This window comes from Macaca nemestrina, chromosome 20 (genome assembly GCF_043159975.1).
Source record: "Macaca nemestrina isolate mMacNem1 chromosome 20, mMacNem.hap1, whole genome shotgun sequence".
Lineage (NCBI taxonomy): Eukaryota > Metazoa > Chordata > Mammalia > Primates > Cercopithecidae > Macaca > Macaca nemestrina.
In genome coordinates this window covers 17,327,638-17,455,199 of record NC_092144.1, presented here as the reverse complement: position 1 = coordinate 17,455,199, position 127,562 = coordinate 17,327,638, and the positions used below count along the sequence as shown (strand labels likewise).

Sequence of the window (127,562 nt, the reverse complement as noted above, 5' to 3'; positions counted from 1 at the left end):
GCTGAGGCAGGTGGACTGCTTGAGTCCAGGAGGTCATGGCTGCGGTAAGCTGTGATTGTGCCACTGAACTGCAGCCTGGGCAACAGAGCCAGATCCCGTCGAGTAGGAAAGGAAGAGCTGGGTGCAGTGGCTCACGCCTGTAATCCCAGCACTTTTGGAGGCCAAGGTGGGCAGATCGCTTGACCCCAGGACTTTGAGACCAGTTTGAGCAACATGGCGAAACCCCGTCTCCACTACCAATACAAAAATTAGTCAGGTGTGGCTGGGTGCGGTGGCTCACGCCTGTAATCCCAGCATTTTAGGAGGCCGAGGCGGGTGGATCATGAGGTCAGGAGATCAAGAGCATCCTGGATAACACGGTGAAACTCCATCTCTACTAAAAATACAAAAAATTAGCCGGATGTGGTAGCACCCGCCTGTAGTCCCAGCTACTCTGGTTGAGCCCAGAAGGGAGACGCTTCAGTGAGCTGAGATCGCACCACTGCTTTCCAGCACGGGTGACAGAGCAAGACTCTGTCTCCAGAAAGAAAAAAAAAAAAAAAAGGAAGGAAGGAAAGTGAGGGTGGGGAGACAGAGAAAGAAAGAAGAAATGCTCATTAAATGCCTGATGGCTCGCACCATTTAGAGATCTGACTTAGATAGGTTCCCAACTCCCTCCTAAGCCACCCCCTTCTAAAATGAGACACAAGGGCGGGCACACTGGCTCATGCTTGTAATCCCAGCACTTTGGGAGGCCAAGGTAGACAGATCACTTGAGGTTGGGAGTTCGAGACCAGCCTGGCCAACATGGCGAAACCCCGTCTCTACTAAAAATACAAAATTAGCCGGGCATGGTGGCGCATGCCTGTAATCCCAGCTACTCAGTTGGCTGAGGCAAGAGAATTGCTTGAACTCCGGAGATGGAGGTTGTGGTGAGCCGAGACCACAGTCGCACCATTGCACTCCAGCCTGGGCAAGAATAGCAAAATTCTGTCTCAAAAAAATAAATAAAATAAAATAAGACACAAGTGTGTAACCAAGCTAACCTATTCTCAGGACAAAGATACTGATTCGACAATATTTGGCATAGTGTGCTTACATTTATTCCTTTCTATTTGTTCTAATCTGTCTTTTTCTACCCCTTCTATGGATATCTTACTTCAGAACTTCTACCCTGAATTTCTGTCCACTACCCACCAATTCAGCCAGGGAATGAAGAAGTTCAGGATATGCCACCTCAAAACATGCCACCTTTGCTACTTGATGATTTTTATTTATTTGTTTATTTATTTTGAGATGGGGGTCTCACTCTGTTGCCCAGGCTGGAGAGCAGTGGCATGATCTCGGCTCACTGCAACCCCTGCCACCTGGGTTCAAGCCATTCTCCCATCTCAGCCTCTGGAGTAGCTGGCATTACAGGTGTGCACCACCACGCCTGACTAACTTTTGTATTTTTTAGTACAGATGGGGTTTCGCCATATTCGCCAGGCTGGTCTCGAACTTCTGACCTCAGGTGATCTGCCTGCCTGGGCCTCCCAAAGTGCTGGGATTACAGGTGAGCCATCGCGTCCAGCCTAATTTTTGTATTTTTAGTGGCTAATTTTTGTATTTTTTAGTAGTGACGGGGTTTCACCATGTTGGCCAGGCTGGTCTTGAACTCCTGACTTCAAGTGATCTACCCACTTCAGCCTCCCAAAGTGCTGGGATTACAGGTGTGAGCCACCATATTCTTTTTCACTTTCCCTGTTCTACTCTTTGGAATCTAGTTACTAAATCCAGTTCACTATCAAGGTGGTTGTAGGGCCGGGCGCACTGGCTCACGTCTATAATCGCAGCACTTCGGGATCCTCAAGAAGGATCCTTGAGCCGAGGAGTTTGCGACCAGCCTGGGCAACACAGCTAGACCCCATCTCAAATTAAAGAGAAACAAAGGTATTTGTAGGGAGTGGAATTAAGCCTCACCTCTTTGAAGGAAGAATATATACATCTATGATTTGACCAGTCCATCAGCAGGAAATAATATAACACTGAACATGCTCTTTCCTTTCTTTTTCTTTTAAGAGGTAGAGTCTTGGCCCGGTGCGGTGGCTCACGCCTGTAATCCCAGCACTTTGGGAGGCCGAGACGGATGGATCATGAGGTCAGGAGTTCGAGACTAACCTGACCAGCATGGAGAAACCCCGTCTTTACTAAAAAGACAAAATTAGCTGGGCGTGGTGGCATGTGTCTGTAATCCCAGCTACTCAGGAGGTTGAGGCAGCAGAATCGCTTGAACCGGAGAGGCAGAGGTTGTGGGGAGCTGAATCACACATTTCCCTTCAGCCTGGGCAACAAGAGCGAAACTCCATCTCAGAAAAAAAAAAAAAAAAAAAAAGAGGCAGAGTCTTGCTCTCTGGCCCAGGCTGCAGTGCAGTGGCGTAATTATGGCTCACTGCAGCCTTGACCTCCTGTGCTCAAGTGATCCTCCTGCCTCAGCCTCCCGAGTATCACAGTTGCTCACTGCCATGCCCCGCTAATTCCTTCTATTTTCATGTTTTGTAAAGACAGGGTCTTGCTCTGATGCCAACCAAAGCTGGTCTCAAACTCCTGTCCTCAAGCAATCCTCCTACCTCGACCTCCCAAAGCACTGCAATTATAGACATGAGCCACCTCGCCTGGCTACAACCAGTCACTTTTTTTTTTTTTGAGACGGAGTTTTGCTCTTGTCGCCCAGGCTGGCGTGCAGTGGTGCAATCTCGGCTCACTGCAACCTCTGCCTGCTAGGTTCAAGCAATTCTCCTGCCTCAGCCTCCCGAGTAGCTGGGATTACAGGCATCCGCCACCATGCCCAGCTAGTTTTTCTATTTTCAGTAGAGAGGGGGTTTCGCCAGGCCTGGGGAAGGGGGAATGGCTGACTTATCAAATTAATTACACCATCCAGAAGGGTTTATTAAACTAGTTTTACTTTAGCACCGTTCTTAGTGGAGCAAGATTCGTGATTATGGGGTGGAATTTTGTGTATCTGGTCTTCATGGGATGCATAGAAATTTTCCAGTTGGTGAGAAGCAGGTGCCGAGGGTCCGGATCAGAAAAAAAGGCAGGAAGCCGGGTTCCCGCTTGCCTTGCATCAGCTCTCCACAGCGCACCGGCCATCACTTGAAGCAGACACCCCTGAGGGAGCGGGTTGAGGGAGGGCAGATATCCGGCTTCTCGCCCTGGAGGGGAAGGCCACAAGTTGGAGTCCTGGAAGCAGACCCTACCCCCACCACTTGAATCCCACTGCTCCCCTCCCAGCTTACCTGGTACAACTGGCAGACGAGGGTCAGGAGCTGGCTCTGATCTTCCAAGGGTTTCTGCACAAAGCAAGACAGAGGTCACACACTCCCAGCAGCTACCCCAACCCATGCACCCTGGTTCCAGCCCAGAAAGGGCTGCACGTGTTCCCAAGTCTGGCCCCTGCCTCCTGCCTCGCGAATCAGTGGCACACCTGTCCCAGCGGGGGTGGCTATCAATGTTTACCACTTCGAATTAATACATACATTTTTTTGCCTGATGGACTCCTACTCACTTTTCAAAACTCCAGCCCCAATGCCCCTTTTCCATATGCAAAGCCATCAAGTTTTGCTCTTGTCGCCCAGGCTGGAGTGCAGTGGCGCGATCTCGGCTCACTGCAACCTCTGTCTGGGCTCCTGTATCCCTGGTCCCTCTGTCTGGTCCATCCCTGACTCCATGGGACTATGAGTGTCAAGCTGAGGGCTAAAAAGATTCTTACCCCATTGACGGTGACCCAGGGCACATATTCGTGCGGTGGCTGAAGAGCATCTGTCCGCTGGGCATTGGCGTGCATGAGCTGCATGCCGCGGTCCCCCGTTGCACACTCCATGATAGTGTCTGGCGACAGCCCTGGGGCGTAGAGCTGCAGGCACTGGGTGGGTGGGGAGCAGGGGGTTGCCTCAGCTTCCTCCCCGTTATCTCAACGGTCCCCCCACCAGCCCTGAGTCAAGCCTGTTTCGTCACTGAGAAGAGGGTTGGCTTCACAGCGATGCGACAATGCCCACAAACAGCAGACGCTCAATACATGCTTGAGTGGAGGCCCCTGAGTCAGGGCTGAGGCTGCTCCTGCCTCCTAGCTCCCTTGTTTTCATCCCTAAGACCAGACCCCACTGTCTCTGACCCCCATGGTATCTCACTTTACTCAGGGCCTCCACACAGGCTGATCCCTCTGCCAGGAACACCCTTCCTCCTCCGTCCACTGTGTCTCCTCAGTGCCCTCTCCTCCTTGCCACTCTCTCAGCCCTGATCTAACCCTGCAGGACTAGGGTATCGCTAGGTGAGGCCTCTTGGGTGACCCGGATTTTTTTTTTTTTTTTTGAGACGGAGTCTCGCTCTGTCGCCCAGGCTGGAGTGCAGTGGTGCGATCTCGGCTCACTGCAAGCTCTCCGCCTCCCGGGTTGATGGCATTCTTCTGCCTCAGCCTCCCGAGTAGCTGGGACCACAGGCGTCTGCCACCACACTCGGCTAATTTTTTGTATTTTTGGTAGAGACGGGATTTCACTGTGTTAGCCAGGATGGTCTCGATCTCCTGACCTTGTGATCCGCCCGCCTCGGCCTCCCAAAGTGTTGGGGTTACAGACGTGAGCCACCATGTCTGGCCGGGTGACCCAGATGTTTGATGAATGAATAAATGATTGGAGCCGATGAGTCACTTCTCTGGAAGTCATTCTTCACAATCCCCTGAGGAAGTAGGTGGGGTCTGTCCTATCATCTCCACATCCTATCATCTGTGTCTCTGCACATTCCTGCTCATCCTTCCATGACCAGCTCAGAAATGCCTCCTCCAGTAAGTCCTCCGTGATCACTCATGCCCCTAAGAGACCTGCATTCATTCCCCTGATTCAGAGATGGAAGTTTCAAGAGGGGAGGCTGGGGCCAGGCGTGGTGGCTCACACCTGTAATCCTTTGGGAGGCTGGGACAGGAGGATCACTTGAGGTCAGGAGTTTGAGACCAGCCTGGCCAACATGGTGAACGCTGTCTCTACTAAAAATACAAAAATCAGCCGGGCATGGTGGTGCGCGCCTGTAGTCCCAGCTACTGGGGAAGCTGAGGTGGGAGGATCACTTAAACCGAGGAGACAGTGGTTGCAGTCAGCCAAGATCGCACCACTGCACTCCAGCCTGGGTGACAAAGCAAGACCCTGTTTCAAAAAAAAAAAACAAAAAACGGCCGGGCACAGAGCCAGTAGCTCATGCCTGTAATCCCAGCACTTTGGGAGGCCTAGGCGGGCGGATCACGAGGTCAAGAGTTCAAGACAAGCCTAACCAACATGGTAAAACCCTGTCTCTACTAAAAATACAAAAATGAGCCTGGTATGGTGGCACAGAACTGTAATCCCAGCTACTCAGGAGGCTGAGGCAGGAGAATCACTTGAACCCGGGAGGTGGAGGTTGCAGTGAACCGGGATTGTGCCACTGCACTGCAGCCTGGGTGACAGAGCGAGACTCCGTCTCAAGAAAAAAAAAAATAAATAAATAAAATAAAGAAGGGTAGTTGTTTTCTTGGGCTGCACAGACAGCAGTGGTCAAGGCTAAGACTTGAATTTGAGTCTGCCTGGGTGTAGGGAAGGTTACCACCCTTGTCCCCCTCCTCGTGCAGAGTGAGGGGCGTCACTCACTAGTGGCAGACTTTTCTCCATGTCGTCAAACTCTTCCATGCAGACAATGGTCAGGAAGGCTAGATCCATGTCAAGCATATCCAACAGGCAGGCCTGGGGTTTGGAGAGGGGGCAGGAGAGGGCATGAAGAGGGCCCAGGGTACCCTGACACCCTCTCGTAATAATCACCAGTACCCACCCAGGAGATAGGGAATAAAGATGTGATTAAATGGGAGCACACGAGGCAGAAGACAGAGCTGGCATCCTCATATTTACCTCCTGTACATCGGACGGTTTTCCCCCACCCCGGTGTGGGGCCCTGGGGATGCTCACCTCCACCTTGTTGAGTTTGCACTCCTCTTCTCCATGCTGGCACTTGAACTCCCATCTGCCGCTGACATTTTGTTCCTACAAGGCAGCAGGGTGAGAGCTGGCTGGCAGGCTGGGTCCCCTGCTCCCCTGCCCACGTGCCTCAGTTTCCCCAGCGCCCATGCACCTGTGCATTTCCGTAGGGCACCAGCGTGACATTGAGGATCTCCATGACCATTAGCCACGTTGGGAAAAGCTCTCGGACCAGGAAGACGCGGCAGCCACCGCACAGTGCTTCATAGTAGAGGGTCACGTTGACAAGCGGTGCGTTGGACTTCTTGACAGGCCCCCGCAGGTATAGATTGCCCATCTGTGGATTAGGAAGGGGTGTGAGGCAGGTGTAGCCCTGGGCAGTTCCCCACTTCTCTGAACCCCACTTGGTATTCTTGTAGAAAGGGGGCTGTCATAGGCAATTCATCTTGCACACCTTCCAGAACTTGCCAGGTGGAATCTTGACTTTGAGACTTTTTTTTTTTTTTTTTTTTTTTTTGAGACAGCGTCTCTCTCTGTCGCCCAGGCTGGAGTGCACTGGCACCATCTTGGCTCACTGCAAGCTCCGCCTCCCGGGTTCACGCCATTGTCCTGCCTCAGCCTCCCAAGTAGCTGGGACTACAGTCCCGAGTAGCTGGGACTACAGGCGCCGGCCACTACACCCGGTTAATTTTTTTGTATTTTTAGTAGAGACGGGGTTTCACCGTATTAGCCTAGCCAGGATGGTCTCGATCCCCTGACCTCGTGATCCGCCCGCCTCGGCCTCCCAAAGTGCTGGGATTACAGGTGTGAGCCACCGCCTCCGGCCTTGGCCCATGCCCATTTCTTGCCATTCCACCAGGAGACTTTGACTCTGAGCTGAGCAAGGAACCCACGTGAACCCTTTCCAAGTCCAACCAAACAGAGGCGGCACCTAATAGGTGCTGACTTCCGGCTTCAGCTGAGGGGTGGCGGGCGGCCCGTGTCGCTGGATCCCTGAGCAAGTCGCTCAGCTTCTAGGGCATTTGCCTAATAGGTCCCAGAGACACGCAAGCCCTGCCCTGGCTGGAATGAATGCACCAGGGGTAGCAGCAAGAACGCGTGCCGGTGGCCCTCGGCCAGCTGCTGAACTTGTGCCCTGGACCATAAAAGGAGACCCCAGCTCCTGCCCCAAAAGTACACAATAGGCGCTCAATGAACCCTTGGGCGGGAGGAGGCGGTGGAAGCAACTGCGCGTCTCAGATGCGGGATGCGAAAGCGAAACGGCACGGAGGGACTCTGGCCGCAGTGCCGGGAAATGAACGGGGTTTTTCCAGTCGGGGCCCTGGTCTTCCCCTGTGAAGTCTGGGGAGAAAGAAGGAGCCGCCTGCCCCGACAGGGCGCCTGTCCCCTCCAGTCTGCCCGCCCTGTCGCCGTCCCTACCTTGTAGTTAACTGGCGGCCCATTCCCAAAGATGTCTAACGCTTGCAGAGGGGACGCCTGCACCGCTGCCGTGGGGTCGTCCAGCAGCAGCAGCAGCGGTGGCAGGAACAGCAGAAGTGGCGACAGGGACATCGCTGCGGGGCAAAAGTGTGGCGGCTGGGGCGGCTGCCTGGGAAATGAGCGCCTTTAACCAGGGGGTGGTCCCGCCCCTAACCCGGGCCTGCCTCCCGGTGCCCACGCCCCTGGGCCCCGAGCCAGCGTCCCTCCCTCCTCCACTCCTCCCTCTGGGTGTCCCACCCCCACCCCTGCCAGGTGCTGGGTCCCCAGTCACGAGGTCACTGGGCCCCTTGGCAATCAGCCCTGCCTAGGCATGTGAGCCCTGGCGCAAGAGTACCTTTAGGGGAGGTGAGGTGGGGCCTTTGAGATAGACACAAAGAGGCTGAGAGGAATGGTGGTGTGTCCATGCACTCCTAGACTTTCTGGGGGCGGCTAGGGGACTTGAGGCCTGGGACCCACTCTCAGAGTGGGCCTGTGATCTAACGGGGTGACGTCGGATGGAGGCTGGGGATGGGATGGAGGCTGGGGTGTTGGGGGAGTAACAAATGTTCAGCCCCCTGAGAGTGGGCAAGCCCTGTGTGGCCAGGTTCCCTCCCTCCAGCCTGGCCCGTGACCTCCCTCACGCCCAACCCCCACGTCCTGCCCCTTGATCCTTCCCCCTCAAGCTCCTGACCCCGATGCTCCAGACCCGGCTCCGTGGTCCCGTGGGACTGACTCAGGCTTGACCACAGCCATGCCAGAAAGCAGAAGCTGGCACAGGGAGCGGCATGTCATTTCTCTAGGGTACCCCCCCTCCAGCCCCACTTCCGACTTGGGGTGAAGAGAACTGGCCTTCCTTCTTTTCACCATCTAAGGCTTGTGGAGGGTGGGGGGCAACCTGGCCTTCAAGGGGCACCCATGGGGGAAAGCGGGGGCCTGTGCTGTCTGGGATAGGGGTGGGACGGCTTGGAGTCCGTCTGGCTTTGGATTTGAGTGACGGAGCCTTAGCTTTCCCTTCTGTGTAATGGGGAGAAGGATAAGGTTTGGGGAACAAGAGTCACCATGGAGGGCTCAGAGGCAGGTGGGGGAGAGTTGTCCCAGGTTGGGGCTTCCGGGTGGCATGGTCAGGCCTTGGTGCCTACACAGGACAGTGGCCCTAGCAGTGAAGGCAGAGAGAATAGCCTGGAAAAAAGGCCCAGATGGAGGTTGGAGTGTTGGGGGAATAATTGAGACATTCAGACCCTGCAGGGCCTCACATTCAGGGCAAGACACACCGGATCCTAAGGAAGAAAATGTCCCAAAGACGGCTGGAAGATATAGCTGAGTCCCCAGCTGTGCCCCCTTCTAGCTGTGTGGAAGAACCCGACCACGCACACAGCAGCTGGTTTGGGAGCCGGAGTTTCCCTGAAGTCCCGGGGGCTGGATGGTCCCCAAGCCCATCCCTCAGACAACCAAACCGTTGGCAAAGCCCTTTTCCTTCTCAAAGCCTCCCCAGGACTCACCGCCTCAAGTCTGGTGCTTACCCTATGCCGGGTGGGATTGAAGAAATAACCATAAATATAATCGCTACAATTTTTCCAGTAGTTACCAGCCCAGCCCTATTGGAAGAAATGGTAAATGTAACCCCACAATGTATTGCTGTCTGGCTTGCTGCCAGGCATAGAGTGGGCCCGCAACCCATTTTATCATTGAACCCTCAGAAGCATCCAGTTGGGGCTGCGGGTAGGGGCTGCTGACTCCAGTTGGTAACAAATAAATGGCTGATCAGAGAGGGAAGGCTATCTTGCCAAGGCCACACAGCTAGTGGTTGAGTGTTTTTAGAAGCCACACAGGCAATTCTCTTCCACCCCGCCATGAAGATGGCAACCTTTCTCCTGTGAGAACCTAAGTAGTGAGAGGCACTATCTGGGCTGGAGTTATTTACGGGGTGTCTCCAGACAGGACACATAGCAGGGACAGTACCTGGCAAGGTTGGGGGGCTCTGAGACTAAGGGAGGCAGCTCCTGTCCCAAGGTCCCAGCAGTAGACTGGGTCAGAGGGGAGGTTTGTTTACGCACTTGCCCCAGGTTCAGCCTTGTTGGGCCTTGAGAGGTGGCTGTACAGAACTGACAAGAACAGCAAGGCCCCAGGATTGGGGAGGGCTGAAGGGACAAGGACATGGCAGTGGTGGTGTGGATTCTGGGTGTGATGGGAGGCTGGTAAACAGGAGTCCAGGTCAAAGATGCCATGAGGCCACACGTGGTGGCCCATGTGACTTGGGGAGGCTGAGGCAGGAGGATTGCTGGAGGCCAGGAGTTTGAAACTCACCTGGAAAAGGGTAAGATCTTTTTTTTTTTTTTTTTTTGAGACAGAGTCTCACTCTGTCACCCAGGCTGGAGTACAGTGGCACAACCTCGGTGCAGGGCTTGGTGCAGCGTCGACCTCCCAGGTTCAACCGATTCTCCTGTCTCAGCCTCCCAAGTAGCTGAGATTACAGGCACGTGCCACCAAGCCTGGCTAATTTTTTTAATTTTTTAAATTTTTAGTAGAGACCAGGTTTTGCCATGTTGGCCAGGTTGGTCTCAAACTCCTGACCTCAAGTGATCTGCCTACCTCGGCTTTCCCAAGTGCTGGAATTACAGGTGTGAGCTACTGTACTCGGCAAGATCTTGTTTTTTAAAAAATTTAAACACAATTAGCTGGACATGGTGACATGCACCCGTAATCCAGTGACTCAGAAGGCTGAGATGGGAGGACTGCTTGAGGCTGGAAACCAGGAGTTTGAGGCCGTGAGCCATGAGCGAGCCGTGTTCACACAACTGCGCTCCAGCCTGGGTGACAGAGCGAGACCTTGACTCTTTAAAAAGAAACACAAAAAACCCCACAGGGCTTCTGCTCAGCGTCTCCTGGGACCTGGCGGTCTGTGCACGGGAGGGGGTGAGGAGAGATCAGAGAAGAGCCTCCAGTGCTGGATGGAGGTGCCGACGCCTTGAGAACATCAAAGACACGGGAGACCCCTCCCTGTGGCATGGGAGGGTTGTGTCTTTTGACACCACCTGGCAATGAATGAGGAAGCTGTGGATCAGGGAGGGGATATGACTTTTCCAAGAACACAGCTGATGGCTGCGACAGGATTCAAGTTTGGGGGTGGTGGAGAGGAGCAGCCTGGAAGCACTTGAGTGGCTGGATGGGGTCTGGGGTCCCCTGAGCAGTCGGGAGCTCAGGATTTGAATCTCTCTCCTGTATGACCTTGGGCACTGCCTCAACTGCTCTGGGCTTGAGCAGCTAAACTGGGGGAGGGAGGGGTTGTCGGGTCTCAGAGGTGGCTTGGAGTTAAACCCATGGGCCCGACCTGCTGTGACCCCGTAAACACCACGGTCCCCGACACGCAGAGATGGTACTGAAGCCCAGTCACTGACAACAGAATCACCCACGACGTTTGATGTTTTATATCATATCAATAACAACGTACCGTACAAAACCTGCCTCCCAGCTCGCCGGGCAGGCAGTGTGGTGGCCAAGGGCAGCGTAGAAAACCAGGGCTCTTGTCCCAAAAGAGGAGAGGAAAGAGGGTTTTGCAGTCAAGGAAAAAGAGTCAAAACCCAACATGATCGAAGAGAAGCCCTGAATCTGCATCAGGCGGAAGGGCCGTGGGCAGTGTCGCAACTTGGCCACTGCGGCGGCACCAGTACGGGGAGCTGTGATTCCTAGCGGGGGGGTTGGGACCAGCTCACGAGTTTTATTTATTTATTTTTTTGAGACGGAGGAGTCTCCCTCTGTTGCCCAGGCTGGAGTGCAGTGGCACGATCTCTGCTCACTGCAACCTCCATCTCCCGGGTTCAAGAGATTCTCGCGCCTCAGCCTTCCAAGTAGCTGGGATTACAGGCGCCCGCCACCAAACCCAGCTAATTTTCGTTATTTTAGTAGAGACGGGGTTTCGCCATTTTGGCCAGGCTGGTCTCCAACTCCTGACTTCAAAAGATCCGCCCGCCTTGGCCTCCCAAAGTGCTGGGATTACAGGCGTGAGCCAAAGCGCCCGGCCTGCGAGTTTAATTATTTTTTTAGGGGTGGGGGAACTTCTCGCAGTGGCCCCATTTGTGGGGATAACTCGGTGGCGGGTTTCACTTCGGGGTTTGGAGGGGAAGTTGGAGTCTGTGGGGCGGGTCCCGCCCGGCCCCGAACGTCACGGCCGAGGTTCTCGGAAGCAGCGGAGTGAAGTTCCTTCCTGCCCTGACCCCAGGTCTATGGCTTAAAAATCAGGGTGCCCAGGCTGGGGCCGCGCAGCCCAGGGGCCCTCTGTAAACATGGCAGGTGCAGCCAGAAGGGGCTTCCGGGGCCCCAGGGGACCTGCGGTGGGCAGGGCAGAGAGTCAGGGTGACCAGAGCCATGGAGAGGGCAATGCCCGGGGAACAGGGAGATATGGGGTCGGGGAGGCAGGACCCCCAACATGGAGAAAGACAAGGGCCGAGAGAGAGAGAGAGAGAGAGAGAGAGAGTAAAGGAGACAGGAGATCTGGAGAATGGGGGAGGGAAGGAGAGAGGGAGGGAAGGAGAGAAGGAAAGAAGGTGAGAGAACCCCAAACAAAAGCCAGAGCCATAGAAATGAAGACCCCTGGATGTGGCTGGTCTGGTCCGTGGCTCCTGCTGCCGCAGCGTCCGGTGCAGACGGGCCCAGGGGCGGCTCCGCTTGGGGGGGGGGTCCTCGGCGCTCAGCGGGCGGCAGGCGGCGGGCCGGGGCCCGGGGCGCGTACTGGGTGCGCCAGGGTGACGGTGAGCGCGTCGTTGTGCTGCACGAGCGAGGCGTGCTGGTAGTGCAGCACCAGCTCCTTCAGCGACCCGTACAGGTTGTAGGGCTCCGCGAAGCCGAAGCCGGTGGCCGTGCGGTAGATGACGCAGTGCTTGGTGTCTCCGTCCACCCTGTGGGGGCAAAGGAGAGGGCGGGTCGGGAGGCTGGCCTCCCTGCCAAGCTTTCCCCGCCCCAGGGCCGCGTGCTCCCCTGTGCCCGATGACCCCACCAGGGACTCCTCAAGGCCTGGCACGCGTCAGGCATTAAATGAGAGCTCTGGGAGGGACGCGGGGATCCCCAGCGCTACGGTCCACTCACACCACGGAGCAGGCGTAGCAGCCCCGCTGGCTGCTCTCGCGGATGAGGAAGGTGCCATCCCGCTTGCCACTCAGCATCTCCTCTGCCTGCGTGCGGTTGATCTTGCCCACGTACCAAGTGCGTTCCTCGTGGTGCGGGAGATCGTCCTCGTCCTCCATCAGGGCGTACTGGCTGGGGTCGGGGCGTGGCGGGGGATGGTGGGGAGGGCCCTGGTCACTCATCTGCCAACTTCCGAGGCTCCCCAGCTGCCTGGACAACTCTTCCTCCCTGGTGAACTCCTACTCATTCTTCAAAACCCACCCCAATGGCCCCCTCCTCTGGGAAACCCTCCCTGCCTCCTTCCAGGTGGTCACTCACTCCTCAGTCTCATTTTTGATCCCCAGCCACTCGTTGATTTTCTTCTGCCGGGCGCCTTTCTGGGTGAGCCACCTGAGAAGCAACAGGAGAAAGGTGGGCTTGTGCAGTTGTGTGGGTGCTGAGCCCACAGTGGGCCTGTCCTGTGGGAGGCAGGGTCTGGCTGAGAAGAGAGGGTTCTGGGTACAATATCTCCGGTTGCCACAAGAGGGCAGCGCTGACCTGGCTCAGGGCAGCCTGAACCCAGGGTGGCTCCCCCAGCTCTGCTGGGGAACCCTGACCCACACCCCTCATTTTTCTGTTTTCTGTTAATGCTTGTGGAGCCCCCCAAGAAGATGCCAGCCCAGGCACCTCATCGTCACCAGAGGCTCACTCCAGCACTGCTGGCCTTTGCACAGGGCAGCTGTAGGTTCTGCAGCTCAGTCTCCCCAGCTGTAAAAGGCAACCTTTACAAAGGGCTTGGAAAGGACCAAATGAACTCATAACAAGCACGGTGCTTAGCATGGCACCTGGCATGCGACAGTGCCTCCCCTGAGGCTCAGGAGGGAGGTGGACACTCTGGCTGAGGTCTTCAGGAGGTTGGTGGGTGGAGGCAGGATTTGAACTGATTTGAACCCAGGACAGGGCTGCCGCAGCCACCCAGCGTGGTAGGATACACAGCAGGCGATTTTTTTTTTTTTTTTTTTTTTTGAGGCAGAGTGTTGCTTTGTTGCCCAGGCTGAACTGCATTGGCGTAATCTCCGCTCACTGCAAACTCTGCCTCCCAGTTCAAGCGATTCTCCTGCCTCAGCCTCTTGAGTAACTGGGATTACAGGCGCACCCCGCCATGCCTGGCTGGTTTTTGTATTTTTTATTTTAGTAGAGATGGGGTTCCACCATGTTAGCCAGGCTGGCCTCAAACTCCTGGCCTCAAGTGATCCATCCGCCCGCCTTGGCCACCCAAAGTGCTGGGATTATAGGTGTGAGCCATCGTGCCCAGCCCAGCAGGAATTTTTGTAGAAAGCTCCCAGCTTTCCACAAAATGGAATGGGATAGGAGTGACGCTCCCATTGCACACATGTCTAAGCTGAGGCTGACCTATGGGAAAACTTTCAAGAGGCCCAGGAGGAACTGAGTTTTGGACCTGGTGGAGAGGAAGAGGGCTTGTGGAGAGATAAGGTGTCTTGGGGCCCAGGAAGGGCCACTTGGTGGAGAGGGAGAGACTGAGACGCCTGGAGAGATCTCCAGGTGCCGCAGCAGTCATGGGGGAGCCGCCACTTACACGAGGTACTGGTCTCGGATCTTACGCAGCTGCATGAGGTCTGGCTTGAGGCTGTTCATGCGCTTGTCGATCTCCCGGTTGTCCGAGGCCTGGGCCCGCAGCTGCTGCTCCAGCTTCGTGCGGCTCTCGTGGATCTCGGCAATGCGGGACTTGAGCCGCTCAGAGTTAAGCAGGATCCTGTGGGAGGGGTGGGGTGGCGCAGAGGCCTCAGGGTTTTATCTCAGCTCACTGCACCCTCAAACTCCTGGGCTCAGGTGACCCTCCCACCTCAGCCTCCCGAGTAGCTGGGACCACAGGTGTGCACCACCATGTGGTCCCAGCTAATAGTTTAATATTTTTTGTAGAGATAGGTTTTGCCGTGTTGCCCAGGCTGGTCTCAAACTCCTAGGCTCAGGCAATCCTCCCACCTTGGCCTCCCAAAGTGCCTGGAGTTGCAGGAATGAGCCACTGCACCTGCTCCAGGATTTTCTCAAGGACCTACTTTGCACCAGACTATGTGCTTCCAGTCTCTGAGCCTAAGCATATGCTCTTTCCTCTGATTCTCTTTCTTACAAAGTCCTATTCATCCTTCAAAACCCATTTCCTTTTTTTTTTTTTTTAGAGACAGAGTCTCGCTCTGTCGCCCAGGCTGCAGTGCAGTGGCATGATCTCGCTCACTGCAAGCTCCGCCTCCCGGGTTCACGCCATTCTTCTGCCTCAGCCTCCTGAGTAGCTGGGACTACAGGCGCCCACCACCACGCCCAGCTAATTTTTTTTTTTTTGTATTTTAGTAGAGACGGGGTTTTACCGTGTTAGCCAGAATGGTCTCGATCTCCTGACCTCATGATCCGCCTGCCTCGGCCTCCCAAAGTGCTGGGATTACAGGCGTGAGCCACCGCGCCCAGCCTAATTTTTGTATTTTTAATAGAGATAGGATTTCACCATGTTGGCCAGGCTGGTCTCAAACTCCTGACTTCAGGAGATCCACCCACCTCAGCCTCCTAAAGTGCTGGGATTACAGGCCTGAGCCATCGCACCAGGCCCAAAGCCCATTTCAACAGACTATTCTTCGCCTCCAGGTGGCTGGTCTCCTTCTACTTCCTTCCCTTCCCCGCTTGTACCACACCAGATCCAGGGTGGGGTGGGGCAGGGCAGAGGCGCCAGACTTACCTCTGCATCTCTTTCTCGTTGCCCTCACGCCGGAAGCGCTCCAGGTATTCCTTGCTGCACTTCTCTTGAGTCTGGCCCTGCTCTTCAAAGATCTTGATAGTCTCATTGAAGGCCTCAATCGCGGTACGCTTCATCTGCAGCTCCTGGAGGAGGGGGCGCAGCTCAGCACCTCCTGGGACTCCCCAAAAGGCCCTCGTGAGGGGTAAAGGCACATCTCAACTCTGATATGGAGACTGCTCAAGTTGGTCCCTCTATTGTAGTGTCATTCTTCTAACTCCTGCTGTACCAAATGAACTCCTATTCAGCCTTCAAAACCCCACCCCCCAAACCCTCTTCTTCTTTACATCCTCCTATAGGTATCCACAAACACCTGGACCTGTTAACACTGCTGGGAATGAATGAGAGATCTAGTTGCTACAGCTCACAGTGCTTCTTGGGGGAGACGCTGCACTAGGACTTTCCTTACATTGTCACATGGACCCTTCCAACAACTCCCAACAAAGTAACAACTATTAACAGGGAAACTGAGGCTCAGGGCCAAAGCCAATTCTGAAGTTACAGTGCTCCTAACTGATCCTGGACAGCTGTCTTGTCCATTTAGAGCCTCAGCTAACACATCAGTAAAAAGGGGACAGAGGCCAGGGCTGGTGGCGATTGCCTGTAATCCTAGCTACTTGGGAAGCTAAAGTGGGAGGATCTCTTGAACCCTGACGAGTCTGAGGCCAGCCTGGGCAACATGGTGAGACCGCACCTCAAAATTCTTTTTTGTTTGAGATGGAGTCTCGTTCTTGTCACCCAGGCTGGAGCAGTGGTGTGATCTTGGCTTACTGCAACCTCTGCCTCTTGGGTTCAAGTGATTCTCCTGCCTCAGCCTTCCAAGTAGCTGGTATTACAGGTGTGCGCCACCATGCCTGGCTAATTTTTTTTTTTTTTTTTTGAGATGGAGTCTCGCTCTGTCCCAGGTTGGAGTGAAATGGTGTGATCTCGGCTCACTGCAACCTTCACCTCCTGGGTTCAAGCTATTCTCCTGCCTCAGCCTCTCAAGTAGCTGGGATTACAGGTGCATGCCACGATGCCTGACTAATTTTTTGTATTTTTAGTAGAGATGGGGATTCACCATGTTGGCCAGACTGGTCTTGAACTCCTTACCTCATGATCCACCTGCCTCAGCCTCCCAAAGTGCTGGGATTACAGGTGGGAGCCACTGTACCTGGCCCAGCTAATTTTTTTGTATTTTTGGCAGAGATGGGGTTTCACCATGTTGCCCAGGCTGGTCTCAAACGCCTGACCTCAGATGATCTCCCTGCCTCAGCCTCCCAAAGTGCTGGGATTACAGGCATGAGCCACTGTGCCCGGCCCATCTTTTAATTTTATTAATTTTTTTTTTTTTTTTTAACTTTAGGAGGCGGAGGCAGCCAGATCACTTGAGGCCACCAGTTCAAGACCAGCCTGGCCAACACGGTGAAACCCCGTCTCTACTAAAAATACAAAAATTAGCCAGGCATGGTGGCATGTGCCTGTAGTCCCAGATACTCGGGAGGCTGAGGCAGGAGAATCGCTTGAACTAGGGAGGCTGAGGTTGCAGTGAGCCAAGATCATGCCACGGCACTCTAGCCTGGATGATAGAGCAAGACCCTGTTTCAAAAAAATAAATAAAAAAGAGGACAGAAAGAAAACCCTTAGGGTGCTAGGGAGGACTGAGGAATTCCCAGCTGTTCCATCTGAATCTATTCCCTCTTAACTTGCAAAAGAAGCTTATTAGCACAGTCCTGGAGTGACAAAACCTCTCGCTTAATTTTTATTTTATTTTAATTTTTTTAAGAGACAAAGTCTTGCTATGTTACCCAGGCTGGTCTTGAACTTCTAGGCTCAAGCTCAAGCGATCCTCCTGCCTCAGCCTCCCGAGTAGCTGGGATTAGAGGTGCACGCCCTGCACCTGGCATGATTTCATCTTGAATAACATCTTGGTTGAAGGGGACGGAAGTAATCAAGATCCATGGTTCCATTCTGCAGATGGGAAAACTGAGGCCCAGCCAGAGAGAGGCTCATCCTGGACACTCCCCAGGTCCTGGCTCAGCAACTCTTGTGAGGCTGGTTGGGCCCTTCTCATCTGTCCTTTTTTGGTTTTGTAAAAGCTCGTACACTTATTTATTTTTTATTTTAATTATTATTATTATTATTATTTTTTTTTTTGAGATGGAGTCCGGCTCTGTGGCCCAGGCTGGAGTGCAGTGGCACGATCTCGGCTCACTGCAAACTCCACCTCCCGGGTTCACAGCCTTCTCCTGCCTTAGCCTCCTGAGTAGCCGGGACTACAGGCGCCCGCCACCGCACCCGGCTAATTTTTTGTATTTTTTAGTAGAGACGGGGTTTCACCGTGTTAGCCAGGATGGTCTTGATCTCCTGACCTTGTGATCCGCCTGTCTCGGCCTCCCAAAGTGCTGGGATTAGAGGCGTAAGCCACCGCGCCCGGTCTATTATTTTATTTTTATTTATTTATTTTTTTTGAGACAGAGTCTCACTTAGTCGCCCAGGCTGGAGTGCAATGGCGCGATCTCGGCTCACTGCAAGCTCCGCCTCCCGGGTTCACGCCATTCTCCTGCCTCAGTCTCCCGAGTAGCTGGGACTACAGGCGCCCGCTGCCTCGCCCGGCTAATTTTTTGCATTTTTAGTAGAGACGGGGTTTCACCGTGTTAGCCAGGATGGTCTCGATCTCCTGACCTCGTGATCCGCCCGCCTCGGCCTCCCAAAGTGCTGGGATTACAGGCGTGAGCCACCGCGCCCGGCCTATTATTTTTTTTTAGACGGAGTTTTGCTCTTGTCACCCAGGCTGGAGTATAGTGGCATGATCTTGGCTCACTGCAATCTCTGCCTCCCAGGCTCAAGCAATTTTTCCTGCCTCAGCCTCCTGAGTAGCTGGGATTACAGGTGTTCGCCACTATGCCCAGCTAATTTTTGTATTTTTAGTAGAAACAGAGTTTCAACATGTTGGCCAAGTTGGTCTTGAACTCCTGACCTCAGGTATCCATCTCGGCCTCCCAGAGTGCTGGGATTACAGGTGTGAGCCACCCTGCCCAGCCTTGTACACTTAATTCTGTTTTTATTTGTTTTTAGAGACAAGGTCTTCCCCTGTCACCCAGGGTGGACTGCAGTTGTGTGATCACAGCTCACTGCAGCCTCAAACTCCCAGGCTCAAGGGATCCTACCACCTCAGCCTCCTGAGTAGCTGGGAGTAGAAGCATGCATCACCACACCCAGTTAATTTTTAAATTTTTTTGTAGAGGGGTCTCCCTATGTTGCCTAGAATGATCTTGAACTCCTGGGCTCAAGTGATCCTCCTGTCTCAGCCTCCCAAGTGCACAGATGTGAGCCACTGTGCCTGGCCTTATTTCTATGTTTTTAGAACAGCCCTTGGTGCTAAGTGCCTGCTCTGTGACCTGCAACCGGATGTTCATCCTCAAGGCCTCTGGGGTTGGTCGTCCTGCTCTCGGCCTTGCCACTGCCCCTCTATGCCTTGGTTTCCCTCATGTGCGGGGCCTGGAGTACCTGGGAGGTCCGTGTGTACTCTTCATAGAGCTGGTCATACTCGCGGCTCTTGTCCTGGTACTGCTGGTGATAGACCTTGAGCTGGGCGCCCACCGCCTCCACGCTGTCCTCCTTGACGATCTGGTCCTGGAGATACATGGGGGAATCAGGGGAGATGCATGGCCTGGTTGGGTCTTTCTAGGAAACTGAGGCCTGGGGCCGGCCAAGTGCTACCCTCCCTGGCTCCCAGGTCAGCACGGACCTGCTGGTATTTGGACACAGGGTAGAGGAGCCGTGTGTCCAGCTTGGCGTTGTACTGGGCCAGCGACTCGTGGCGGTAGTGATTGATGAGGTCCACGACGGAGCAGAAGGTGAGTGGCTCTGAGAAGCCGTAGTGCCCATCTCGGTGGAAGACCTTGATCAGTTTATTGTTCCCGCCTTTCCTGGTGTAGGAGAGGGGGTGTTGGCACCCAGTGGGACCCAGCACCTGACCCTCAATCCCCATCCCCCCCCTTTTTTTTTTGAGACGGAGTCTTGCTCTGTTGTCCAAGCCACAGTGCAGTGGTGCAATCTCGGCTCACTGCAACCTCCGCCTCCCGGGTTCAAGCGATTCTCCTGCCTCAGCCTCCCAAGTAGCTGGGATTACAAGCGTCCACCACCATGCCCGGCTAATTTTTTTATTTTTTAGTAGAGACAGGGTTTCACCATGTTGGCCAGGCTGGTCTTAAACTCCTGACCTCAGGTGATCTGCCAGCCTCAGCCTCCCAAAGTGCTGGGATTACAGGTGTGAGCCACCGCATCCAGCTCCCCATCCTTGAAACCGCACATGTCCCATCATCCCTCTGAACTCCCAGTCTCCATGACCTGTGACCCCTGGCTATCCTTGCAGGGACAGGCCCCCACCTGAGGGTCAGCGTGTACTCGCCCTGGATCTTGCTGGAAGCATCTCGGACTAGGAAGGTGCCATCGGGAGTGTCCCGGAGTTTCTCGTTCACCTCCTCCCTGTGGGGACATCCAACATTGGGATTGCTGAGCTACCTGGAGACCCTGATTGACCTGTGACACTTCCTTGGTCCCTGACCCCCTGCCAGCAACCTACCTTGAAATGTCCCCCCAGTACCACTCGGCATCCTGCAGGGAGGGTGGACTCCCTCCATTCGCCAGGCCTGCAGGGGCCAGCTTTGCCTTGGGGGGTTTAGGCGGCAGCGCTGAGGGACAGGAAAACAAATGCATCCTGAGCACTGACTGGATACTGTGGCTGCCTCCCACTGCGACCGGCCTGCTGACACCGGCGGCATCCAGGAATCAGCAATCACGGCCCTCAACGGGAAGAAATGACAGCAATATAGGGGACTCACCTGGGGGCGCAACCTCCTGCTCTTCCAAGTGTTCCTGAAGCAGCTTCTCCACCAGCAGTGCCGGGAAGTCAGGACTGGGCTCACTCCTTAGGGGGAAGGGGAGTGCGGTGAGGGCTGGGTGGGGCCTGTCTGCCCACACATGTGCACAGGCGTTTGCACGCCTGGGGATATATACGAGACGGTATGTGCAGGGGGGAGGAGGAGATGATACAGGCACAAGTGCGAGGCCAGCTCCCTCATAGCTGTATGCAGTAAGTGCTCCATAAATCCTCACACAAAGGCGAGCAAGAGAGTAGTACTGGAGCTACAATGAGCAGAAGGGAAGGTGCAGGCTCCACCCACATGCTTCGGGACTAGGCCCCTTCACCTTCTGTCTCATGACTCAGGAGCCCAGGTGCCCTCTCCGTCATCACAAGAACGCAGCTTCTCACTCACTCTGGACCCCCTCCCCTCCCTTCTTAGGGTCCAGACGCTGCTCACTCTGGCCATGCCCCGCCCACCCCATCCCAAACTCCACCCTTGCTCGCTCCGGCTGCGCCCCGCCCCTCACCCGTCGGGAGCGCCCCCTGGCGGCGGCGAGGACGGCGGCGGCGCGCGCAGCAGCAGCGGCCCAAAGGTGGCGCCCAGGGCCCGGACCGCGGGACCCAGGGCCGGGGCGCGGCGGGCCACGCGGCCCAGGTGCTGGAGCAGGAAGCGCAGCGTGAGCGCGCGGTGCAGCGGCAGCGTCGGTGGCTCCAGCGCCGGCCCCACAGGCCCCGCGGCCTCTGCGGACAGATGGCCAGGGCAGGGTGAGCCGGGCCTGGGCCCTCCCGCCCGCTACAGGTCCCTCCTTCCCCTGGGCTCATCGCCAGGCTCACCCCGCAGGGCCCTGCGCGCCTCAGCCGAGGCCTCGGGGGTCACAAGCGGTGCGGGCAGTGCCAGAAGGAAGCTCTTAATGCCGTCAGCCAAGGCGGTCACGTCCCACTGGTCCACGTCGCTCAGGGTCCAGTCTGCGGGTACAGTGGTGGGGGACATGTCCAACTCACGTATACTGCGGCCCCCAGGCTCCCCCCCCACCCCATTGAGGCTCCCCTTCACCTGTACGCGGTGTGGGCAGCTCCGGCCGGTAGTGAGATTCGCTGTCCAGCCCTGGGGGTGAGGGGAACAGGCGAGTCAGCTCTCAAATGCTGCCCCAACCCCCTTGAAGCCTGGGCTGGCCGCTCAAATCCCCTGCAGTCTCGCTTTGCCGCCCAGAGATAAGGGCATGGGAGGGGTGGGGAGGGAGAGCTGTGAGAGGGCACAGCACATGCAGTGGCCTGGTCGTGTTCACCTTCCCATCTTCCCTTAGGAGTCACTCTGTGCCCTAGTCAACACAGAGGCCCAGGGCATCCATGCTCAGCCTGTTTCCATGCAGCATGAGCTTGGAGGCCCTGTGAGGGAATGAGTCGCCTGTCACTAGAGGTAAGCAAGCAGAATCCAGGGGCTGCAGCCAGACTGGAACTCACCTGTCCTTTCAATGGCCTCCACAAGCTTCACCAGAAGAGGGGGCGCCACATCGGGTGGGGAGAACTGCTCAGGCAAGTCGGGGAGTGTGAGGCCTGGTGGGGGAAGAAGGGAGGGTGGCCTGTTGGTGGGGTTCCTGGAAGGAGCCCAGCCCCTCTCTTGGCCGGCTGGACCTCAGCCAGGGCAGTTTGAGGCAGGGCCCAGCTCAGGCAAGTGCCTGGCACCTTGACTGCCATCTGCAGGAGGCTGTAAGACCTTGGGTAGAGGGGCTAGGAGAGGGCAGAGTTGATGGGACACAATTTTCTGGGTTAAAATACCAGGAGTTCACACAACTTCACAGAACAGGTGGACTGCGCTGAATAATGTCCCCAAAAAGGTATGTCCGAGTCCTCATCCCTGGTACCTGTGACCTTATTTGGAAATAGGTCTTTGCAGGTGTAAGGAAAGCAAGGATCTGTACATGAGACCAGCCTGGCATTAGGGTGGGCACTAAACCCACTGGCTGATGTCCTTGTAATAACAGAAAGCCGGCCAGGATGGGGCTCATGCCTGCAATCCCAGCACTTTGGGAGGCCGAGGTGGGTGGATCACCTGAGGCCAGGAGTTCGAACCAGCCTGACCAACATGGCGAACCCCTGTCTCTACTAAAATCAGAAAAATTAGCTGGGCGTGGTGGTGGGTGCCTGTAATCCCAGCTACTCAGGAGGTTGAGGCAGGAGAATCGCTTGAACCCGGGAGGTGGAGGTTACAGTGAGCCAAGACTGCACCACTGCACTCCAGCCTGGGCGACAGAGCAAAACTCTGTTTCAAAAATAAATCAAGGCCGGGCGTGGTGGCTCAAGCCTGTAATCCCAGCACTTTGGGAGGCCGAGATGGGTGGATCACGAGGTCAGGAGATCGAGACCAGCCTGGTTAACATGGTGAAACCCCGTCTCTACTAAAAAAAGTACAAAAAACTAGCCGGGCGTGGTGGCGGGCGCCTGTAGTCCCAGCTACTCGGGAGGCTGAGGCAGGAGAATGGTGTGAACCCGGCAGGCGGAGCTTGCAGTGAGCTGAGATCCGGCCACTGCACTCCAGCCTGGGCTACAGAGCAAGACTCCGTCTCAAAAATCAATCAATCAATCAATCAATAGGCCGGGCGCGGTGGCTCACGCCTGTAATCCTGGTACTTTGGGAGGCTGAGACCAGCAGGTCACTCGCTTGAGGTTAAGAGTTCAAGACCAGTCTGGCCAACATGGTGAAACCCCATCTCTACTAAAAATACAAAAAAAAAAAAAAGAGCCAGGTGTGGTGGTGCACGCCTGTAATCCCAGCCACTCAGGAGGCTGAAGCAGGTGAATTGCTTGAACCCAGGAGGCGGAGGTTGCAGTGAGCCAAGATCACATCACAGCACTCCAGTCTGGGTGACAGAGTGAGATTCTGTCTCAAAAAAAAAAAAGAAAAAGAAAAAGAGAAAGCCAAGGCAGAGATTGGAATAATCAACCCATGCATGAGACGAATGAATGCCTGGAGGCACCAGTAGCTGGAAGGAAGGAAACTTCAGAGGGGGCACGACCCTGATTTTGGACTTCCAGCCTCCAGAAACCTGACAGAATAAGTTTCTGTTGTGGCGGGGTGCAGTGGCTCATGTCTGTAATCTCAACACTTTGGGAGGCCAAGGTGGGAGGATCGTTTGAGTCCAGGAGTTCAAGACCAGCCTGGGCAACAGAGTGAGACCCTATCTCTTAAATAAAAAAAAAGAGGCCAGGAGCGGTGGCTCACTCCTGTAATCCCAGCACTCTGGGAGGCCGAGGTGAGCATATCACTTGTGGTCAGGAGTTTGAGACCAGTCTGACCAACATGGTGAAACCCTGTCTCTACTAGAAATACAAAAATTAGCCAGGCGTGGTGGCGCGTGCCTGTAATCCCAGCTACTTGGGAGATTGAGGCAGGATAATCAGCATCCGGGAGGCGGAGGTTGCAGTGAGCGGAGATTGTGCCATTGCACTCCAGCCTGGGCGACGAGCGAAACTCCATCTTAAAAACAACAACAACAACCAAAAAAACGAGGAGGTTGAGGCAAGAGGATAGCTTGGGGCCAGGAGTTCAAGGCTGCAGTGAGCTAGGATTGTGCCACTGCACTCCAACCTGGGTGGCAGAGCAAGAACCAGTCTCAAAAAAAATGAGAGGCAATGTCATTGGCCCACTTTTCTTTTTTTTTTTTTTGAGATGGAGTCTCGCTCTGTCACCCAGGCTGGAGTGCAGTGGCCGGATCTCAGCTTTCTGCAAGCTCCGCCTCCCGGGTTTACGCCATTCTCCTGCCTCAGCCTCCCTAGTAGCTGGAACTACAGGCGCCCGCCACCTCGCCCGGCTAGTTTTTTGTGTTTTTTAGTAGAGACGGGGTTTCACTGTGTTAGCCAGGATGGTCTCGATCTCCTGACCTCATGATCCGCCCGTCTCGGCCTCCCAAAGTGCTGGGATTACAGGCTTGAGCCACCGCGCCCGGCCCCACGTTTCATTTGAAGGAACTGAGGCCCAGAGAGGGCAGGTCCTGTGGCCAAGATTGCACAGCAGGTTGTGGCAGAGCCCAAACCTGCTATATGACTTTCAGTGGCTGCCGCAAAAAAATTACCAAGTAGGTGGCTTCAAACAAGGGAAATGTATTTATTAATTAATTTTGTTTTGTTTTGTTTTGAGATGGAGTCTTGCTCTGTCGCCCAGGCTGGTGTGCAGTGGCATGATCTTGGATCACTGCAAGCTCCATCTCCCGGGTTCAAGCGATTCTTGTGCCTTACCCTCCCAAGTAGCTGGAATTATAGGTGGGTGCCACCATGCCTGGCTAATTTTCGTGTTATTTTAGTAGAGACGGGGTTTCACCATGACCAGGCTGGTCTGGAACTCCTGACCTCAAGTGATCCTCTCGCCTTGGCCTCCCAAAGTGTTGGGATTATGGGCGTGAGCCACTGTGCCCAGCCTGCTTCTCCCTTCTTGATGCAAACAAAAAAGTGGATGAAAGGAAAGAAAAGGAAAATATACCAGCCTGGGTCAGAACAGCTTCCTTCCAAGGACCATGACCCGTTTTCTTAATCATTTTGCTTCTAAAAAATTATTTTCTCCAGAAGTTAAAATTTAGAAAAGAAAGAAAATTACTGCTCCCCTTTTGGAAAACCGAAACCCCTCCCAGCGGGTGCCGGCGGCATCCTGGGCCCAGCCCCCTCCCAGCCCTGGCTTCCCAGCCCTACAGGGCCTTTTGTGTGCAGCATCCCCGCCTCAGCAGCACGCTGTCTGCCACCATTGGACGCTGCTCTGGCCCTCGGCGGGGACGCCCTGGCACACAGCAGGGGCAAGCTGGGGCCTGTGAGGCCTCCCTGAGTGATGGGCCAGGTGGCGCCTCAAGCTGGAGAAAGGCCCAGCTGCAGTGAAAACGCCAAAAAAAAAAAAAAAGAAAAGGGACAAGGGGAGAGGAGGTGGGTGACATTCTGGCCGGTGGGTTGGGAAACTCAACCCTGAGAGTGGCCTGGGATCAGTTTGCAGAATGGGGAGGGGGTTCCCATCAGAACTGCATCAGCCCGACTTCATAGGTGAGGAATTGTGGCTCAGAGGGGCTGCAACCTCCCCCGTGGGTGCACAGCCAGGTGGGGCTCAGGTGACTTCACATTTCCGAGGGGTTGGGTCCCAGCATCCCCAGGGACCAGCCCTCCTGTTTCCAGCTGAGGAAACTGAGGCCTCGAGGGGGCGGGTTCTGGCCGAGGTCACATAACCCTGGAAGATTCAGAGGGTGGGGCTGGGCAGCCGCCCCACGTGGGGCCGTGTATGGTGGCTGGACAGAGGCCAGGCAGAGGAGGGAGGTGGCTGTTACCAGGGGGAGAGGCAGATTCTGGCTGGGAGCCCGGACGGGGCCACCTCCTGCTCCTTCAGGCCGAGGCAGGACGCAGATCTGGACCCTAGAGATACCAGATGCCGGAGGCCGGGGCCAGTGTCACACCACCTCGGCACCCCCTATTCCGCCCTGCGCTGAGGGACTCTGATTTGCCTTTGGGCAATGTCACCCTGGGACAAAGCAGGCCTGGCACCTCCCGGGGCTTTGGCCTCCCTGGGTGACCAACTGGTTCCAAGTGCAGCATTTGATGGCCAGCCTTGCGCTCAGGCCTCCCGGTCTGCACATAGGGCCTTTTGCTGGGCTGCTGGGAGGGTCAGAGCAGACCCTGCTGGGCATGCAGTACCCCTCGGCCTCCTTCTTGCAACTGAGCCTCAGTTTCCCCGGCCAGAGCCCACACTCCCTGCCCATCAAACAGCAATCACTGAGTGGGCTTGGTGCCCTCGATTCTCCACATCTGGCACATCCCTGGCAAGTGGCAATGGCCAAGGGTCTTTGGGGAGGGATGTGGGGTCCTCATACTCCACTGTGTTATGTGGCCTCAGCTGAACAGCCCACATCCCACTCTCCTTGTGGCTTCATTTTGGAAATCAGGGTCTCCAAAGGGGTTCTTCAAGGGACCCTGTCTGCAAAAAATGCAGGATGAAGCTAGGCTGAGCCTCTGAATCCTACTGAACACTCTCCATTGTCCTCAAAATCAATCCCACCAACTCCTTGAGGCCGGCGCACATTGCCCTCCCCTTCCTCCCTTCGGTCCTTCTGCTGGCCATTCCGGCCATTAGAGTTCTACTCTACAGGCTCTGCCCTCGCTGCCCTCACTGCCTGGAGTCTCCACTCTCGCATCTTTCCATGCAAGCCCCCTTCCTCATGGTATGTGTCACCTCCTAAAACACTCTCATCCCTTCTTGAACCAGAAGCTCATGAGGGCAGGACCAGGCCTTGTGTCCACTGCTGAGCCTAGCACTTGACATTAGCGAAGACATCTGTCAAATGACCAAATGTCCCTTTTCCTCCTTCCTTGGAGATCCCATTGCCTCACTGGACAGAAGAGGAGACCGAGGGTCCAAGGGGACCACCCCCCTTCTCCAGTGCCCCTGATTGCTGCTCACCTGGCTCAGGGGCCCCATCACGGGGCCTGGCGGGCAGTGGGCGGGGGCCCCGTGGGCGAGGGCCAGGCCGGGCCAGGGCCACGGGCCCCAGGAACTCGACGTAGGTGCCAGGGAAGTCACCTCGCTGCCGTGTGCGCTCGTTGAGGCCGGGCATCCAGCCCACGTTCTGTGGGCAGCGCTCGCCACCCTCGGCCACACCCAGTGCCTGCAAGGCCGCCCGGCTCACTACCAGCACATCGCCAGGCAGCAGCTCCAGGTCCTCTGGCCGCTCCCGGCGGAACGGGTACAGAGCACGGTACTGGAAACCCTCAGGGCCCGCCATGGCCGCGTGGGTGGGGTGGGGTCTGGATGGTTAGGTGGCTGCTTGGAGTCCCACTGGCCCCATTGGCTGGAGCAGGGTTGGGAGGGTCCGCTGGGTTGGCTTGGGGTACTGGGACCTCTATCTCCAGCAGTCACAGGCGACCACGGGGGCCGCTCATGCCTCGCTTCAAATTATTCCATGACCCTTACAAGGGCCACTCGTCGCTGGGTCCACCATTCGTCAACTGGTGGGAGGGGGTCGGTGGCGTGGTGTCAGGTCACTGGGCCACTGAGTCCTCCATCAGCAGGTGAGGCTGGGGCAGGCCGCTCACGCCCTCACATGGAGGGCCATGGGCGCCCAAGGGTGGCGGCTCTGCTGGCTGCACCAGACGAGGGAGCCAAGGGTGCAGGCTGCCACCATGCTCGGCCCGCCGAGGACGCCGACCTAGGGAGACAGGGATAGGGCAGCGTTAGCCAGGCCAACTCCTCTCACCCCCAACACGGAAATGGGCCCAAATCCTGATTTGGAATTCCCTGAATCACTGAGTGACCCTGAGGTCAGTCCCTCTCAGGGCCTCAGCTTCTCCATGTGTAAAATGGGTCTACTGACAGCCTTCCCTTGGAGCTGCTGGGAGTAGAACTCCCAAGAAACTGCCCCAGGTATACTACATGCTCAGTAAATCAGTTTTTCTTTTTTTTTCTTTTTTGAGACAAAGTCTTGCCCTGTCACCCAGGCTGGAGTGCAGTGGCGTGATCTCAGCTCACTGCAACGTGTCTCCCAGGTTCAAGTGATTCTCTTGCCTCAGCCTCCCAAGTAGCATGCCACCACGCTCAGCTAATTTTTGTATTTTTAGTAGAGATGAGGTTTCACCATGTTGGCCAGGCTGGTCTTGAACTCCTGACCTCAAGTGATCCGCTCGCCTTGGCCTCCCAAAGTGCTGGGATTACAGGCATGAGCCACCTTGCCCAGCCTGTTTTTTTTCAACAGAGGTGGGGTCTTGCTATGTTGCCCAGGTTGGTCCCAAACTCCTGGGCTGAAGTAGTCCTCCCGCCTTTGCCTTCCAAAGTGTTGGGATTGCAGGCGTGAGCCACTGCACCCGGCCAGTAAACAAGCTTTTCATCGCCCCTGTTACAGAAGGGGAAACTGAGGCTCAGAGCAGGGAGGTGTCTAGGGCCGTGCGGTAGGACAGGAGGAAGCCAGGACTTACACCTAGATCTGCCGACTTCAAGGCCCAGTTGGACATGAGGGGGCAGCAGCCAGGTGGCCAGATACCCAGGTGGCCAGATACCCAGGTGGCCAGATACCCAGGGTAGGGAGGACACAATGGGGCCCACTCCGGTTGCTTTGGGAGCTCCATGGAGGGGTCAGGCCAGCTGAACTAAGAGGTAGGGAAGGAAGTCCAGGAAGAGGCCCCTGCACAAGCAAAGGCCTACAGGTGAGTCCAAGCAAATGGACCTCCAGTCTCTGCAGAGGAGGAGTGAGTGGGCTGGCAGGTAGCTCCAGCCTGGGGCCCAGAGGAGGCGCAAAATGCAGATGGGGAGGTGCTTAGAGGGAACCTTAGCCCCAGGGAGGGACAGGGAGCCAGGAGAAGGTGGGGGTACTGCAGCTGAGGAGGAGGGGAGGCTGCCGGCCGCAGGGCATTGATCATTTCCCCAGGAGCCCCAGTCTGGGGAGGCAGAGATGGGCACAAATTCCCAGCCTAGCCCTGCAGGTTCAGAGCTCCTGTGATGGACAGGGCTAGGGTGACGGATGGATGTGCTGTTCTGGAGAATGGATCATCACAGTGGATAGGAAGGTGCGCTAGGCATAGGGAACGGCACATGCAAAGGCTTGGCAGCGGGTAAGCTGCTTGTCAAGGATTCAAGGTGGCTATAAGGATAGGTGCTATCCACTAAGGGGCCCGAGTGTCAGGTGGAAGCTCTGAGCATCCTTCAGTCATGGGGAGCCCCAAGAGGTGTCCGCGCAGGGCGGAGGGGCGCCACATTCTCGGGTGCCCAACTTACCCACTCCCAGGTCTCTGTTACCCTCGTTCTACAGGTGGGGAAACTGAGGCCCCGAGAGGGGATGCCCAGGGAACCGCCTGGATCTGCCTGCCAGCCCGCCCCCACGCCCCGGTGTGCGCGCCCCGGGAGCAGCGCTCCCCGAATCCGGGAGGCGGGAGGGGCGGGGCAGGCAGGGCTGGGGGCTCCGCGGGTGAAGGCAGGGCCTGCGCGCTCACACAGACGCGCACTTGGGTCTGCATGGACCCGACTACCCGGCTAGGGGACCGGAAGTGGGATCGACCTTCCCCCCGGCCCTCCTGCACCCTATCCTGCCCCGCACAATGCCTGGGCGCCCCTCGGTACTATTCGAAGCCCCATTCCAGGCAGGGCCTCCCTTCATTTGGGGCCGCAGCTCCAGTCCGGTATCTTGGACGCGGGGAATACCCCTATTCTGCCCCGACCGTCCCAGGGAGGCTGCACCGCTGCGGAACCGAGCCCGAGGCCCCCCCCTTGCCTGCGGCCCCCCCAGTTCCCGCGGGGCCCGACGCAGCCTGGCGCTTGCGTTCTGGCTTCCACCGGGGCCCCGCACTGTCCCCAGGCGCCCCGCGTTTAAGCACACTCCCAGCCGCCCCCGCCACGAGGGCCAGTCAGGACTCACCTGGTCGCGGCCGCCACCGCCGCCGCAGTCGCCGTCACACCAAACCGAGCCCGCCCCGTGGCTCCACCGCGGCCACCGTCGCCGCAGCCGCGGGATCCCCGCCTCTGCCGCCGCCACGGTTCCGAGCGGCCTGGCCCGCCCCCGGCGGAAATGCCCGAGCGTATTCGGGCCGGGCTGGTGAACGGAGGCCGAGGCGGAGTCTGAGGGGAGGGGGCACCCGAGTGTTTCCGGAAGTAACCGAACGTAATCCCGCGGGACTGGTGGACTAGAGGGAGCCCCGAGACAGCCGAGCATTTCCGGAGGTAGCCGAGTGCAATCGGGTCGGCGAAGGCTCCGAGGCTAGGCTCGGCTGAGCTCGGCAGGGCTTAGAGACGCCCGAGCACTTCCGGAAATGGCCGAACATTCTCTCCCGCTGGACTGGCACAACGGAGGCCGATCCCCGAGACCGCCGAGCGTTTCTGGAAATAACCGAATGCGCTCAATGCCCAGTGGAGGCCTTGGGAGTTTAGACTCAGAGGGACCGCCAGCTTATGGAAATTGCTGAAGCATAGATGGTTCCGAGGGCAAATGAGGCGTTCTCAAGCTCAGCAAACAGAGGGCACTGGACTGGGGAAAGGGCCTGCGGCAAAAAGCAGAGGTCCGAGACAGCCAGGGTTGAAGGAGTTTCCATGGCAACCCAGAGCGTCCGGAAACAGCCAACGATCTCGACCCCTACGGGCACTAGAGCTTAGCGGACTTGAGCCCAGATGCCAGCTGTTTCCGGAAATAGCCGAACGCTCTCGGAGATGGGGGTGTAGCCAAGAAGATTTGCAAACCGGCTGAGCGCCCCGGAAGTAACGGATTGCTCTAGGGCTGGGCTGCGTTCGGCTACAGGAAGTTTTATGGCAGAGCGCAAGCTAAGACCAGGATAGAAAGGACGCGACGATTGCTTATTTTATTATCATTATTTTTTGAGACGGAGTTTCGCTCTCGTTGCACAGGCTGGAGTGTAATGGCGCTTTCTCGGCTCGCCGCAACCTCCACCTCCAGAGTTCTAACGATTCTCCTGCCTCAGCCTCCCGAGTAGCTGGGATTACAGGCATGCGCCACCACGCCCGGCTAATTTTGTATTTTTAGTAGAGACGGGGTTTCTCCATGTTGGTCAGGCTGGTTTGGAACTCCTGATGTCAGGTGATCGGCCCGCCTCGGCCTTCCAAAGTGCTGGGATTACAGGCGTGAGCCACTGCGCACCGCCGCTTATTTAATTAACATAGCTCAGGGCGTCCAGGAGGTCGAGGCTGCAGTGTGCCGTGATGGCGCCACTGTACTCCAACCTGGGTTACAGAGCGAGACCTTGTCTCAAAAACATAAAAATAAAAAACATAGGCCGGGAGTGGTGGCTCACGCCTGTAATCCCAGCACTTTGAGAGGCCGAGGCGGGCGGATCACGAGGTCAGGAGATCGAGACCATCCTGGCTAACACGGTGAAACCCCGTCTCTACCGAAAATATAAAAAATTAGTCGGGCGTGGTGGCGGGCGCCTGTAGTCCCAGCTACTCGGGAGGCTGAGGCAGGAAAATGGCGTGAACCCGGGAGGCGGAGCTTGCAGTGAGCAGAGATCATGCCACTGCACTCCAGCCTGGGCGGCAGAGCGAGACTATGTCTCAAAAAACAAAACAAAACAAAAAAAAACATAGCTCAGGGCCCAGATGTCTGGAGGAAGCTTTTAAGGGCAGAGCTATGATGGAGTACTCATAGGTAGCAGGAGGCCACTACCAGCGATGGCATCAGGAAGAATCTCAACAGCAAACTCCCAGGCAGCCCTCAAAACCCACTTGCAATGACTTTAAGCCATGGGTCTATTTCACTCCCCTCCCCTCCCCACTCTTCCCTTCCTCCTTTCTCAGCCTCACAAATCCAGACGTTGGAGCTCATCTTTGTAAATACGGGCTTTTATTCACTGCCAGCTCCAGGATGGAAGGAGGGGGTGAGTCATGCACAGCCTTGGTCTACCCTCCAACACTAGGCAGTGCTGGGCAGGGGACTCAGAAAGGGACGCAGAGTGGGCTGTTGATGTCTGGAAAGCTCCCTCACCAGAGTGCCCAGTGAGTCACACAGCATCATGGGGGATGAGCTGGGGCTGGAGTCGGCTGTATCTGACACCAGACCCTCCATTCAAGCTCCCTTGATGACAACGCCCACAACAGGGTCTGGCTGATGCTCCATTCTGCCACGACTCCTGCTGGGTGATCATTGGACAGGTTTCCGCCCCTCGCTGGGGTCTCAGCTGCTTTGTCTGTAAAACGGAGGTGATGATGCCACCTCCAGCCTTCTCAAGGCTGGCTGAGGGAGAAGCCACGTAAAAGCGCTTGGCACACAGTAGGTGCTTAATAAACAGTCAATGGGATTAGTCTTGTAAACACAAGGAAACTGAGGCACAGAGTGGGAAAGCCATTTTCCCAGAGCCACACAGTGAAGCTGAAATTCAAACTCGAGCCTCAACTGGGTTTTCTTGCTTGAACTTCATCCCAGAGAGGCTCTGACATATGGAGGGAACCCCTAACAGGTGTTTCAGATACATCACGGCCAAGGGCTCACTCTGCTGGGCCTCAAACACACGGCATCTTGTCCAGGGTAGACTAGACAAAGTGAGGCCAACGCAGAGCCTGAGGGGAGGGGACACCGACTGTTTCCGGAAGTAGCTGAACATAATCCCGCAGGACTGGCATACTGGAGTGTGCCCCGAGACAGCTGAGCATTTACGGAGGCTGCCTTGGCAGTGCCAGGTGAGGCCTATGCCTTCCTTTATCAGTGCCCACCTTTGGAGCAGATGACCCCTCTGCCCAGATCCGGTGAACACCTATTCATCCATCAAAGCCCCAGCTCCCACATCCCTTCTCCAGGCTGAAGCCAGGGGGATTGGAGGCAGACTCTATATATATAGAGTAGGCACTGCCTGGGGATGGCAGCTATGACGGTGGGAAGTGGCCTTCAGAATCCAGTCCATCGTTGGGATTACATTGTTTTGTGGGTGAGGGGAATCGTTTACGGACACTCCAGGTTGTATCCAAACTGGGCTAGTACAGGTGACTTCAACTCAATCCCCTCAAATGGGTGGGTGTGGGGAAGGGAATGAGACCAGGTAACATAAAACACTTAAAAAGTACAGAAAAACTAGAAAACACACACACAGATGACTTGTCCAAAGTGCTTCCTTCTCAGCCCAGAGGGCAGGGCCTGCAAACAGGGTCCCAGGTGCCTGGGGCAAGACCTGGCGGCCGCCTGCAGGGGGCGGCTCAGTCTGGCTATCGCTTATAAAAAGTAATAAATTAGGCTGGGCCCAGTGGTTCACGCCTGTAATCCCAGCACTTTGGGAGGCCGAGGTGGGCAAATCATGAGGTCAGGAGTTCAAGACCAGCCTGACCAACATGGTGAAACCCCCGTCTGTACTACAAATACAAAAATTTAGCTGGGCATAGTGGCGGGCGCCTGTAATCCCAGCTATTTGGGAGGCTGAGGCAGGAGAATCACTTGAACCTGGGAGGCAGAGGTTGCAGTGCGCCGAGATCACGCCACTGCACTCCAGCCCAGGCAACAGAGTGAGACTCTGTCTCAAAAAAAAAAAAAAAAAACGAAAAAAAAAGTAATAAATTAGTTGCAGGGATTTGCTGCTATTTACAAAGCTACCCTTATCCCCCATTCCTGCCCCATCCAGCCCCCTGATTGACACCAGAACACAAGGGAAGTGATATCTCCACCTCCCAGCAAGGACCAAGATGGCTTCTTGCTTTCTGGGTGTCAGGCTGGTGGCTCGGTCCCCATCCAGGCGTGACTTTACAGAAAAAACATTGCACAAGGAAACGTGTGACTTTGAGGCCAGGGAGAGACCTGGCAGGGGGATCAGTCTCTCCCGGTGGGCCCGAGAGCTACTGGCATGGCTTCCTCGCCCTCCACGGCAATCTGTGGCACTGAGGCGGGCAGCCCAGTGGCCTCCTCCTGCGGCTCATCGAAGCTAACCTCCTGCACGGCCTCCTGCTTCTTGAAGGAGTCTCGGCGCTCGGACAGGTGCAGCCGTCGCATGACCACGAGCTCGGCTTCTGGCCCACGACTGCGCCGCCCTGCCTCCCCATCCAGCCGCTCCCCTGTGCCCAGCTTGTCAGCTGACTGGCCTCGGCGCAGCCGCGGGGATCGGGCAGGTGCGGGTGGGTGCCCGGGCAGGGGTGAGGGCGAGCGGGGTGGGGGTGCAGAGATGGGCGGGCAGGCCAGCGGGGAGGGTGGGATGCTGCTGGTGGACTTGCGACGGCCCGTCTTGGGGCGGGGTGGCCCAAGCTTGGCAGCCAGGCCATGCAGGGAGCTGGGGCGGGTGTGGCCGGCAGCAGCTGGGGAGGCGGGGCTGCTGGAGCTCGGGGATGCGCTGGGTGGGGATGCAGTGGTATCTGTGGGTGATAAGTATAGGTCAGGGCTGCTGGCCTCAATGTCCCCAGTCCGGAAGTGGAGCTGTGGGACTGATGAAAACTGCTAAAGCCCACATCCTTCCATGTGGCCACCCATCACGCCTGGTTGTTTTTGTTTTTGAGACAGGGTCTTGCTCTGTTGCCCCGGCTGTAGTGCACTGGCTCAATCATAGCCTCAGCCTCCTGGGCTGAAGCGATCCTCACAACTCAGCCTCCTGAGTAGCTGGGACAACAGGTGTACACCACCATGGCTGGCTAATTTTTTTTTTTTTAATAGAGTCTCGCTCTGTCACCCAGGCTAGCGTGCAGTGGCGTGATCTTGGCTCACTGCAACCTTCACCTCCCAGGTTCAAGTGATTCTCATACCTCTGCCCCCTGAGTAACTGGGACTACAGGCATGTGCCACCATGCCTGGCTAATTTTTGTATTTTTAGTAGAGTTGGGGTTTCTCCATGTTGGCCAGGCTGGTCTCGAACTCCCGACCTCAAGTGATCCGCCTGCTTTGGCTTCCCAAAGTGCTGGGATTACAGGCGTGAGCCATCATGGCTGGTTCATACCAGACTTTTCTGCCTCCTGCTCAGGGTTGTTGCCTTGGCCTAGCCCTGGTGAACTACTTACCCATCAAAGCCCCAGCTCCTACTCCCCCTCCTCCAGAAAGCCTTCTCTATATCCCTTCTGGTTTTTTTTCCCTTTTGTTTGAGACGGGGTCTCAGTCTGTTGCCCAGGCTGGTGCAATCATGGCTCACTGCAGCCTTGACCTCCTGGGCTCAAGTGATCCTCCCATCTCAGCCTCCAGAGTAGCTGGGACCACAGGTGTGCACCACCACACCCACCTATTTTTTTTTTTTTTGAGACAGAGTCTCGCTCTGTCGCCCAGGCTGGAGTGCAGTGGCCGGATCTCAGCTCACTGCAAGCTCCGCCTCCTGGGTTTATGCCATTCTCCTGCCTCAGCCTCCTGAGTAGCTGGGACTACAGGCGCCCGCCACCTCGCCCGGCTAGTTTTTTGTATTTTTTTGGTAGAGACAGGGTTTCACCATGTTAGCCAGGATGGTCTCGATCTCCTGACCTCGTGATCTGCCTGTCTCGGCCTCCCAAAGTGCTGGGATTATAGGCTTGAGCCACCGCGCCTGGCCTTTTTTTTTTGAGATGGAGTTTCACTCTTGTTGCCCAGGCTGGAGTGTAATGGCGCGATCTCAGCTTGCTGCAACCTCTGCCTCCCGGGTTTAAGTGATTCTCCTGCCTCAGCCTCCCTAGTCGCTGGGATTACAGGCATGTGCCACCACACCCAGCTAATTTTGTATTTTTAGTAGAGACAGGGTTTCTCCATGTTGGCCAGGCTGGTCTCGAACTCCCGACCTCAGGTGATCCACCTGCCTCAGCCTCCCAAAGTGCTGGGATTACAGGTGTGAGCTACCGCACCTGGCCTCACACCCACCTAATTTGTTAATGTTTTGTACAGATGGGGTCTCCCTGTGTTGCCCAAGCTGGTCTCAAACTCCTGAGCTCAGTGATCCTCCTGCCTCGGGCTCCCAAAGTGTTGGGATTACAGGCGTGAGCCTCCGTGCCCAGCCTCTTCTCAGTTTTCCCACCCTCCTGTCTAGTCCCATTTGTCCATGATGTTTCCTCTGCTGGGCACATCCTTCCCTGGCACCTGCACTCATCTCTGAGTACTTCCAGGTTCCCTGCTAGACACCAGGATTCTGGAAGATGTTCCTTCTGGTCATATCTTTCCCTACATCGCATCATTCCATCCCCCATTCCATCCTCCAAACCCCTTCCTCCCTCCTGGGGCCCACCAGCCCTTGCCCCCAGGGTAGCCGGGGCGGCAGGGGGCGGGTGGGGGGGTGTACCCACCTGCTGGGACATCAGGGGCTGGGCTTCGGCAGGGAGTGGTGGGGCTGGGGGAGAGGCTGTGGGTGGGCGAGCCAGGGAGGCTCTCGCTGGATGACAGTGAGTGGTGGAGTCCGGAGGAGAAGCTGCGGCTGGTGTGAAGCACGGAGGTCTGCTTGGAGATCTTCTTGAAGAGCGACTTCCGCCTGGGGTAAGAAAATTGGAGGCTTCAGAACCCCTGCTCCTGACCAGGCACAGTGGCTCACACCTGTAAGCTACTTAGGGGACTGAGGCAGGAGAGTCGCTTGAACCCAAGAGGTGGAGGTTGCAGTGAGCCAAGATCATACCACTGTACTCCAGCCTGGGCGACAGAGCAAGACTCCATCTCAAAAAAAAAAAAAAAAAAGAAAAGAAAAAAAGAACCCCTGTCCCCAGGGCGTGCCCCGTGTACCGCTCCCTGGTGGCCACTGCCGCGCACCGGTCCTGGGTCTCCCGCCGACGGCTCCGCTTGCTCCTGCGCGCCATGCGGCCCTTGGCCACATTCTTCCGTGCGGGGCCCACCTTGATGGAGGTGTTCTCCAGGGCCGTGGTCCGCAAGGATATCTTGTTGCCGCTCTGTGGGAGGGATGGTGAGGGGTTGCCTCGGTGCCTCTCCCAGGGCCCAGCACTTGCCAGGCAGCTGCTATGTCCCCTTCACTCTGGGCACCAGCTAGGACCCACCACCCTAACATCCATTCATCTAGCCAGCCAGTGACCTACCCATTATATCTGGTCAAACAATGGCCCAGGGAGCACCACCCCTCCTGCCAAGATCCTTCCCTCTGTAGTCAACGCCCATCAAAGCCTGCCCTCTTCACTCTCCACCCTCCCGGGGTCTGTCACCCACCTAGCTGGTATCCACCCATTAACCACCCCAACATCTCTCCATCCCCCAATCACTCACCTAAGGGCCCATGAGTTATTAGGCCAAAGACACCTGCCCACTGTCCGTCTATCCAATGAACCACCCATGCAGCTGCCCACATGAGAGCCCTCTTTTTTTTTCAGAACCAGGGTCTCACTGTCTCCCAGACTGGAGTGCAGTGTGGCACGATCACGGCTCACTATGGCCTCGACTTCCTGGGCCCAAGCGATGCTCCCACCTCAGGCTCCCAAGTGCCTGGGACTATAGGCGTGTGCCACCATGCCCAGCTCATTTTATTTTTTAATATTTTGCAGAGATGGGGTCTCGCTCTGTTGCCCAGGCTGGTCTCAAAGTCCTGAGCTCAAGCGATCCTCCCACCTTGGCCTCCCAAAGTGCTGGGATTACAGGCGTGTGCCACCACGCCCGGCCCTTCCTCCTGTCTTGAGCCCATCTCCTACCTCCAGGCTTCAGGCCAGAGGGAGGAACAGATGTAAAGGTACCCAGGGAGAAAGGAGGGCTTCTTGGAGGAGGAGTTCTGAGGGGTGATGTTGGGGGCTGAAGAAGGACACGTGTTCTGGGGAGAAGGAAGTGGGTGTGCCAGGCCTGGAGTTGACATTGAATGTAGGGTTGTGTGTCTGGGTGGGGAGAACCACAGGGAACCAGCAGCTGTGGCCAAGGGGTGCCGGGGAGCCCTGAGGGTGGGCAGTGGGGGCGCCGCACCTTCAGCAGCAGCTCCACGACGTCCATGTGCACCAGCCCCAGCACCGACTCCCCGTTGATGTGGGTGATGAGGTCCCCGGCCCGCAGGCCAGCCTCCTGGGCGGGGCTTCCATCCTCCACACTCTGGGGGCAGACAGGGGAACAGTGGGGTTAATGGCCTGGGCCCCACATCTGGAGACCCCAGCCCAGGCTGGGTCTGCTGTGAGACCCCAGCAAGCTGCTGCCTCTTGTGTTGCCTCCGTTTCCCTGATCCTGGGGAATTCCTACTCACCCATCAAAGCCCCAGCTCCTATGCCCCCTCCTCCAGAAAGCCCTGTCTGTCTGTTCAGGGAGCAACCAATAAGGAGGGCATGCCCCGACGCCCCTGGGCTGGGGGAGGGAGGATAACACGCCCAGTGCGTCCCCATATGGAGCTGGGAGGTTAATGTCACTTGGGATCTGTGAGCCTCCATCCATCCATCCCTGTCTCTCTCATCCAACCTCCTCCCTACCAACTGACAGGGACCAAGATGAACTTGGTGGCACCAGCTCTGTCTCCCTAATCCTGCCAGGCTCCAAAATGCAGCTCTGAGAAGGGGCGCGACCGGGCAGAGTCAGACTAGAACCCGGGTCCCTGCCATTCCCACTCGGCACTCACCCAGACGACGTGGTGCACAGCGTAGACGTCGCTATCACCCATGTAGACGCGGATTGCCCGCAGGCTGAAGCCGTACTTCTTGCCGGAGCTGTGGATGACGATGGGGGGCCGCAGGTTGCCACACACGGGGGACGGGTCTCGGCTCGGCGAGGAGTCACGGGACGACGGGTTCGAGGACAGAGAGCGCGGGGACAGGGGGCTCATGAGGGGGCCGCCGCTGCCATCATCTGCAGGGGGTTAGGGAGGGGGTCACCCATTCCCTCGCAGGTCTCCCCTGGGGCCCCCTCTTTCCTACCCTGGCCGCTTTGCTATTGCTTCAATGTCCCAAGCATGGTCGCCCCAGCAGGCCTTTGCACGTGCAGTGCTCTCTACTGGGAACACCGTCCCCCCAGCTCTCCCTGTGTCCTGTTCCTCCTCCCCTCTCCTGGGGCTCATCCCCAGCCTCCCCTACTCAGGATAGGCTCCCACTCTGTAGGTTAAAATGGGTGCGGACAGACAAAGGTGAGAGCGGGCCTTGGGCATTACCTGCCGTGATGATGAGGGACAGGGCAGAGACAGAGGCCGACTTGGGCACACGGCCCCCACCGCTGCCACCACTGCCACCGCTGGAGGAGGCTCTGGACTTCTCAGGGGCTGGGTCTCTTGGGCCCCCAAGGCGGCGGCCCCGGCCGGCATCCAGAGGCCTCGGTGTGGAGTGTCGGGCGCCGATGCTGTTGCTCCGTAGGCGGGCGTGGCTGAGGGCAGCTGTGTCGGCTAGAGGGTCATCAGGGTCAGCCGGGAGCCCCTCAAACTCACCACGTGGTCCTAAAGAGACCTTAAGGCCCTTCCTCCCTGGTTGCTATTTACACAGGCCAGACTCCTGGCCTTTGCTCGTGCAGTTCCCTCGTCCCGCACACCATTCCCAAATTATTCTCTATGCAAAAGTCTTCAAGCCCCCTCTTCCAGGAAGCCTTCCTCCACACCCATTTAGACCCTTAGTTCCCCCATCTTGGGAGCTAGGGGTCCCATCCCGACTCTATGAAGCTGGGGGCATTACCCTAGACTGGGGTTCCTTGGAGGCTGGAGGTCTCTCTGGGACCCTGGCTTCTCCTCTCTTAAAGCCTTTGTTGGCTCTGGAGAACTCCTACTCATCCTTGAAAACCCATCTCAAATAGCCCCTCCTCTGGGAAACTTCCATGACATCATCCCTCTTACTCAGGGTCCCACTTACCGGAAAGGCTCGAGGGCTTGGGCATCACTGGGGTGGCTGCTGGGGGTGGGTCAGGCTCCCCTAGAATGAAGACAGGCCTCTTGGGGCCTGCAGGGGCCGGGCCTGCCGCCTCATCCTCTGATGAGAAGGCAAACTTGGGCATTGTGTCCAGGCTGATGGTATTCAGGAGAGATGGGCTGGGACCTCGCTCGGGCTGGGACGAAGATGACTGACAGGAGGATCCAGAGGATGTCCAGGACCTCAGCCTGCAGGGAGGAAGAGCCTGGGTCACCCCTGCCAGGCACCTGCACCCAGTATACTCAGCCACCTTTCATGGCCACATCTTAATTCTCAGTCTGCAGTCAGGGGCAGTTTGCATAGACAAGTTCCCTCTGTCTGCACTGTCCTCTCTGTCCACCTGGAGACTTCTCAGTCACCTTTTTTTTTTTTTAAAGACAGGGTCTTGCTCTGTCACCCAGGCTGAAGTGCAGTGGTGCAATGTCAGCTCACTACAACCACTGCCTCCAGGGCTCAAGAGATTCTCCTGCCTCAGCCTCCCAAGTAGCTGGGATTACAGGTGCCTGCCACCACACTGGGCTAATTTTTGTATTTTTAGTAGAGACGGGGTTACACTATATTGGCCAGACTGGTCTTGAATTCCTGAGCTCAAGTGACCCGCCTGCCTCAGGCTCCCAAAAGTGCTGGGATTACAGGTACGAGCCACTGTACCTGGCCTCGTATTCAACTTTTAAAACCCAGCTTCCAGGCTGGCTGCAGTGGCTGACACCTATAATTCCAGCACTTTGGGAGGCTGAGACAGGAGGATTGTTTGAGGCCAGGAGTTTCAGACAGGCCGGGCAACATAAGGAGATTTTATCTCTATAATTTTTTTTTTTTTTGAGACAGAGTCTCACTCTGTCGCCCAGGCTGGAGTCCAGTGGCATGATCTTGGCTCACTGTAACCTCCGTCTCCCAGGTTCAAGCAATTCTCGTGCCTCAGCCTCCCAAGTAGCTGGGATTACAGGCGTGCACCACTAAGCCCAGCTAATTTCTTTGTATTTTTAGTAGAGATGGGGTTTCACCATGTTGACCAGGTTGGTCTTGAACTCCTGACCTCAGGTGATCCACCCACCTCGGCCTCCCAAAGTGTTGGGATTACAGGCATGAGCCACTGCACCCGGCCTACAAAAAATTGTTTAAAAAATTAGCCGGGTGCCGTGGTGCATGCCTGTAGTCCCAGTTACTTGAGAGGATCTCTTGAGCCCAGGAGTTTGAGGCTGCAGTGAGCTATGATCATGGCACTGCACTCCAGTGTGGGAGACAGAGTGAGAACCAGTCTCTTAAAAAAAGAAAAAAAACAAGTCCAGCTTCCAACACCCATCCTCTGGCAGACATTGACTATTTCTGTTGGGTCTGAGCTTTGAAGGATGAACAGGAGTTACTAAGCAAAGGGCATTCTGGACAGAAGGAAAAGTGTGCCTATCAGCATGATGGTGCACAGCTGTTTTATGTTTGCATGGTGAGGAACACAGAGTCAAAGGGAGCAAGGTTGTCAGGGACCTGATAGGTTGGTCAAGATGTTTGACCCTTTTCTACTTGGCCACTAGGAAGCTCCCTTTGCATCAGATTTTGTGTCTCTAACTCCCAGCAGGCTTGGAAGCTGGATCTGCCTACACTTCCCCAGGCCACCTACCGGATGTCAGCACTCAGCCGGCGGCCATAGTCCACCTCGCTGCGCTCCCATCCCTCCTCCCGGTCTTCACTGAAGCTCCTTTCAGCGAAGGTAGGAGTGGGCTGGACGGCCAGGAACTCAGAGCTGCTGTAGACCTGGGAGGCAAGACAAAAGAATGTTAAGCCAGGTGCGGTGGCTCATGCCTATAATCCCAGCACTTTCAGAGGCCCAGCCGGGAGGATCACTTGAGCCCAGGAGCTTGAGACCAGCCTGGGCAACATAGCAAAACCCTGTCTCAAAAAAAGAAAAAAGAAAAAAAGAAAGAAACCCAAACAAAAAAACCAGTAAAAACAAAGGTGGCAAGAAAGCTGGCTTAGACTGGGTGTGGTGGCTCATGCCTGTAATCCTAGCACTTTGGGAGGCTGAGGTGGGTGGATCACTTGAGGTCAGGCGTTCAAGACCAGCCTGGCCAACATGATGAAACCCGTCTGTTCTAAAAATACAAAAATTAGCTGGGTGTGGTGGCGCATGCCTGTAGTCCCAGCCTCTTGGGAGGGTGAGGCAGGAGAATGGCTTGAACCTGAAAGGCAGAGGTTGCAGTGAGCCGAGATCGTGCCATGGCACTCTAGCCTGGGAGACAGAACGAGACTCTGTTTCAAAAAAAAAAAAAGAAAGCTGGCTTAGTTGAGTGATTCCTACATGCCAGGTGCTACAGTATGAGTCACTTCCCTAAATCCTCACTCCCCACATCCCTAAAAGAGCATAGACTTTAGCCCATTGTACAGATGGAAAAACTGAGGCTCAGGGGCCAGGCTACCAGGCTGGGTTTTTGCTGCTGACTAGAAAGTCCTGCCTGGGGCTCAGGCCTAAAGCAGAGTGGAGCGTTTTTTGATCAAATCATAAACAAAGTAGGGAATGTGAGTTAAGCTCATGAGGTTATAAAATAACACCCAGGGCCAGGCTCGGTGGTTCATGCCTTTAATCCCAGGGCTTCGGGAGGCTGAGGTGGGCGGATTGCTTGAGGACAGGAGTTTGAGACCAGCCTGGCCAACATGGTGAAACCCTGTTGCTACTAAAAATACAAAAATTAGCCGGGTGTGGTGGCGTGCACCTGTAATCCCAGCTACTTGGGAGGCTGAGGCAGGAGAATGGCTTGAACCCAGAAGGTGGAGGTTGCAGTGAGCTGAGATTGCACCCTTGCACTCCAGCCTGGGCAAGAGAGAAAGACTCCATCTCAATAAATAGATAAATAAGTAAATAAAATAAAAGAACACCCAGCATGGCACCTGTATTCACAAAGTGGAATAGACCCAAACTTGCATCAAAGGATGGGTGGATAAACAATGTGTTCCATCCATACGATGGAATATTACGCAGCCATAAAAAGGAAGCAAACACTGGTCCACACGGCAGCAGGGATGAGCCTTGAGTACACGATGCTGAGTAAGAGAAGCCAGACACAAAAGGCCACATAGTATGAGATCCCATTGATATGAAATGCCCAGAACAGGCAAATCCATAACGATGGAAGCTGAAGGAGGATGAATGGGGAGTGGTTGCTAATGGCTACAAATTATTTTTTTGGGGGGAATCAAATGTTTGAAAGCTAGATAGAGGTGATGGTTGCACAACATTGTGAACGTGCTGAATGCCACGAAATTGTACACTTTATTTTACTTTATTATTATTCTTTTTTGAGACATAGTCTCGCTCTGTCGCCCAGGCTGGAGTGCAGGAGTGTGATCTTAGCTTACTGCAGCCTCCACCTCCAGGGTTCAGGCAATTCTCTTGCCTCAGCCTCCCGAGTAGCTGGGGTTACAGGCACCCACCACCACGCCCAGCTACTTTTTGTGTTTTTAGCCGAGACAGGGCTTCACCATGTTAGTCAGGCTGCTCTCGAACTCCTGACCTCAAGTGATCCACCCACCTCTGAAATTGTACGCTTTAAAATGGCTAAAACAAAAGCATAAAAAAGAAAAAGAAAAAAAAAAAAAAAAGCCGGGCATGGTGGCTCACGCCTGTAATCTCAGCACTTTGGGAGGCCGAGGTGGGCAGATCATAAGGTCAGGAGATCGAGACCATCCTGACTAACACAGTGAAACCCTGTCTCTACTAAAAATACAAATAAATTAGCCAGGCCTGGTGGCAGGCGCCTGTAGTCCCAGCTACTCAGGAGGCTGAGGCAGGAGAATGGGGTGAACCCGGGAGGCGGAGCTTGCAGTGAGCCGAGATCGCGCCACTGTACTCCAGCCTGGGTGACAGAGTGAGACTCCATCTCAGGAAAAAAAAAAAAAAAAAAAAAAAAAAAGGAAAGAAAAAAATGAAACAAAATGGCTAAAATGGTATATTTTGTTATGTGTATTTTACCACACTAAAAAAAAAATAAAAAAAACAAGGTCGGGCGTGATGGCTCATGCCTGTAATCCCAGCGCTTTAGGAGGCCGAGGTGGGCAGATCATGAGGTTAAGAGTGTGAGACCAGCCTGGCCAACATGGTGAAACCCCAATCTCTACTAAAAATACAAAAAATTTACCAGGTGCAGTGGCTCATGCCTGTAATCCCAGCATTTTGGGAGGCCAAGGCAGGAGGATAGCCTGAGGTCAGGAGTTTGAGACCAGCCTGGCCAACATGGTGAAACCCTGTCTGTACTAAAAATACGAAAAATTAGCCGGGCGTGGTGGCAGGTGCCTGTAATCCCAGCTACTCAGGAGGCTGAGGCAGGAGAATCGCTTGAACCCAGGAGGCAGAGGTTGCAGTGAGCCGAGACCGCGCCATTGCACTCCAGCCTGGGTGACACAGCGAGACTCAATCTCAAACAAAACAAAACAAAACAAAAAAGCAATACAATTCCTAGCACTTTGGGAGGCCGAGGTGGGAGGAACACTTAAGCCCAGGAGTTTGAGACCAGCCTGGGCAGCATAGCGAGACCCCATCTCTACAGAACAAAACAAAACAAAACCAAAAAAACAGATATGAAAGCAAATAGACATCATGCAATGTTTCCCGAGCAGTGGCTCCCTCCGGGGCCCAGGCCCACCTTGCTGAACCGGTGGGAGCAGGAGGAGAACTGGGGGATCTCTGTGGATGATTCTTCATCATTGGTTTCGTCGTCCTCGGAGCCCAGGTGGCGGTAACGTTCCGAACGTGCTGTGGGAGGAAGAGGCACGTGCAGCACGCCTGATGCCCAGAGATGATCTCGAGGGCAGTGTGGCGATGTAGGGAGGGCATCTCAGGATAGGGTCACTGCCAGGGCAAAGGCTCTGAGGTAGGACAGTGTCTGGTGTGTTTAAGGACCACAGGAGGCTTGGGGGGCAGAGCAGATATCTGGGGATTAACACCAGCTGTGTCCCTAAAAAGTTGTGGGGCCGGGCGCAGTGGCTCACGCCTGTAATCCCAGCACTTTGGGAGGCCAGGGCGGGTGGATCACTTGAGGTCAGGAGTTCGAGACCAGCCTGGCCAACATGGTGAAACCCCATCTCTACTAAAAATACAAATATTAGCTGGGCAGTAGTGGTACGCGCCTGTAATCCCAGCTACTTGGGAGGCTGAGGCAGGAGAATCGCTTGAGCCTGGGAGGCGGAGGTTGTGGTGAGTCAAAATCGCACCACTGCACTCCAGCCTGGGTGACAGAGTGAGACTCCGTCTCAAAAAATAAATAATTAAAAAGTTGTGGGACCAATTAGCCAAGCATGATGGCGGGCACCTGTAATCCCAGCTACTCGGGAGGCTGAGGCAGATAATTGCTTGAACCCGGGAGGCAGAGGTTTCAGTGAGCCGAGATCGCACCACTGCACTCCAGCCTGGGCGACAGAGCCAGACTCTGTCTCAAAAAAAAAAAAGCTGTGGGACCAGGGGTGGGAATTCCTATTTCTGAGCTTCAGTGATTCCTTGAGATGGGTCACACAGAATTAAGTAAAATTGTGCATCTCTTTTTTTTTTTTTTCTTTTTTGAGGCAGAGTTTTGCTCTTGTTGCCCAGGCTGGAGTACAATGGCACCATCTCAGCTCACCGCAACCTCCACCGCCCGGGTTCAAGCAATTCTCGTGCCTTAGCCTCCCAAATAGCTGGGATTACAGGCGCCCGCCACCATGCCTGCCTAATTTTTTGTATTTTTAGTAGAGATGGAGTTTCTCCATGTTGGTCAGGCTGGTCTTGAACTCCTGACCTCAGGTGATCTGCCCACCTTGACCTCCCAAAGTGCCGGGATTAAAGGCTTGGGCCACCGCACCTGGCCAAAATTGTGCATCTCAAACATAAAGGATGTTCCTCATTTTACAGAAGAGGAAACAGAAGCTCAGAGAAGACCTCTGACACGAAGCAAGTTCTGAAGGAGGGGCTGGACACTGAAGGGCAGGACCACCAAGTGGGGAGAGACAGTCATTCCTCAGAGCTCACCTACAGTGCCCCTGCAGGGACGCCTCCACTAAAGCTGCACGAGGCGCCCTACCCTCCTGGGTGACAGATGGGGCCCCATGCCTGGTCAGGGACGGACACCCAGGAGGCCCAATTTGCTGGGGAACCTCAGACAAGGGTCTGCCACACTTGGTGCCTTGGTTTCTTCTGAAGCCTGAGGGATGCTGTGGCCTCTTGAGCCCAGACGCATAAGAAATCCAGCCAGGGGGCAGCCGACACATGCCCTAGATTCTTGGAAGGCTCAGAAAGTCGGAAGCTCTAGGCCTAGGGTGAGGTGCCAAGCTCGGGTGGAACGCCTGGCACACAGCCCTCTGCACCCAGGGATTGAGGGATGGCAGAGCCCCCCACCCCCGCCGGGGGGACCCCTCCTTACTGTCAAAGTAGCTGGTATCATCCTCGGCTTCGAGCTGGGGCACGAACTCGGCTTTGTGTCGGAGAAGCCCTGCCCAGTCCAGGGCCAGGAAAAAGGGGTGCTGCTTCACTTCATGGGTGCCACCTGCAGATATGCCCAGCTGAGCCCTGCGGGTCCTCGCCTCACCTGCCACAGGATGCCCACCACCCCCCACTGCCGATGCTGGACACAGGGTGGGGACAACACAGAACCAGAAAAATGGGCTGGGCACAGTGGCGCACGCCTATAATCCCAGCACTTTGGGAGGCCAAGAAGGGAGGATCACCTGAGGTCAGGAGTTCAAGACCAGCCTGGCCAACATGGCAAAACCCCGTCTCTACTAAAAATACAAAAATTAGCTGGGTGTGGCGGCGGGTGCCTGTATTCCCAGCTACTCGGGAGGCTGAGGCAAGAGAATCGCTTCAACCTGGGAGGTGGAGATTGCAGCAATGAGCCAAGATAGCACCACTGCACTCCGACCTGGGCAACAAAGCGAGACTCCATCTCAAAAAATAACAACAACAACAGAAAAAAAAAAAAAAGAAAAGAAAAAAAAGAATCAGAAAAATGGGAACAAAAATCCGCTGTCATTTAGGAGACTGGAGACAAGTCGGGATTCAGACTCAGGCCAGCAGCCAAGCATGGTGGCTCATGCCTGTGATGCCAGTACTTTGGGAGGCTGAGGCGGGCAGATCACTTGAGGTCAGGAGTTTGAGACCAGCCCGGGCAACACGGTGAAATCTCGTCTCTACGAAAAGTACAAAAATTAGCCGGGCACGATGGCACATGCCTATGGTTCCAGCTACTCCAGAGGCTGAGGTAGGAGGATCACTTGAGCCTGGGAGGTGGAGGTTGCAGTGAGCCAAGATTGTGCAACTCCACTCCAGCCTGGGTGACAGAGTGAGATCTAATCTCAGAAAAATAAAAAAATAAAAAAGCACCCAGGCTGCCCAGGTTCCAAAGATTCTGTACTTCTCTCTGCTCCCATCTGGGACCACACCACCTAGAGAAAGCCCAGGGCCTTACGAGGGCCTCCTTCCTGGGCTTCTCCCACTTGTTTCTGATCCACGGAGCAGGTGATGATCCCCAACCTTGGACTCAACCATCTCCCATAGCGAAGCTTCACTCATGAAGAGGAGCCACAGTGGCCACGTGACGTGTGGCTGCATGAGTCTCAAAAGGTCCCTTAATGATTAACCAGGTGGCTGGGAAAACTGGGACAGTGGGATCTTCCGGGTTGGGCCTTTGAAACAGGTCCTGGTGACTTCACAGCCTCACATACTTATTCAGGCTCAGTGCTCTTTGTGGGCACCAGACCCAGCTACTTCCTATTCTTTCCAAGGTCTTCTGATAGTTCCTGGAGACCTCCTATGCACCCTTCAAAACCCCAGCTGCAAACCCCCTCCTCCATGCAGCTTCCCAAGTAGAACTCTTGTCTACCCCAGGCACTATCCCTCCCCCTGTTTCCTGGGTCCCAGGGCCTGAAGGAGCCACCCACCTGGGTTCTCCCCCACACTACATACCAGTGCCCAGACGGTCCAGTGGGCTCTGCCGGAGCAACCTGGTGATGAGGTCCTGGGCGTCCGCTGGAAGGGCCTCGTCTCCCTCTGGCCACATGATCTCATCTAAAATGAGGGAGGGAGGGAGAAGGCAGGGGTACCACTTTCTAGTACCATCCACCATTTCCCCTCACTTCACTGTACTCCAAGCCACTGGCCTCCTCTGCCCCTTCAACGTGCCAGGCTCAGTACCCACTGACAGCCTTTGCCATGGCTGTGCCCTGTGCTCAGAGCTACTTTCCCTTTTCTGTCTCTATGGCTTCCTCTCATTCTCAGGTTCTTGCAGGTCTCTGCTCACATGTCACTTCTTTTTTTTTATTTTTTGAGATGGAGTCTCGCTCTGTCGCCCAGGCTGGAGTGCAGTGGCACAATCTCAGCTCACTGCAACCTCCGCCTCCTGGGTTCACGTGATTCTCTTGCCTCAGCCTCCCAAATAGCTGGGATTACAGGTGCCTGCCACTACGCTCGGCTAATTTTTGTATTTTTAGTAGAGATGGGGTTTCATGTTGTCCAGGTCTTGAACTCCTGGCCTTATATGATCCTCCCGCCTCAGCCTCCCAAAGTGCTGGAATTACAGGTGTGAGCCACCATGCCCAGCCTCACATGACATTTCAGTGAAGACTCCATGACCCCATAATTAATCCAGCCATCCGTCTCACTCAGCACCCCGCCGCCTCCCCACCTGGCATCCAACTCCCTCCCATCTTCCTGCTTCTCTCCCTGACATGCGGGTGGAGGACCGCTGCCCAGAGCTCTGGTGGGGCTGCAGCTCAAACCCGGGCCCGTGGAGGAAACGCACCGCTGACCACCTGACCGAAGAGTTCCTCGGGGGTGTCTCCAAAGAAAGGCACGCAGCCCACCAGAAACTCATAGAGGACGACGCCCATGGCCCACCAGTCCACTGGCTTCCCATAGCCCTGGCGGAAGATCACCTCGGGGGCTATGTACTCCGGTGTTCCACACACCTAGGCCAGGCAGAATGGGGAAATTGAGACCAGCCCCCAGCCCGAGAGAGGCCCCAGGAGAGAGGAGGCAGCGTCCCAGGGCTTCCCACCCACCTGCCCACCCACCTGCTTGTCTATGAACTCTCGGGCGTCCTTCTCGATGTGGCCCTCGTAGAGGTTGGTGGCCATGCTCATGAGGCCGATCTTGGACAGGCCAAAGTCCGTGAGCTTGATGTGGCCAAGCGAGGTGATGAGCAGGCTGTGGGCAGGCAAGGAGTCTGCTCAGGGCTGGGGAGCCGGGGTGCCTGGCCACTCCTTCTGCCCTAGACCTTGGCTCCACCTGAGATGGGCGGAGCTCTGCCTCCAATTCCTGGGCCCTAGGGATCCTCCTGATCCTCCTGCTCATCCTCCTGATCCTCCTGCTCAGCCTCCCAAGTAGCTGGAACTACAGGTGCACACCACCACACCCAGCTGTGTTTTTTTTTTTTTTTTTTTTTTTTTTTTTGTAGATCTGAGGTCTTGCTATGTTGCCCAGGCTGGTCTTGAATTGCTGGCCCCAAGCAATCCTCTCACCTTTGAAAGTGCTGGCATTGGCCGGGCGCGGTGGCTCAAGCCTGTAATCCCAGCACTTTGGGAGGCCGAGACGGGCGGATCACGAGGTTAGGAGATCGAGACCATCCTGGCTAACACCGTGAAACCCCGTCTCTACTAAAAATACAAAAAACTAGCCGGGCGAGGTGGCGGGCGCCTGTAGTCCCAGCTACTCCGGAGGCTGAGGCAGGAGAATGGCGTAAACCCGGGAGGCGGAGCTTGCAGTGAGCTGAGATCCGGCCACTGCACTCCAGCCCGGGCTACAGAGCAAGACTCCGTCTCAAAAAAAAAAAAAAAAAAAAAGAAAGTGCTGGCATGACAGGTGTGAGCCAGCATGCCTGGTCTCTACTGTGTGTGTGTATATGTGTATGTGTATATATGTGTGTGTGTGTGTGTGTGTGTATGTGTGTATATATGTGTATATATATATATTTTTGGACATAGCTTTGCTCTGTCGCCCAGGCTGGAGTGCAGTGGCACGATCTCGGCTCACTGCACCCTCCATCTCCCAGGTACAAGTGATTCTTCTGCCTCAGCCTCTTGAGTAGCTAAGGTTACAGACACACGCCACCACACCCGGCTAGCTACTACATATTTTTGTTCATGCATCCATTATCTTAACAAACTAAACACTCTGTAAGCAACCACTGTTTACATCCCCTATTGAAAAATGAACATATCTCGAGCTCCTGATGTATACAAAAGCATTTCCATGCACTTTGTGAATGAATGCATTTTCTTTTTTGGATACAGGGTCTGTCACCTAGGCTGGAAGTGCAGTGGCACAATTGCAGCTCACTGCAGCCTCAGCCTCCCAGCTCAATCAATTCTCCTGCCTCAGCCTCCTGAGTAGCTGAGACAACAGGCACATGCCACCATGCCTGGCTAGTTGTTCCAAGTCTTGCTTGGTCACCCAGACGGGAGTGCAATGGCGTGACCTCAGCTAACTGCAACCTCCACCTCCCAAGTTCAATTGATTCTCCTGTCTCAGCCTCCCGAGTAGCTGGGATTACAGGCACCCACCATCATGCCCGGCTAATTTTTGTATTTTTGTAGAGACAGGGTTTCACTATATTGGCCAGGTTGGTCTTGAACTCCTCACCTCAGGTGATGCGCCCGCCTCAGTCTCTTGAAGTGTTGATGTTACAGGCATGAGCCACCGGGCCCGGCTGCCGGGTTAGTTTTTACAATTTTCTTGTACAGATGGGGTCTCACTATGTTGCCCAGACTTGTCTCAAAATCCTGGGCTTGGCCGGGCACAGTGGCTCATGCCTGTAATCCCAGCACTTTGGGAGGCCGAGGCGGGTGGATCACAAGGTCATGAGATTAAGACCATCCTGGCCAACACGGTGAAATCCCATCTCTACTAAAAATACAAAAAATTAGCCGGGCATGATGGTGGGCGCCTGTAGTCCCAGCTACTTGGGAGGCTGAGGCGGGAGAATGGCGTGAACCCGGGAGGTGGAGCTTGCAGTGAGCCGAGATTGCTCCACTGCATTCCAGCCTGGGTGACACAGCGAGACTCCATCTCAAAAAAATAACAAATAAATAAAATCCTGGGCTCAAGCAGTGCTGCTGCCTCAGCCTCCCAAAGGGTTGGGATTACAGGCATGAGACACAGCACTCAGCCTGGATGAACTTTTTTTTTTTGAGACAGAGTTTCGCTCTTTTTGCCCAGGCTGGAGCGCAATGGCGCAATCTCAGTTCACTGCAACCTCTGCCTCCTGGGTTCAAGCGATTCTCCTGCCTCAGCCTCCTGAGTAGCTGGGATTACAGCCATGCACCACCATGCCTGGCTAATTTTGTATTTTTAGTCAAGGCAGGGTTTCTCCATGGTGGTCAGGCTGATTTTGAACTCCTGACCTCAGGTGATCCGCCTGCCTCGGCCTCTCAAAGTGCTGGGATTACAGGCGTGAGCCACCATGCCTGGCGAGGGGACTCATTTTTTTTTTTTTTTTTTTTTTTTTGAGACGGAGTCTCGCTCTGTCGCCCAGGCTGGAGTGCAGTGGCCTGATCTCAGCTCACTGCAAGCTCCGCCTCCCGGGTTCACGCCATTCTCCTGCCTCAGCCTCCCGAGTAGCTGGGACTACAGGCGCCCGCCACCTCGCCCGGCTAGTTTTTTTTGTAGTTTTAGTAGAGACGGGGTTTCACTGTGTTCACCAGGATGGTCTCGATCTCCTGACCTCGTGATCCACCCGTCTCGGCCTCCCAAAGTGCTGGGATTACAGGCTTGAGCCACCGCGCCCGGCGGGAACTCATTTTTAAAACTCTCGCGCATGTACAGTATACACTGCTAGTTAGGTTTTCCTGTGGACTTAAATATATAAATGTTTCACTACATCACAGAGTCTTACGCACCAGCTGTATGAAGTCGCGTTTCCGTGCACCTTCTGGGTGCATCTGCCCCTTAAAAATACATTCCAGGCCGGGCGCGGTGGCTCAAGCCTGTAATCCCAGCACTTTGGGAGGCCGAGACGGGCGGATCACGAGGTCAGGAGATCGAGACCATCCTGGCGAACATGGTGAAACCCCGTCTCTACTAAAAAATATAAAAAACTAGCCGGGTGTGGTGGCGGGCGCCTGTAGTCCCAGCTACAGCTACTCGGGAGGCTGAGGCAGGAGAATGGCGGGAACCCGGGAGGCGGAGCTTGCAGTGAGCCGAGATCGCGCCACTGCACTCCAGCCTGGGCGACAGAGCGAGACTCCGTCTCAAAAAAAAAAAAAAAAAAAAAAAAAAAAAAAAAAATACATTCCAGAGAATTCACTGTGTATAACCATCATTTAATGAACTATGTAGTCAGTACCTCCTGTTTGCGCCAGCTCTGTAAAGAAACAATTCTGGGCCAGGGGTGCTGGCTCATGCCTGTAATCCCAGCACTTTGGGAGGCCAAGGCAGGTGAATTAGCTAAGATCAGGAGTTCGAGACCAGTCTGACCAACATGGCAAAACCCCGTCTCTACTAAAAATACAAAATTAGGCCAGGCACGGTGACTCACGACTGTAATCCCAGCACTTTGGGAAGCCAAGGCTGGCGGATCACAAGGTCAGGAGATCCAGACCATCCTGGCCAACATGGTGAAACCCCGTCGCTACTAAAAATGCAAAAATTAGCTGGGCCTGGTGGCGCATGCCTGTAATCCCAGCTACTTGGAAGGCTGAGGCAAGAGAATCGCTTGAACCAGGGAGTCTGAGGTTGCAGTGAGCCAAGATCGCACCACGGCACTCCAACCTAGTGACAGAGCAAGACTCCGTCTCAAAAAAAAAAAAAAAAAAAATTAGTGGGGTATGGTGGCACATGCCTATAATCCCAGCTACTCGGGAGGCTGAGGCAGGAATACTGCTTGAACCCAGAAGGTAGAGGTTGCGGTGAGCCAAGATTGTGCCACTGTACTCCAGCCTGGGCGACAGAGACTGACCCTGTCTCAAAAAAATAAATAAATAAATAAATAAAATAAAGTGTTCTGGGCCAGGTACACAGTCATTGCCTAATAACTGTTCTTCTGCCTATTTTGTACACACCTGGTGCCTAACAAGTACATGCCAACCAAGAAGTTGTGATATAGAAACCCAACATTAGTGTCTAAGGAGTTATTCATACTTGAGTTCCTTAGAGCATCGAGCACAGGCTCAGGTACACAGCAGGTGCCAAATACATGTCTGTTTTCTAAGCCACTTGCCAACTGCAAAATGCCCTGAAAACATGCAAGGCGCTGTTTTTTTTAGATGGAGTCTCGCTCTGTCGCCCAAGCTGGGGTGCAGTGGCACAATCTTGGCTCACCGCAACCTCCGCCTCCTGGGTTCAAGCAATTCTCCTGTCTCAGCCTCCCGAGTAGCTGGGACTACAGGTGCGCCCTACCACTCCCAGCTAATTTTCATATTTTTAGTAGAGACAAAGTTTAACTATGTTGGCCAGGCTGGTCTTGAACTTCTGACCTCAGGTGATCGTCCCGCCTCGGCCTCCCAAAGTGCTGGGATTACAGGTATGAGCTGCTAAGCCTGGGCTACATGCCACGCATGTATGTGAGAAACGTCAGTTCTTGCCTCATATCTCGAGGACACTTGATAAACGGGTATTCCTTTTCCCTGTACACAGGAGGCACTCAATAAATGCAGAGGAGAAAATCATACAGGGGTTTCAAAGCAGGTGGCCCTGTGTCTCCCACTTGCCCATAGAGGGTCTGCCATGCAGTAGGTGCTTACTACATACTAGAATAACATAAACATCCTAAGGCTCTCAGTAAACACGTTCTCTTCCTTGCTTTCCTGCTCAAGACATGCATGGTCACTGTGTTTACATCTAAGGTCTTGCAAATTGCATAATCCTGTTCTGTGTATGTAGCTGGTGTCTTATAAGTGCATGTTCTCTCCCCTTGTGCTGCAGCAGCTCTGGGTGCGCAGCCCCTTCTCCTATATACAGTGTGTGCATCCTAAGTGCACATCCTCTCCCCTTGATTGGCAGCACCTCCATAAGTGCACCGGCCTTCCCCTGCATACAGCAGACGCCTATTAAGTGTCTCCTCTCCTCTCCTCTGTACACACAAGATGTTCATCATGCGCTCATTCCCTGCCTTCTTGTCAGGAGGTGCCAACAGAGCTCAGGCTTCCAAAGGGTCCTGGGATCCACCTCAGAGGCTCCGCCCCTGATCCTCTCAGGCCCCGTCGTGATCTGCTCTGGCCCCGCCCAGATCCTCTCTGGCCCCGCCCTCCCCCAGGCCCCGCTCATGCTAGCTCAGCTCACTTGTCTGGTTTGAGGTCACGGTGCACGATGCCGTAGTTGTGCAGGTACTCGAGCGCCAACACCGTCTCGGCGAAGTACAGGCGGGCCATGTCCACGGGCAGCGGGCCCATGTTCTTCAAGAGCGTGGCGCAGTCGCCGCCTGGGAGAGGGGCGGATGTAGTCATGAGGCCCAGGCCAGCGCCTCGCCCCCGCCCCCAGATTATGCCCAATGGCTACGCATCTTCCTCACTTTACCACCTGCAAAGCGTCCCCAGTTTGTTCTGTCTCAGCGGAGAGGGTCAGGGCAGAGGAAAGGGGCGGACCCTACCTTCATTTATTTTTATTTATTTATTTATTTATTTATTTATTTATTTATTTTGAGACGGAGTCTCGCTCTGTTGCCCAGGCTGGAGTGCAGTGGCGCGATCTCGGCTCACCGCAACCTCCACCTCCCGGGTTCAAGCGAGTCTCCTGCCTCAGCCTCCAGAGTAGCTGGGATTACAGGCGCACACCACCACACCCAGCTAATTTTTGTATTCTTAGTAGAGAAGGGGTTTCACTATGTTGGCCAGGATGGTCTTGATCCCTTGACCTCGTGATCCACCTGCTTTGGCCTCCCAAAGTGCTGAGATTACAAGCGTGAGCCACCGCGCCCTGCCTTGGCCTCCCAAAGTGCTGAGATTACAAGCGTGAGCCACCGCGCCCAGCCTATTTTTTAAATTTTTATTTATTTTATTGAGACAGAGCCTCACTCTGTCGCCCAGGCTAGAGTGCAGTGGCACAGTGTCGGCTCACTGCAACCTCTGCCTCCAGAGTTCAAGTGAATCTCCTGCTTCAGCCTCCCGAGTAGCTGGGACTATAGGCGTGAAGAGGGGTTTTGCCATGTTGCTCAGGCTGGTCTCGAAGTCCTGACCCAAGGGATCAGCCTACTTCGGCCTCCCAAAGTGCTGGGACTACAGGCGTGAGCCAGCGTGCCAAGCTGAGACCCTGCCTTCTGATTCTCCCCAGCAGGGCAACAACTACTGCATGGTCTCTTTCCCTGTACACAGCTGGTGTTTCCTAAGTGCAGGTTTGCTCTCTAACCTGGGAGTACTTTGGTAATAGTGCTTTACCTGCCTGAACCATACATCTCCCTGCCTTCACTTCTGGCCTCCAGGCCTCTGCCCATCAGTTCCCCCAACCTAGGATGGCCACCCTCCTCTTGCCTCCAGGGTCCCATCCTCACACACTCCTTTCTGGGCTCCCCCAGCCGTGAACCCCCATCGCTGGGGTCCCTACCCCAGACTGGGGTTCCTGAGGGTTCCCCAAAGCAGGGTGAGATCTCATAGAGAACAGAACAGACCTCAACTTGGTCTAAAAATTTTCTCCCAGGCATGGAGGGGTGAGCTCCCCATCGCTGGAGGCATGCAAGCCCCAGTGACCGTACCTTCCACATATTCCATGACCATACACAGGTGGCGCCGGGTCTCAAAGGAGCAGAACATGCTGACCACAAAGGGGTTCTCGGCAAAGGTGAGAATGTCACGTTCCACAAAGACCTGCTGGATCTGGTTACGCAGGATCAAGTTCTGTTTGTTGATCTTCTTGATGGCAAAGCGCTGCCGCGTGTCACGGTGCCGCACCAGGTAGACAGCCCTGGGGACAGGGGGCCAGGCTTGCTGGGACCAGAGATCGAGGCCCCAGCAGGCACTGCAGTTCAGCTTGAGCCCAGATCGCAACCTGCCTGGCCTTTGCCTGTGCTGTGCCCTCTGCCTGGGCCACCCTTTCTTCTTACCTGGTCTCCCTCCCAGAGCAGCCACCCTTGGGTTTAAGCTGCCATTGCTGGGGGTCATATAAATGGGCTGCACATGGCCCTTGTATATTGGCCTCTAGGCTGTATGTTTCTTTTATTTTTATTTTATCTTATTTTACGTTTTTAGAGATAGCGCCTCACTCTGTTGCCCAGGCTGGAGCGCAGTCATGAGATCATGGCTCACCATAGTCTTGACCACCCGCCCCGCGCAGGCTCAAATGATCCTCCCACATCAGAAGCCTGGCTAATGTTTACATGTTTTGTAAAGATGGCGTCTCGCTATGTTGCAGAGGCTAGTCTCAAACTCCTGGTCTCAAGTGACCTTCCCACCTTGGCCTTCCAAAGTGCTGGGATTATAGGTGAGAGCCACTGCACCTGGCTGCTTGTGTCTTTCTTTCTCTCTCTCTCTTTCTCTCTCTCTCTTTCTTTTTAGACGGTCTCACTCTGTCACCCAGGTTGGAGTGCAGTGGGGCGATCTCGGCTCACTGCAACCTCTGCCTCCTGGGTTCAGGTGATCCTCCAACTTCAGCCTCCCAAGTAGCTGGAATTACAGGCATGTGCCATTATGCCCAGCTAATTATTCTATTTTTAGTAGAGATGGGGTTTTGCCATGTTGCCCAGGCTGGTCTCGAACTCCTAGCCTCAAGCGATCCTCCTACCTTGGCCTCCCAAAGTGCCTCCGCACCCAGTCCAGCTCTTTTAAAAGCCTGCTAGCACCAAGCTCAAATTTTTAACCATCCATTTGTTTTACACACAGCCCAAATAAGCAAAATTTTAGCCACTGAGAGCCTGTTTGCTTTGCAGACTCATGAAACTGCACCCACTATCTCTGAGTCATGGATAAGATGAACTTTGTGGATTTCAAGACCCTAAGCTGCTACCGCCCCGCAGGACTCTGACCCAGAGACTCCGTGCCTGTGCTGTTGAACAACATCACTTAGACACGTAAGCCCTCTCTCTGATTCCCGTCTCCCCGGGGAGTTCCCTTGCCGGCCTCTCCCTCTCGATGGTGACTCCTGGAACCTCAGCCTCCAAAGGGCTTATGCTGTGCGGGACTTCCCTTGTATGCAAGCCTGCCATTCAAAGTAGCACCTAAATAAAACCCACTGCGTGCTACTCCCACTGGGTGGGCATCTATTTCCTTGATCAGCCCCCAAGCTCCTAGAACGCCCTACACCTGGGGCAGGTAAAGGCCTGGCTCGTGGACAGAGCACACGTGAGGCCGTAACCTCACTATGGCGTGCCTCCACTTCCCCCTCCAGGCCTCAGGTGCCCTCTCTGCCAATTCAGGGGTGAATGTGTGAGCCCTGCTAGGGTGGGAGGGGGACGCAGGAGCTGCCTGGGCCTCAACCATCCCCTCAGGCATCTGTGAAATGGGTCTATGCAGGACTCAGGGACTCACCCATAGGCTCCGTTGCTAATGAGTTTGATGGTCTCAAAGTCGCTTTCGCATGGCTTCCTCCGTGACTGGCCGACCAGGGCACGGCTCTGGGGGACGGGAAGGGCTCAGGGTCCCGTCCCACTGCAGAGCTGGCCAGGCTTCTCCCGCCCCCAATCCCAAACCACTGGTCCTGGTGCCTGATGCTACCTCCTCCCCTGTCCAAACTTCTCCAACTCAGCTTCTGACTTTATGTCCTTTTTTGCTCACAGCTGTGCCCTCCTCCTGGAAAACTCTTATACATCCTGCAAAACTCACCTTTCCGGTGCCCCTCCAGCACTGCCCCCACCCAACTTCCAAGGCGTGACAGTCCCACCTGCTGTCACCTTGCCTCCAAAGTCACCGATGCTAATTAAGCTACATGCAAGACCTCGGCAAACCCAGCCCTTTCTGCGGGTGCCTGGTCCACTCTGGAAAGAACAAGATGGGCGGGGGCCCCCCAGCCTCTGCTACTCACCTCCGGGGACTCAGGTGCTGGGGGCTGTTCTTCTTCAAGGTGACTCAGTGGCACCATCTCTGCAAGATGAGGGAGGAGCCTCAGCTGGGGCCTCCCCGCCTCACCCTGCATCACCCAGCAATTTCCTGAGGCCTCTAGATTTCTCACCCCCGGCTGGGGATGCGGTGCCTCCTCTTTCCAGCTCCCATGACACTGTCATGAAGCCACACCGGGGAGGCTGGATGAAGCAATGACTGAGGAACCTTCTAGAAGGGCCAGTGGGCTGCCCTGGCTCTGAAGTGCTCAGTTATGATCAAACTCAGGCTCTGAGCCTTGAGCCTGTGAACACGGAATGTGACGCAGGCCCCCTGGGTGTCAGCTCGTAACATCTTCCTCAGCTCAGGATGCAGCCCAGGTGGAGGGTCCAGTATGTTCTTACCCCAGGCCTTGGCAGAGGGGCAGCCCCTAGCGAATGCCTGGCAAACATGGTCCAGTCACAGACCACATGTGATCTGGCCTTAGGTACACCTGGGTTTGATTCCCTGCTCAGCCTTATCTGCCTGGAGCTTCAGTTTCCCCAGTTTTATTTTTTATTAGTATGATTATTTAATTTAATTTATTTATTTATTAGAGATGGAGTCTCGCTCTGTCACCCAGGCTGGAGTGCAGTAGTGTGATCTCGGCTCACTGCAACCTCCGCCTCTTGGGTTCAAATGATTCTCCTGTCTCAGCCTCCCAAGTTGCTGGGATTACAGGTGTGTGCTACCACGCCCAGCTACTTTTATATTTATATTTTTATTTTTTTGAGACAAAGTCTCGCCCTGTCGCCCTGGCTGGAATGCAATGTCGCGATCTCGACTCACTGCAACCTCTGCCTCCAGGGTTCAAATGATTCTCCTGCCTCAGCCTCCCCAGTAGCTGAAATTACAGGCGCGTGCCACCACACTTGGCTAATTTTTGTATCTTTAGTAGAGACGGGGTTTCTCCATGTTGGTCAGACTGGTCTCGAACTCGCAACCTCAGGTGATCCGCCCGCCTCGGCCTCCCAAAATGCTGGGATTACAGGTATGAGCCACTGTGCCCGGCCTAATTTTTGTATTTTTAGTAGAGACAGGGTTTTACCACGTTGGCCAGGTTCGTCTCAAACTCCTGACCTCAGGTGATCCACCCGCCTTGGCCTCCCAAAGTGCTGGGATTACAGGCATGAGCTACCGCACCAGGCCAAGTATGATTATTTCAGAGACAGGCTTTGCTCTGTCACCCAGGCTGGAGTGCAGTGGTGCCATCACGGCTTACTGCAGCCTCAGCCTCCTAAACTCAAGCGATCCTCCCATCTCAGCCTCTCAAGTAGGTGGGACTACAGGCATTCACCACCACACCTGGCTAATTTTTAAAAATACTTTTTGTAGAGTTGGGGTCTTGCTATGTTGCCCAGGCTGGAGTGCAGTGGTGCAATCATAGCTCACTGAAGCCTCAAATCCCTGGACTCAAGCAATCTTCCCACTTTAGTCCCGCAAGTAGCTAGGACTACAGGCATGTGCCATCACACCCGGCTAATTGTTTTGTTTTTTTTAATAGAGACAGAGTCTCACTATGTTGCCCAAGCTGGTCTCAAACTCCTGGCTTCAAGTGATCCTCCTGCCTTGGCCTCCCAAAGTGCTGGGATTACAAGTGTGAGCTACCATGCCTGGCTTCCCCAGCTTTAAATGGGGACAGTGGCAGCTCAGTCCCACTCCAGGTATGGTCCAATCTCAGGGTCTCTGCCTATGCTGTTACCCTTGCCTGTTTCACTCTTTCCCTTGGATCTGCAACCTGATCACGTCCTGCCCTCCAGGCCTCAGTTTGAACACTACCTCCTCCCAGAGCCTCCCCTGGCTACTGCTGGACCGGGCTAGGTCCAAGTTTAATGCTACAGCTTTTGCTTCCTCTTATCCTGGCTATTTGTGGAAATGTTGTTTTGTTTTGTTTCCCTTTTTGAGACAGGGTCTGGCTTTCTCACCCAGGCTGGAGGACAGTGCTGTGATCATAGCTCACTGCAGTCACAACCTGCCAAGCTCAAGCGATTGTCCCACCTTAGCCTCCTGAGTAGCTGGGACTACAGGCACGCACTACTACACCCAGCTACATCTTTTTTTTTTTTTTTTTTTTGAAATGTAGGCTCACTCTGTCGCCCAGGCTGGAGTGTAGTGGTGCGATGTTGGCTCACTGCAACCTCTGTCTCCTGAATTCAAGCGATTCTCTTGCCTCAGCCTCCCAAGTAGCTGGGATTTACAGGCACCTGCCACCACACCCAGCTAATACTTGTTTTTAGTAGAGATGGAGTTTCCCCATGTTGGCCAGGCTAGTCTTGAACTCCTGAGCTCAAGTAATCCGCCCACTTCAGTCTCATGAAGTGCTGCGATTATGGGATTACAGGCATGAGCCACTGCACCTGGCTGGCTGTGGGAGTTTTTTTTTGTTTTGTTTTATTTTGAGACAGAGTCCCGCCTGTCGCCTAGGCTGGAATGCAGTGGTGTGATCTCGGCTCACTGCAACCTCCACCTCCAGGGTTCAAATGTTTCTCCTGCCTCAGCCTCCCCAGTAGCTGGGATTACAGGCACACACCACCACACCTGGCTAATTTTTGTATCTTTAGTAGAGACAGGGTTTCACCATGTTGTCCAGGCTGGTCTTAAACTCCTGACCTTGTGATCCACCCACCTTGGCCTCCCAAAAGTGCTAGGATTACAGGCATGAGCCACCGCGCCCGGCCGGCTGTGAGAGTTTTTGACCGTCTTCTTCTATTTTTTTTTTTTTTTTTTTTTTTGAGACGGAGTCTCGCTCTGTCACCCAGGCTGGAGTGCAGTAGCACGATCTCGGCTCACTGTAAGCTCTGCCTCCCGGGTTCATGCCATTCTCCTGCCTCAGCCTCCCGAGTAGCTGGGACTACAGGTACCCACCACAGTGCCCGGCTAATTTTTTGTATTTTTTTAGTAGAGACGGGGTTTCACCGTGTTAGCCAGGATGGTCTCGATCTCCTGACCTCAGGTGATCCACCCGCCTCGGCCTCCCAAAGTGCTGGGATTACAGGCGTGAGCCACCGCGCCCGGCCCCAACTGTCTTCTTCTTACCTACGGGTTGTCCTGTTTGACTCCAAGTCCACTTTCTGGGCCATAGTAAAGGCCACAGAAATTAATAAAGCCATTTGTAAATTTGCAGGACAAAGGGAAGGCCACTGCTAACACTGGTCCCCAGGCTTCCCGGCCATCTTAATGTGGCATTTGAGGACACTGAGGCCCCTGGGCCCCAAAAGATCAGTGGGTCTCAGCAATTCCCACAGGCGACCAAAGAGCAAGGTCACAGAGAGACAAAGAACAGTGTGGTGGTTCTGGAATCGGATGGGCCTGGGTTTGAATCCTGGCTTCATCTGCTCTTTTCTTTTTTTTGAGACAGGTCTCGCTCTGTCGCCCAGGTTGGAGTGCAGTGGTGCGATCTCAGCTCACTGCAACCTCCATCTCCTAAGTTCAAGCAATTCTTGTGCCTCAGCCTCCCGAGTAGCTGGGATTACAGGCATGCGCCACCACACTTAGCTAATTTTTGTATTTTTAGTAGAGAGGGGGTTTCACCATGTTGACCAGGCTGGTCTCGAACTCCTGGCCTCAAGTGATCTGCCCGCCTCAGCCTCCCAAAGTGCTGGTATTAAAGGTGTGAGCCACCGTGCCTGGCCTCCATCCGGCCTTTCCCAGCCTTGGTTTCCTCTTCCCATCCCAGCTTACCCTCCAGGGGGTCCTTGGCCAGGCCCAGCTGCCCAATGATGTACTGTGGAAGGTCAGTCTTAATGCCTTGGCCCTCCCGCGCATGGCCCTCAGCCGCCTCCAGCAGGTGGTAAAACTCCTCAGGGTCAAACTCCTAGGGGCACAGGAGGGCTGGTCACCCGGGGCTTTGTTCCACCTGCAGGCCTCTGCACATGCTGTTCCCTCTGCCTGGAGCACCCTTCCCAGCTCACCCCCTGGGTCTCCGCTCCCGATCCCTCCTCAGGGAAGCCCATGCTAGCCCGACAGCACCCTGCGTTCCTCTCAAAGCCCTACACGATGGCAACTGTCACTTGTATCTCGGCAGGACTGTCGTGGTCCCAATCTCAGTTCTGCCCGGATCCCAAGTTGGCTGTACAAGAATAAACTTACCAGACACTCCAGCAGCCGAGCTGGCCGCGAGATGATGATTAGCAGTTTCCGGACAAGCTGGACGATGAAGCTGACCTCCTCACTGTCCGAGCGCTCATGGGCCTGGGGGAGGTGGGTCGTGGCATCACCCAGAGGTCCTCAGCACCATCTGGCCCGGGGACCCCCTTCGCTCCACGTCCCACTGCATGCAAAACCTCAACATGCGAAAAACCACACACATCCTGCAGAAGCCGCTCCAGCTTCTCCTGCATCTCTAGGAAGTAGCGGGAGGTGACGAGGTTCTCGCCAGACTTGGCCAGGCAGTCTCGGGCCAGCTCGACGATCTGGTGGTGGATGAAGCCCAAGACGCCATCAGCCAGCGCCAGCCGGGCGCCAGGCGCGTAGGCTGTCAGGAACTCCTGCAGACGGCCCTCCATCTGTGCTGTGGCCTGGGTGGGGTGAGACGGGGCGACCTGGTCAAGGGTGGGGCTGGAGTGACACGCACAGAAGGGGGCAGGAGAGGCATGGTTGGGGAGAGAGGAGATGGGGCGATGGGGGCGATGGGGTGGGAGGGCTGGGGCAGGAGGAACAACATGTTTCAGTGGAAGGGGAGGGAAAGACAGAAATGAACAGACTGGCAAGGGGGACACAGCCAGGAAGACAGAGTTCCATGGGGGGACAGCAATGTGGAGAGAAGCACAGGGGCTGGTCCAGCCGCCAGGCGCTGCCCACCTTGGGGAACCTCTCCCGGTACACATGGTTCATCATGACAATCTCATTGTCGAAGGTCCCCGTTGCACGGCCCGGGCTGAAAGGAAGACAGCTGGCTTGTGATATGGGACCTCAGACCAACCCCAGGGGAGGATGTCGGGGCTCTGAGCCAGGGTTGAGGGACAAGAATCAGAGGCTAGGGTGGAGGAGGAGCCACAACTTGGGCCTCCACACCAGCCCAGGGAGGGGCCGGGGCTAGGGCCAGAGGTCGAGGCCCACCTGAGGCTGCGAGAGCGGGGGCGGAGGCGGGGTGACCGGCCGCCTTCCTCATCAAGCACGTTCTCTGAGCTGCGGAAGTGCTTGGACAGGAAGTGCAGCTCGTCTGGCGTCGGCTGGAAGGGAAGCTGGTGGAGACGTTCCCGGGAGGATGAGCTTGACTGGTAGAGAGTGGTGGGGATTAGAGTCATGAGTTCACTGTCAGTGGTGTGGCCAGGACCCCAGCATCACCCCTCAAGGGCCAGGCTGTCTGCTAGTCATCAGATGGCCATCAGATGGTAACATTCTTTCTCCTGTCTAGTTCCTATGCATCCCTCAAAACCCTAGCTCTGATGCCCCCTCCTCCAGGAAGTCCTCCCTGTCTGTACCCCTGGGCAGCCCCAAGTCCCCCTCTGGCCAGGCCCTGATCCCATAGGCTGGGGATATCTGTATCTCCCCGACTGGGGTCTATTTTGGGGCCAAGGCTGGGTCTTCTCAGGGGACCCTGCATTTTCCAGAATGGGGCATGCATGGAGGAAGTAGCTAGTATGGTTGCTGACCACACAACTACCCAACACCTAGAAGAAAACACACAAAGATGTGTCCCCCCGCAACCCGGCATCTGCCTGTCCGTCTGCCAAGGTGGGGCTATGGGTACCGAGAGGGTGGAGCTGGGTGTGTTGGTTCCATAGCCGGAAGATGGGAGAGACGCGAGGGACCATCTTCTGCCGTCTGCCCTGGAGAGGGGAACAAGAACAGATGGAAGGAAAGCCTAGCCCCTGTGGTTTGTGGGGACTAAGAGCAGACACGGTGGCCAGCATATTCCGGCCCTGTTGTAGGAAGGATCTCCTGAAAATAACCAAGAACCGAGACACAGGCTGGCCAAATCCACTGCACGCTCTCTCTCTCTTCAGGTACCTACCTCTTCCAGAAAGCCCCCCGTGACTCCAACTGCCACTGTGTCCCCTGTCAAAGCTTCAACCTCTGAGCTGTAGCTTCTGGGGCACACATTGGCCACCCCCTACCAAACGGAGGACTCCCCAGGGGCTCAGGGCCAGTCGCCCATTTGCAACCATGCCCTCAGCCTGCAGCACAGAGCATACACACAGCAGGTGCTTAATGAACGTTGTTGTATGAATAAATAAATGAAATGCAAGCGTCTGGCACATGACAGGCACTCAATCAGCTCTTGTTAAGTGAATGAATGAATGATTTCTTTAGTGAGTTAATGATTCTTAGGGCTATATCCCCCCATGACCACCCACCCCCTGGGCTGGTTGAAATTACCTGTCTGTGCGTGGGATGTGGCTGCAAGATGGCATGCATTTGTCAGGGATGGGAGCCAGAGGGAGAGACCACCACCAGATGGGCCAGGGGAGGGGAAAAGGTGAATGAAATGAATGAGGGGCCAGGTCTAGCCCCCGAGCACGTGCCCCTGCCCAACCCCTGCCCGTGGTGCCCGCACTGTCTCCCAAAGCTGGCAATCACTCACCTCCGGGCAAAGGGGAAATTGAGGGCAGAGACAGCCGAGAAATTCCGAGGACTATCCAAGGGGCTGCTGCCTGCTGAGGAGGAGGTGGGAAAACTGAGTCAGCGGGGCAGAGGCAGGACACAGCACCCGCTGGCTGCTCCCACACTCACCCGTTGGGACTGACAGTGGCGACAGGGGGCGGGAGAGGGTCGGGGAGGGCGTTCCTACCACCAAGCTCTTGCGGTTCCCGCTGCGGCAGCTGTGGGGGGAAAAGGGGACAGGGTAGGTGGCTGCCCAGGGCCCTGCACTAAGCCACCTGCCCAGCCTAAATCACACAGGCAGCCCGTTCTGGAGAAGGATGGGATGTTGGACATGGCCACTCCCACTCTGCCCCCAGGTGGGTTCCCCCATGGCCCTTAGCCAGGTCTTTAAGGCCCAGGAGGGAGTCACCCCTTGACTAACATTCCTTATTATTGAAACTACTGCTGGCCAGGCATGGTGGCTCATGCCTATAACCCCAGTGCTTCGGGAGGCCAAGGTGGGAGGATCCTCTGAAGCTAGGAGTTCAAGACCAGCCTGGGCAATATAGCGAGACCTCGTCTCTATACAAAATTTAAAAATTAGCTGGCTGTGGTGATGCACGCCTGTAGTCCCAGCTACTCAGGAGGCTGAGGCAAGAGGATTGCTTGAGCCTCAGGAGGTCAAGGCTGCAGTAAGCCATGATCGTGCCACGGCACTCCAGCCTAGGTGACAGAACAAGGCCCTCTCTCTTAAAAAAACAAAAACAAGGCTGGGTACAGTGGCTCATCCCTGTAATCCCAGTACTTTGGGAGGCCAAGGTGGGTGGATCACCTGAGATCAGGAGTTTGAGACCAGCCTGACCAACACAGAGGAACCCTGTCTCTACTAAAAATACAAAATTAGCTGGGCATGGTGATGCATGCCTGTAATCCCAGCTACTTGGGAGGCTGAGGCAGGAGAATCGCTTGAACCCGAGAGGTGGAGGTTGTGGTGAGCCCAGATCGCACCATCGCACTCCAGCCTGGGCAACAAGAGTGAAACTTCGTCTCAAAAAAACGAAACAAAACAAAACAAAACACCCAAAAATTAGACAGGCGTGGTAGTGCACACTTGTAATCCCAGCTACTGAGGAGGTTGGGGCAGAGAATCGCTTGAACCCAGGAGGTGGAGGTTGCGGTGAGTTGAGATAGTGCCATTGCACTCCAGCCTGGGTGACATGAGTGAAACTTCGTCTCAAAAACAGTAACAAAAACAAACACAAACTATTGGCAGTGTTGTTATTAACAGCAATGGCATGAAGTGCTTCTAGCCTGATGGTGGACACTACATATGGCCAGGAGCCCCCGGCCCAGCTTTTCACGGTTCTGTGTTACAGTCCCACCCCCACACCTTTCCCTGTACTATGGCTACTGCCAGCAGCACCAGCAAATCACGTGGACCAACCACACCCTGGAGCCCAGATATGGGCTGAGACACCCCATTCTATACACCCCTCCTGAAGCCCCTGCTCCCATCTCTTGACAACCCTCCTTCTTCCCAAGATGCCCCTAAAATGCCAATGGGACTCAACTAGAAACCCTAAATGCAGTCTCTTTCACAGTCCTGCCTGTTCTGCTGAACTTTTGCCCACATGTTGTCCTCTTTCCATCCCAGTTCCCTTCTGGCCACCAGATACCTGGCCCAGGTCTCTGACACCCTGCCTGGCCTCTTCTCCCACCTGAGCCCTGGCCTCAGCCCACACCTTGACAGAAGGAAGTTGGGAGTGACACCATCTCCCGCCCCACCAGAGCAGTCGCCCGGCAACAGCTCTGCTCCACCAGAGCATCAGCCCACACACCCCAAGCCGCCAACACAGCTCAGCGGTGGGAGAACCTCGCGGGGAGGGAGAGATGAAGTCTCGGGGCCTCTGAGGTGCAGAAATGGGGTCCCAGGCAGAATGCTCAGAGCAGGTCAATGCATGGGAGAACAAGCATACGATCATCAAAGGACACAGGTGACAAGGTGGACAGGGAGAAGAGGCCCAGCCTGTCTACGTCTCCACATATGGCTGCCCCTTGAGCCTCAGTTTCCCCATCTCTACCTTGAAGGATGAAACCTACTACATCCAGCGCTCAGCTCTGGGCCAGACTCGGGTACATACGCTGTTGTCTTTGCCTACACAAGGCTCACAGGGCCTGGCTCACGCTGGGAGGGCAGGCAATGCTTCCTGAGTGAATTACATCCCCAACATGTGCCAAGCCCAACAAGCCCCAGAGTTGGGAGCGACCAGCTGAGCCCATTTCCCAGACTGGGAAACTGAAGCCACAGATGTCAAGAGTCACAGTGATTGTCTCCCAGCCTGAGCTGCAGAAGCAAAAGTGAAACCTGCAGGTTTCTGCAAAACTTCCTGCCAACCCCTCAATGCATGCTCACCTTGCTGTCTCCGCATCCTCTCCCAGCCCCTCACCTGGTTCCTCGCCCCCACACTGCACCGCCAGCACCCTCCCTCCCCGATCCTGCTGTATCACTTGCTGCTTCCAAAAGCATTTGGGAAAAACACTGAGTTGCCCTCCCTCCTGTTCTTGGGCGAGGTCTTCTTGAAAACACGGCCAAGGGTGAGGCCTCAAAGGACAACCAAGCATCATCTGTTCACTTCCCAAGCATCTATGCAGGGCTGACTCTTTGTTCAACTCTTCCTGGAGGAGATCCAGGACCTCGAGAAGTTGCCATTTGAGAAACATCCTCTTGGTACCCAGGACACAACAGAGAGAATGTGGCAGAAAGCAGGGGCCTGAAGCCAGCCTCCTGCACCTCATCCCTCTGGTACCCATATCCCCCCTCCAGTGCTCCCCATGATCTTGGAGGGAAGTTTAAGCCCTGGACTCAGCATTCAAGGTCTTTTGGTAGCTAGTCCCACCACCCAGACTTTGCCCCAGTCCAGCACCAATGAAAAACCCAAGCACAGAGAGGTTAAGGAGCTACTTGAGGTCACACAGCCTGGTAGTGGCTGAGTCGAAATTTGAACCCAGGTCCGGTAGAATCCACAGCCCTCATTTATCCTCTCTGCTTTTCAAAAGAGGAAACTGAGACTCCAAGAGAGATAAGGCTTTGGAGGGGGTTAAACTCAATTATCTGGACTCCTGACACCCCACCCAAATGCCAGCCTCGTGCAGTAAATATTTGCTTCTGAGCCAACATTTCTGCTGAATGGGCCCCCAGGGACAGATCAGCCTCAGTTTTTCCAAGAAGTTTCTCCCTGGTTCTGCACAGCCCTGGACACCTGGGTTCAAATCCTAGCTCAGTCTCAACTCACTCCTGTCTGTCACCACCCCAGCTGCGACGCTGGCGGACAGACACCCCAGTACAGGGAACGAGGGGCGAAAGGAGGGTGCCAGGGACCCCAGGGGACACCTCGATCCACAGGCGTCCTCCCCCCTTCCCACTGCTGCCACAGACAGACACTCGCCGTGGTCCCCGCCACGCGGCCAGGACACACTTCTGGCAACTCCTGTTTGCTCGGCCGGCCGCCGAGCCTTTGCCGGCGCCGTGCCCCCTACCTCTTGGAGCGCTGCAGCAGCGCGCCTTTGGCCAGGCGGCTGCGATGGCCGGGAGCCGCCACCGCCGTCCAGTAGCTGGGGTCGGACATGCTGCTTCCCTTTGTGCCGCCGCCGCCGCCCGAGGCCGGGAAGGCGCGGGGGCGCAGCCGGCGGCGGCGGGGCGCGAACCTCGGCGGTGGGATCGGCCCCGGGAGCCCCGCGGAGCCGGACAGGGAGGGGGGCGCACAGGGCTGCGGGGTTGGGGGGGCGGCGAGAAGGAAGCGCGCGCCCCCGAGCGCGGCCTGGAACTCCGCCCAGGCGAGTGCGGGGGCGGGGCCGTTGGGGCGGGGCCTGCCGGAAGGCGGAGCGAGCGACGCGGAAGCGAGGCCCTGGGACCCGCGTGCGAAAGAGTGGGCGGGGCGCTGCCATGGCCGCGGGCGGAGAGGCGGAGCGTTGCTAGGGCCGCGGGCGGCTGAGGCCGGGCGTTGCTACGACCGCGGGCGGCGGGGGCGGGGAGTTGGCAGCACCTTAACCTCGAGCCAGGGATAGGCATTTTGGCTCCTTTCTGCTAAACTGTAAATCTAATTACTCCCTCCTTTTCCTCTCTCCCGGGGCACTGACCCCTTCTCAGTGCGGCACCCAAGACCCACCCAGCGTCCTGGCCTGGCTCATGCTACCACGCCCACCCTGGCCCCACTGCTTGGAATCTAGCTTGGCAAGACAGCGTCCTCTCCTCTGAAAAACCCGCTTTCGTGTCTGTCTGGCTCTGTTTTCCCCAGGTTGGGGACTCCTTGGGGTCCCAGCAGCTCCCAGCACCGGAATGGCACAGAGGGTGTGTTTGGCAAATTGAGTCGGGGCGTCTGACATGCTCTGCCTCTGTGTGGCGGGAAGGGCCATCAGCCCTGCCTCAATTAGGAATAAGCCACCTGATTAAACTCCAGCCTCAGTCTCCTTAACTGTGAAACTGGAGGAAAACTGGACTGACAGTGAGGATTACACAAATCAGATGTAAGGGGGCGCTTCCAAGGGCACCTGGTATATGTTCCATATCTATATATAATTTATAAACGATAGCATCAGGCTAACTTCCAGGCCTCTGTTTCCCCATGCATAACATCCCCCGTATTGAAAATCTGAGACACAGAGCCTGGTACAGGGCTGAGGGTACAGTATGTGTTCACTATGGAAGCCACTATGGAAGCAGAAGTGTCTCCCACTGTAGGGACTGAATTAATGCTTCCTCCTGTCATGACAGCCCAGGCAAGTCAGGGGCAGTGTCATCATGAGGGGTGCCCCTTCCTGGGCCCCAGGACACTTTGGGACCCAGTCCAGGCCCGATGCTGGAGCCCGGGCTTCATATCTAAAGAGACGATTTTTTTTCTTTCTTTTGAGACAGAGTTTCGCTCTACTTGCCCAGGCTGGAATGCAATGGCGCAATCTTAGCTCACTGCAGCCTCTGCCTCCCGGGTTCAAGCGATTCTCCTGCGTCAGCCTCCCAATTAGCTGGGATCACAGGCGTGAGCCACCATACCCAGCCTCCATCCTGCTTTCCCAGCCTTGGTTTAAAACCAGCCTGGGTGAGGCCAAGTGTGGTGGAGTGCAGTGGCGCCATGTCAGCTCACTGCAACCCCTGCCTTCCTGGGTTCAAGCGATTCTCCTGTCTCAGCCTTCCGAGTAGCTGGCATTACAGGTGTGCACCACCACGCCCAGCTAATTTTTTGTATTTTTAGTAGAAACGGAGTTTCACCATGTTGGCCAGGCAACTCAAACTCCTGACCTCAGGTGATCTGCCCGCCTTGGCCTCCCAAAGTGCCAGCATTACAGGTGTGAGCCCCCGTGCCCAGCCAACAGGAAACAATTCAATGAGCAAGATAATTTCGGCTGGGCCTGGTGGCTCATGCCTGTAATCCCAGCACTTTGGGAGGCCAAAGCGGGTGGATCACCTGAGGTCAGGAGTTTGAGATCAGCCTGGCCAACATGGTGAAATCCAGTCTTACTAAAGATACAAAATTAGCCGGGTGTGGTGGCACGTGCCTATAATCCCAACTACTTGGGAGGCTGAAGCAGGAGAATTGCTTGAACCCAGGAGGTGAAGGTTGCAGTGAGCTGAGGTAGCGCTATTGCACTCCAGCCTGGGCAACACGAGCAAAACTCTATCTCAAAAAAAAAAAATAAATAAAAATATGAAAGAAATAGCTGGGCATGGTGGCACGTGCCTGTATTCCCAGGTGCTCAGGAGGCTGAGGCAGGAGAATCACTTGTACCCAGGAGGTGGTGGTTGCAGTGGACTGAGATCTCACCAGTGCACTCCAGCCTGGGTGACAGAGCGAGACTCCGTCTCAAAAAAAAGAAAAAAAAAAAAAAAAGAAAAAGATAATTTCAAACACCAAGGCTGAGAAGGGAAAAGAAAGGACAGAACACTGCAAGGGGCGACTTTAGCCATAAGGCCTCTCAGAGGAGGTAACACTGCAGCCAGCCAGAAATGGAGGAGGAAGGAGCTGGCTATGCAGAAAGCGCATCCCAGGCAAAGGGCACAGCTCTCTGAGGCAGCACTGAGGGCAAAATGCCAGAGGGGCTGACCACATGAGCATTGTGGGCTGCAGGGAAGAGTGCAATTTTATTGTAGGAGCAATGGGGAGCCATGGAGGGTGCTTGAGCAGAGAAGGGGTGTGATCTGGACTATGTTTGTAAACCCCCTTGTGTCTGCTCTGGGGAGCAGACTGTTGGGGGACAGGAATGAAGGTAGCAGGAGGCCAGTAAGGGGCTGGGACAATGTCTGGGAGGGGAATATTGAAGCTATGGGGAAAAATGGGTGGGTTTGGGAGTGTTGAGACCAGGGGAGATGGTGGTTTTGAGACCACCAGAGATGGTAATGAGGATGGGAGTGGTCACCTATGACCCCCAGGTATGCAGCCTAAGCCTCCTGTGGGCTACAGATTCTTCTGAGTCTGGCTGGGGACCCAAGTGGGGATGGGACCACAGTCTCCACTTGCTGTCACTACGTGCTGAGCCACCCCATATGCACGGGGACACACCTTTGCATACACACACACGGCGCTGCCCCCTCGTCCCCAGCCACAGCTACACCCAGTAACACTTACACACCCCCTATTACATACACCCACTGCCCTGACATCTGTAGCAGGGAGAGAACCTTCTCTCATGCTCACTTGGCCTCAGTTTCCCCCTCTGCAAAACAGGGCTGCAGCTGACAATCCAGAGAGCCTGCTGCCATGGTGAAGGCCTTCTATGAAAGGTTGGCTGAGCCACTGATCTCTGGTGTCAGTCCACTGCTCCTCAGATCATGCCCTTGCCCTGCTCACAAACCCTCCATGGCTCCCTATTGCTCTTACAGCAAAACCGCATTCCCGGGTGAATCCCTCTCCCAGGGGTCATATCCTAGCCCTGTCCCTGACAAACTCTGTGACAGTGACATTTGACTCTCCCTGCCTGTGCTCTGACTGTAAATGCCAAAGTCTCAGGTAGATATACAGACACTCCTCTTCACCGGCCCCTTTTTAGTGGGACTACCCCAGCGCTTCCCACCTGCCCATACATCTGTGCCCCTCCCAGCACCACACTCTATGGCTCCTAGTGCCCTAGGTAGAAAATCCACATTCTTCCTGCCCTTGGCATTTGAGGCTCCAGAAGGAATGTGTCTCTAACGATGCTGTTCCTGCCTGGAACAGCCACTTTGTCTATGAGTGCCCAACTCATCGCCTTCTTCAACACCACCCCCAACCCCCAATGCCATCACCACCACAAGGACAGCCCTCCCAGATACTGCCCATTCATCTAAGCCACATGCATTAACTGAGCACCTGCTGTATACACCCTGGGCCTGCCCTGAGGCTACAACATGACCAGGACAGATAAGGTATGGTCCCAGAGAGGCTGTCAAACCTCTGGGCGAGAAAAATAACTGGATAATCACACAAGACAATATGGAAATTGAATCTCTGGGGTTGGCTATGTGCCGTGGCTCATGCCTGTAATTCCAACACTTTAGGAGGCTGAGATGGGCAGATCGCTTGAACTCAGGAGTTTGAGACCAGTCTGGCCAACATGGTGAAACCCCGTCTCTACTAAAAATACAAAATTGGCCGGGCGCGGTGGCTCACGCCTGTAATCCCAGCACTTTGGGAGGCCGAGGCAGGCGGATCACGAGGTCAGGAGATCGAGACCATCCTGGCTAACACGGTGAAACCCCACTTCTACTACAAATGCAAAAAATTAGCCGGGCGAGGCGGCGGGCGCCTGTAGTCCCAGCTACTCGGGAGGCTGAGGCAGGAGAATGGCGTGAACCCGGGAGGCGGAGCTTGCAGTGAGCCGAGATCGCGCCATTGCACTCCAGCCTGGGCAACTAAGTGAGACTCTGTCTCAAAAAAAAAAAAAAAAAAAAAAAATTAGCCAGGTGTGGTGGCACATGCCTATAATCCCAGCTACTTGGGAGGCTGAGGCAGGAGAACTGCTTGAACCCAGGAGGTGGAGGTTGCAGTGAGCTGAGATATCGCACTACTGCACTCCAGCCTGGGTGGCAGAGCAAGACTGTCTCAAAAAAAAAAAAAAAAGAAACAAAGAAACAAAGAAAATCCCTGAGGTCTGGGTAGGGAAATGGACAGGTGTAATACATGTTATACTCCATGTTTGTGGGGCCTGGAAGGAGGGGGTGGTTGGGGAAGGCTTCCCATCTGAGGCTGAGGCCTTGATGAGGATGTGACGGAATAAAAAAGGAGGGAATGGAGTTCTGGGCAGTGGGGACAGCAGGTGCAAAGGCCCTGAGGCTGGACCAGCCTGCATTCTGGAGGATCAGCCCAGGAAGCCATGTGGCTGGAGCCAAGTGAGCAGTGGGGAGATGGATAGAGTGGAGGCAGGGAAGTTGCAAGGCCAAGCACGATGGCTCACGCCTGTAATCCCAGCACTGTGAGAAGCCAAGGCGGGTGGATCACCTGAAGTCAGGAGTTCGAGACCAGCCTGGCCAACATGGTGAAACCCCATCTCTACTAAAAATACAAAAAATTAGCCGGGAGTGGTGGCAGACGTCTGTAATCCCAGCTACTCACGAGCCTGAGGCAGGAGAATCACTTGAATCCGGGAGGCGGAGGTTGCAGTGAGCCAAGATCGTGCCACTTCACTGCAGCCTTTGCAACAAGAAGAAAACTCTGTCTCAAACAAACCAATAAAACATCCAAATGTTAGCTGGGTGTGGTGGTGCATGCCTGTAATCCCAGCTACTCAAGAGGGTGAGGCAGGAGACTCGCTTGAACCCAGGAGGCGGAGGTTGCAGTGAGCAGAGATCACACCACTGCATCCCAGCCTGGGCAACAAAGCGAGACTGTCTCTCTCTCTCTCACACACACACACACACACACACACACACACACACACACACACACACAAGAGGCAGAGGAGTTGCAGAGGCTGGATCCTGTTGGGACAATTATGAGCTTATTCCTAGGATGCTTGGAACACATGGCAGGCAGGGACCCATTTCCCTGCCAGGGACCCATTCACCCTGGCAGGCCCAAGGCAATGTGGCTCTGCTGCCCCCTGGTGGTGAGTCAGGTAGCCTGGTGGGCTTTCTCAGCCCCAGACACTTCCTCCTTTCCCTCCCAGTTAAAACTGGTCAAATCTGCTCAGTGGCCTCCAATCCAAGGGTCCCTCCCTTCATCACATCCTCACGTGGGATGGAAGCCAAGGATTTAGAGTCAGATCTGGCCTGAAACCTTCCTAGGATGCTCCCAATAACACATTCTGAGGTCCTGTGCCCCCGTTTTCTTCATAAATGGGGGTGATGGCAGTCTCTGCTTTCCATTGGATGCCTCAACTTGGTCCTGGATGTTGTCCTAGCCACCTCCTTCTCTCTGGCCACTCCATTCCTGGCCCCAGCAGACCTTTCTCCCCTCAAGGCAGCCACAGAGGCTTAAAAAATATTTCGGGGTGGTGCAGAGTGGCTTATGCCTGTAATCCTAGCACTTTTGGAAGCCAAGGCAGGTGGATCACCTGAGGTCAAGAGTTCAAGACCAGCCTGGCCAATATAGTGAAACCCCACCTCTACTAAAAATACAAACATTAGGCAGGGCATGGTGGTTCAGGCTTATAATCCTAGCACTTTGAGAGGCCAAGGCGGGAGAATCACTTGCGGTCAGGAGTTTGAGACCAGCCTAGCCAACATGGTGAAACCCCATCTCTACTGAAAATACAAAAATCAGCTGGGAGTGTTGGCATGTGCCTGTAACCCCAGCTACTAGGTAGGCTGAGGCAGGAGAATCACTTGAACCCAGGAGGCGGAGGTTGCAGTGAGCCGAGATGGCACCACTTGACTCCAGCCTGGACAACAGAGCAAGACCCCTTCTCAAACAAATAAATAAACAAACAAAAAATTAGCTGGGCATAGAGGCACACCGGTAGTCTCAGCTACTCGGAGGCTGAAGCAGGAGAATCACTTGAACCCAAGAGGCTGAGGTTGCAGTGAGCCGAGATCGTGCCACTGCAGTCCAACCTGGGCGACAAAGTGAGACTCTGTCTCAAAAAACAAAAACAAAAACCCCACCACTTCAGTCCTGCCATAGGACATTTGCATATGCAGTACCCACTGCCTGGTGCCAATCTTCCTTTAGCTGTGCCCAGGCCTTGGCTCAAACATCACCTCCCCAAGAGGTCCCTGTCTGAATGTATCTTGTTTATCCATTTGTTTTATCACTGAATTCCCCAAGCGGACTGAGAAGCCATTGATGGAGGGACTATGTTTTCTTTATAGCAATGCCTTTAGCGCCTGGATCTCAGTAGGTATCTCATAGTGCTTGGTGCCCGAATGAAGCTACCTCCCTGTTGCCCGCACGCAAATGTGGGCTCCATATTGTTCTCTCTTCTCCCCATTAAAGGTCTGTGGATGGCCTGCCATGTGGCTTATACCTGTAATCCCAGCACTTTGGGAGGCTGAGGCAGGTGGATCACTTGAGATCAGGGGTTTGTAACCAGCCTGGCCAGCATGGTGAAACCCCATCTCTACTAAAATACAAAAGTTAGCTGGATGTGGTGGTAGGTGCTTGTAGTCCCAGTTACTTGGGAGGCTACAGCAGGAAAATTGCTTGAACCCGGGAGATGGAGGTTGCAGTAAGCTGAGATTGCGCCACTGCACTCCAGCCTAGGGGACAGAACAAGACTCTACCTCAAAAAAAAAAAAGGCTGTGAAAAGATTTAAGCAGCTCATTCATACTGAAGTGTAAATGGTTGATGGACCACATAATTCTAATAGACACCATTGACCTCACATCTGTCCCTCCCTAAATGTCCCCACTCCAAACCATCAGAGGAGCTCACAAAACTCCCTCCTGTCCTGAAACCTGGCCAGTCACAGAGTCAACCAACTGGCCAGTCAAACCCTCAACAGACCTGGTGGCAAAACTGTCCCTGACGCTTGGCCCCCAGAGGACGGACTGAATCAGAAAAACCGGCATCTCCTCTCTAAGTCTCAGTTTTCTTAATTGGGAAGTGGGGATCAGGAAGGGCTTATGGAGCCCTCAGTCATGCTGGTTCTTTTCTCCCAGCGCCACTTAGGTTAAGCTCAATTCACAGCACTCTCGTTGGTGGCCTCTCAGCCTTGGGTGTGCGTGTGTGTTTAGAGGGAGGAGCTTTCTCCCTGAGGTCACCACCCAGGAGTCCAGGCCGATTCAGCAGGGAGTGCCCTGAGCAGCTTGGGAATCCGGCACCTGTCTTGGGAAAGTCCTTGGGCAACAGCTTAAGTTCTTCCCTTCGCTTGGCCACCTGTCAGATGCTGGCCTGGCTGAAAATGGAATTTTCCCATTAACCCCCTAGAACGGATCGCAGTGCCATTATGCGGAGGGGTAAACTGAGGTCCAGAGAGGTGGTCACCAACCTACAGTACCTTAGGGAGAGTGATGATTCTGGCGGGTTTCCAAGGCTCTGGGGTGCCAGGGCGATGTCTGCGACCCGCCCACAGGCGCTGTCACTTACCTCCAGGGGTGCAGGCCCAAGGAGGGGCTACAGGGGCTGCAGGGGCTGCTGGGACCCAGCAGGGACGGGCTCTGGCTGCTCGGAGACAGACTGCAAAGAAAGAGGCCGGGGACGGTGAACCTGGTGGCCGCCCCTTCGCGTGGCCGAATCCGGATCTCCGGATGGCGGCTGTGGTTCCCTCAGGGAGTAGGGGCCCAAGACCGGGGATTCTGGGTTCAGCTCAGGCCGTGAGGGCGGGGCCAGACCGATGGCCCGGGAGGACTCCCCGGAGGCGGCGGTGCGTTTCTGGGCGACACGAACAGATACGTGGGGGGAGGGTGGTTGTCATCCTGTCCTCCCTGCACCACCCCACACCCCCGCCCTGCCCCACACTCACTCGAGGGTCAGCGCCGGGATGTGCAGCTTGTCCCTACGGGACTTCATGCCGAGGCCGAAGCCGCGTCTGTGCGGCCGGGTTTCGACGCCCCCTTGGTGGCCCCCGGAAGCCCTAATCGTGGCGCGATCGGACCGACGGACGGACACACGGACGCAGGGACAGACGCCTGGCGGGTGCGGCGGACTAGACGCGGAGGCTGGGCCGCTGGGGGCCGGGCTGGCTCCGCCTCGGGGCGGGGCTCGGAGCTCCGCACCTGCGCGCAGGCCGGGCCCAGCAGCGAGGGTCGCGCAGCCGGATGGCGGAGCCGCGGGTGCCGCCCCGTCTGCTGCAGGGACGCCGAGGCCGCCGGGTCGGGAGCCCCCGAGCTGCGTCCCGGAAGGGAAGGGCGGTCACTGGCTCCGCGGTCGGCGCGATTGCTCCATGGCCTGACCCCGCCTCTCCCCGCCCTGGCCGGGCCTCAGCCCTTGCCCCAGCCCTGGGGCTCTCTGGGAGCCAGGATCTGAGCGCAGTCCGTTCCAGCTCCCCAACCCCGCATCCCGGCCAGCCGCTCGGCACTGAGGTCCTAACCTGCTCGGGTCTCCGCATCCCCGCGCACACTAGAGGCTCTGACCACACCTCCAGTCCCTGGCTTCCAGCTGTTCCCTCTGCCAGGAAGGTCGTCCCCCTCACCCATATACGAGTCCAGCCCCACCAGCCCCTTCTCCGCCAAGCTGTCCCTGCACCGCCACCAGCACCAGGCGCCGCCAGCCCTGTCCTCCCTCTCTCTCAGCGGAAACCCCACGGTCTGGGGGTGTCTGTGTCTCACTCTGGCCCTCTAGAGGCCCCAGTGGACCCAGTGGGGCACAGGGAAGGTGGCAGGGAGTGGACATCCCTTGTGGAGTCTTTGGCTCTGTCCTGCCCCAAAGTCCAGGACTTTACCCTCTGCAGTCCTCATTGATTGACGGTCCACAGCTTGGGCCAACACTGCCCACAGCTTGGGCCAAGGTTGGAAACAGTGCCCGCTCTCAGGGCAATGTCCGAGTCCCCCAGCAACCCCCAACCACTGGGGCCTTCAAGCACCTCCCCACCAACTGCATCATCCCCACTGGAACAGGAGCAGATGGCCTGGGCTTGGGGGCCACTCTGACCCCATTCCCAGGACCTCCTCCTTCTCCTGTCCTTCCACCTCACCTCCACTCACCCCACTCAGCTACCCTTGTCTTCATGCTGTTCTTCTAATGCCAAGTGTGCTGGCACCCCAGAAACTTTGCCCACGCTGTTCCTGCTGCCTGGAATGCCATTCTCCCCAGACTTCTCCCTGCCAGCTCCTCCTCTTCTTCCAGATCTAAGCTCAAGGGTCACTTTCTCCAAGAGGCCACAGATCTTCAGGATAAAACCACCCCCAGCATCTCTGTCTCTTTCTCTGATTAATCTCTCTCCTGCATACAAAACTTCAACCCTTACTCTGAGATTGAATTGTCTGTATCCCCTCTGCCTTCAGCAGGGCCCAATGTACAGTAGGTGCTCAAAAAAATGTTCGTTGAGTGATTCCCACCCCCAACTCAGGCAAAAGCAGCCCCCAAAGATAGGGTGTCCACACTCACACACTTCCAGACCACTAGCTTAAGGTAAACCCCTCCCCACCCCCGGGCTTTGGTTTCTTTCATCTGTAAATGAATGAAGGCATTGAACAAAAATGTTCTCTAAGCTTTGGGGATAAAAAACAGTAACCTAGACTGGGCATGGTGGCTCATGCCTATAATCCCAGCACTTTGGAAGGTTGAGGTAGGCAGATCGCTTGAGTCCAGGAGTTTGAGACCAGCCTGGGCAACAGAGTGAGACTCTGTCTCTACTAAACATACAGATCGGGTGTGGAGGCTCGCATCTGTAGTCCCAGCTACTCTTAAGGCTGAGGCAGGAGACTCTCTTTTTTTTTTTTTTTTTGAGACGGAGTCACGCTCTGTCGCCCAGGCTGGAGTGCAGTGGCCGGATCTCAGCTCACTGCAAGCTCCGCCTCCCGGGTTCACGTCATTCTCCTGCCTCCGCCTCCCGAGTAGCTGGGACTACAGGTGCCCGCCACCACGCCCGGCTAACTTTTTGTATTTTTTAGTAGAGACGGGGTTTCACCGTGTTAGCCAGGATGGTCTTGATCTTCTGACCTCAGGTGATCCGCCCGTCTCGGCCTCCCAAAGTGCTGGGATTACAGGCTTGAGCCACCGCGCCCGGCCAGGAGACTCTCTTAAACCCAGGAGGCAGTCGTTGCAGTGAGCCAAGATCACACTACTGTACTCCAGCCTGGGTGACAGAGCGAGACCCCGTCTCAAAAACAAAACAAAACAAAAAAGCCTACAGGAACACTGATGTGACCCCAAGAGAGATGATTTTTTTCTTTTCTTTTTTTTAGACGGAGTCTCACTCTGTCGCCCAGGTTGAAGTGCAGCGGCGGTTGCTCGTTTCACTGCAACCTCCACCTCCTGAGTTCAAGCGAATCTCCCGCCTCAGCCTCCTAAGTAGCTGGGATTACAAGCGTGCACTACCATGCCTGGCTCATTTTTTTTGTATTTTTAGTAGAGACGGGGTTTCACCATGTTGGCCAGGCCGGTCTCGAACTTCTGGCTTCAAGTGATCCGCCTGCCTCAGCCTTCCAAAGTGCTGGGATTACAGGCGTGAGCCACCATGTCCAGCTGAGAGATGATTTTCTGCTAGTGTTCCCCAAAAGGAAGTGAGTTCCCCATCATGGGAGGCATTCAAGCCAGTTCTAATACGCTTCAGTTGAAATTCAACATGCAGACTCTGGATTCCAGACAAGTTTCTCCCGTTCCCAGCTGAGTGCCCTTAAGCTGGTGATGAAACCCCTTTGCACCTCAGCTTCCTCATTTGCAAACTGGCATGGCCTCCCATGTGTGTGGCGAGAGGCCAGGTGCTTGTGAAGCACTTTACAAACACGAGGGCAAGAATGAACATGAGACGTGTTACTGTAATTATTAAATACATTCACAATTCAGTGGCTGTTGCTGAAATATCCACTTCCAGGACCATCAGGGCCCACCCAGCCCACCAGCCCCAGGTGAACTCACCCACGTCCCCGGCGTGGCAGGCTCAGCTCCTTCTGCAATGAGACAGAAATGGAGAACATTCTCAGAGAGACTAGCCCTCAGAACAGCTGGCCTTTGATGCACCCCCACAATCCCCAATCCCCTGCCCCAACCAATGTGTCTACACACTGGGCTCAGCCCTGCCTCAGGGCCTTTGCACTAGCTGTATGCTCTCTCAGAATGGCCTTCCCTCCCTTCCGGCCCTAATTAACTACAGCTCATACTCCAGGTCTGAACTCAACATCCCTTTTTCCTGGAGGCCCCCCAGATTCACAATTTAATTCCCCACCCGGCTCCTACCATACCTGCATTAAAAATTATTTTAGGCTGGGTACGGTGGCTCACACCTGTGATTTCAGTACTTTGGGAGGCGAAAGCAGGAGGGTTGTTTGAGCCCAGAAGTTTAAGCTAGACTGGGCAACATAGCGAGACTCCATCTCTACAAAAATTTTTTAAAAAATTAGCCAGACTGGGCTGGGTGTGGTGGCTCGTGCCTGTAATTCTGGTATTTTGGGAGGCCAAGGCAGATGGATCACTTGAGTTCAGGAATTTGAAACTAGCCTGGGCAACATAGTGAAACCCTGTCTCTACAAAAAATAAAAAAATAGGCCGGGCGCGGTGGCTCAAGCCTGTAATCCCAGCACTTTGGGAGGCCGAGACGGGCGGATCACAAGGTCAGGAGATCGAGACCATCCTGGCTAACACGGCGAAACCCTGTCTCTACTAAAAACACAAAAAACTAGCCGGGCGCGGTGGCGGGCGCCTGTAGTCCCAGCTACTTGGGAGGCTGAGGCAGGAGAATGGCGGGAACCCGGGAGGCGGAGCTTGCAGTGAGCTGAGATCCGGCCACTGCACTCCAGCCTGGGCGACAGAGCGAGACTCCATCTCAAAAAATAAATAAATAAATAAATAAATAAAAAATAAAAAATAAAATAAAAAAAATAAAAATAAATAAAAAAATAAAAAGTGAAAATTTAGCTAGTCATGGTGGCTCGAGCTTGTACTCCCAGCTACTTGGGTGGCTGAGGTGGGAGGATTGCTTGAGCCCTGTCTCAAAAAAAAAAAAAAGGCCTGGCCGGCCAGGCGCAGCAGCTCACACCTGTAATCCCAGAGCTTTGGGAGGCCGAGGTGGGTGGATCACCTGAGGTGGGGAGTTCAAGACCAGCCTGGCCAACACGGTGAAACCCCATCTCTACTAAAAATACAAAATTAGCCAGGCATGGTGGTGGGCGCCTGTAATCCCAGCTACTTGGGAGGCTGAGGCAGGAGAATCACTTGAACCTGGGAGGCGGAGGTTGCAGTGAGCCAAGATTGCACCATTGCACTCCAGCCTGGGCAATAAGAGCGAAACTCTGTCTCAAAAATAAATAAATAAATAAATAAATAAATAAATACGAAGGGCTGAGTGCGGTGGCTCACGCCTGTAATCCCAGTACTTTCGGAGGCCAAGGCAGGCAGATCACGAAGTCAAGAGATCGAGACCATCCTGGCCAACATGGTGAAACCCTGTCTCTACTAAAAATACAAAAATTAACTGGGCGTGGTGTCACACACCTGTAGTCCCAGCTACTCGGGAGGATCTGAACCTGGGAGGCAGAGGTTGCAGTGAGCTGAGATTGTGCCATTGCACTCCAGCCTGGCAACAATGCGAGATTCCATCTCAAAAAAGAAAAAAGGCCGGGCGCGGTGGCTCAAGCCTGTAATCCCAGCACTTTGGGAGGCCGAGACGGGCGGATCACGAGGTCAGGAGATCGAGAACATCCTGGCTAACATGGTGAAACCCCGTCTCTACTAAAATATACAAAAAACTAGCCGGGCGAGGTGGCGGGCGCCTGTAGTCCCAGCTACTTGGGAGGCTGAGGCAGGAGAATGGCGTGAACCCGGGAGGCGGAGCTTGCAGTGAGCTGAGATCCGGCCACTGCACTCCAGCCTTGGCGGCAGAGCAAGACTCCGTCTCAAAAAAAAAAAAAAAAAAAAAAAATAAATAAATAAATAAAAATTAAAAAAAAAAGAAAAAAAAATTAGCCAGGTATGGTGTCCCACGCCTGTAATCCCAGCTGCTCAGGAGACTGAGGTGGGAGGATTGCTTGACCCCAGGAGTTGGAGGTTGCAGTGAACTATAATAACACCATTGCACTCTAGTCTGGGTGACAGAGCAAGACCCTATGTCTAAAAATAACAATAATAATTTTATTAAAAATTACAAATTAGTTTTATTTATGAAGAAGTATGTCAGTAGTGGCTAAAAACTAATAATCTGTTGAGAAAATAGAGATTCCTGAGTTGTCCTATCCCTGTCCTATCTCAGATGTCCCTCTCCTCCTGGGTCTAGGTCTGAACACCATTCTCTTCTCACTTGCTGCAAAGTCTATGCAGGTTTGAGCCCTGGGTACCAGTGGGGGCGTGGAGAGTACGGCTGACGGGTGACTCCCTTTTGAAGACCGTTTTAGAGCTCAGCAAGCCGATCTGCACTCTCGGTGCCCTCACCACATGCAGGATAGAAAGCCTTGAGCTTGTGTTCCACTGTGACCTCATAGTCCATCCTCAGACATGGTCTGCCCAAGAGGGTTTTGTTTTGTTTTGTTTTGTTTTTTGAGACAGAGTTTTTCTCTTGTTGCTCAGGCTGGAGTGCAATGACGCAATCTCGGCTCGATACAACCTCTGTCTCCCAGGTTCAAGCGATTCTCCTGCCTCAGCCTCCCGAGTAGCTAGGCCTTTTTTTTTTTTTTTTCCTTTTTTTTAGTAGACACAATGTTTCAACACATTGTTCAGGCTGGTCTCGAACTCCTGACCTCAGGTGATCCACCCACTTTGGCCTCCCAAAATGCTGGGATTACAAAATGCTGGGATTACAGGCATAAGCCACCATGCCCAGCCAAAAACAGTTTTTTCTGTGGTTGTTTTTTTAGATGGTGTCTCACTCTGTCACCCAGGCTGGACTGCAGTGGTACAATCTTGGCTCACTGAAACCTCTGCCTCTTGGGTTCAAGTGATTCCCCTGACTCAGCCTCCCAAGTAGCTGGGGTTACAGGTGTGCGCCAGCATGCCCGGATAATTTTTGTATATTTAGCAGAGACGAGGTTTCACTATTTTGCCCAGGCTGGCCTCGAACTCCTGACCTCAAGTGATCCACCGGCCTTAGCCTCCCAAAGGGCTAGGATTACAGCGTGAGTCATTGCACCTGGCCAATCAAGAGGATTTTTAAATTCTCAAAATGCCATGTGGCACAAGTTTAGAATCTGGGGACACCCAGACCTGGGTTCAGTTCAATTCTCTGCTTCTTCCTGGCCATGCAAGTTATTTGTATGCCCCCGTGCCTCGGTTTCCCCATCTGTAATCTGGAGATGACATCAGGAGGGTTCTGGGTTAATCACGATCAGCCATTACTATTGCTGCTGTTGTGAGCTGTTGTACTATCGCTGAGTTCAGCAAGGGACTATGGAAGCTATCATAATACCTGATGAATGTCCTTGCATTTACTGAGCCACCTACTGTGAACCACGGGCAGGGGCTGTTTTACTGGCAGAGAAACTTAGGTGCAGAGGAAAGCCGGCTGCCCACATCTCTTAGTGGAGTGAGAGGCAGGAAACTGGGTCTCAGGACACCCTCCCTCCACACACATCAGGGCGGCCACGCTGGGGACACACGACTATTTTTACTTTGGTGGGCTCCAGGCTGCCCACGTCCTGATCTGGGTGTTCGCCATGGCAACCAGTGACGCCATCGGCCCCCACAGCCAATTGGAGGGGGCCGGAAGCTGCTGGGCTGCTGGATGACCCAGCTGGGAGGGCAAGGTCTCCCGGGAGAAGTGGGGAAGGGTTGCAGGGGTGTGGTGTCACCCCAGGCCTGACTTCAGCTGCTCTGCGCTCAGAAAACCAAGCTGTCACGATGGGAGGAGAATAATCTACCACTCGGAGGTCTCCCTGACTGCTTGAATACGTCTGAGGATAACTCACTATGTTGAGTTCAAGCAGTCACAGTGATGGAACCATCACCACCATCATCGTGGCCATTAGGGTCTCGTTCTGGCCCTTCTAATAGCTGTGGGACTTTTTGTTTGTTTGTTTGTTTTTGAGACAGTATCTCGCTGTGTCACCCAGACTGGAATGCAGTGGTACAATCTTGGCTCACTGTAACCTCCGCCTCCCAAGTAGCTGGGATTATGGGCATGTGCCACCACACCCAGCTAATTTTTGTATTTTTTGTAGAGATGAGGTTTCACCATGTTGCCCAGGCTGGTCTTGAACTCCTGGTCTCAAGTGATCCACCTGCCTTGGCCTCCCAAAGTGCTGGGATTATAGGCATGAGCCACTGCACCTGCCAGTTGTGGGATCTTATACCACTTCCTCCACTACCCCACGTGAAACAGGGAGGGATTTGAACCCTGGTGGGGGGTCCCACTTGCACCCCATCCAGCACACAGTCCTAGATTCCCAGTTTGCCTCCCCCACTCCTGCACTGTGTGACCCGATGAGTGACTTAACCCCTCTGTGCCTCAGTTTCCTCATTTGGAAAATGGCCCAGTGACATAGGGTCCCTGGAGGAATCAATGAGTAGCAAGCTCAGGGCCTGGTGCTGGGGGAGACTTTGATGGATGGGAGTCAAGACAGTGATCAAGAGGTGAATAATAACCACCCGTTGAGAGTTGTTTCCAAAAGACAAAAAGATGTGAAGATTTTTCTTGTGGTTGTTTTTTTTTTTGTTTGTTTTTGTTTTTGAGATGAAGTCTTGCCCTGTCGCCCAGCATAGAGTGCAATGGCACGATCTTGGCTCACTGCAACCTCTGCCTCCCGGGTTCAAGCGATTCTCCTGCCTCAGCCTCCCAAGTAGCTGGGATTACAGGTGCCCACCACTACACCTGGCGAATTTCATATTTTTAGTAGAGATGGGATTTCACCATGTTGGCCAGGCTGGTCTTGACCTCCTGACCTCACGTGGTCCTCCCACCTTGGCCTCCCAAAATGCTGCATTACAGGCATGAGCCACTGTGCACAGCTTGAAGATGTTTTTTTGAAAGTGGCAGAGAGAGGTGAGGCAAAATCGGCAGCTCCCTGCAAAGGCTCCCGGGGAAGCTGGACTACACGGAACTCTCCTGGCACCATTCCCGGACCCTTCAGTCCCCACACCATCTGCTTCCGCCCACAGCCCCCTCTGTGCCTGCTGTTCCCCTGGGAGTGGCTCCTACCCAGAGGAGTGGAGGTTGGGGAGGCCCCGACCCCCTGAAACTGCCCATTAAAGGTAATATTTATGGTATCCCCGTCTGTGCTTGCCCAGGCTGGGGGATGCTGCCTCCCCCACAAGCTTTAGCCCCACCTGAGGAAATTCCAGTTTGGAGAAGACATAGCAGAGCAGGAGCACCTCCATACTGGAGGGATTAAGAGAGAGACCCAAAGTGGCTGGGTGCTGTGGCTCACGCCTGTAATCCCAGAGGCTGAGGCAGGAGGATCACTTAAGATCAAGAGTTTGAGACGGGTGCAGTGGCTCACGCCTGTAATCCTAGCACTTTGGGAGGCCGAGGTGGGTGGATCACAAGGTCAGGAGTTCGAGATCAGCCTAGCCAACATAGTGAAACCCCGTCTCTACTAAAAATACAAAAATTAGCTGGGCGTGGTGGCATGCACTTGTAGTCCCAGCTACTCGGGAGGCTGAGGCAGGAGAATTGCTTGAACCCGGGAGGCAGAGGTTGCAGTAAGCCGAGACCATACCATTGCATTCCAACCTGGGTGACAGAGTGAGACGCCGTCTCAAAAAAAAAAAAAAAAAAAAAAAAAAGTTTGAGGCTATCCTGGCCAACATGGTGAAATACCATCTCTACTAAAAAATACAAAAATTAAATTAGTCAGGTGTGGTGGCATTCGCCTCTAATCCAGCTACTCAGGAGGCTGAGGCAGGGAGAATCACTTGTAACAGGTGACAGAGGCTGCAGTGAGCCGAGATCGCGCCACTGCACTCCAGCCTGGGCGACAGGGCAAGATACTATCTGAAAAAAAAGAGACTCGAAGGGAGAAGAGGGGTTGGAGGCACGCAGAGAGGAGAGCTAAGGGGCTTCCTGGAGTAGAAGGCGTTGGACAAAGCCAGTAGGCACATGGAAAACACCAGTCCATGCCCAGCAAACAGTACGTGCAAACGGAGCACTCAGCCTGCTGGGTACCAAGCCCCGTTGAAAGTTCAATGCCCCTGAAGTGAAATGGGAGAGAAGTCAGCATGGACCACATGGCACAAGCCCCAGGGCTTCCTGGAGGAGGAGGAGGAGGAGGGGGAAAATAAATGGAAGCGGGCCATGAGAAAGCAGGATCACCTTTGAGGGCTGAACCTAAGGGAGCCACCCCAGTAGTGGCAGAGACAAAGTCCAGATACAGGCTCTAACCGCCTTCTCTGCCAGGGGATGCTCTGTTTGTGGGACCTGGTGTTTTGAAATTCGGTCATGTGTAAAGCAAAAGTCCAAGTGGGAGATGATAAATGTAATAAGCTAATAGTAGTAGTAGTAATATCAGCTCACGTTACCCGGTGCCTGCACACGTTATGCGTGAGGCTGAGTTTAACCCAAACTGGGAAGGTCTCTACCTCCTCCCTGGACGCAGGGCTGTCGCAAACTGGCCGCCCGCGGGCCAGGTCAGATCCTTTTTCAGACCTCTCCCGCACACAGCCAACAGCACGCCCCACATTGTCACCACCGGAGAGGATGCCCTGGGCTATCCGTCTGGATTGGCCAGTCAGCACCCCTCTATGAATGGACTCTTTGGCCTTTGGCCTCCAGGAAATCTGATTGGCTCTCATCAGCGATCTGCCCCCTGATTGGCTGGGATGCTCCCGGACCATTAACAAGGTTTCCAGTCAAAAAAGACCCCAAACTGCAGCACTTTTCAGGTGCCAGATTGTTTAGAATTTCTCTGGCTTCCTGGTGGGTACTTCCCTCTTTGGGCCTCAGTTTCCTCCTCTGAAAAATGGAACTAATAAAAGCACTGACCACTCGGGCTGTTAGGAGAATTGAATGCATGAGAGGACTTAGCATGTTAATATGAACAGTTATTATCACTTTACTATTATTTTATTATTATTTTAATCTTCTCCCACTTGGACCTTTATTTTTATTTTTGAGATAGGATCTCGTGGTCATGGCTCACTACAGCCTCAAACTCCTGGGCTCAAGAGATCCTTCTTGGCTGGGCACGGTGGCTCACGCCTGTAATTCCAGCACTTTGGGAGGCCAAGGTGGGCGGATCACCTGAGGTCAGGAGTTTGAGACGAGCCTGGCCAACATGTTGAAACCCTGTCTCTACTAAAAATACAAAAATTAGCAGGGCGTGGTGACATGTGCCTGTAATCCCAGCTACTCGGGAGGCTGAGGAAGGGAGAATTACTTGAACCAGGGAGGTTGAGGTTGCAGTGAGCTGAGATTGTTCCACTGGACTCCAGCCTGGGTAACAGAGCAAGATTCCTTCAAAAAAAAAAGAAAAAGAAAAAGAAAAAAAAAAAAAAGAGAGAGATCCTTGGATCCTTCTGCCTCAGCCTCCTGAGCAGCTGGGACTACAGTCATGAGCCACCACACCTGGTACACTTAGAGTTTCATTCCATGCTCCTTCCTGGCTTCCTGACCTTTTTGATTCCCCGGCTCCTGTTCCTAGCCCTCCAGAGGAGTGTTTCCAGCCCCTCAATATGGGTATGCCCTCTCCTGTTCCAGCACCTTCCATACATAGCTCCCCATCACCCTAGGGGGAAAGTCTAACCGCTTCAAAATCAGCACTGAAGGCCCTGGAAGCGTTAAGTCCTGGCCATCAGCCTCTAGTGCTAAGATATAGGTTCAAGTTCTTGTTTCCCCATATAAACAGGTAAGAAAGGCTACATGACTCTGGGCCTTTGCACGTACTGTGGCCTCTGCCCAAATGCCCTCATTTCGTCGGAATCCGTGCTCATCCCTCCACCTTCGCGGATGGATGCCTGTGCTGGGTTGGTCTGGAGAGGAAGCCGGAACTGCTTGGGTTCAAATCCTGTCTGACTCTGTCACCTACACTTTGTGAAACCCGGACAGTGTCTATGCTTCTCTGAACATCAGTTTCCCCTTTTGTAACATAGAACTTATCATCAGGAAATGTTTGACCCCCCCATGGAACAGGCCCCACTTCCTGACGTCAGCAGCACCCCCATTCGCCTACCCGGAGGCGGTTTCTCTATTTTAAGAGGCTGCGGGCGGGTTGGCATCTAACTGGGGCTGGAGGCGGGGCTGCCCCCCCCAACACCACGCTGCTCGCCAATCCCGCCCCGCCCCCTCCTTTCCGCCCAAGTCCCCCACTCTTGCCTCTGGCCTCAGTGCTTCCAGTTCTGCCCCACCCCCGCGCGGCCAGAGACCGGGTGTCTCTGATCTGCAGTTCAGCCCGTGCCTTCCCTGACCACTCCCGACCTGGCTTCCCATCACCTGCAGAGTTCGCAGTCCCGCAGCTACCGGTGCGGCTCCAGGTTGGAGACCCGCCGGCCCCATTCCTCTCACCCCCTCAACCCGCCCGGAGCTAACCTCAGTCCACGACGCCCACCACACCTGCTCAGTCCTCCCTGGGTACCAGCTTCTGTCAACCTCTTTCATTTCCCTAAATACCGCCCCCCCCGCTGCAATGCCCCGCCACCCTTGACTGCCTCCTCTAACCCAGGGCTCCCAGCAATGTCTGGGTCAGGCGCCTCCTTCACTTGCGGTGAGTCCCTTATCACAACTGACCACTCCATGGGGTCACCGCTGCTCTGGCGTCTACCTTCTGGAACAGGTTGGGGTTTCTAGGAGGGCAGCTCCAGAGTTGCAGAACACTCTACTGCCTGTCCAGAGCCAGGCATACAGCAGGCGCCCCATAAATGTTCGTTGGGTAAGTGCTGAATCCCAGGTTCCCTACCTGAAAACTTGGTGGCTTCTTAAGGGTGTGGTCTAAGTCCCAGAGGAAAATGGCCAAATCTTAATTCTCGTTTTTCATTTCTTATGACGGGGAAACTGAGGCCCAGAGAAGTCAAGGGGTGGCTGTCCGGGGTCATGTAGCCCGTGTGTGGCTTCAAACTTAGGCTTCTGCTGTCCCCGACGCCGTCCTGATGACACAGCCTCCCAAACATGAACTCGGTAAAAGGAGGACCCTGTGGCCCGTTGGAACACTGAGGCCCGGAGAAGCAAGGGTGCCCTCCCCCCAGGTCACACTGCTGGTTGGCAGCGCCTTGTGCCCTAAGACAGCTGGTTGAGGGCGCAGGATCGAATCCCAGCTAGGCGACCTCTGGAGAGTGGCTTTTTGGGACTAGAACCTCAGTTTCCTTATTCTGACAAATGGGCGTCTGACAGCCCAGGTCGTCGTAGGGCTGAACTGAGGGGGGTACTGCGGTGCAGCGACGACCCAAGGAGGTATTAATACATATGAACTAATATTAATACATCGCTAGTAATAGGACTAAAACAACCATGAACATATGGTGAGTTCTCTGGCTGCTGTTGCTAGCATTATTATTAGAACAGCTGGTGGGGAGGGGCAGAGCCCTCAGCCTCTTCCTCCCACGCCATCGCTTGGAGCCTCAGTTTCCCTAGATGTCCAAGGGGGACACCTTCCCCCTACCCACCAGGAGAAAAAGCACTTTGAGAAGCGGGTGGTCAAAAAGAAGCGATCTGAGCGTTCCCCGCCTTCTGCCTCAGTTTCCCTACAGCCCGCGAAGGCCCCGCCCCCCGCCCCCCCCCGCACCTTTCAGGCCGCGTCCACTTGGCCGCGCCCTCCGCCTCCCGCCCGCCCGCGCAGGGCCCTCACCTGGAGCCCGCGGCGCCGCAGGAGGCTCGACTCGTCCATGGCCCGGGAGTCCGCGCCGCCAGGCCCGCCCCCGGCCCCGCCTCGGCCTGCCAGGCCCCGCCGCCGGGTGCCATTGGCCAGGCCGGTCAGCTGACGAGGCCTGGCCCCGCCCCTCCCGGGCGCCCGACCACAGGGCCCCGCCCCCACTGGGCGAGTTGGCCCCGCCCCTTCAGCAGAGCGCAGAAGTAAATATTTTACAATGAATCCTCTCAGAAGTAAGGGAGCATCATTCAGCCCCATTTTGCAGATGAAGAAACTGAGGCTAAGAGAGGTTAATCAACGTGCCCAGCGCATTGGCCGGGCGCAGTGGCTCACGCCTGTATTCCAGCACTTTGAGAGGCCAAGGTGGGCAGATCACTTGAGGTCAGGAGTGATCTGGCCAACATGGTGAAACCCTGTCTCTACTTAAAAAAAAAAAAAAAAAAAAAAAAAATTGCTTGGGCGTGGTGGCGCGCGCCTGTAGTCCCAGCTACTCAGAAGACTGAGGCAGGAGAATCTTTTGAATCCAGGAGGCAGAGGTTACAGTGAGCCGGGATAGCGCCGCTGCACTCCAGCCTGGGTGACAGAGCGAGACTCTATCTCAAAAAAACAAGACAACAACAAAAAAAGTGCCCAGTACACACAACAGAACGGGTTCTAGGGTGAGGCAAGTGAGGATCTCACCCCTGTGCAAAATTTAAGGGGGCCCCAAAAAACTCAGCCATCAAGAGAAATAATATTTTAAAAACATAAAATTAATGAAAACATTTATGATGAACAAAACATCAAAACTTTTATTTTTTATCTTATTTTTAGAGACGGGGATCTCACTATGTTGCCCAGGCTAGTCTTGAACTCCTGGCCTCAAATGATCCTTCTGCCTAGGCCTCCCAAAGTGTTGAGATTATAGGTGTGAGATTATAGGTGTATGGCCAAAACACCAAAATTTTTAAATTTATGAGACGAGTCTCGCCGTGACACCCAGACTAGAGTGCAGTGACATGATCTCGGCAACCCCTGCCTCCTTGGTTTGAGCTATTCTCATGCCTCAGCCTCCCTAGTAGCTGGGACTACAGGTGCCCACCACCACACCAGACTGGCTTTTTTTTTTTTTGGATTTTTAGTAGAGATGGGGTCTCACCATGTTGGCCAAGCTGGTCTCGAACTCCTGACTTCAGGTGATCCACCCACCTTAGCCTCCCAAAGTGCTGGGATTACAGGCCAAAGAGTTTTAGTGTTTTGCCTGGCCAAAACACTAAAACTCTTAAGACATGATCAGACCCTTGTTCTTGCACCACTCAGCCTCATTTGCCTCCCTTTAATCCTGGCCCTGGTGCCAATAAAACTTTACTTACAAAAACAGGTAGCTGCTGCAGTTGTCAGTTTCTTTTTTGAGGATGATTGCCTTTCTGCCCTAAATGTCTCATAAGCACCACCTCTCGCAGATATTTGAAGATAATTGTTCTACTCCATTTTACAGAAGGGGAAACTGAGGCTGAGGAAAGCCCAAAGTCCCAAAATAGCGCCCACATTAAAAAAAAAAAAATTTTTTTTTTTGAGACAGGGTCTTGCTCTGTCCCCCAGGCTGGAGTGCTGTGGTGCAATCTTGTCTCACTGCAGCCTCAACCTCCCGGGTTCAAGCGATCTTCCCGCCTCAGCCCCCATATCCCAGCTCCCAGAGTAGGTGGGACCACAGGCGCATGCCACCATGCCCGGCTAATTTTTGCATTTTTTTTTGTAGAGACGGAGTACTGCCATATTTCCCATGCTGGTCTCGAACTCCTGGCCTCAAGTGATGCTCCTGCGTCAGCCTCCCAAAGCGCTGGGACTACAGGCATCAGCCACCGTGCCTGGCTTAGCACCTGCATTTTTTATTTCCCTGCGACTCGCACTTTCTCTGCAGCCGCAGTTGTCTTCAGCTGCCCCACTGTTCAGTTTGGACACTGGAGTATGTTTTCAGGCTCGAAGAGACCCTAGGAAGGATCACTGGGCCCGATTGTCCATGAGGTACTGTAGAGTTGCATCAAGTTATGATGGCCAGATTGAGCAAATAAAAATACAGGATCCCAGGGAAAACTTGTTTTTCTCATATAATTTTAAAAATTGACATAAAATTCACATACCATAAAATCCACGCTTTTAAAGTGTGCAATTCAGTGTTTTAAGCATACTCACCATCACCACGATCTAATTCCAGGACATTTGTATCATCCCCGAAAGAAACCCTGTACCTATTAGCAGCCAGTCCTCATTCCCCCTCCCTCAGTCCCTGGCAACCACCAATCTGCTTCCCGTTCTATGAATTTTCCTGTTCTGGATAGTTCATAAAAATGAAAACATATGGCCGGGCGCGGTGGCTCAAGCCTGTAATCCCAGCACTTTGGGAGGCCGAGGCGGGTGGATCACGAGGTCAGGAGATCAAGACCATCCTGGCTAACATGGTGAAACCCCGTCTCTACTAAAAATACAAAAAACTAGCCGGGCGTGGTGGCGGGCGCCTGTAGTCCCAGCTACTCGGAGGCTGAGGCAGGAGAATGGCGTGAACCTGGGAGGCGGAGCTTGTAGTGAGCCGAGATCGCGCCACTGCACTCCAGCCTGGGTGACACAGCGCGAGACTCCGTCTCAAAAAAAAAAAAAAAAAAAAAAAAAAGAAAACATATAACATGTGGCCTTATGTGTCTGGCTTCTCTCAGCATCATGCTTTCAAGATGTGCCCACGTTGTGGCAAATATCAGTACTTCATTCAGTTTCATGGCCAAATAATATTCCATTGCGTATATGTACACGTACATTTTGCTGATCCACTCATTTGTTGGTGGTCACTTGGATTTTTTCACTTTTTGGTAGTTATTCTGAATAGAGCTGCTATGAACTTTGGCATACAATGTTTTGCATAGATTTTTTTTTTTTTTTGATATGAAGTGTTGCTCTGATGCCCAGGCTGGAGTGCAGTGGCGCGATCTTGGCTCACTGCAACCTCTGCCTCCCAGGTTCAATTGATTCTCCTGCCTCAGCCTCCTGAGTAACTGGGATTACAGACACCTGCCACCACTCACAGCTAATTTTTGCATTTTTAGTAGAGACGGGGTTTCACCGTGTTGGTCAGGCTGGTCTCGAACTCCTGACCTTCAAGTGATCCACCCACCTTGGCCTCCCAAAGTGCTAGGATTACAGGGTCTTGCTCTTTCGCCTAGGCTGGAGCGTGGAGTAGCTGAGACTACAGGCACACGCCACCATGCCCAGCTAAATTTTTGTAGAGACAGGGTTTCGCCATGTCTCAAACTCCTGGGCTCAAGCGATCCTCCTGCCTTGGCTTCCCGAAGTGCTGGGATTACAGGCATGAGCCACCACTCCCAGCAACTCTATGTTTTAAATTTGTAAGAGACAACCAGGCTGTTTTCCAAAGCAAACACCCAGTTAAATTTAAATTTCCATAAACAATGAATGTTTTTCAGTATAAGTATGCCCCCTTCAGTACTTGGGACATAGTTATATTAAAAAACAATGTGTTGGCCGGGTTTGGTGGCTCATGTCTGTAATCCCAGCACTTTGGGAGGCTGAGGTGGGTGGATCATCTGAGGTCAGGAGTTTGAGACCAGCCTGGGCAACATGGTGAAATCGTGTGGGAGCCTGCTGGAGAGAGCCACCAGAGAGGTCTCTACTAAAACTACAAAAATTAACTGGGAGTAATGGGGCACACCTGTAATCCCAGCTACTCGGGAGCCTGAGGCAGGAGAATCACTTGAATCCAGGAGGCAGAGGTTGCAGTGAGCTGAGATAGTGCCACTGTACTCCAGCCTGGGTGACAGAGCGAGACTCTGCCTCAAACAAAACAAAACAACACACAAACCAATATGTTGGTTGTCTGAAATTCCAATTTAACTGGGAATTTAACTTAAATGTTATTTAATGAATAATGACTATAATCGAGTTTGTTAAATGAATGAATAGATTTTCTCCTGGAAAACTCCTATACATCCTTCAACACCCTCTTTAGATGACCCCTCAGGGGCATCAGGGTCTCTTGGCCACATAGAGGGAAGCTCCCCACTCCTCAGGCTGAAGGTCCCTGAGAAGGCAGAAACCAACGGGCGTGGGGAAGTCCTGTGTTTTATCTGACAATCCTACACTAAGTGAACTTCAGGCTGTAGCTTGCACACCCCAAGTGATGGGAAGCTCATGTCCTACAATGGCCAATTGTTCTGACTCTGGTCAGCTCTGCCTCAAAGTTCTCCCTTAGTCCAGCCTGGGGTGGACACGTAACCCAGAGTCGTTTATCCACCTCAGCCACTGTGATAGGTTCAAGGTGGACATGTGACCCAAGCTCAGCCTATCAGAGCCCTCCCTGGGGCTTTGAACGGAATCCTGGGGAAAGAGAGGTTCCCTGAACCAGGGTTGGGTTGGGCATGTGGGAACCTGCTGGAGAGAGCCACCAGAGAGGTCTCAAATCCGCTGCTCCTTCTGGAGAACTCCTACACAGAACTGCCTCCCAAACAACCCCTTAATAGGCAAGAAGGACTGCTTACTTAGTGACTGACTGACTGGACTGACTGAATGAATGAATGCAGTTTTTCTATGGTCAACACACACACACACACACACACAGAGACACATACACACACACACACACATATTTTGAGACAGAGTCTCGCTCCGTTTCCCAGGCTGGGGTGCAGTGGCGCGATCTCGGCTCACTGCAACCTCCGCCTCCAGGATTCAAGCAATTCTCCTGCCTCAGCCTCCGAAGTAGCTGGGATTACAGGCACCCACCACCACACCCGGCTAATTTTCGTATTTTCAGTAGAGACAGAGTTTCACCATGTTTGCCAGGCTGGTCTCAAACTCCTGACCTCAGGCGATCCGTCCGCCTCGGCCTCTCAAAATGCTGGGATTACAGGCGTGAGTCACCGCACCCAGCCTAACATCTATATATTCTTCAAAACCCACTTCAAATTCTCTTTGAGAAGCATCAGAGGACCTTGTATTGAATGAGCAAATACATTTTATTCTTGTGAGTTTCTATGCACCCATCAAAACTCTCCTCACATGTCTCTGTAAGGGATATCGGGAGGTGTGGTGGTTGAATGAATTTTTTTCTTGGTAACCTCCTGTGTCTTCCTTAAAACATCCTCTTATCTGTTCAGGAGCCGTGGCTCATGCCTGTAATCCCAGCACTTTGAGAGGCTGAGGTGGGAGGATCACTTGAGACGAGGAGTTTGAGACCAGCCTAGGCGACATAGTGAGATCACATTTCCTTTTTTCTTTTTTCTTTCTTTCTTTTTTTTTTTTAGACGGAGTTTTGCTCTTGTCTCCCAGGCTGGAGTTCAGTGGCACAATCTCAGCTCACTGCAACCTCTGCCTACCGGGTTCAAGCGATTCTCCTGCCTCCACCTCCTGAGTAGCTAAGATTACAGGTGCGTGCCACCATGCCTGGCTAATTTTGTATTTTTATTTTATTATTATTATTATTTTAATTTGTACTTTTTTTTTTTTTTTTTTGAGATGGAGTCTGGCTCTGTCGCCCAGGCTGGAGTGCAGTGGCCGGATCTCAGCTCACTGCAAGCTCCGCCTCCCGGGTTTACACCATTCTCCTGCCTCAGCCTCCGGAGTAGCTGGGACTACAGGCGCCCGCCACCTTGACCAGCTAGTTTTTTTGTATTTTTTAGTAGAGACGGGGTTTCACCGTGTTCGCCAGGATGGTCTCGATCTCCTGACCTTGTGATCCGCCCGTCTCGGCCTCCCAAAGTGCTGGGATTACAGGCTTGAGCCACCGCGCCGGGCCTATTTGTACTTTTTTTGAGACAGAGTCTTGCTGTGTCACCCAGGCTGGAGTGCAGTGGCCGGATCTCAGCTAACTGCAAACTCCGCCTCCCGGGTTGACGGCATTCTCCTGCCTCAGCCTCCCGAGTAGCTGGGACTACAGGCGCCCGCCACCTCGCCCGGCTAGTTTTTTGTATTTTTCAGTAGAGACGGGGTTTCACCGTGTTAGCCAGGATGGTCTCGATCTCCTGACCTCAGGTGATCCGCCTACCTCGGTCTCCCAAAGTGCTGGGATTACAGGCGTGAGCCACTGCTCCCGGCCGTGAGACCACATTTCTACCAAAAACTTAAAAAATAATAATAAAAAAAATTTGGCTGGGCGCGGTGGCTCAAGCCTGTAATCCCAGCACTTTGGGAGGCCGAGAAGGGCGGATCACCAGGTCAGGAGATAGAGACCATCCTGGCTAACACGGTGAAACCCCATCTCTATTAAAAAATACAAAAAACTAGCCGGGCAAGGTGGCAGGCACCTGTAGTCCCAGCTACTCGGGAGGTTGAGGCAGGAGAATGGCGTAAACCTGGGAGGCAGAGCTTGCAGTGAGCCGAGATCCGGCCACTGCACTCCAGCCTGGGCAACAGAGCGAGACTGTCTCAAAAAAAAAAAAAAATTGAAAATAATAACTGGATGGTTGGGGGTGGTGGCTTATACCCGTAATCCCAGCCCTTTGGGAGGCTGAAGCTGGCAGATCACTTAAGGTCAGGAATTTGAGACCAGCCTGGCCAACACGGTGAAACCCCGGCTCTACTACAAATACAAAAATTAGCTGGGCATGGTGGTACACGTCTATAATCCCAGCTACTAGGAGGCTGAGACAAAAGAATTGCTTAAACCCAGGAGGCAGAGGTTACAGTGAGCTGAAATCGCACCACTGCACTCCAGCCTGGGTGACAGAGCAAGACTCTGTCTCAAAAGTAAAGAAAAAGAAAAAGATATAAAAGCAGGGCATGGTGGCATAGGCCTGTGTCTCCACTATATCGGAGGCTGAGGTGGGAGGATAGCTTGAACCTGGGAGGTTGAGGCTGCAGTGAGCTATGATTGTGTCACTGCACTCCAGCCTGGGTAAGAGAGTGAGACCCTGTCTCAAAGAAAAATAATAATTAAACATCCTCAAATGATCCCCCAGAGGCATTAGAAAGTTTGATTGAATGATGAAAATTGTTCTTGTTGATGAGTGATGCCTACGAGTTTGTTAAATGAACAAATGTATTTTCTGCTGGCTAACTCCTATGTATCCTTCAACACCCTCTTTAGATGATCCTCAGCAGCATTAGGGTATCTTGGCCACATGGAGGGACGCTTGGCCCTCCTCCTCCGGCTGAAGTTCTCTCTCCCTGAGAAGAAGGCGGAAGCTGAGGAGGTGGGGAAGTGCTGTGGTTCCTCCCATCATGTTTTCCGGGGCCCCCGTGACTCGATCTTTCCTGTTTCACCCTCCCCCGAGTCTGTGGGGCATCTGAAAGTGGGGCAGCCCTGGGAGCTTATCTCAGATGAACTTCTGGGGCAGCTGGGTGGGGCCATAAGGGGCCCACAGGGCCTCCTGGCAAGCCTAGAGAGGAAGGGAAGGAGGTGGGCATGCCAAGATGTGGCAAGAGGAAGGTGGGATGTGGCGAACTTCAGAGGGAGTGTCAGGTTGTGACTTCAATAAGGGGAGAAATACCACTTCACCTTTGTGTGGGGTACCCCACCAGCTCACACATCTGCCATGGCTCCCTACTGCCCTCGGAGAAAGCCAGGCCCTTTAGCCTGGCACTCGAGGCCCCAGCCTGTCACCCTACAGAACCCCAGATCCACTGTGTCCATCTTGGTGGTCCCCAAAGCACCTCCTCTGGACTTTTGGCTCTGCTGTGGCCCCTGCTAGAGATGCCCTGTAATTCTATAAATACTAGCTCAAGTGTCCTTCCTCCAGGCAGCCCTCCCTGCTCTACTTTAGGGCACCCGGCCTTCATCTGTCCCTGATCCCAAGGGGCTGGGGCGTCTGTGTCCAGCTTTTCACCTCCCCAGCCCTGTATCTCCCTCCCTCGATGTTTTTCCAGCAGCTGCCAGGCAGAGGCCACTGGGGAACAACAATGACTAATCACACTGGCCAGCGGGTGGACAGCGCTCACTGCGAGCCAAGCCCTCCTGCATACTCACAACAGCCCATTTTGCAGGTGGGAAAGATGAGGCCTGGGAGGGCCAAGCTCTGTGGGGGTTGGGGAAGCCCTGAGGCACGGTCTCCACTGTGGAAGGGGCAAAAGTGTACTCCACAAGGGGTGGTTTGAATCCATCTCTTCATCTCCAGCTGGGGCCTCAGGTGGTCTGAGTGCCCCTGGACTCAGTTTCCCAATCTGTGAAATGGGGCAAGTGAGGGACTCTCCGGGAATTGGTGGAGTCGGGAGGGTCTCAGGATGGTCAGGAGGGGGCCGTGACTTTCCTCTGATCTCTACCTGTTTCCTCCACCTTTCTTGTTATTTTTTGACGCAAAAAATAACAAAAACTATTTTTATTTTTTGAGCCCAGCCTGGGCTCTGTGGCCCAGGTTGGAGTGCAGTGGCGCAATTAGAGCTCACTGTACTCTCGACCTCCCTGGCTTAAGCTTCAGTCTTCCAAGTAGCTGGGGCTCCAGGTGCCTGCCACCAGGCCCAGCAAATTATTTTTTGTAGAGATAAGGTCTCACTATGTTGCCCAGGCTGCTCTTGAACTTCTAGCCTACAGCGATCCTCCTGCCTTGGCCTCCCAAAGTGCTGGATTACAGGCATAATCCACCCTGCCTGGGCTCCTCCATCTTTATGTATCTCTCTATCTCTGTCCTTTCTCTGTCTCTGCCCCTCCCCCAGGCCTCACATATCTGGGCCCTGGGGCCAGAGAAGGCTGTTCTGTATGGGGTCACAGGGTCCCCGTCCCCAGTGTGCCAGGCCCAGGACACTGAGTCTTTGTCCCCAACTCGCTGACCTCATAGCCTGCTGGGCGCCTGACCCTGGCCAGCTCAGCTGCCCCTAGGGGCCAGGCTTCTTGAAGGAGGGACCTCCTCCCAGGAGGCTGAATTGTGTGGTGCGACCCTGGCCGCTTGGGCCTCAGTTTCCACAGATGCTCACCCCCTAGAAGAGACCCTCCCTCTCTCCCTCCTCAGTGCCCCTGGACTCTAATAATATTTCTTTTTTCTGCAGATGCGTCTCGCATAACCTAAAATTGATCTTTTATTTGTTTTTGAGAAAGAGTGTCACTCTCTCACCCAGGCTGGAGTGCAGTGGCGTGATCTTGGCTCACTGCAACCTCTGTCCCCCGGGTTCAAGCGATTCTCCTGCCTCAGCCTCCCGAGTAGCTAGGATTACAGGCGCCTGCCATCACGCCCGGCTAATTTTTGTATTTTTAGTAGAGACTGAGTTTCACTATGTTGTCCAGGCTGGTCTCGAACTCCTGACCTCAAATGATCCACCTGGCTTGGCCTCCCAAAGTGCTGGGATTGCAGGAGTGAGCCACCGTGCCCAGGCCGGAAATTCATCACTTTAAAGCAAACGATTCAGTGACATTTAGCACATTCACAGTGTTGTGCAACCACCACCTCTATCTGGTTCCAGAACATTTGCATCACCCCAAAAGGAAACCCCGCATACATCACCAGTCACTTCTCACTCCCGCCTCCCCCCAGCCCCTGACAACCGCTCAGCTACTGTCTGCCTCTGTACATTTGCCTATTTTGGATGTTTTATATAAGTGGAATCATACAATGTGTGCCTTTCCTGTCCATCTTCATCCACCCAGCATGATCGGGTTTTTTTGTGTGTGGCTTTTTTTTTTTTTTTGATACGGAGTCTCACTCTGTCACCCAGGCTGGAGTGCAGTGGTGTGATCTTGGCTCACTGCAACCTCTGCCTCCCAGGTTCAAGTTTTTCTCTCTGCCTCAACCTCCCAAGTAGTTGGGATTACAGGCACATGCCACCACACCCGGCTAATTTTTGTATTTTTATTTTTTTTATTTTTTTTTTTTTTTTTTGAGACGGAGTCTCACGCTGTTGCCCAGGCTGGAGTGCAGTGGCGCGATCTCGGCTCACTGCAAGCTCCGCCTCCCGGGTTCCCGCCATTCTCCTGCCTCAGCCTCCCGAGCAGCTGGGACCACAGGCGCCCGCCACCGCGCCCGGCTAATTTTTTTTTTGTATTTTTAGTAGAGACGGGGTTTCACTGTGGTCTCGATCTCCTGACCTTGTGATCCGCCCGCCTCGGCCTCCCAAAGTGCTGGGATTACAGGCTTGAGCCACCGCGCCCGGCCAATTTTTGTATTTTTAGTAGAGACAGGATTTCACCTTGTTGGCCAGGCTGGTCCCGAACTCCTGACCTCAGGTGATCCGCCCACCCCGTTCTCTCAAAGTGTTGGGATTACAGACGCGAACCACCTCGCCCAGCCCAGCATAATGTTTTTGAGGGTTCATCCACGCGGTAGCTTGGATCAGAGCTTCTCCACTGACATTTAGAGGCTTTGCTGACAGTGGGGAGGGAGGGGCAGGAAATGAAATACTCAGAGGCTAAGAAATGGAACATGGGCGGTGGCTCATGCCTGTAATCCCAGCACTTTGGGAGGCCGAGGTGGATGGATCACGAGGTCAGAAGATGGAGACTATCCTGGCTAACACGGTGAAACCCCGTCTCTACTAAAAAATACAAAAAACTAGCCGGGCAAGGTGGCGGGCGCCTGTAGTCCCAGCTACTTGGGAGGTTGAGGCAGGAGAATGGAATGAACCCGGAGGCAGAGCTTGCAGTGAGCCGAGATCACGCCACTGCACTCCAGCCTGGGCGACAGAGCCAGACTCCGTCTCAAAGAAAAAACAAAAAAAGAAATGGAACATGGGGGAAAAACTAAGTTGCATGTCTTAAATTTTTTTTTTCTTTTTCTTTTTTTTTTTAGAGGCAGGATCTTTCTCTGTTACCCAGGCTGTAGTGCAATGGCATGATCATGATTCACTGAAGCCTCAACCTCCTGGGTTCAAGCCATTCTCCCACCTCAGCCTCCCAAGCAGCTGAGAATACAGATGCATGCCACCACGCCTGGCTAAGTTTTTATTATATCTATATACATATATAGATTTTTTTTTCTTTTCTTTTTTTTTTTTTTTTTTTTGAGACATAGTCTTACTCTGTTGCCCAGGCTGGAGTGCAGTGGTGCGATCTCAGCTCACTGCAACCTCCACCTCCTATGTTCAAGCGATTCTCCTGCCTCAGCCTCCTGAGTAGCTGGGATTACAGGTGCCCGCCACCACACCTGGCTAATTATTGTATTTTTAGTAGAGACAGGGTTTCACCATGTTGGTCAGGATGCTCTAGATCCCCTGACCTCGTGATCCACCCACCTCAGCTGCCTCTGCCTTCTGGAATTACAGGCATGAGCCACTGCGTCTGGCCTTTTTATTTTTCATAGAGGTGGGGTCTTGTCATGTTGTTCTGGCTAGTCCCAAACTCCTGGGTTCAAGTGATACTCCCACCTCAACCTCTTGAAGTGCTGGGATTAGAGGGGTGAGTCCAGGTGCACAAAACTGGAGCTTGGCATATGGGGAGGTGGGCATTTTGGGGGGCCAGTAGCCAGCATGCTGCAAGCTCTTTGTAACAATTTGTTGGAAGGATGAACTCAGGCCATCCAAGAACATTGCCTTCCTTCAGCTCTTGAGTCTCAGACTCAGAAGTTGGCGAGCCACTCGGTGCAGTGGCTCATGCCTGTGATCCCAGCGCTTTGGGAGGCCAAGACGGATGGATCATTTGAACCCAGGAGTTTGAGACCAGCCTGGGCAACATGGCAAAACCCCCTCTCTAAAAAAAAAAAAAAAAAAAAAAAAAAAAAAAAAAAAGCAAAAATTAGCTGGGCATGGTGGTGCATGCCTGTAGTCCCAGTTCCTGGGGAGGCTGAGGTAGGAGGATGGCCTGAGCCTGGGGAGGTTGATGTTGCAGTGAGCCGTGATTGGGCCACTGCATTCCAGCCTGGGTCACAGATCAAGACTCTATCTCAAAAGAAGGAAAAAAAGAATTTGGCAGCCGGGCACGGTAGCTCACGCCTGTCATCCCAGCACTTTGGGAGGCTGAGGCAGGAGGATCACTTGGGGTCAGGAGTTAGAGACCAGCCTAGCCAGCATGGTGAAACCCCATCTCTACCAAAAATACAAAAATTAACCGGGTGTTGTGCCAGTTGCCTGTAATTCCAGCTACTCGGGAGGCTGAGGCAGGAGAATCGCTTGAACCCGGGAAGTGGAAGTTGCAGTGAGTAGAGATCATGCCACCACACTCCAGCCTGGGTGACAGAGCAGGGCTGCATCTCAAAAAAAAAAAAAAAAAAAAAAATCGGCTAGAGAGGGCCAGGGACCTGGTCAAGTGCATGGAACTACAGGTGGCCCATGGGGCTGGCATCTGGGTGTTCAGTTCAGGTCTGGGGCCAGCAGGGCAGAACCCCTAGAACCCTGACTTGCTCCAAAGGTGAGTCTGTGGCCACCACCATCACCACCACCACGGAGCTGACTTCCTGGGTTTCTCTTTCGCTTTGACTTGCACTAGGGATGGGCTGTGACACTCACTTTTTTTTTTTTTTTTTTTTTTTTTTGGTCTTTTTCCCTTGTTCAGCTTCAATGTGTTCCGGAGTGGGGACGGGGTGGCTGAACCTCGCAGGTGGCAGAGAGGCTCCCCTGGGGCTGTGGGGCTCTGCGTGGATCCAATGGGGCCGCTGGTGACCTGGGTGGTCCCCCTCCTCCTCCTCTTCCTGCGATCCAGGCAGGGTGGTGAGTCCCCCGACCCTGGCATGGCAGCTCGTCTTGCCGGGGGGAGACACGTGTATGTGTGGAGAGCTGTGGGCCTGCTGTGTGGGTTGGTTTCATCTCTCTGTGCCTCAGTCTTTCCTGCTGTCAAATGGGAGATGGGCAGTCATGGCTTCTGGGATCGAACTTAGACATCTTTCCTCCGATCTTGATTTTTCTCTTCTGTGAAATGCACTAAATCTTTTCCACCACCTCCCTGAGTTCAGTGAGAAAAAAAACTAAGGAAGGAATGAATGAAAAGCAAGTATGTATCTAATAGGTATACATGGTATAGTATCTTATGTATGTCGTTTACAATAGATAGACATACATAATATAATGTATACAGTTGTCTCCGTATTTATGGGGCAATGGTTCCAGGACCCTCTGCAGATACCAAAATCCAAGGATGCTTAAGTTCCTGATATAAAATGGTGAAGTATTTGCATATAACCTATGCACATCCTTCCATATACCCTTTTTATTTATTTATTGAGATAGGGTCTCACTCTGTTGCCCAGGCTGGAGTGCAGTGACCTGATCATAGCTCACTGCATCCTTGACCACCTGGGCTCAAGTGATCCTCCTGCCTTAGCTCCTTGAGCAGCTGGAACTGCAGGCGCACACTACCGTGCCAGGTTAATTTTTTTGGCGCGTACTTTTTACAGAGACAGGGTCCCAGTGGCTGAAGGAGGTCGCTGCCTCCTGGAGAAATGTTATAAATTATTGCCCCAACTGCTAGTGGGCCAAGTGTGCTTGCCTGGGCCAGCCCTGGCAGGCCTCTCCTTGCCATGCACCCTCTACTGTCTCTCCCCATGCTGGCTTCAGACACTGGTGCCACCCCAGGCACACCCCCACTTCTCTCTGCCCTCCAGACTGTTGGTCTTACTGTTCTTTCCTGCTGGGGGGACCTCCTGAGAGTATCTCCCAAATATGCATCTCAACCTCTGAGGACTAAAGGACGGTGGATGAATGGATAGACAGGTGGATGGGTGGGTAAATGATGGATGGATGAATTAATAAATACATGGATGGTTGGATGAATGGATGGATGGACGGATGGATGGATGGATGGATGGATGGATGTGTGGCTGGATGGATATATCAGTAGGTAGATAAATGGATGGATGGGTGGGTGTATGGATGAATGAATACATGGATGTATGGATGGATAGATGGGTGAGTAGATGGATAGATGGACGGTTGGGTGAATGGATACTGGACGAATGAATGCATGGATGCATGGGTGAATACACGGATGGATGGGTGAATGGGTGGATGGTGGGGTGGATGGATGGATTAATACATGGATGGATGGATGGATGGATGGATGGATGGATGGATGGATGGATGGTGGGGTGGATGAATGAATGGATTAATACGTGGATGGATGGATGGATGGTGGGGTGGATGGATGGATGAATGGGTAGATAGGTAGATGGATGAATGAATACATGGATTGACCGATAGATGGATGGGTAGATGGGTGGATGGATGGATGAATACATGGATGATTGGATAGATGGATGGGTAGATGGGTGAATGGATGGAAGAGTACATGGATGTATGGATGGGTAGGTGGGTGGGTGGGTGGGTGGATGGATGGATGGATGGATGGATGGATGGATGCATGAATTCATGGGTGGATGGATGGGTAGATGGTGGATAGACGAATAAATACATGGATGGATGGGTAGATGGGTGGATGAATACATGGGCAGATGGATGGATGAATGGTGGTAGGTGGGTGCATAGATGGGAAGGTGGGTGGGAGGGAGAGCTGATGATCACTTGGGTGTAGACCCCAAGGCCGAGCCCTTCTCCCCACACAGTGCAAGGCCAGGGATGTCATTATGTCTTCATTGCCTTTGCAGCTGCCTGCGGAACCAGTGAGTGCTGTTTTCAGGACCCACCATATTCGGATGCAGACTCAGGTTCGGAGCAGTTCCTCATTGTTGGCTGAGGATTATGTAGGGCTCTACCTGACCCCATCCACAGCAGCCCTTCCCATGGCCTCTGCCACCCGGCCGAAGACCCAGCCCCGCCTGTGGTCTTGGGAGCCCCCACCCCACTACCTGCTGGCCCATTCTCAACAGGTTCAAGGTGCCCTGGAGCAGCCAGCTGCCTCTCTGAACCTCATCACTTCCCTAGCACGGTCTCAGGGCTGGTGTCTATGTCCGTTCAGATTGGTCGGTACATGGGAGAAAGTACCTTTTAAGCATTTTGAAGCCCCCCCCCCAATAAATTATTGGAACATTTATTTTATTTTATTATTTTATTTTTTTATTTGTTTGTTTTTGCTTTTTGAGACGGAGTCTCGCTCTGTCGCCCAGGCTGGAGTGCAATGGCATGATCTGGATCCACTGCAAGCTCTGCCTCCGGGGTTCACGCCATTCTCCTGCCTCAGCCTCCTGAGTAGCTGGGACTACAGACGCCCACCACCACACCCGGCTAATTTTTTTGTATTGTTTTTAGTAGAGACGGGGTTTCACCATGTTAGCCAGGATGGTCTCGATCTCCTGACCTCATGATCCACCCGCCTCGGCCTCCCAAAGTGCTGGGTGCTCACAGGCATGAGCCACCTCGCCTGGCCTATTTATTTATTTTTGAGACAGAGTCTTGTTTTGCTGCCCAGGTTGGAGTGCAGTGGCCTGATTTCAGCTCACTGCAACCTCCACCTCCCAGGTTCAAGCCATTCTCCGGCCTCAGCCTCCCAAGTAGCTGGGAATACAGGTGCCTGCCACCACAACCAGCTAATTTTTGTATTTTTAGTAGAGACGAGGTTTCACCATGTTGCCCAGGCTGGTCTCGAACTCCTGACCTCAGGTGATCCACCCGCCCCAGTCTCCTAAAGTGCTGGGATTCCAGACGTGAGCCATCACGCCCAGACATACTGTTGGAACATTTATGCTCATAATGCACCCTGCAAAGGGTCTGACACTGAGCAGACACACCGTCCATTCTCTTGTTTGATAACGATTTACTGAGCACCTTCTATGTGCGCACATGGATCTAGACATAGGGGGCTGTGAGCTCAATTGACTTCCCAAGACCACAGCCTAGTGGAAGAGATAGACAACAGGCAAACACATGTCTATACTGCATGTGATGATGTGTTTTGAAGAACCAGAGGAGGGAAGCTGGGGCCCAGGGCACCCCCCCCAAAAAAAAAAACAACACCAGAAGGAGGGTGAGGAATAGAGAGGGAGGTGGCAGGACCTCTTTGAGGCCTCTTTGAGGACGAGTTCGAAGGCTGAGGATTCCGAATAGGTTGAGGCGAGAGATGGCGGGAGATGAGGTAGGAAGGACGCAGGGAGGGTTTAGGCTGAGGTGACACTGAAAGATGTAAGCATCACAAAGATTTGTCCTGGGCACAAAGACCCCTCCAGACTCTGGTCTGTTCCCAAGCCTACAGGATCTCTTCCAGGCTCAGCCTCGGGCCCTAGGGACCTGAGCTGCTATCGGATATCCAGCGCTGGTTACGAGTGCTCCTGGCAGTATGAGGGTCCCACAGCTGGGGTCAGCCACTTCCTGCGGTGCTGGTGAGGACCCCTCTACCATTCCTAAACCCTCACCCACCATCCCACTCTTGCTCCAACCCCCTCTGGTGCCCCTACTCTCGGATGCGTGATCTTGGCTGGGTCAACACTCCTTCCTGGGCTTCTGTTTCTCATCTAAGAAGAGAGGGTTGGAGGATTGTGGTGGGGGGTGGTCAGTGAGGGTAGGCATCCCAGGGTGGGTGGCCATGAGGGTCTCTTTAGTCCTTTTTCTTCACCCTTTCACTTATCCATCCATCCATCTATCCATCTATCCATCCATCCATCCATCCATCCATCCATCCATCCATCCATCCATCCTTCCATCCATCCATCCATCCATCCATCCATCCATCCATCCATCCATCCATCCATCCATCTATCCATCCATCCATCCATCCATCCATCCATCCATCCCTCCCTCCTTCCATCCATCCATCCATCTACTTACTTGTTTCTTTTTTCTTTTTTTGAGACGGAGTCTTGCTCTGTTGCCCAGGCTGGAGTGCAGTGGCATGATCTCAGCTCATGGCAACCTCTGCCTCCCGAGTTACAGTGATTCTCCTGCCTCAGCCTCCTGAGTAGCTGGGACTGTAGGCACACGCCACCGTGCCTGCTAATTTTTATATTTTTGTATTTTTTAGTAGAGACAGGGTCTCACCATGTTGGCCAGGCTGGTCTTGAACTCCGGCACTCCAGCCTGGGTGACAGAACGAGACTCCATCTCCAAACAAACAAACAAACAAACACCCATAAAATGATGCCGGGATTTGATGCACAAAGTCTGCTGTGGGGTCCACCAGGACCCCAGACTCGGCACTGACACGCTCCTTCCTGCTGCAGCCTTAGCTCTGGGCGCTGTTGCTACTTCGCCACAGGCTCAGCCACCAGGCTGCAGTTCTCCGACCAGGCCGGGGTGTCTGTGCTGCACACCGTCACGCTCTGGGTGGAATCCTGGGCCAGGAACCGGACAGAGAAATCTCCTGAGGTGACCCTGCAGCTCTACAAGTCAGGTTAGCACCTTGTTCTCCCCGCTGTCCCTTTTATACCCAGAGGCCATCAGGCTGCAAGGCTGGAGCTGGAGGGGAATTCCTGGCCCCTGGCAAGGGACTTGATACTACTAGCCATTGTCACTTCATGTAGTGTCACACAAACACTATTGTGACAAAGCAGTCTTTCATGGTCCTCTTACCAATCCCCTATTCCTGGGCACTAAGGCTGCTTCTGGTTTCTCTCTGCTGTCCATAATGCTACCAGGAGCTGCTTGGGTTCTGAATATCTGTTCTCATGACTCAACACCATGTATTTGTCCGGGCGCGGTGGCTCTCGCCTGTAATCCCAGCACTTTGGGAGGCTGAGGTGGGCGGATCACGAGGTAGAGAGATAGACACCATCCTGGCCAACATGGTTAAACTCCATCTCTACTAACAATACAAAAATTAGCCAGGTGCAGGCCACGCACGCCTGTAGTCCCAGCTACTGGGGAGGCTGAGGCAGGAGAATCATTTGAACCCAGGAGGCAGAGGTTGCAGTGAGCTGATATTGAGCCACTGGATGCCAGCCTGGCGACAGAGCGGGACTCCATCTAAAAAACAATAGCAACACACACAAAAAAGGCAAAACATTTGCCTGGTGTGGTGGCACATGCCTGCAATCCCAGCTACCCAGGAGGCTGAGGCAGGAGAACGGCTTGAATCTGGGAGGCAGAGGTTGCAGTGAGCCGAGATCACACCACTGTACTCTAGTCTGGGTGACAGAGCAAGACGCTGTCTCAAAAAAAAAAAAAAAAGAAAGAAAATAAAAGAATGAAGGAAATCATGTCATTTGCCACAACATGGACAAAGCTGGAGGACATTATGCTGCATGAAGTTAGCCAGGCACAGAAACAAAAATATTGCATGATCTCACTTACATGTATAATCTTTAAAAAAAAAAAAGGTCGAATATCTAGACACCAAAAGTAGAACCGTGGTTACCGGGGATGGGGAGAAGGAGGAAATGGGGGAGATGTAGGTCAAAGGAATAAAATTGGCTGTTACGCAGCATAAATAAGTCTAGAGTTCCAATGTACAGTAGAGAACTATAATTAAAAATAGCATATTGTATATTGAAAATTTGCTACAATAACAGATTTTAGGGCTAGGTGCAGTGGTTCACGCCTGTAATCCTAGCACTTCGGGAGGCCAAGGTGGGAGGATCACCTGAAGTCAGTAGTTCGAGACCAGCCTGACCAACATGGTGAAACTCCGTCTCTACTAAAAATACAAAAATTGGCCGGGTGTGGTGGTGGGCACCTGTAATTCCAGCTACTTGGGAGGCTAAGGCAGGAGAATCGCTTGAACCTGGGGGATGAAGGTTACAGTGAACCAAGATCACGCCACTGTACTCCAGCCTGGGTGACAGAGTGAGACTCTGTCTCAAAAAAAAAAAAAAAAAAAAAAAAAATTAGGTGCTCTCATCACACACCAAAAAAGTAATTATGGAAGGTGATGGATATGTATATATATATATATTTAAGAGATGGGGTCTTGCTATGCTGGCCAGGGTGGTCTTAAACTCCTGGGCTCAAATGATCCTCCAAAATTTGAGGATCAATCCAAAATTTGATCCTCAAATTTTGGCCTCCCGAAGTGTTTGGAGTATAGGCGTGGGCCCCTGTGCCTGGCCATGGATATGTTACATTGCTTACTGTAGTAATCATTTCACTATGGATAGGTACATCAAACCATCATACCTCTTAAATTTATACAATGATATAATAAAGAATCAGGCAGGGTATGGCCACAGTGCAGCAAGACTAATTTATGCTAATTTATGTCTCTCCTTAGGTCAGGTTCCTTGAAATGGATCTAAAAACTAAGTACAATTTCCCTGAGAGTTCTTAAAAAAAAAAAAAAAAAAAAAAGAATTGGCTGGGCACAGTGGCTCATGCCTGTAATCCCAGCACTTTGGGAGGCCGAGGCGGGCAGATCACCCTCAAAAGCAGGCACTTTTGTGAATTGCTTGTCAGAATCAATTATCCTCTGCCAAGCAATTCACAAAAGTACCTGTCTCTTCACAGCCTTGCCAGCAATGGGTGTTAATATTTTAAAGATATATTCACTAGCAGGATCCTGTGTATCAATCTTTATGAAAAATTATTTATTTATTTTTAAATTTTAATTTAATTTAATTTTATTTATTTATTTTTTTGAGACAGAGTCTTGCTCTGTCACCCAGGCTGGAGGGCAGTGGTGCGATCTCGTCTAACTACAACCTCCGCCTCCCGGGTTCAAGCGACTCTCCTGCCTCAGTCTCTCAAGTAGCTGGGACTACAGGCGCCCACCACCTCGCCCGGCTAGTTTTTTGTATTTTTTTTAGTAGAGACGGGGTTTCACCGTGTTCGCCAGGATGGTCTTGATCTCCTGACCTCGTGATCCACCCGTCTCGGCCTGCCAAAGTGCTGGGATTACAGGCTTGAGCCACCGCGCCCGGCCCTATTTGTTGATTTTTTAGAGACAAGGTCTCCCTCTGTCTCCTAGACTGGAGCGCAGTGGTGCGATCAGGGCTCACTTCAGTCTCAACCTCCTAGGCTCAAGTGATCCTCCCATCTCACTCTCCTAAGTAGCTGGAACCACAGTCATGAACTACCATGCCCGGCTAATTTTTATGTAGAGATGGGGGTCTCCCTATGTTGCCCAGGTTGGTCTCGAACTCCTGGACTCAAGTGATCTTCCTGCCTTGGCCTCCCAAAATGCTGGAATTACAGGGTGAGCCACCATATGTGGCTTGTGTATAAATCTTGACTCTTTGAATCATAGTATACCAGGCTTAGCTGGGACCTGCAAGGTGTTTGCTAATTCATATTTAGGGATTCAGTTGCTTACCCTGGACCGGGTAGATTTTCAGGGCCCATTAACTGACATACGTGTGGGCTGCCCCTCGCCAATCCTTGCCTCTGCTTCCAGTTAAATATAAGCCTCCTCTGGGAGACATCAAGGTGTCCAAGTTGGCTGGGCAGCTGCGTATGGAGTGGGAGACCCCGGATAACCAGGTTGGTGCTGAGGTGCAGTTCCGGCACCGGACGCCCAGCAGCTCATGGAAGTTGGTGAGTTTATTTCCCAAGTCCAGGGTGGACACGGGCCTCTCCAGGGCACCTTCACCCTCAAATCAGTCTCACCATCACTGCGTCTGTCCCCGCTCCCAACCAACCCCCACTCTAGCCCCTCAGGTGGTTTCTTCTTTTTCTTTTTTCTTTTTTTTTTGAGACGGAGCCTTGCTCTGTCGCTAAGGCTGGAGTGCAGTGGCACTCAGCTCACTGCAACCTCCACCTCCCAGATTCAAGCGATTGTCCTGCGTCAGCCTCGCGAGTAGCTGGGATTACAGGCATGCACCTGCCACCACGCGCAGCTAATTTTTGTATTTTTAGTAGAGACGGGATTTCGCCATGTGGGCCAGGCTGGTTTCAAACTCCTGACCTCAGGTCATCTGCCCACCTTGGCCTTCCAAAGTGCTGGGATTACAGGCAAGAGCCACTGCGCCTGGCTCCCACTAAAATGTTTTAAAATAATTTTTTTCTTTTGGAATAATCTTCAATTTTCAGAAATGTTACTTTATAAACTAGTGCAGAGAACGCCCATATACCCCTTACCCAAACTCCTCTAAATGTTAATATCTTATATAAACTCCAGGCATTATTTGAATGTCACCAATTTTTCCAGGAATGTCTTTTTTCTGTTCCCAGATTCAATCCAGGATCCCACATTGTGTTTAGTAAAAATAATTATTAATTTTTAAAATTTAGTTATAATAATTTTTTACTGCTTTATATGTTTCTAAAGAAGGTTTGAACCTAGAGAAAGTTCTCTAGTAATTAACTATAGAAATAATCCCTGAAGGTATAGTCTTTAATTTAAAAAAATTTAGCCAGGTGTGGTGGCTCACACCTGTAATCCCAGCACTTTGGGAGGCCGAGTTGGGGTGGGATTGCTTGAGGCTGGGAGTTTGAGACCAGCCTGGGCAACACGGCGAAACCCTGTCTCTACCAAAAATGCAAAAATTAGCCAGGTGTGATGGTGCGTGCCTGTAGTCCCAACTACTCAGGAGGCTGAGGCAGGAGGATCACGGAACCCTGGGAGGTTGAGGCTTCAGTGAGCCATAATTACACCACTGCACTCCAGTCTAGATGACAGAGTGAGACCCTGTCTCAGAGAAATAAGTAAATAAATAAATAATTGTAAAACAGCAAATATTTTTCAGTATTAAAATGCAAAACAATATATGAATACATTCTTATTCTAGGGCGACTGCGGACCTCAGGATGATGATACTGGTGAGAATAATAATAGTAATGACAACAACAGCTGCAACAAGTTGGCATTAATTGAGCTCCTACTGTATGCCAGGTCCAATGCTGAATTTTTTGTATGCCTCTTACCCTGCCTCATAGTTCAGTATTGGATTATTTCCATATTCCAAGTGGGGAAACAAATCAAGACTTGCAGGGGGTGAGAAGCCTTTGGCCAAGGTCATGACCCAAGGGATGGCCATGGCCAGGACTTGAACTGAGGGCAGGGATGTATGTGGGTGATCCTGGAGGCCCTAAGATGACAGGGCCTGGCCTGCTTCTGCTGAGCCCCCAGGACCCAGCACATGGCTCTGTACACAGTTGGAGCTCGATAAGTGCATGATGACTAAGTGACTGGTGCCAAGTCCTGGACAATTCTTACAGCCTGATGTTTGACCTGCTTCTCCCCAGAGTCCTGCCTCTGTCCCCTGGAGATGAATGTGGCCCAGGAATTCCAGCTCCGACGACGGCGGCTGGGGAGCCAGGGGAGTTCCTGGAGCAAGTGGAGCAGCCCTGTGTGTGTTCCCCCTGGTAAGATCACTCTGGGCACAGGAACAGGGGCAAGTGTTAGAAATAAGGCAGCAGCTGGAGGTGGTGGTGCACCCTGTAGTTCGAGCTACTCAGAAGTCTGAGGCGGGAGGATCACTTGAGGCCAGTGATCTGAGACCAGCCTGGGCAACATAGTGAGACCCCATCTCTAAAAAATAAAATAAAATGGGGCCGCGCGTGGTGGCTGATGCCTGTAATCCCAGCTACTTGGGAGGCTGAGGCAGGAGAATCGCTTGAACCCGGGAGGTGGAGGTTGCATTGATCGGAGATCGCGCCACTGCACTCCAGCCTGGGCAACAGGGCCAGACTCTGTCTCAAAAAGTAAAATAATAATAATAATAATAATAATAATAAAGTAAGATGGAAAAAGAAATAAGGCAGCAGGTATTGGAAATGAGGTGGTAAGTGTTAGAAATAAGGCAGAGGGAGAAAGGGGTGTTCAAACCCTGACAATGTGGCATCTGGTCTTGCTGCACTCCCTTTAGGGTTTTTTGTTTTGTTTTAAGACAGTGTCTTGCTCTGTCACCCAGGCTGGAGTGCAGTGGTGCGATCTTGGTTCACTGCAACCTCCGCCTCCCGGGTTCAGGTGATTCTCCTGCCTTAGCCTCCCAGGTAGGACTACAGGTGACCGCACCCTCACCCAGTTGATTTTTTTTAATTTTAGTAGAGATGGGGTTTAACCATGCTGGCCCGGCTGGTCTCGAACTCCTGGCCTCAAGTGATCGTCCCGCCTTGGTCTCACAAAGTGCTGGAATTCCAGGCATGAGCCACTGCACTCCACCCACTACAGAGCTTTATCAAGTGAGAATCATCGGGCTGAACCTCACAGTGTCTCAAGGACAATGTCACCTGCAGGTGGCAGGGTGTACTAAATGGCTGCTGCCCTGACCCTGGGCAACAGGGAAATGAGTGAGAGGGTTTCAAATCATGCAGAAAGGCCTGGTGCTGTGGTTTATGCCTGTAATCCTAGCACTGTGGGAGGTCGAGGCCTGAGGATTGTTTGAGGCCAGGAGTTTGAGACAAGCCTGGGAATCAAAACAAGACCCTGTCTCTAGTCTATAAAATAACAGCAACAACAAAACCATGCGGAGAAATATATTTGCATTCAAAGAGAAACTTAGAGGCCAGGCGAGGTGGCTCATGCCTATAATTCCAGCAGCTTGGGAGGCCGAGGCAAGCAGATCACAAGGTCAGGAGTTCGAGAACAGCCTGACCAACATGGTGAAACCCCGTCTCTACTAAAAATAAAAAATTAGCCAGGCGTGGTGGTGCACGCCTGTAGTCCCAGTTACTCGGAATGCTGAGGCAGGAGAATCGCTTGAAACCGGGAGGCAGAGGTTGCAGTGAGCCAAGATCGCACCACTGCACTCCAGCCTGGGCGGTAGAAAACAAACGAACAAACAAACAAACAAACAAAAAACCTTAGACAACATGAAATTACAGGTGGCAGTTATCCCTGGGGATGCGAACGGTGTTAATTTTTCTTCCTCCAGTTTTTTCTCTTTCCTGCAATTTGGGGCAGCAAGGGATTCTCACTTTGTGAATGTGGAGAATCCATCATTTACAAAGAAAACATCCATCAGTCTTTCTCTCCTTCCAATTCGTCTGGTTGGTTTGGTTCTGATTGCAGAAAATCCCCCACAGCCTCAGGTGAGATTCTCAGTGGAGCAGCTGGGCCGGGATGGGAGGAGGCGGCTGACCCTGAAAGAGCAGGTAACGGGGCTATCACAGGGCTGTGGGGTGGCCTGGGATGGGGAGCAGGAGGCAAAAGGCTGGAGGCTGATGAGCAAGTGGGAGATGGAGGGGGAAGAGAAGTAGAGGTGGCAGTGAGTGGGCAGATTGTGGGTTTAACTCCGAAGGTCATAGGGAGCCATGGAGTGTGTGTGAGCAGGGGAGGGACATGACTGGATTCAGATGTTCACAGGCTTTCCCTGGCTCCCGTGTGAGAAACAGAGTGTGTGGGAATTGCACAGAAGCCAGAAGGCCAGGAAGGAGACAATGATGACTGCATTTGCCTGGGTAGCAGGTTATTGCTTTAAGTCCCAAAACAGGCTGGGGGTGGTGGCTCACGCCTGTAATCCCAGCACTTTGGGAGGCCGAGGCGGGCGGATCATGAGGTCAGGAGATCGAGACCATCCTGGCAAACATGGTGAAACCCCGTCTCTACTAAAAATACAAAAAAAAAAAAAAAAAAAAAAAAAATTAGCCGAGCATGATGGGGGGCGCCTGTAGTCCCAGCTTCTCGGGAGGCTGAGGCATGAGAATGGCGTGAACCCCGGAGGCGGCAGAGCTTGCAGTGAGCTGAGATTGCGCCACTGCACTCCAACCTGGGCGACAGAGTGAGACTCTGTCTCAAAAAAAAAAAAAAAAGTCCCAAAACAACCCATTAAGTGCAGTCTGATTAGCCCCATTTTACAGAGAGGGAAACTGAGGCACAGAGGGACTATTTCTGTTGAGACAAAACTGGCAAATATTCCACTCATTGACTTTACCATAGTCGTCTTAGCCAGGTCCCTAATGGGCTGTTACTATAAGGCTGTAGCAAAAATCCTTTACTTCCTATGTTCCTCTAACTCAAATTCCTTTCCTAAGGAAAAATGTTCTGCTTGAGGTAACTGGGTTAAAAGATGGAAACATTTTTTTTTCCTGAATGTCAGTGGGTTTTGTCAATTTCTCACTTCCCCCAAGCTAGATGTGTGCGGGCGGTGAATGGCTGTCTCACAGCAGCTTTGCCAGCATTGAGGTTTATTATTTTTTAAATTTTTGATGTGTGTTATTGACTGTGGCCTTTGGCCAAGTCTGTCCTCATAGGCTGTGTCCTGCTGTCTCCCTATGGGATGATGAATGTGATCAGGTCCCCACGAGCTGTCTTTCATACTCCTGACAGCCAACCCAGCTGGAGCTTCCAGAAGGCTGTCAAGGGCCGGCGCCTGGAGCGGAGGTCACCTACCAACTACAGCTCCACATGCTGTCCTGCCCGTGTAAGGCCAAGGCCACCAGGACCCTGCCCCTGGAGAAAATGCCCTATCTCTCGGGTGCTGCCTACAATGTGGCTGTCATCTCCTCGAACCGATTTGGTCCTGGCCCAAACCAGACGTGGCACATTCCTGCTGACACCCACACAGGTGCCTCCTCTGGGTGGGGAGGGCAGTATGAGGGCCCCTCAGAGCTGAGCACCTACTCTGAGCCTCAGCTAGACCAGGGTGAGAGGAGTGAAGCAGAAAATTTTAAAGCAGTGCCTAATTTAGGGGTATATCAAAAATTCAGTAATCAGCCGAGTGCAGTGGCTCATGCCTGTAATCCCCATGCTTTCGGAGGCCAAGGCAGGCGGATCATTTTTAGTAGAGATGGGGTTTCACCACGTTGGCCAGGCTGGTCTTGAACTCCTGACCTCAGGTGATCTGCCTGCCTTGGCCTCCCAAAGCACTGGGACTACAAGCGTGAGCCACCATGCCAGCCTAATTTTTGTATTAAAAAGTAGAGATGGAGTTTCACCATGTTGCCCAGGCTGGTGATCCACCTGCCTCAGCCTCTCAAAGTGCTGGGATTACAGATGTGAGCCACCGTGACCGACCTACTATTATTATTATTTTTGAGCTAGGTTCTCAGTCTGTTGGCAGACTAGAGTGCAATCATGGCTCACTGCAGCCATGAACTCCCAGACTCAAGTGATCCTTCCGCCTCAGCCTCCAGAGTAGCTGGGACTACAGACGTGCACCACCACACCTGGTTAATTTTTAATTTTTATTTTTTGTAGAGACAGGTCTCCCTATGTTGCCCAGGCTGGTCTCGAACTCCTGGGCTCAAGCGATCCACCCATCTCCACCTCCCAAAGTGCTAGGATTACAGGTGTGAGCTGCCACACCCAGCCTGGTCCCATATCATAGTGAAATGGTGCCTGTAAAATTCTCAGCATTGGCTTGGCACATGCAGTCGGTACTCAATAAACGGCTGTTGCTATCCCCAGAATTGCAAGCAGTATCCGTCTCTGACATTCGTGCAGACACCCTGGCGGGAGGGAGTGGGAGAGATTTGCCCAGGGACTGAGTGGGTGTGTGCTCGTGCTTCTGAGTTTGGCATGAGACCACCAGTGGGGCTAGTCAGGCCGGGGAGCCTGGTCTTGCATCTCACTCTCCGCCCAGGCGAGGCAAGCGGTAGGCGGCCAGGTATCTGCCGCAGCCGGAGACGCCTACAAGGCTGGAGGTGGGTGTAATGGCAGTACAGGAAGCCCTCATGGTGAATATCCTGGCAAGGAGACAGCAGTTAGGCTGGAGGAGGACTCAGCTCATTCAAACACCATCTGCTGACTGGATGCGGCGGATCACGCCTGTATCCCAGCACTTTGGGAGGCCAAGGCAGGTGGATCACTGGAGGTCAGGAGTTTGAGACCAGCCTGGGCAACACGGTGAAACCCCGCCTCCACCAAAAAAAAAAAAAAAAAATTAGCCGGGCATGGTGGCACGTGCCTGTAGTCCCAGCTACTCGCGAGGCTGAGGCAGGAGAGTCGTTTGAACCCGGGAGGAGGAGGTTGCAGGGAGCTGAGATCATGCCACTGCACTCCAGCCTGGGCGACAGAGCAAGACTCTGTCTCCAAAGAAAAAAAACAAACAAAAAAAAAACGCCATCTGCTACCCTCTTTGTGCGTGACTCCCCAGGCAGCCTCCAGTGCAGGGAAACAGCCAAACACAGACACCCTGGCCTGTAGGGTCAGAGGTATAGACGAAAGGGTGGGAGATAGGCTGCAGGAGCCAGAGAAGGGGGCTGGGGAGAGGGACGGCAACTGTCTGATGGGTCTCTCCCTTCTCCTTCCAGAACCAGTGGCTCTGAATATCAGCATCGGAACCAACGGAACCACTATGTATTGGCCAGCCCGGGCTCAGAGCACGACATACTGCATTGAATGGCAGCCCGTGGGCCAGGAAGGAAGCCTTGCCACCTGCAACCTGACTGCGCCGCAAGACGCGGATCCGGCTGGAATGGGTAATGGCCTGGAATGGCCTGCCTCTGCTCCTCCTCTGTGCCCTCCCTTTTAGCTCCTGGTGGGTTCAAACCTGCAGGGAAGGCACATAGCGGGTGTCTAAGGCCCAGAGAGGTGTTGCTGCTTACTCGAGATCACACAGAGGTAGGGACAGGGTGAGGTTCGGAGCCTCTCACCCATATGGGTCTGGAACCTCCTGCTGGCATCCTGAGCTCAGTTCCAGGCAGATTGCACACCTGCAGGTAATGAATCTCACATCCTAAGGTGTTTGTTAAATATTCAACTGCGCCAGGGAAGGTGGCAGTTCGTGAGATGCTGGTGGCAAATTAATGAGTCTTTAGGGAAAGAGGGGACTGTGAGGCTCAGGTAGCCTCTCACTCTCCTGCTTCCTGCTCTGGGCCTTGCCAGAGCCCCAGAAAGCCTCAACCTCAGCCTGTTCCTTGAGGAATTCACAGCCTGAGGAGACAGAACTGGACACGGAACCCCTGACCCCACTGGCCTGGCAAGGTGGCTAACGCCTGTAATCCCAGCACTTTGGGAGGCTGAGACAGGTGGATCACCTGAGGTCAGGAGTTCGAGACCAGCCTGGCCAACATGGAGAAACCCTGTCTCTACAAAAAATATAAAAATTAGGCAGGCATGGTGGTACACATCTGTAATCCCAGCTGCTCAGGAGGCTGAGGCAGGAGAATACCTTGAACCCGGGAGTTGGAGATTGCAGTGAGTCAAGATCGCGCTATTGCACTCAAGCCTGGGTAACAGAGCAAAACTCCGCCTCAAAAAAAAAAAAAAAAAAAAAAAAAAGAAGCCCTGGTTCCATGGAGTAAGGGCTGGGTTAGAGGAGGATGGGGATGGGGTTGGGGGCATTGCACAGAAAGGAGATCCTGGAGGAGGGGATATTGGTGCAAGGGCTTTGAAGCATGAGTAGGAGTTTTCTGGGGGTTCCTGGCAGCTGGCACAGCCAATGCAAAGGTGCAGAGGTGGGAACACAATCTACTGAATGGCCTGGTCTTTGCTTATCCTTCCAGCAACCTACAGCTGGAGTCGAGAGTCTGGGGCAATGGGGCAGGAAAAGTGTTACCACATTACTATCTTTGCCTCTGCGCACCCAAAGAAGCTCACCTTGTGGTCTACGGTCCTGTCCACCTACCACTTTGGGGGCAATGGTAAGTGACCCAAACCTGCAGGTTTACATTATTTTTTCTTTTTAAATAATTAAGAAAAAGAATAGAGGCTGGGCGTGGTGACTCACACATGTAATCCCAGCACTTTGGGAGGCCAAGGTGGGTGGATCACCTGAGGTCAGGAGTTTGAAACCAGCCTGGCCAACATGGTGAAACACTGTCTCTACTAAAAATACAAAAATTAGGCCGGGCGCGGTGGCTCAAGCCTGTAATCCCAGCACTTTGGGAGGCCGAGACGGGCGGATCACGAGGTCAGAAGATCGAGACCATCCTGGCTAATACGGTGAAACCCCGTCTCTACTAAAAAATGCAAAAAACTAGCCGGGCGAGGTGGCGGGTGCCTGTAGTCCCAGCTACTCAGGAGGCTGAGGCAGGAGAATGGCGTAAGTCGGGGGGCGGAGCTTGCAGTGAGCTGAGATGTGGCCACTGCACTCCAGCCTGGGCGACAGAGCGAGACTCCGTCTCAAAAAAATAAATAAATAAAAATAAAATAAAATAAATAATAAATAAATAAATAAATAAAAATACAAAAATTAGCCAGGTGTGGTGGTGGGTGCCTGTAATCCCAGCTTCTCGGGAGGCTGAGGCAGGAGAATTGCTTGAACCCATGAGGCAGAGGTTGCAGTGAGCCAAAATCGTGCCACTGTACTCCAGCCTGGGCGACAGAGCAAGAATCTGTCTCAAAATAAATAAATAAAGTAAAATAGAGACAGGGTCTCGCTGTGTTGCCCAAGTTGGTCTCAAACTCCTGGAATAAAGCGATCCTCCCACCTTGGTCTCCTGAAGTGCTGGGATTACAGGTGTGAGCCACTGCGCTCAGCCACCTGCAGGTTTATCTCTATGGAGGATTCAGCAGGAACTTTCAGTGTCAGGAGAAGAGAATGAACATTTAGAGGCACCTGCAGCACATCAGGCCAGACATATGGAGGTCAGCTCAGTGGACAGCAAAGACATTCTGAGTGGCATTGTTCATATTTTTCTTTTTTTGGAGACAGAGTCTTGCTCTATTTCCTAGGCTGGAATGCAGTGGCACAATCATAGCTCACTGCAGCCTCGAACTCCTGGGATCAAGTGATCTTCCCACCTCGGCCTCCTGAGTAGCTGGGACTACAGGCATATGCCACCATGGATGGCAAATTTTTTTCTTTCTGTAGAGACAGGCTCTCACTATGTTGCCCAGGCTGGTCTTCTGGTCTTGAACTCCTGGGTTCAAGAGATCCACCAACCTCAGCCTCCCAAAGTGCTGAGATCACAGGTGTGAGCCATTCTGTCTGGCTTAACAGCATCATCCTTTTTTTTTTTTTTTTTTTTTTTGAGACAGAGTCTTGCCATGTTGCCCAGGCTGGAGTGCAATGGTGGCACAATCTTGGCTCACTACAACCTCCGCCTCCCGGGTTCAAGCGATTCTCCTGCCTCAGCCTCCCAAGTAGTTGGGATTATAGATGTGCGCTACCATGCCTGGCTAATTTTTTGTATCTTTAGTAGAGACGGGGTTTCAGCCTGTTGGCCAGGCTGGTCTCAAACTCCTAATCTCGTGATCCACCTGCCTTGGCCTCCCAAAGTGCTGGGATTACAGGTGTGAGCCACTGCACCCGGCCAGCATTGTCCATTTTATAGATAGGAAAACTGAGGCCCAGGGAAGGAAAATGACAGTGACTGAGTGGCAGAACCAGAATTAAAACCCAGCCCACCTGACTCTGTGGCCAATGCTACCCCCGTCTCTGGACAGTGGGAGGCTGGGCATTCAGGAAGTGCTCAACCAGCACTCCTTTTTTTTTTTTTTTTTTTTTGAGACAGAGTCTCACTCTCTGACCCAGGCTGGAGTGCAGTGGCACAATCTTGGCTCACTGAAACCTCTGCCTCCTGGGTTCAAGCGATTCTCCTGAATCAGCCTCCCAAGTAGCTGGGATTACAGGCGCCCACCACCATGCCTGGCTAATTTTTGTAGTTTTAGTAGAAACAGGGTTTCACCATGTTGCTCAGGCTGGTCTCAAACTCCTAACCTTAAGTGAGCTGCCCTCCTTGGCCTCCCAAAGTCCTGGGATTACAGGCATAAGTCGCCATGGCGGGCTTTGTTTTTTTTTTTGTTTTGTTTTGTTTTGTTTTGTTTTGTTTTGTTTTGTTTTTTTTTGAGACGGAGTCTCGCTCTGTCGCCCAGGCTGGAGTGCAGTGGCCGGATCTCAGCTCACTGCAAGCTCCGCCTCCCGGGTTCACGCCATTCTCCTGCCTCAGCCTCCCGAGTAGCTGGGACCACAGGCGCCGCCACCTCGCCCGGCTAATTTTTTGTGTTTTTAGTAGAGACGGGGTTTCGCCGTGTTAGTCAGGATGGTCTCGATCTCCTGACCTCGTGATCTGCCCGTCTCGGCCTCCCAGAGTGCTGGGATTACAGGCTTGAGCCACCGCGCCCGGCCTGTTTTGTTTTTTAAGACAGGGTCTTGCTCTGTTGCCCAGGCTGGAATACAGTGGGCGACATCTAGGCTCACTGCAACCTCTGCCTCCTGGGCTCAAGTGATTCTCCTGACTCAGTCTCCTGAGTAGCTGGGATTACAGGTGCCCGCCACCATGCCTGGCTAATTTTAGTATTTTTAGTAGAGAAGGGGTTTGCCCTATTGGCCAGGCTGGTCTCGAACTCCTGGCCTCAAATGACTCACCCACCTCGGCCTCCCAAAGTACCGGGATTACAGGCGCGAGTCATTGTGCCAGGCCTCGACCAGCACTCTTGGCGTTTACTATGACAATGGTACTGGTTGCAGCCTCAGCAGCTGGGACACCGCACCACGTCTCGGTGAAGAATCATAGCTTGGACTCAGTGTCCGTGGACTGGGCACCATCCCTGCTGAGCACCTGTCCCGGCGTCCTAAAGGAGTATGTTGTCCGCTGCCGAGATGAAGACAGCAACCAGGTGTCAGGTACGTGAGGCAGTGCAGATGTGGCTCAGGTAAGAAGGGAGGATCCTAGCCTGAGATCTCCTTTGCTGTGTGACCCTGGGCACCTTGCTGTCCCTCTCTGAGCCTTGGTTATCAGACCCTTAAAACAAGAGAATTGGCCGGGCGCGGTAGCTCGTGCTTGTAATCCCAGCACTTTGAGAGGCCAAGGGGGGTCAATCAGCTGAGGTCAGGAGTTGGAGACCAGCCTGACCAACTTGGAGAAACCCCGTCTCTCCTAAAAATATAAAATTAGGCCAGGCGTGGTGGCTCAAGCCTGTAATCCCAGCACTTTGGGAGGCCGAGACAGGCGGATCACGAGGTCAGGAGATCGAGACCATCCTGGCTAACACGGTGAAACCCCGTCTCTAATAAAAAATACAAAAAACTAGCCGGGCGAGGTGGTGGGCACCTGTAGTCCCAGCTACTCAGGAGGCTGAGGCAGGAGAATGGCGTAAACCTGGGAGACGGAGCTTGCAGTGAGCTGAGATCCGGCCACTGCACTCCGGTCTGGGCGACAGAGCGAGACTCCGCCTCAAAAAAAAAAAAAAAAAAAAAAATATATATATATATATAAAATTAGCCGGGTATGGTGGTTCATGCCTGTAATCCCAGCTACTTGGGAGGCTGAGGCAGGAGAATCACTTGAACCCGGGAGGCAGAGATTGCAGTGAGCCGAGATTGCACCGCTGCACTCCGGCCTGGGCGACAGAGTGAGAACTCTGTCTCAAAAAAACAAAAACAAAAACAAACAAAAAAACAAAAACAAGAGAATTATACTTCAGGTTTTTTTTTTTTAATTTAATTTAATTTTTTTTTTATATCCGCCCGTCTTGGCCTCCCAAAGTGCCAGGATTACAGATGTGAGCCACCGTGCCTGGCCTTTTTTTTTTTTAAATTTTATAGCCAGGGACTCACTCTGTGCCCAGGCTGGAGTGCAGTGGTGCCATCATAGCTCACTGCAGCCTCAACCTCCTGGGCTCAAGCGATCCTCCCACCTCAGCCTCCCTAGTAGCTGGAAACAGAGATACACACCACCATGCACAGTTAATATTTTATTTTTTGTAGAAACAAGGTCTTGCTATATTGCCCAGGCTGGGTTTTTTTTCTTTTTTTTTCTTTTCGAGAGGGAGTCTGGCTCTGTCACCCAGGCTGGAGTGCAGTGGCACAATCTCAGCTCACTACAACCTCCGCCTCCCAGGTTCAGGCAATTCTCCCGCCTCAGCCTCCCAAGTAGCTGGGATTACAGGCACCTGCCACCATGCCTGGCTAATTTTTGTATTTTTAGCAGAGACGGGGTTTCACCGTGTTGACCAGGCTGATCTCGAGCTCTTGACCTCAGGTGAACCACCCGCCTTGGCCTCCCAAAGTGCTGGGATTACAGGTGTGAGCCACCATGTCCGGCCTCGCCCAGGCTGGTTTCAAACTTCTGACCTCAAACTGTCCTCCCACCTTGGCCTCCCAAAGTGCTGGGATTAGTCATGAGCCACTGCACCCAGCTGAACTTGAGGGTCTTGATCACCCCTTGCAGACCCTGGAGAAGGCTGGGTGGGCACCAGCCAAGAGCTTACGGTGTGTTGGGTTCATCCATGGGAGGCTGCCCCTCACATGTAGCAGCAGCTGGACTCTCATCAGGCAGGGATGACTGTCTCCATGCCACAGATGAGGAAACCGAGGCCTGGAGGGGGGATCTGATGAGGGACAGGAAAGCCCACAAAATGGGGTTTAGCTGGGAGGGTTCTTGACTTTCCCCAGGAAAGAGTTCAAGCGCACGTCGGTGGTGTTAGAAACTTTTACTGAAGTGGCCATGTACGGCAGCAGCAGAAGTCCCGCTCCTTGCAGAGCGGGAACACCCCACAGGCAGGGTAGTTACCTCTCATATTTATACCCGCTTTTAATTATATGCAAATGAAAGGTCAGTTTATGCAGAAATATCTAGGATGAGGGTGGTAACTTCCGCGTTGTGGGATCATTGCCATGGACAGGGGTGGTAATTTCTGGGTGTTGCCATGGTAATGGTAAACTGACATGGCACACTTGTGGGCGTGTCTTATGGAAAGCCCAGGACCTGTTTTAGCTAGTCCTCAATTTGGTCCTGTGTCCAAGCCCTGCCTCCAGGGGTCCCAGGACTCAGGGTTGCCTCTCCCACTGCAGAGCATCCTGTGCAGCCCACAGAGACCCAAGTAACCCTCAGTGACCTGCGGGCTGGTGTAGCCTACACAGTGCAGGTGCGAGCAGACACGGCGTGGCTGAGGGGTGCCTGGAGCCAGCCCCAGCGCTTCAGCATCAGTGAGTGGAGGGGGTGGGACCCAGTTATTTGCACTGCGCTTCCCATAATGATCTTAGCAGCCCTGCCCTCACCCTCATTCCCTCCATGGCTCCCTACTGCCCTCAGGAGAAAGCAGCAGCTCAACCTGCTCCCATTGCCTTCTCTTGCAGCTTCCTCTCACACTCCAGGAGCCTTGCCCATGCAGGCCCTTCCCTCCCTCCTGCCTGGAATGTTTGTTTTCCCCACGGTCCAACTCTTATTCATCCTTCAAAACTCAGCTCAAAAGTTCCCTCCTCCAGCAAGCCTTCTCTGTCTCCTTCTGGCCATGCCCTTGTCTACAACTGTCCCTCCTCCCTGGTCTGACACCGTGGGTTGGGGGTAGATGTGTCAAAGTATCTGGGGGCTCTTGGGGAGGAGGGAGGTGCAGGAATCTGTTCATTGAGCGAGAAATAAATCAATGCAAAAATAAGGAGGATGCAGGCGAAGCCTGGTGCGGTGGCTCACGCCTGTAATCCCAGCACTTTGGGAGGCTGAGGCTGGATGATTGCTTGAGCCCAGGAGTTCAAGACCAGCCTGGGCAACATGGTGAGACCTCATCTCTATGAAAAAATATTTTAAAAATAGTGGGGTGTGGTGGTACACACCTGTAGTCTCAGCTACTCAGGAGGCTGAGGTGGGAGGATGGCTTGAGCCCAGGAGTTCAAAGTTGCAGTGAGCCGTGACCGCACCACTGCACTCTGGCCTGGGCAACGGAGCAAGACCCTGTCTCAAAAAAAAAAAAGAAGAAGAAGAAGAAGGAGAAAGAAGAAGAAGAGGAAGAGGAAGAGAAGAAGAGGGAGGAGGAGAAGGAGGAGAAGGAAGAGAAGGAAGAGAACAACACAGGCTCTGTTGTCTGGGGTGCATGGTTATAAGAGATTCAGAGATCAAATGATCACTGTACATGCCACGGTGTCCTTTCAGTTCCAAGAGAACCAACTGGAACCCAGAGAACAAAAGAGTCAGGGTTGGTGTGGGGCAGGCAGGCCTGGGTCCAGGGGCAGCCACATGTGCCCTATGTGTAGGCTCTTGGAATTACGGAGTCTTTTTTTTTGTTTTGAGACAGATTTTCACTCTTGTTGCCCAGGCTGGAGTGCAATGATGTGATCTCGGCTCACTGAAACCTCTGCCTCCTGGGTTCAAGAGATTCTTCTGTCTCAGCCTCCCGAGTAGCTGGGATTACAGGCACCCACCACCACACCCGGCTAATTTTTGTATTTTTAGTAGAGATGGGTTTCACCATATTGGTCAGGCTGGTCTCAAACTCCTGACCTCAGGTGATCTGCCCGCCTTGGCCTCCCAAAGTGCTGGGGTAATAGGCATGAGTCACTGTGCCCGGCCTGGAATTACAGAGTCTTGAACACTTCCTGCATTCCAGGCCTTTATTCCTTGACAGCTACTGGGCAGGTGGGTTCTGTGGTCTCCCAGTGAGAAGCCTGTGGCATGTGCACCAGGGTCAGCAGCAAGTTCATGGAGAAACCGGGCCCTCCCAGCTCCTTCCCTGAGGAAGAGGCAGGAGGTAGCCCTCTGCCAACCCACGCTCTCCCACCCCAGAAGTGCAGGTTTCTGATTGGTTCATCTTCTTCGCCTCCCTGGGGAGCTTCCTGAGCATCCTTCTCGTGGGCGTCCTTGGCTACCTTGGCCTGAACAGGTAATTGACACCTCTTACTGTTACCATAGCAATGGTAATGATGCCAGGCAGGGGAGCCCCAAAGTGGAGCTTAGCCCACTGATTGGGTTCTTGGCTCCGCCTAGGAAAGAATTCAAGGGCAAGCCAGAGGTAGAAGAAAACAGCTTTACTGAAGAAGCAGTTATAGCTCCGTGACTGCCTCTGCAGAGCACGGCTTCCCTGTAGGCGGAGAGTAGCCACTGAGAGCGGTTTTGCAGTCAGATTTATACTTACTTTTAATTGCATACAGATTAAGAGTGCAGTTTATGCAAAATTTCTTTTTCTTTTTTCTTTTATTTTCTTTTGTTGTTGTTGTTGTTTTGAGGTGGAGTCTTACTCTGTCACCCAGGCTAGAGTGCAGTGGCATGATCTTGGCTCACTGCAACCTCCTCTTCCCAGGTTCAAGCCATTCTCATGCCTCAGCCTTCCAAGTAGCTGGGACTACAGGTGCATGCTGTCACACCCAGCTATTTCTTTTGTATTTTTAGTAGATACAGGGTTTCACCGTGTTGGCCAGGCTGGTCTTGAACTCCTGACCTCAAGTGATCCTATGCAGAAATTTCTAGGGAAGGGTAGTAAGTTTTGGGTCCTTGGGTCATTCCCATGGAAAGGGGCGGTGACACTGGTGGGCATGTCTGATTGAAAGCTGCTTTCAAGCCGGGCGCAGCGGCTCATGCCTGTAATCCCAGCACTTTGGGGGGCTGAGGCAGGCAGATCGATTTAGGCCACAAATTGGACACCAGTCTGGCCAACATGGCGAAACCTGTCTTTACTAAAGATACAAAAATTAGCCGGGTGTGGTGGCACGTATTTGTAATCTCAGCTACTCGGGAGGCTGAGGCAGGAGAATCAGTTGAACCCAGGAGGCAGAGGTTGCAGTGAGCCGAGATCGCGCCACTGCACTCCAGCCTGGGCAACAGAGTGAGACTCCATCTCCAAAAAAAAAAAAAAAAAATGCTCAGCTCCTCTCACCGTCCCCCTTTCCTCTTCAGGGCCACACGGCACCTGTGCCCGCCGCTGCCCACACCCTGTGCCAGCTCCGCCATTCAGTTCCCTGCAGGGAAGGAGGTAAGGACTCCTTTTCTAATCCTAAGTCTTTTTATTGGGTGCACACGCTGGACAAGGGTCACCCATTAGCTCATTTTATTCTCCCCCAATCCATCAAGGTAAGGACTCCAAAACCAGTGCTCCAAACCCCTTCCCATTTTAAAGACAGGCAAGCAGAGGTACATTTCCTGGCACTAGAAACAGAACTCAAAGTGGCTTTATTATAAAGGGCACCTGATGGAAAAATCCTAAGGGAGTGGGCTTCTAGATATGGCTGAATCCAGCGACTGGGGTCTATCTCGGAGCTGCCCATTCAGAGTTCTCCCCCAGGCATGCTGAGCCTTCTCTGATTGGAAGCAGAGTGTCCATTCTCCCCATTACCTAGGGCAACAGTCTCAGGGCCATCACTGATTGGTCCAGCTTGGTTCACAGGCTCTTCCCTGAGCCTATGGCTGGAACCAGAGGGTTAGGGAAGGGTCTGATGGGTGGGCTGGCCAGGGTCACATGACCAGTGCTAGAGCTGAGGTGGGGCCACTGCACTGTCAGCCACACCATCTGTGAAAAGAGGGGAGGGAAATTTCCCAAAGAGAGAAGGAAGTGGCCGGGCGTGGTGGCTCACGCCTGTAATCCCAGCACTTTGGGAGGCCGAGGTGGGCGGATCACAAGGTCAGGAGATCGAGACCATGGTGAAACCCCGTCTCTACTAAAAATAGAAAAAATTAGCCGGGCGCAGGGGCGGGCGCCTGTAGTCCCAGCTACTCGGGAGGCTGAGGCAGGAGAATGGCGTGAACCCGGGAGGCGGAGCTTGCAGTGAGCCGAGATTGCGCCACTGCACTCCAGCCTGGGCGACAGAGCGAGACTCCGTCTCAAAAAAAAAAAAAAAAAAAAAAAAAAAGAGAGAAGGAAGTGCTCTTCCTAAGAGGGGCTGAATGGGGGTCAGTGAGGCAGAGTTCATCCTCAAATTGGTCTCAGGATATATATATATATATATATATATATATATATATATATATATATATATATTTCTTTTTTTATGGAGTCTTGCAATGTCACCCAGCCTGGAGTGCAGTGGCACCATCTCGGCTCACTGCAACCTCTGCCTCCTGGGTTCAAATGATTCTCCTGCCTCAGCCTCCCAAGTAGCTGGAATTACAGGCGTGCACAACCAAGCTCAGCTAATTTTGGTATTTTTAGTAGCGATAGGGTTTGGCCATGTTTGCCAGGCTGGTCTCAAACTGCTGACCTCAAGTGATCCACCCGCCTCAACCTCCCAAAGTGCGAGGATGACAGGTGTGAGCCAGTGCGCCCATCCAGGTCTCAGGATTTTAGAGAATTTAGCCAGCAGAGACCCGGTCCGTTCCATCCTGCTGTGGATAGGAAGTAGAACTCTGCCCTACCCTCCCTCTGCAGACTTGGCAGTGGATCAACCCAGTGGACTTCCAGGAAGAGGCATCCCTGCAGGAGGCCCTGGTGGTGGAGATGTCCTGCGACAAAGGCGAGAGGACTGAGCTTCTTGAGAAGGCAGAGCTACCTGAGGGTGCCCCTGAGCTGGCCCTGGATACACAGCTGTCCTTGGAGGATGGAGACAGGTGCAAGGCCAAGGTCCTAAGGCCCAGTGGGCCAGACGGTCAGGGGTGCAACCCTGCCCGGGGGTGAGGGGCTAGATGTCCATCCCTCCTGGAAGATCAGGGCCTGGAGGCTTGAAGGAGAAACGGGAACATCCACTTTGTATAACAGACAGGAAGAGCGACTATCTCAATCACAACGGCTGGTTATTAAGCACTTATGGCATACCCAGCCCATTCCATCCACTCACATGATTCCCTACCAAATTCCCACAACCACCCCCTGAAAGGAACCATAACTGTTGTATTTTACAGATGTGATCACTGAGGCTCAGAGAGGGTGAGTGACTCGCCTGAGGCTACGCAGCACACACAGGAGTCAAATTTGGACCCAGATAACCCAGAGCTCCTCCAGGCTCTAGTGCACCTGCCTCCTGTCTGCCCGGCACCTGTTGCCACGCATCCTGTGGGGGAACCCTAGATGCTGCCATGAAATAGAAGCTGCTGCACCCTGCTGGGCCTGGCATCCGTGGAGCAGGAGCAGACCCTGCCATTGACCTGTTCTGGAGTAGAATAGACTGGGAATGGGGGCAAAGGGGACTCAGATGGATCCCCGGACCCTGGGCTGGGCATCCACCCCCAGAAGCACTGGATGGGGAGTCTGGACTCAAGGGCTCCCTGCAGCATTGTGGGGTCTTGTAGCTCGGAGGATCCAGGCATATGGGGGAAGGGGACTGTAAACATTGTGGAAAAAATGATGGTCCTCCCATCCCATCCCCACCCCCCCTATAAAATGGGGGTGATGACAATGACCTTACACAGCTGTTCAAAATCATCGTAAATGAGCCTCCTATTGGGTATTTTTTCCCGTTTGAAGCTTGAATGTCCTCAGAATCTCAAAACACGAGCCTTTGAGTTCATTCTTTCATTCATTCATTCCACATATATTTATTAATCTTTTCCTCTGGGTCTCCTCCAGGAGCACCTAATCTGGGGGAGACAGAGCCGGATGAGAGCTGGGAACCCTGCTAAGCTGGGACTGAGCAGGGGAAGGGACGGCCTAGGGGGAGTGGAGCAGCCGGGTGCTCCCGTAACAGGAACCGTGGTTTGCCCCTACGCTCCTTCCTCTTCACGCCCAGCAACTCACAGCAGGACCCTTGCCCCCCTTACACACCCTGAATCCTCCCTCTTTCTGCCCACGCTCTGCAGCCGCCTCCCCCTGATCTCCACTGCGGTCTGAGCCGAGGTGTTAGGGGGCTCCTGAAATCCCACCCCAGTCCCGGCGATTAGCAAGTAGTCTCAGATTCCCCCCATGGCCACCAGGTGGCAACAGCGGCGCGCGTTTCCCCGGCCGGACCCGCCCTGCCTCCTCCTACGGTGTTTGTTAAACAGACTTTTCCGGTTT

The 127,562-nt window shown here is 53.7% G+C and overlaps 4 protein-coding genes across 32 annotated transcripts; 1 reads left to right on the top strand and 3 right to left on the bottom strand.

The window, feature by feature from the left end:
- Nucleotides 1-2,903: 2,903 nt before the first annotated feature.
- LOC105488039 (IFI30 lysosomal thiol reductase) lies at nucleotides 2,904-7,539 on the bottom strand. Its single transcript, XM_011751728.2, has 7 exons — nucleotides 7,371-7,539; nucleotides 6,106-6,288; nucleotides 5,943-6,017; nucleotides 5,631-5,723; nucleotides 3,731-3,883; nucleotides 3,258-3,311; nucleotides 2,904-3,173 (listed from the first exon to the last, which is right to left on the bottom strand). The coding sequence occupies exons 1-7, from the start codon at nucleotides 7,500-7,502 to the stop codon at nucleotides 3,111-3,113; spliced, it is 753 nt and encodes a 250-aa protein (XP_011750030.1). The 5' UTR covers nucleotides 7,503-7,539; the 3' UTR covers nucleotides 2,904-3,110.
- A 3,280-nt stretch (nucleotides 7,540-10,819) lies between these two features.
- LOC105488082 (phosphoinositide-3-kinase regulatory subunit 2) lies at nucleotides 10,820-29,672 on the bottom strand. Its single transcript, XM_071086243.1, has 16 exons — nucleotides 29,524-29,672; nucleotides 26,583-27,327; nucleotides 21,620-21,712; nucleotides 21,213-21,263; nucleotides 20,993-21,124; nucleotides 20,686-20,899; nucleotides 20,136-20,221; nucleotides 19,877-19,985; nucleotides 19,681-19,779; nucleotides 19,040-19,220; nucleotides 18,799-18,924; nucleotides 15,253-15,395; nucleotides 14,104-14,280; nucleotides 12,846-12,917; nucleotides 12,489-12,659; nucleotides 10,820-12,301 (listed from the first exon to the last, which is right to left on the bottom strand). The coding sequence occupies exons 2-16, from the start codon at nucleotides 26,902-26,904 to the stop codon at nucleotides 12,094-12,096; spliced, it is 2,184 nt and encodes a 727-aa protein (XP_070942344.1). The 5' UTR covers nucleotides 26,905-27,327; nucleotides 29,524-29,672; the 3' UTR covers nucleotides 10,820-12,093.
- A 1,761-nt stretch (nucleotides 29,673-31,433) lies between these two features.
- LOC105488133 (microtubule associated serine/threonine kinase 3) lies at nucleotides 31,434-88,592 on the bottom strand. Of its 25 annotated transcripts, none has more exons than XM_024795890.2 (29): nucleotides 88,493-88,592; nucleotides 78,714-78,745; nucleotides 63,939-64,027; nucleotides 63,790-63,862; nucleotides 63,585-63,605; nucleotides 62,956-63,034; nucleotides 62,322-62,479; nucleotides 62,064-62,139; nucleotides 61,571-61,780; nucleotides 61,353-61,454; nucleotides 60,945-61,077; nucleotides 57,211-57,269; nucleotides 56,718-56,803; nucleotides 54,950-55,158; nucleotides 53,545-53,683; nucleotides 48,342-48,474; nucleotides 48,071-48,236; nucleotides 47,236-47,337; nucleotides 45,695-45,817; nucleotides 43,946-44,055; nucleotides 40,930-41,063; nucleotides 39,258-39,502; nucleotides 38,573-38,800; nucleotides 38,048-38,274; nucleotides 37,411-37,533; nucleotides 36,238-36,401; nucleotides 35,811-35,992; nucleotides 33,520-33,938; nucleotides 31,434-31,798 (listed from the first exon to the last, which is right to left on the bottom strand). In XM_024795890.2, the coding sequence occupies exons 1-29, from the start codon at nucleotides 88,529-88,531 to the stop codon at nucleotides 31,613-31,615; spliced, it is 4,047 nt and encodes a 1,348-aa protein (XP_024651658.2). In that variant the 5' UTR covers nucleotides 88,532-88,592; the 3' UTR covers nucleotides 31,434-31,612. The 25 variants fall into 25 exon arrangements, with proteins under 25 accessions (XP_024651658.2, XP_011750689.2, XP_011750295.2 ...); XM_011752387.3 differs by having other exon boundaries at nucleotides 63,790-63,859; XM_011751993.3 differs by lacking the exons at nucleotides 78,714-78,745; nucleotides 88,493-88,592 and adding exons at nucleotides 75,282-75,371; nucleotides 75,658-76,047.
- Nucleotides 88,593-100,885: 12,293 nt separating this feature from the next.
- Nucleotides 100,886-127,077, top strand: LOC105488730 (interleukin 12 receptor subunit beta 1). 5 transcript variants are annotated; one of them, XM_011753257.2, is made up of 17 exons: nucleotides 100,886-101,059; nucleotides 102,949-103,008; nucleotides 104,502-104,616; nucleotides 105,454-105,623; nucleotides 108,558-108,697; nucleotides 109,891-109,921; nucleotides 110,348-110,467; nucleotides 112,116-112,198; nucleotides 113,373-113,610; nucleotides 115,298-115,465; nucleotides 116,492-116,629; nucleotides 119,401-119,556; nucleotides 121,726-121,860; nucleotides 123,431-123,527; nucleotides 124,538-124,613; nucleotides 126,003-126,181; nucleotides 126,473-127,077. In XM_011753257.2, exons 1-17 carry the CDS (start codon nucleotides 100,996-100,998, stop codon nucleotides 126,483-126,485), a joined length of 1,983 nt encoding a protein of 660 aa, XP_011751559.2. In that variant the 5' UTR covers nucleotides 100,886-100,995; the 3' UTR covers nucleotides 126,486-127,077. The 5 variants fall into 5 exon arrangements, with proteins under 5 accessions (XP_011751559.2, XP_011751499.2, XP_011751641.2 ...); XM_011753197.2 differs by having other exon boundaries at nucleotides 126,003-126,194; XM_011753339.2 differs by lacking the exon at nucleotides 124,538-124,613 and having other exon boundaries at nucleotides 100,923-101,059.
- The last annotated feature ends 485 nt before the right edge of the window (nucleotides 127,078-127,562 follow it).

Bases quoted from the DNA above. Each gene is read 5' to 3' on its own strand.
- LOC105488039 (XM_011751728.2), bottom strand. From the start codon at position 7,502: ATGTCCCTGTCGCCACTTCTGCTGTTCCTGCCACCGCTGCTGCTGCTG. The intron at 6,018-6,105 runs GTGCATGGGCGC...GCTGCCTTGTAG, and splicing joins TGCCCTACGGAAATGCACAG to GAACAAAATGTCAGCGGCAG. The intron at 5,724-5,942 runs GTGAGCATCCCC...TCCAAACCCCAG, and splicing joins GCAAACTCAACAAGGTGGAG to GCCTGCCTGTTGGATATGCT.
- LOC105488730 (XM_011753197.2), top strand. From the start codon at position 100,996: ATGGGGCCGCTGGTGACCTGGGTGGTCCCCCTCCTCCTCCTCTTCCTG. The intron at 101,060-102,948 runs GTGAGTCCCCCG...TTGCCTTTGCAG, and splicing joins CCTGCGATCCAGGCAGGGTG to CTGCCTGCGGAACCAGTGAG. The intron at 109,922-110,347 runs GTGAGAATAATA...GCTTCTCCCCAG, and splicing joins ACCTCAGGATGATGATACTG to AGTCCTGCCTCTGTCCCCTG.
- LOC105488133 (XM_011751993.3), bottom strand. From the start codon at position 75,704: ATGAAGTCCCGTAGGGACAAGCTGCACATCCCGGCGCTGACCCTCGA. The intron at 63,035-63,584 runs GTAATTTCAACC...TCCCCTCTCCAG, and splicing joins CACATCCCACGCACAGACAG to GGCAGACGGCAGAAGATGGT. The intron at 36,402-37,410 runs GTGCGGCGCCCC...TCCCTCCCACAG, and splicing joins TCGTGGAGCTGCTGCTGAAG to AGCGGCAACAAGATATCCTT.
- LOC105488082 (XM_071086243.1), bottom strand. From the start codon at position 26,904: ATGGCGGGCCCTGAGGGTTTCCAGTACCGTGCTCTGTACCCGTTCCGC. The intron at 19,221-19,680 runs GTGGGGGCCTGT...CTCCTACACCAG, and splicing joins GAGTACACGCTGACCCTCAG to GAAAGGCGGGAACAATAAAC. The intron at 18,925-19,039 runs GTCCGTGCTGAC...ATGTATCTCCAG, and splicing joins CTGTGTCCAAATACCAGCAG to GACCAGATCGTCAAGGAGGA.